Genomic DNA, 123,746 nt, shown 5'->3' with positions numbered 1-123,746 from the left:
CTGTGGTTTTTGCTGATCCTGCTGCTACTACTGCTGATGATGATACTACTGCTGATTATGATGATACTGCTGCTGATGATGATACTACTGCTGTTGCTGATGATACTATTACTACTGCTGATGATACTACTGCTGATGAAGATGATGATGATACTACTGCTGATGATACTACTGCTGCTGCTGATGATACTATTGCTGCTGATGATGCTACTTCTGCTGCTTCTGATACTACTGCTGATGATGATACTACTACTGCTGATACTACTGCTGCTGATGATGATACTACTACTGCTGATGATGATACCACTGCTGATGATGATACTACTGCAGATGATGAAACTACTGCTGATGATGAAACTACTACTACTGATGATGATACTATTGCTGCTGATGATGATACTACTACTGATGATGAGACTACTGCTGATGATGATACTACTACTACTGATGATGATGATACTACTACTGATGATGATGATACTACTACTGATGATGATACTACTACTGATGATGATACTACTGCTGATGATGATGATGATACTACTGCTACTGTTGATGATGCTACTAATGATGATGATACTACTACTACTGCTGATGATGATACTACTACTACTGATGATGATACTACTACTCATGATGATGATACTACTACTACTGATGATGATGATACTACTACTGATGATGATGATACTACTACTGCTGATGATGATACTACTACTGATGATGATGATACTACTACTGATGATACTACTACTACTGATGATGATGATGATACGACTGTTGCTGCTACTACTGCTGATGATGATACTACTACTGTTGATGATGATTATGATGATACTACAACTGATGATGATGATACTACAGCTGATGATGATTATACTACTGCTGATGATGCTGATACTACTACTTATGATGATGATGATACTACTACTGTTGTTGATGATGATGATGATACTACAACTGATGATGATGATACTACAACTGATGATGATGATACTACTACAACAGATGATGATGATACTACTGTTGATGATGATACTACTACTGTTGATGATGATGATACTACAACTGATGATGATGATACTACTACTGTTGATGATGATGATGATACTACAACTGTTGATGATGATGATACTACAACTGATGATGATGATACTACTACTGATGATGATACTGCTACTGATGATGATGATACTACTACAACTGATGATGATGATACTACTACTGTTGATGATGATACTACTGCTGATGATGATGATGATGATACTACTGCTGATGATGATGATGATACTACTGCTGATGATGATGATACTACTGCTGCTGATGATGATACTACTGTTGATGATACTACTACTGTTGATGATGATACTACTGTTGATGATGATGATACTACTACTGTTGATGATGATACTACTGTTGATGATGATGATGATACTACAACTGATGATGATGATACTACTGCTGCTACTGCTGCTGCTGTGTAACTTGAGGTGCTCTTTGCCGAGTTGGCTGTGAACTCGCCACCACCGCCACCACCGCCCTATCAATAGCCCCCTGCATCAATATCCCCCAAGGCGTGCTGTGAGCTGGCATGGGGGGGAGGGGTGAAAGTTTATTCCGGGACGATGCTCAGGAAGCGGTGGGTGTAGATGTGTGTGTGTGTAGGCCTGGGCTCTGGGTCGTTCTTCGTGCTTTCGGAGTCCCTGACCCTCTGCTCACGATCATTAAGGACCTTCGTGATGGCGAGCGGGCCCGGGTAAAACTACGTGGCCGGGAGTCGGAGCCATTCCCTGTACACCTTGGGGTGCGACAGGGATGTCCCTCTGGCTCCCACATTATTTAACATCTATTTTGACCACGTAGTTCGTGAAGCCTTCGATAGCTGTACCCGGGGGAATCTCCATATTGTACAGATATAATGGGAGGCTGATCGATGCCCGGGTGCGGTCAAGGGATGGCTCCCTATTGCTCAACCACGTTATTATGTATGCCGATGATTTGGTAATAGCTGCTCATTCAGAGGAGGAGATGGAGACACTGCTGCTGAGACTGGAGCGTGCCACTAAGAGGTGGGGCCTTACCATCAGCCCCACCAAAACTAAGCACCTGCCTGGGTATTTTGTACCATCGGACACTCCACCCCCACAACTCCCAATCGGTGATGGGGCAGTTGTGTAGAGAGTGGAGAGTTTCCCATACCTGGGCAGTGTGCTCATGACCGGCTTCGGTTTTACTAGCTGAGATCTCACTCCGAATCAGACGAGCGGCAATATCTTTTTATCGGTTGCGTAACGCTGTGTGGAAGCTACCTGGTCTGTCGCTCCGCACTAAGCTTCAGGTCTTCTCGGCCACGGTCATTCCCTCCCTTCTCTACGCTTGCGAAACGTGGACCTCCTTAATGGAGCATCTACGCCGGTTAGAAACATTTACGTTGGCCTGCCTACGATCCATCCTGGGTTTAACCAGGCTGGATTGTGTGAGGAGCTCACAAATCCTTGAAAGATCTGGACAAAGTCCCATCGGTGAGCTCCTCCGGCAGGCAAGGCTGCGTTGGCAGGGTCATGTAGCCCGCATGCCCAGCCACCGCATGCCGTAACAGCTTTTGTTTGGCCGGATCGAGGGGGCTAAACGGGCGCGGCACGGGCTAGAGAAGAGATGGAGTGACGTGGTACAGGAGGACGTGGAGCTGAGTGGACTTGCCGATGACCGGTACCAGCGGTGTCAAGATCGGCCTCTGTGGAGGAGGCTCGTGAAGGACGCTACTGGGCAGTTGGAGGTAGTCGCCCTCCAACAACAACTACCTCGCCTGGTCTACAGGAGGTCGTGGGTTCGATCCTGACAATGGAGAGATGTTGACTACCTCGCCTGGTATACAGGAGGTCGTGGGTTCCATCCTGACAATGGAGAGATGTTGACTACCTCGCCTGGTATACAGGAGGTCGTGGGATCGATCCTGACAATGGAGAGATGTTGACTACCTCGCCTGGTCTACCGGAGGTCGTGGGTTCGATCCTGACAATGGGGAGATGTTGACTACCTCGCCTGGTCTACAGGAGGTCGTGGGATCGATCCTGACAATGGGGAGATGTTGATTACCTCGCCTGGTCTACAGGAGGTCGTGGGTTCGATCCTGACAATGGGGAGATGTTGACTACCTCGCCTGGTCTACAGGAGGTCGTGGGTTCGATCCTGACAATGGGGAGATGTTGACTACCTCGCGTGGTATATAGGTGGTCGTGGGTTCGATCCCTTGACCCTGACGACGCCTGCTGCTGCTGTATATTTGGAGTCTGTGTCTTTCTCGTTCGCTCCCCTCCACTTTTAGAATCATCCACGCCTTGAGAGGATTTGGTTGCTGCTATACATTTCCACACGGTGATGAATGAATGATGATGATATAATCCACTTGGTGTGAGCTGCTCTGGCTGCGTGTGACGGGACAGGTAGCGCTGTGTCTGAACAGAGATTTACACAGCCAGTAGCATCAGCCTTCAGGGGTCACTTACACCTGGTCACATCAACATAGTTGTAGTGTTAGTGTGGGTCTCTGTGGGTCTCTGTGGGTCTCTATGAGTCTCTGGGTCTATCTGGGTGTCTGTGGGTCTCTATGAGTCTCTGGATCTCTATGGGTCTGTGTGGGTCTGTGTGGGTCTCTGTGTGTCTGTGTGGGTCTCTATGGGTCTCTATGGGTCTATATGAGTATCTGGATCTCTGTGAGTCTGTGTGGGTCTCTGTGGGTCTCTATGGGTCTATATGATTCTCTGGATCTGTGTGGATCTCTATGGGTCTCTGGATCTGTGTGGGTCTGTGTGGGTCTCTGTGGGTCTCTATGGGTGTCTATGAGTCTCTATGATATAATCCACTTGGTGTGAGCTGCTCTGGCTGCGTGTGATGGGCCAGGTAGCGCTGTGTCTGAACAGAGATTTACACAGCCAGTAGCATCAGCCTTCAGGGGTCACTTACACCTGGTCACATCAACATAGTTGAGTGTTAGTGTGGGTCTCTGTGGGTCTCTGTGGATCTCTGTGGGTCTCTGTGTGTCTCTGTGGGTCTCTGTGGGTCTGTGTGGGTCTCTGTGGGTCTCTGTGTGTCTGTGTGGGTCTCTATGGGTCTCTATGGGTCTATATGAGTCTCTGAATCTGTGTGGGTGTCTATGGGTCTCTGGATCTCTGTGAGTCTGTGTGGGTCTCTGTGGGTCTCTATGGGTCTATATGAGTCTCTGGATCTGTGTGGGTCTCTATGGGTCTCTGGATCTGTGTGGGTATCTGTGGGTCTCTATGGGTGTCTATGAGTCTCTATGATATAATCCACTTGGTGTGAGCTGCTCTGGCTGCGTGTGATGGGCCAGGTAGCGCTGTGTCTGAACAGAGATTTACACAGCCAGTAGCATCAGCCTTCAGGGGTCACTTACACCTGGTCACATCAACATAGTTGTAGTGTTAGTGTGGGTCTCTGTGTGGGTCTCTGTGGGTCTCTGTGGGTCTCTATGCGTCTCTGTGAGTCTCTATGGGTCTATATTAGTATCTGGGTCTGTGTGGGTCTCTATGAGTCTATGTGGGTCTCTGTGGGTCTCTGTGGGTCTTTGTGGGTCTCTATGGGTCTCTATGAGTCTATGGGTCTCTATGGGTGTCTATGGGTCTCTATGGGTGTCTATGGGTCTCTATGATATAATCCACTTGGTGTGAGCTGCTCTGGCTGCGTGTGATGGGCCAGGTAGCGCTGTGTCTGAACAAACATCTACACAGCATCAGCAGCCCTGTGGGGTCTTCTTACACCTGGTGGCATAAGACAAATACGACGCAGTAGTATTTTGTATATTTGTGCGTGTCAAACATCGCCACTGGGGGAGAGACAAAGGCGGCCGGGCGTGGTAGTGGTGGTGCTGCTGGCCACCCACCCCCTCTGAGTCTTAGCCACAGTGCCGGTAGCCTTCATAGACGCTGCTGCTGCTACTCGCTACTAACACAGCACTTGCCCCTACAACCCTGCTAGAGGCTACCTGGGGGAGCTTTGTCTGTGTCTCAGCACTTGCCCCTGCAGCCCTGCTAGAGGCTACCTGGGGGAGCTTTGTCTGTGTCTCAGCACTTGCCCCTGCAGCCTTGCTAGAGGCTAACTGGGGGAGCTTTGTCTGTGTCTCAGCACTTGCCCCTACAGCCCTGCTAGAGGCTACCTGGGGGAGCTTTGTCTGTGTCTCAGCACTTGCCCCTACAGCCCTGCTAGAGGCTAACTGGGGGAGCTTTGTCTGTGTCTCAGCACTTGCCCCTACAGCCCTGCTAGAGGCTACCTGGGGGAGCTTTGTCTGTGTCTCAGCACTTGCCCCTACAGCCCTGCTAGAGGCTAACTGGGGGAGCTTTGTCTGTGTCTCAGCACTTGCCCCTACAGCCCTGCTAGAGGCTACCTGGGGGAGCTTTGTCTGTGTGCGAGTGTGGATTACATTATTTATTTAAATATGAGTGTGCAACCTACAATTACATCAAGGGCAGGTCAATGGGTTGAGTGGGTGGGGCGGGTGAGTGTATGAGTGAGTGTATGAGTGAGTGTATGAGTGAGTGAGTGAGTGTATGAGTGAGTGTGTGAGTGAGTGTATGAGTGAGTGTATGAGTGAGTGAGTGTATGAGTGTGAGTGTATGAGTGAGTGTATTAGTGAGTGAGTGTATGAGTGAGTGAGTGTATGAGTGAGTGCGTGTATGAGTGAGTGAGTGAGTGTATGAGTGAGTGAGTGTATGAGTGAGTGTATGAGTGAGTGTATGAGTGAATGAGTGTATGAGTGAGTGTATGAGTGAGTGAGTGTATGAGTGAGTGTATGAGTGAGTGCGTGTATGAGTGAGTGAGTGTATAAGTGAGTGAGTGAGTGTATGAGTGAGTGAGTGAGTGTATGAGTGAGTGAGTGAGTGTATGAGTGAGTGAGTGTATGAGTGTGTGATTGAGTGTATGAGTGAGTGAGTGAGTGTATGAGTGAGTGCGTGTATGAGTGAGTGAGTGTATAAGTGAGTGAGTGTATGAGTGAGTGTTTGTGTGATTGAGTGTCCGGCACAAACCAACCCCCTACCTCGTGGTGCCGGACAACAGCGCTGTGGTGAGCACTTCCTTGATGTGAGTGCCACCTTAGATTGGCCATTCCCCTCGTGGCGTCTGTGACCACCACAGCGACCAAACGGGGGCTCTGGACGGGTGCGAGGGGCTGGTAACCCCTCCACCTTTCAATTAATTACCACTAAACCACGAGTTAAACTGAAATATGTAACTAATAAGCTTGTGCCGGAGTCCCCGGGGGGAGCCAGGCGTCTATGATGTCTCCTGGCCAAAACCCCAATTGGCGGAGCCAGGAGATTGAATTTCTACCCTCGGGGCTCCTCCAGAAACAACGAAAAGCCACTACGGGTGGCCACGTGGAATGAATTTCGAACGCTCACTGCGGAGGAGAGGCTGCCGCTCCTCCGTCGGGAGCTGGACCGGTACCGCCTGGATCTCTGCGGCATTCAGGAGGTTCCAGTGGACCGGCTCTGGCTCCTGCCACCATGAGGAGTGGACAGTCCTCTACTCGGGGCAGCAGACTGCCAAACAACAGGGAGTGGCTCTTCTTCTGAACACAGACACCGCATGCCCAAACAGCTTTTGTTCGGCCGGATCGAGAGGGGGCTAAACGGGCGAGGCACGGGCTAGAGAAGAGATGGAGTGATGTGGTACAGGAGGACGTGGAGCTGAGTGGACTTGCCGATGACTGGTACCAGCGGTGTCAAGATCGGCCTCTGTGGAGGAGGCTCGTGAAGGACGCTGCTACTGGGCAGTTGGAGGCAGTCGCCCTCCAACAACAACGGAGGGCGGAGGAGCGACGCTCACAACAACGAGCGGAGCGCCGGGTGGCTAAAGCACAGCGGGTTGGCACAGTAGGGGGCACAGGTGGTGCATCAGCCAGTCATCTCAGTCAGTCGACCCGTGGCACCTGCTGGGTCTGCCCCGTGACCTCCTGCCAGCGGGCGTTCGACACTTCACGTGGCCTCAATGTGCACATAGCCTGGCACAAGCGTCGTGCTGACGTCACCGCCCCTTAGTGGCGAATGGCGGTTGTTGTTGTTGTTAGTGATAGTGGTGGCGTTAGTGATGGTGGTAGTGTTGGTGGTGGTAGTGATGGTGGTGGTGGTGATGGTGGTAGTGGTGATGGTGGTGGTAGTGATGGTGGTAGTGGTGGTGATGGTAGTGTTGGTGGTGGTAGTGGTGGTGGTGGTAGTGATGGTGGTGGTAGTGTTGGTGGTGGTAGTGTTGGTGGTGGTAGTGGTGGTGGTGGTAGTGGTGGTGGTGGTAGTGTTGGTGGTGGTAGTGTTGGTGGAGGTAGTGTTGGTGGTGGTAGTGGTGGTGGTAGTGGTGGTGGTAGTGTTGGTGGTGGTAGTGTTGGTGGTGGTAGTGGTGGTGGTAGTGGTGGTGGTAGTGGTAGTGGTGGCGGTGGTGGTGGCGGTGGTGGTGATGGTGGTGGTAGTGATGGTAGTGGTGGTGGTGGTGGTAGTGATGGTGGTGGTAGTGGTGGTGGTGGTAGTGTTGGTGGTGGTAGTGAAGGTGGTGGTAGTGTTGGTGGTGGTAGTGATGGTGGTGGTAGTGTTGGTGGTGGTAGTGGTGGTAGTGTTGGTGGTGGTAGTGGTGGTGGTGGTAGTGATGGTGGTGGTAGTGGTGGTGGTGGTAGTGATGGTGGTGGTAGTGTTGGTGGTGGTAGTGATGGTGGTGGTAGTGGTGGTGGTGGTAGTGATGGTGGTGGTAGTGAAGGTGGTGGTAGTGTTGGTGGTGGTAGTGATGGTGGTGGTAGTGTTGGTGGTGGTAGTGGTGGTGGTGGTAGTGATGGTGGTGGTAGTGTTGGTGGTGGTAGTGGTGGTGGTGGTAGTGTTGGTGGTGGTAGTGATGGTGGTGGTGGTGATGGTGGTGGTAGTGATGGTGGTGGTGGTGGTAGTGATGGTGGTGGTAGTGTTGGTGGTGGTAGTGGTGGTGGTGGTAGTGATGGTGGTGGTGGTAGTGTTGGTGGTGGTAGTGGTGGTGGTGGTAGTGATGGTAGTGATGGTGGTGGTAGTGTTGGTGGTAGTAGTGATGGTGGTGGTAGTGATGGTGGTGGTGATGGTAGTGGTAGTAGTGATGGTGGTGGTAGTGATGGTGGTGGTGGTAGTGTTGGTGGTGGTAGTGAAGGTGGTGGTGATGGTGGTGGTGGTAGTGATGGTGGTGGTAGTGATGGTGGTGGTGGTAGTGTTGGTGGTGGTAGTGAAGGTGGTGGTAGTGATGGTGGTGGTGGTAGTGATGGTGGTGGTAGTGATGGTGGTGGTGGTAGTGTTGGTGGTGGTAGTGAAGGTGGTGGTGATGGTGGTGGTGGTAGTGATGGTGGTGGTAGTGATGGTGGTGGTGGTAGTGTTGGTGGTGGTAGTGAAGGTGGTGGTAGTGATGGTGGTGGTGATGGTGGTGGTGGTGATGGTGGTGGTAGTGGTGGTGATGGTGGTGGTGGTAGTGATGGTGGTGGTAGTGATGGTGGTGGTGGTAGTGTTGGTGGTGGTAGTGAAGGTGGTGGTAGTGATGGTGGTGGTGATGGTGGTGGTGGTGATGGTGGTGGTAGTGTTGGTGGTGGAAGTGATGGTGGTGGTAGTGATGGTGGTGGTAGTGATGGTGGTGGTGGTAGTGTTGGTGGTGGTAGTGAAGGTGGTGGTAGTGATGGTGGTGGTGATGGTGGTGGTGGTGATGGTGGTGGTAGTGTTGGTGGTGGAAGTGATGGTGGTGGTAGTGATGGTGGTGGTAGTGATGGTGGTGGTGGTAGTGTTGGTGGTGGTAGTGAAGGTGGTGGTAGTGATGGTGGTGGTGATGGTGGTGGTGGTGATGGTGGTGGTAGTGTTGGTGGTGGAAGTGATGGTGGTGGTAGTGATGGTGGTGGTGATGGTGGTGGTGGTGATGGTGGTGGTAGTGTTGGTGGTGGTAGTGGTGGTGATGGTGGTGGTAGTGATGGTGGTGGTAGTGGTGGTGGTGGTAGTGATGGTGGTGGTGATGGTGGTGGTGGTAGTGTTGGTGGTGGTAGTGATGGTGGTGGTAGTGGTGGTGGTGGTAGTGATGGTGGTGTTGATGGTGGTGGTGGTAGTGTTGGTGGTGGTAGTGATGGTGGTGGTAGTGGTGGTGGTGGTAGTGATGGTGGTGGTGATGGTGGTGGTGGTAGTGATGGTGGTGGTAGTGTTGGTGGTGGTAGTGATGGTGGTGGTAGTGATGGTGGTGGTGGTAGTGTTGGTGGTGGTAGTGTTGGTGGTGGTGGTAGTGGTGGTGGTGGTGATGGTGGTGGTGGTAGTGATGGTGGTGGTAGTGTTGGTGGTGGTGGTAGTGTTGGTGGTGGTAGTGGTGGTGGTGGTGATGGTGGTGGTGGTGGTAGTGATGGTGGTGGTGATAGTGTTGGTGGTGGTAGTGAAGGTGGTGGTAGTGATGGTGGTGGCGTTAGTGAAGGTGGTGGTAGTGATGGTGGTGGTGATGGTGGTGGTGGTAGTGTTGGTGGTGGTAGTGATGGTGGTGGTAGTGGTGGTGGTGGTAGTGATGGTGGTGGTGATGGTGGTGGTGGTAGTGTTGGTGGTGGTAGTGATGGTGGTGGTAGTGGTGGTGGTGGTAGTGATGGTGGTGGTGATGGTGGTGGTGGTAGTGTTGGTGGTGGTAGTGTTGGTGGTGGTAGTGTTGGTGGTGGTGGTAGTGGTGGTGGTGGTGATGGTGGTGGTGGTAGTGATGGTGGTGGTAGTGTTGGTGGTGGTGGTAGTGTTGGTGGTGGTAGTGGTGGTGGTGGTGATGGTGGTGGTGGTAGTGATGGTGGTGGTAGTGATGGTGGTGGTGGTAGTGTTGGTGGTGGTAGTGAAGGTGGTGGTAGTGATGGTGGTGGTGATGGTGGTGGTGGTGATGGTGGTGGTAGTGGTGATGGTGGTGGTGGTAGTGATGGTGGTGGTAGTGATGGTGGTGGTGGTAGTGTTGGTGGTGGTAGTGAAGGTGGTGGTAGTGATGGTGGTGGTGATGGTGGTGGTGGTGATGGTGGTGGTAGTGTTGGTGGTGGAAGTGATGGTGGTGGTAGTGATGGTGGTGGTAGTGGTGGTGGTGGTGATGGTGGTGGTGGTAGTGATGGTGGTGGTAGTGATGGTGGTGGTGGTAGTGTTGGTGGTGGTAGTGAAGGTGGTGGTGATGGTGGTGGTGGTAGTGATGGTGGTGGTAGTGATGGTGGTGGTGGTAGTGTTGGTGGTGGTGGTAGTGTTGGTGGTGGTAGTGAAGGTGGTGGTAGTGATGGTGGTGGTGATGGTGGTGGTGGTGATGGTGGTGGTAGTGGTGGTGGTGGTGATGGTGGTGGTGGTAGTGATGGTGGTGGTAGTGATGGTGGTGGTGGTAGTGTTGGTGGTGGTAGTGAAGGTGGTGGTAGTGATGGTGGTGGTGATGGTGGTGGTGGTGATGGTGGTGGTAGTGGTGGTGGTGGTGATGGTGGTGGTGGTAGTGATGGTGGTGGTAGTGATGGTGGTGGTGGTAGTGTTGGTGGTGGTAGTGAAGGTGGTGGTAGTGATGGTGGTGGTGATGGTGGTGGTGGTGATGGTGGTGGTAGTGTTGGTGGTGGAAGTGATGGTGGTGGTAGTGATGGTGGTGGTAGTGATGGTGGTGGCGTTAGTGAAGGTGGTGGTAGTGATGGTGGTGGTGATGGTGGTGGTGGTGATGGTGGTGGTAGTGTTGGTGGTGGTAGTGTTGGTGGTGGTAGTGGTGGTGATAGGTTGTGCTGCTGTACCAGGTAGGTGCACGGGATGAGTAAGTCATGGGACAGACTCTGCAGATGCCATGTGTTGTACACTCACTCATACACTCACTCATACACTCACTCACTCATACACTCACTCACTCATACACTCACTCACTCATACACTCACTAATACACTCACTCACTCATACACTCACACACTCATAGACTCACTCACACACTCACACACTCATACACTCACTCATACACTCACTCACTCATACACTCACTCATACACTCACTCACTCATACACTCACTCATACACTCACTCACTCACACACTCATATACTCATACACTCACTCACTCACACATACACTCATACACTCACTCACTCATACACTCACTCACACACACACTCATACACTCACTCACTCACACACTCATACACTCACTCACTCACTCATACACTCACTCACTCACTCATACACTCACTCACTCATACACTCACTCATACACTCACTAATACACTCACTCACTCATACACTCACACACTCATAGACTCACTCACACACTCATACACTCACTCATACACTCACTCACTCATACACTCACTCACACACTCACTCATACACTCACTCACTCATACACTCACTCACTCACACACTCATATACTCATACACTCACTCACTCATACACTCATACACTCACTCACTCATACACTCACTCACACACACACTCATACACTCACTCATACACTCACTCACTCACTCATACACTCACTCACTCACTCATACACTCACTCACTCATACACTCACTCATACACTCACTCACTCATACACTCACTCATACACTCACTCACTCATACATTCATACACTCACTCACTCATACACTTACTCATACACTCACTCATACATTCACTCTCATACACTCACTCGTACACTCACTCGTACACTCACCCATACTCAGTCACCCATCCACACTCACCCACACTCGCTCACCCACTCTCACACGGATTGGTGCACGGATTTTTTTATTGGTGACGTCACAATAGACCCACACGTGGCGTCTCGAACACGAAATATAATTGGCCCGTGGGGCCCCTCCCCAAAAAACAAAATACAGTCACCAAGTTAAAGCGATCCACACCGCTACCGTCAACAACAACAACAACCTCCACCACACAGTAACAGCTGATCAACAACACCAAGATGGCGTCCGAGGGTAGGGGGTTACCCCTTGGCCAAGATGGCGCCCGCCCCGGGAGGAATTACCCCTTGACCAAGATGGCGCGTCCCCCCCCCCCGAGAGGGGGTTACCCCTTGACCAAGATGGCGCCCCCCCTCCCCGAGAGGGGGTTACCCCTTGACGAAGATGGCATCTGGGAGGGATTACCCCTTGACCAAGATGGCGCCCCCCCCCCTCGGGAGGGGTTATCCCTTGACCAAGATGGCTCCCACCCAGGGGGGCGATTACCCCTTAGCCAAGATGGCGGCCCAACCCACATGCAACCCCCACCCAAGAAGGCGGTCCAGCCAAACATGCAACTCCCCCCCCCTCCCCACTACCACCTTCCCAAGATGGCGCACGACCACACCCACCTCCCCTACCCAAGATGGCCACTAATTAATATTGTCGCAAAAAAATAATTATCAAGAGGCTTATGAAAAGAAATGCGATTTAACAATTGCATAGTTAATTATTGCTTTCGCTGTGGCAAGATCTAGGAGAGTGTTTGGGGGGAGGGGTAAGGGGGGGGAGTGTGACGTCACGGGCGGTGGCCATATTGGCGTACTACCGCACCCATTCCCCAAGTGACTCACGTCACCCCCCACCTACAGAGGCAGCAGGAAATCAGAAAATCTTGAGTCTGTGTGTGTGTGTCTGTGTGTGTCTGTGTGTGTGTGTCTGTGTGTGTGTCACTGTCTGTGTGTGTCTGTGTGTGTCTGTGTGTGTGTGTGTCACTGTGTGTGTGTGTGTGTCTGTGTGTGTGTCTGTGTCACTGTGTGTGTGTCACTGTGTGTGTGTCTATGTGTGTGTGTGTCTGTGTCACTGTGTGTGTGTCACTGTGTGTGTGTGTGTCTATGTGTGTCTGTGTGTGTCTGTGTGTGTCTGTGTCACTGTGTGTGTCTATGTGTGTCTGTGTGTGTGTCTGTGTCACTGTGTGTGTGTCACTGTGTGTGTGTCTATGTGTGTTTGTGTCACTGTGGGTGTGTGTCACTGTGTGTGTCACTGTGTGTGTCTGTGTGTGTCACTGTGTGTCTGTGTGTGTGCCACTGTGTGTGTCTGTGTCACTGTGTCTGTGTCACTGTGTGTAGTGTAATAGTGTAGTGTAGTAGTGGTTAGCGCTACGCTCGCTACGAACCCGGTGACCCGAGTTCGATTCCCACTCACGGCCGTCAACCCCAGGAGTAACAGCGATTATCTGAACCGGTACCCGAGCCTCCCCTAGGTAGACTCGGCCTCAAATGAGTACCTGGTGTAGTGGTGGTGGTGCTGGCCACCCACCCCCTCTGTGTGTGTAGCCACAGTGCCGGTAGCCTTCATAGACGCTGCTGCTACTCGAGACTAACACAGCACTTGCCCCTGCAGCCTTGCTAGAGGCTACCTGGGGGAGCTTTGTCTGTGTCTCAGCACTTGCCCCTACAGCCCTGCTACAGGCTACCTGGGGGAGCTTTGTCTGTGTCTCAGCACTTGCCCCTACAGCCCTGCTAGAGGCTACCTGGGGGAGCTTTGTCTGTGTCTCAGCACTTGCCCCTACAGCCCTGCTAGAGGCTACCTGGGGGATCTTCGTCTTTGTATCGTCAAAATTTTGTCCGACTTCCCGACATACGTAACCGCCTTCCGTAACCCGGGGACCAATAAACCGCGCCCACACCCCCCAGAAGCCACGCCCATTAACGCGCCCCCCACACCATCCAGGCCACGCCCGTTAACGCCCCCCCCCCCACACGCACGATGGCCACGCCCAGACCATGCCTCGGCCACGCCACGCGCCCCATCCGCCCCACATCATGGCCACGCCCATGTCCATATATGGCGTCGCCTGTCGGGTGGCTCCGCCCATCCTTCTCTGTAAACATGCGCCACGCCCACCACACCCCATCACCCCACCACACCCCATCACCCCACCCCCAATGGCGACCCGGTGTGTATGACGTCACCGCCACTTAGTGAGAATGGTGGTTGTTGTGTAAGTGTCTGTGTGTAGGTGTGTGTGTGTTAGTGTGTGTGTGTTAGTGTGTGTGTGTTAGTGTGTGTGTGTTAGTGTGTGTGTGTGTGTTAGTGTGTGTGTGTTAGTGTGTGTGTGTTAGTGTGTGTGTGTTAGTGTGTGTGTGTTAGTGTGTGTATTAGTCTGTGTTTGTGTGTTAGTGTGTGTGTTAGTGTGTGTGTTAGTGTGTGTGTTAGTGTGTGTGTGTTAGTGTGTGTGTGTTAGTGTGTGTGTGTTAGTGTGTGTGTGTTAGTGTGTGTGTGTTAGTGTGTGTGTGTTAGTGTGTGTTAGTGTGTGTGTGTTAGTGTGTGTGTGTTAGTGTGTGTGTGTTAGTGTGTGTGTGTTAGTGTGTCTGTGTGTTAGTGTGTGTGTGTTAGTGTGTGTGTGTTAGTGTGTGTGTTAGTGTGTGTGTTAGTGTGTGTGTGTGTTAGTGTGTGTTAGTGTGTGTTAGTGTGTGTTAGTGTGTGTGTTAGTGTGTGTGTGTGTTAGTGTGTGTGTGTGTTAGTGTGTGTGTTAGTGTGTCTGTGTGTTAGTGTGTGTGTGTTAGTGTGTGTGTGTTAGTGTGTGTGTGTTAGTGTGTGTGTGTTAGTGTGTGTTAGTGTGTTTTAGTGTGTGTGTTAGTGTGTGTGTGTTAGTGTGTGTTAGTGTGTTTTAGTGTGTGTGTTAGTGTGTGTGTGTTAGTGTGTGTGTTAGTCTGTGTGTGTGTTAGTGTGTGTGTTAGTGTGTGTGTGTTAGTCTGTGTGTGTGTTAGTCTGTGTGTGTGTTACTGTGTGTGTGTGTTAGTGTGTGTGTGTTAGTGTGTAGTGTGTGTTAGTGTGTAGTGTGTGTTAGTGTGTAGTGTGTGTTAGTGTGTGTGTGTCTGTGTGTGTGTTAGTGTGTGTGTGTCTGTGTGTGTGTTAGTGTGTGTGAGTTAGTGTGTGTGTGTTAGTGTGTCTGTGTGTTAGTGTGTGTGTTAGTGTGTGTGTTAGTGTGTGTGTTAGTGTGTTAGTGTGTGTGTGTTAGTGTGTGTGTGTTAGTGTGTGTCTGTGTGTGTCTGTGTGTGTGTGCGCACAGCCGGTCGCAAGGCAACACCCCGCCACGTGATTACCCATCGCCATCTCCGCTCTCATTTCGCCTTTTTCCCTTCCCACTCCTTGGCTGCCCCTCCTCCTGCTGCTGCCCCTCCTCCTGCTGCTGCCCCTCCTGCTGCGGCTGCCCCTGCTGCTGCTGCCCCTGCTGCTGCTGCCCCTGCTGCTCCTGCTGCTGCTGCCCCTGCTGCGGCTGCCCCTGCGGCTGCCCCTCCTGCTGCTGCTGCCCCCGGTGCCGCCCCTTTCACAGCCCCCGGCGCTGCCCCCGGTGCCGCCACTGCTGCCCCTTTCACAGCCGCCCCTGGTGCCGCCCCCGGTGCTGCCCCTGGTGCCACCCCTGCTGCGGCTGCCCCTGCGGCTGCCCCCGGTGCTCCTTTCACCGCTGCCCCTGGTGCCGCCCCTGCTGCGGCTGCCCCCGGTGCCCCTTTCACCGCTGCCCCTGGCGCTGCCCCCGGTGCCGCCCCTTTCACCGCTGCCCCCGGCGCTGCCCCTGGTGCCGCCCCTTTCACCGCTGCCCCTGGCGCTGCCCCTGGTGCCCCTTTCGCCGCTGCCCCTGGTGCTGCCCCCGGCGCCGCCCCTTTCACCGCTTCTGGCGCCGCCCCTTTCACCGCTTCTGGCGCCGCCCCTTTCACTGCCCCCTTCACCGCCCCCTTCACCGCCCCCGGCGCCGCCGCCGCCGCCGCCGCCCCAGCCCCAACCACGCCGCCGCCGCCGCTGCCGCCATCGTCCTCGTCGTCCACCAGTGGGATGTAGACCGTGGCCTTGATCTCCTCCTCCTTGACGAGGGGCTTGCCGCTGGCCGACCAGTCGACGTCCGGGGCGGGCCGGTCGAAGTCCAGGCCCAGGTCTTCGTAGGCGCCGGCCGAAGCCTTGGCACCGGGACAGGCCGCCGCCGCCGCCGGAGGAGGCCCCACCACCGGAGGAGGCCCCACCACCGGAGGAGGCCCCACCACCGGAGGGTCGTCGGGCACGATGCCGAAGAGGTCGTCGTCGGAAATTCCCGACGACGCCGATGGCGGCGGCGGGAGCGGCAGGGGCGGCTGAGCGGGCCGCCCCGCAGCCTGGGCCTCGCCTGGACCGGCGGCCGCGGCCGCCCCCGGGAGGGAGGCCCCTGCGGAGAGGCCGGCCTGGACGCCCTCGCACGCCACCTTCTGCGGCTGCTGCGGCTGCGGCTGCTGATCCTGGGCCGCCCGTGTCTGGCCGGGCGCCGTCGGTTTGGCCGCGAGGTCGCAGGCGGGCACCGTCTGCCCCTTGCCGGCGACGCCGACGCCGACGCCGACGCCGCCGAGGAAGAGGTCCGAATCGGAGATCCCCTGCGCCGGTCCGCCGGAGGCGAACGGTTTGGCCGGGGGCACGCAGAACATCGGCCGCTGCTGGGGCGCCGGCACCGGCACCGGCGCCGCCGCCGCCGACTTGACCTGGCACGCCGAGGCCTTGAGCTGAGGCTCGGCCACCGCGGAGGAGGATGAGGAGGAGGATGAGGTGGAGGAGGAGGAGGCCGAGGGCTTCTTGGCCTGAGGCTGCGAGGACGGTTTGCCCGAAGCAGAAGCAGCAGCAGCAGCAGCAGGAGGAGAAGGAGGAGGGACGGCGGATTTGGCCGGAGGCTCGGAAGCCTTGGAGCGGACGGCGGGCTCCAGCTTAGTGAGCGGCACGGACTTGGAGGCCGTGCTGGCGGGCGGCCCCCCTAGGTCCTTGGGCCCGCCGCCGGTGGCAGCGGCCCCGGCGGCGGCCCCGGCGGCACCGGCAGCGGCCCCGGCACCGGCACCGGCACCGGCGGCCCCTTCCCCCTCCTTGACGACGAGCGGCACGAAGGCCTCCTTCTTCACCTCCCTCTCCTTGGCGGCCGCCGCCGTCCCCCCGGCGCTCCAGTCCACGTCCGGCGGCGGCGCGTCGAAGTCCAGGCCGCCCAGGTCCACCGCGGCCTCCCCCCGGGGCTTGGGAGGAGCCACCGCCGCCGGAGCCGCCGTCGGCCCACCCAGGAGATCGGCGTCGGATATCCCCCGGCCGTCGCCGGCCTGCCCGGCCGCCGGAACCGGCGCGGCCTGGGCCACCTGGGCCCCCTGGGCCACCTGGGCCCCCTGGGCCCCCTGGGCCACCTGGGCCACCTGGGCCCCCTGGGCCACCTGGGCCACCTTGGCCACCTGGGCCACCGCGGCCGCCGGTTTCTCAGCGGCGCCGGACTTCTTCGGCCCTTTCCCGTCGGCGGCCCCGGCGGCGGCCCCGGCCCCGGCGGCGGCCCCGGCCCCGGCGGCCCCGGCGGCGGCCCCTTCCCCCTCCTTGACGACGAGCGGCACGAAGGCCTCCTTCTTCACCTCCCTCTCCTTGACGGCCGCCGCCGTCCCCCCGGCGCTCCAGTCCACGTCCGGCGGCGGGGCGTCGAAGTCCAGGCCGCCCAGGTCCAGCGAGGCCTGCGGCTGGGGCTTGCCGCCGGGCGGCACCGAAGCCGCGGGCCCCGGCTCCGGCCCTCCCAGGAGATCGGCGTCGGATATCCCGCCGGCAGCGGCGACGCCGGCCGTCAAGGCGGCGGCCGGCACCGGCACGGGCTCAGGCGGCTGCTTGTCGCCGGACTTCTGCTTCTTGGCCGTGTGGGAGGCCGCCCCGGCCGCCGCCTTGGTCTCCTTCTCCCCCGCGTGGCCCTTGGCCGGCTCGCCGTGGTGACCTTTGGCCGCATCGGTGCCGCCGTGACCTTTGGCCGGCTCGCCGTGGTGACCTTTGGCCGCATCGGTGCCGTGGCCTTTGCCGTGCTCGCCGTGGTGACCTTTGCCTTTCTCCTGCTGAGGCTTTTTCTCCGCGGGTCCTCCTCCACCTCCTCCTCCACCTCCTCCTCCACCTCCTCCACCTCCGCACTTGGGCTGCCCCTTGCCGTGGTCGTCCCCGTGACCGGCCTGCCCCTTGGCCTGCCCCTTGGCCTGCTCAGCCTGGCCAGCCTGCCCCTTGGCCTGTCCCTTGGCCTGCTCGGCCTGCTCGGCCTGTCCCTTGGCCTGTCCCTTGGCCTGCTCGGCCTGCCCCTTGGCCTGCCCCTTGGCCTGCTCGGCCTGGCCGGCCTGCCCCTTGGCCTGGCCGGCCTGCCCCTTGGCCTGCTCAGCCTGCTCGGCCTGTCCCTTGGCCTGTCCCTTGGCCTGCTCGGCCTGGCCGGCCTGTCCCTTGGCCTGGCCGGCCGCCCCCACCTCTGCTGCGGCTGCCCCTCCCTCCTCGGCCTTCTTCCCTGGTTTCTTCTTACCCATGGTGGCTGACTCGCTGACCAGCTGACTCGTTAACCAGCTGACTCGTTAACCAGCTGACTCGTTAACCAGCTGACTCGCTAACCAGCTGACTTGTTAACCAGCTGACTTGTTAACCAGCTGACTCGCTAACTAGATGACTAGCTGAGTGGCTGACTCGCTGACCAGCTGACTCGCTAACTAGATGACTAGCTGAGTGGCTGACTCGCTGACCAGCTGACTCGCTAACTAGATGACTAGCTGACCAGCTGACTTGTTAACCAGCTGACGAGCTGACCAGCTGACTTGTTAACCAGCTGACGAGCTGATGAGCTGGTGAAACGCCGGCCCCTTGCCCAGGAGATGGAGGCCGCGTCTGCAATGGCAACAGAGGGCACAGGTTAGGGTCTTAGGGGATAGAGCGTGGGTTATGGGATCGAGTTATGGGATAGAGTGTGGGTTATGGGATAGGGTTATGGGATAAGAGCGTGGGTTACGGGATACTGTTATGGGATAAGAGCGTGGGTTATGGGATCGAGTTATGGGATAGAGTGTGGGTTATGGGATAGGGTTATGGGATAGAGCGTGGGTTATGGGATCGGGTTATGGGATAAGAGCGTGGGTTATGGGATAGGGTTATGGGATAAGAGCGTGGGTTATGGGATCGGGTTATGGGATAAGAGCGTGGGTTATGGGATAAGAGCGTGGGTTATGGGATCGGGTTATGGGATAAGAGCGTGGGTTATGGGATAGGGTTATGGGATAAGAGCGTGGGTTATGGGATAGGGTTATGGGATAAGAGCGTGGGTTATGGGATAGGGTTATGGGATAAGAGCGTGGGTTATGGGATAGGGTTATGGGATAGAGCGTGGGTTATGGGATCGGGTTATGGGATAGAGCGTGGGTTATGGGATCGGGTTATGGGATAGAGCATGGGTTATGGGATAGGGTTATGGGATAAGAGCGTGGGTTATGGGATCGGGTTATGGGATAGAGCGTGGGTTATGGGATCGGGTTATGGGATAGAGCATGGGTTATGGGATAGGGTTATGGGATAAGAGCATGGGTTATGGGATAGGGTTATGGGATAAGAGCGTGGGTTATGGGATCGGGTTATGGGATAAGAGCGTGGGTTATGGGATAAGAGCGTGGGTTATGGGATAGGGTTATGGGATAAGAGCGTGGGTTATGGGATAGGGTTATGGGATAGAGCGTGGGTTATGGGATAGGGTTATGGGATAGAGCGTGGGTTATGGGATAGGGTTATGGAATAGAGCGTGGGTTATGGGATAGGGTTATGGGATAGAGCGTGGGTTATGGGATAGGGTTATGAGATAAGAGCGTGGTTTATGGGATAGGGTTATGGGATAAGAGCGTGGGTTATGGGATAGGGTTATGGGATAGAGCGTGGGTTATGGGATAGGGTTATGGGATAAGAGCGTGGGTTATGGGATCGGGTTATGGGATAGAGCGTCGGTTATGGGATCGGGTTATGGGATAGAGCGTGGGTTATGGGATAGGGTTATGGAATAAGAGCGTGGGTTATGGGATACTGTTATGGGATAAGAGCGTGGGTTATGCGATAGGGTTATGGGATAAGAGCATGGGTTATGGGATAGGGTTATGGGATAGAGCGTGGGTTATGGGATAGGGTTATGGGATAGAGCGTGGGTTATGGGATCGGGTTATGGGATAGAGCGTGGGTTATGGGATAGGGTTATGGGATAAGAGCGTGGGTTATAGGATAGGGTTATGGGATAAGAGCGTGGGTTATGGGATCGGGTTATGGGATAGAGCATGGGTTATGGGATAAGAGCGTGGGTTATGGGATAGGGTTATGGGATAAGAGCGTGGGTTATGGGATAGGGTTATGGGATAGAGTGTGGGTTATGGGATAGGGTTATGGGATAGAGCGTGGGTTATGGGATAGGGTTATGGGATAGAGCGTGGGTTATGGGATAGGGTTATGGGATAAGAGCATGGGTTATGGGATAGGGTTATGGGATAGAGCGTGGGTTATGGGATCGGGTTATGGGATAGAGCGTGGGTTATGGGATAGGGTTATGGGATAAGAGCGTGGGTTATGGGATCGGGTTATGGGATAAGAGCGTGGGTTATGGGATAGGGTTATGGAATAAGAGCATGGGTTATGGGATAGGGTTATGGGATAAGAGCGTGGGTTATGGGATAGGGTTATGGGATAGAGCGTGGGTTATGGGATAGGGTTATGGGATAAGAGCGTGGGTTATGGAATCGGGTTATGGGATAGAGCGTGGGTTATGGGATCGGGTTATAGGATAGAGCGTGGGTTATGGGATCGGGTTATGGGATAAGAGCGTGGGTTATGGGATAGGGTTATGGGATAAGAGCGTGGGTTATGGGATAGGGTTATGGGATAGAGCGTGGGTTATGGGATAGGGTTATGGGATAGAGCGTGGGTTATGGGATCCGGTTATGGGATAGAGCGTGGGTTATGGGATAAGGTTATGGGATAAGAGCGTGGGTTATGGGATAGGGTTATGGGATAAGAGCGTGGGTTATGGGATCGGGTTGTGGGATAGAGCATGGGTTATGGGATAAGAGCGTGGGTTATGGGATAGGGTTATGGGATAAGAGCGTGGGTTATGGGATAGGGTTATGGGATAGAGCGTGGGTTATGGGATAGGGTTATGGGATAGAGCGTGGGTTATGGGATAGGGTTATGGGATAGAGCGTGGGTTATGGGATAGGGTTATGGGATAAGAGCATGGGTTATGGGATAGGGTTATGGGATAGAGCGTGGGTTATGGGATCGGGTTATGGGATAGAGTGTGGGTTATGGGATAGGGTTATGGGATAAGAGCGTGGGTTATGGGATCGGGTTATGGGATAAGAGCGTGGGTTATGGGATAGGGTTATGGAATAAGAGCATGGGTTATGGGATACTGTTATAGGATAAGAGCGTGGGTTATGGGATAGGGTTATGGGATAAGAGCGTGGGTTATGGGATAGGGTTATGGGATAGAGCGTGGGTTATGGGATAGGGTTATGGGATAGAGCGTGGGTTATGGGATAGGGTTATGGGATAGAGTATAGTACAATAATATCCACACGGAAACAAAGACAAAGCTCCCCCAGGTAGCCTCTAGCAGGGCTGTAGGGGCAAGTGCTGAGACACAGACAAAGCTCCCCAGGTAGCCTCTAGCAGGGCTGTAGGGGCAAGTGCTGAGACATAGACAAAGCTCCCCCAGGTAGCCTCTAGTAGGCTGTAGGGGCAAGTGCTGAGACACAGACAAAACTCCCCCAGGTAGCCTCTAGCAGGGCTGTAGGGGCAAGTGCTGAGACATAGACAAAGCTCCCCCAGGTAGCCTCTAGTAGGCTGTAGGGGCAGGTGCTGCTAGTAGCAGCAGCGCCTATGAAGGCTACTGGCACTGTGGCTACAAACACAGAGGTGGGGGTGGGTGGCCAGCACCACCACTCCCGGCCGCCTTTGTCTCCCCCAGTATCGATGTTTACTACATCACCAGCACTACCACTAGTGGTAATGGTAGTGGGCATACACACACTCACATATACACGCACACACACTCACACATAAACTCACATACATACATACACACACACATACACACGCACTCATATACATACACACACACATTCACACATATATACTCACATACATACACACACATACACACGCACTCACATTCACACACACACTCACAGACATATACTCACACACACACTAACTCACACTCACGCACATGTCCACATACCAACTGCATTCTTGTGACCACAACACATTCCAGCTATAGCACTTCACACAGACACACACAACTACACACACACACACACAACTTCACACAGACACACACACACACAACTACACACCTATACACACACACACACCTATACACACACACCTGCACACACAGACACCTACACACACAACTACACACCTATACACACAGACACACCTACACACAACTACACACACACACCTATACACACACACCTATACACACACACCTACACACAACTACACACACATATACACACACCTATACACAACTACACACACACCTACACACACACACACACACCTATACACAACTACACACACACCTATACACACACACCTACACCCACACACAACTACACACACACCTACACACACACACCTATACACACACACAACTACACACACACACAACTACACACACACCTATACACACACACACCTACACACAACTACATACACACCTATACACACAGACACCCACACACAACTACACACACACACACCTATACACAACAACCGCCATTCGCCACTAAGTGGAGGTGACGTCACCACAACGCTTGTGCCAGGCTATGTGCACCCTGAGGCCACGTGAAGTGTCGAACACCCGCTGGCAGGAGGTCACGGGGCAGACCCAGGTGCCACGGGTCGACTGACTGAGATGACTGGCTGATGCACCACCTGTGCCCCCTACTGTGCCAACCCGCTGTGCTTTAGCCACCCGGCGCTCCGCTCGTTGTTGTGAGCATCGCTCCTCCGCCCTCCGTTGTTGTTGGAGGGCGACTGCCTCCAACTGCCCAGTAGCGTCCTTCACAAGCCTCCTCCACAGAGGCCGATCTTGACACCGCTGGTACCGGTCATCGGCAAGCCCACTCAGCTCCACGTCCTCCTGTACCACATCACTCCATCTCTTCTCTAGCCCGTGCCGCACCCGTTTAGCCCCCTCGATCCGGCCGAACAAAAGCTGTTTGGGCATGCGGTGGCTGGGCATGCGGGCTACATGACCCAGCCATCGCAGCCTTGCCTGCCGGAGGAGCTCACCGATGGGACCTTGCCCAGATCTTTCAAGGATGTGTGAGCGCCTCACAATCCAGCCTGGTTAAACCCAGGATGGATCGTAGGCAGGCTAGCCTAAATGTTTCTAACCGGCGAAGATGTTCCATTAGGGGGGTCCACAATTCGCAAGCGTAGAGAAGGGAGGGAATGACTGTGGCCGAGAAGACCTGAAGCTTAGTGCGGAGCGACAGACCAGGTAGCTTCCACACAGCGTTACGCAACCATTGAAAAGATATTGCCGCTCGACTGATTCGGAGTGAGACCTCTGCTGTTAAACTGGAGCCAGTCATAAGCACACTGCCCAGGTATGGGAAACTCTCCACTCTCTCCACAACTGCCCCATCACCGATTGGAAGTTGTGGGGGTGGAGTGTCCGATGGTACAAAATACCCAGGCAGGTGCTTAGTTTTCGTTGGGCTGATGGTAAGGCCCCACCTCTTAGTGGCACGCTCCAGTCTCAGCAGCAGCGCCTCCAACTCCTCCTCTGAATGAGCAGCTATTACCAAATCATCGGCATACATAACGTGGTTGAGCAATAGGGAGCCATCCCTTGACCGCACCCGGGCATTAATCAGCCTCCCATTGTATCTGTACCAGATGGAAATTCCTCCGGTACAGCTATTGAAGGCTTCACGAACTACGTGGTCAAAATAGATGTTAAATAATGTTGGGGCCAGAGGACATCCCTGTCGCACCCCAAGGTGTACGGGGAATGGCTTCAACTGCCAGCCACGGGTCGACTAAGATGACTGAGATGACTGGCTGATGCACCACCTGTGCCCCCTACTGTGCCAACTTTCTGCGCTTTAGCCACCCGGCGCTCTGCTCGTTGTTGTGAGCGTCGCTCCTCTGCCATCCGTTGTTGTTGGAGGGCGACTGCCTCCAACTGCCCAGTAGCCTCAAGGTGCACCTAGCCTGGCACTGCCCAGGAGCAGCGTCCTTCACAAGCCTCCTCCACAGAGGCCGATCTTGACACCGCTGGTACCAGTCATCGGCAAGTCCACTCAGCTCCACGTCCTCCTGTACCACATCACTCCATCTCTTCTCTAGCCCGTGCCACTCACTCACCCACTTACCTATCACCCACTCACCCATCCCTCACCCATCACTCACCCATCACTCACCCACTCACTCACACACTCACCCACCGACCCACCCACTCACTCATCACTCCATCTCTTCTCTAGCCCGTGCCGCGCCCATTTAGCCCCCTCTATCCGGTCAAACAGAAGCTGGTTGGACATGCAGTGACACACACATTGACACACACACACACTGACACACACACTGACACAACAACAACCGCCATTCGCCACTAAGTGGCGGTGACGTCACCACGACGCTTGTGCCAGGCCATGTGCACCTTGAGGCCACGTGAAGTGTCGAACGCCCGCTGGCAGGAGGTCACGGGGCAGACCCAGGTGCCACGGGTCGACTGCCTAAGATGACTGAGATGACTGGCTGATGCACCACCTGTGCCCCCTACTGTGCCAACCTGCTTTACTTTAGCCACCCGGCGCTCCACTCGTTGTTGTGAGCGTCGCTCCTCCGCCCTCCATTGTTGTTGGAGGGCGACTGCCTCCAACTGCCCAGTAGCGTCCTTCACGAGCCTCCTCCACAGAGGCCGATCTTGACACCGCTGGTACCAGTCATTGGCAAGTCCACTCAGCTCCACGTCCTCCTGTACCACATCACTCCATCTCTTCTCTAGCCCGTGCCGCGCCTGTTTAGCCCCCTCGATCCAGCCGAACAAAAGCTGTTTCGGCATGCGGTGGCTGGGCATGCGGGCTACGTAACCCAGCCAACGCAGTCTTGCCTGCCGGAGGAGCTCACCGATGGGACCTTGCCCAGATCTTTCAAGGATCTTTGAGCTCCTCACACAATCTAGTCTGGTTAAAGCCAGGATGGATCGTAGGCAGGCCAGCCTAAACGTTTCCAACCGGTGAAGATGCTCGATTAAGGGGGTCCACGTTTCGCAAGCGTAGCGAAGGGAGGGAATGACCGTGGCTGAGAAGACCTGAAGCTTAGTGCGGAGCGACAGACCAGGTAGCTTCCAGACAGCGTTACGCAACCGATGAAAAGATATTGCCGCTCGACTGATTCGGAGTGAGACCTCTGCTGCTAAATTGGAGCCGGTCATAAGCACACTGCCCAGGTATGGGAAACTCTCCACTCTCTCCACAACTGCCCCATCACCGATTGGGAGTTGTGGGGGTGGAGTGTCCGATGGTACAAAATACCCAGGCAGGTGCTTAGTTTTGGTGGGGCTGATGGTAAGGCCCCATCCCTTAGTGGCACGCTCCAGTCTCAGCAGCAGCGTCTCCAACTCCTCCTCTGAATGAGCAGCTATTACCAAATCATTGGCATACATAACGTGGTTGAGCAATAGGGAGCCATCCCTTGACCGCACCCGGGCATCGATCAGCCTCCCATTTTATCTGTTCCAAATGGAGATTCCCCCGGTACAGCTATTGAAGGCTTCACGAACTACGTGGTCAAAAAAAATGTTAAATAATGTGGGAGCCAGAGGACATCCCTGTCGCACCCCAAGGTGTACAGGGAATGGCTCTGACTCCCGGCCACGTAGTTTTACCCGGGCCCGCTCACCATCATGAAGGTCCTTAATGATCGTGAGCAGAGGGTCAGGTACTCCAAAAGCACGAAGAACGACCCAGAGCCCAGGCCTACTGATGGTATCATAGGTCTTGACCAGGTCAATAAAGCAGAGATGTAGGTCTTGTTGGAATTCCCTACACCTCTGCTGTAGCAGACGGACAGAAAATATGGCATCTGTGCAGGACCGCCCTTTCCTGAAACCGCATTGGGGCTCCGCAAGCCTCTCCTCAGCGTGCCTTGCAAGGCGATGCTGAATAATCCTTGCCACACACACACAGTCACAAACACATTCACACACACATTCACACACACACAGTCACACACAGTCATACACACACAGTCACACACACAGTCACACACACACAGTCACGCACACACAGTCACACACACACACAGTCACACACACACAGTCACACACACAGTCACACAAAGATATATACACACACACACAGTCACACACACGCATTCACACACACACAGTCACACACACACACAGTCACACACAGTCACACACACACACAGTCACACACAGTCACACACACATACATTCACACATTCACACACACACACAGTTACACACAGTCACACACACACACAGTCACACACACATACATACACACACATTCACACACACACAGTCACACACAGTCACACACATACAGTCACACGTACATACACACACAGTCACACACTCACATTCACACACACACAGTCACACACAGTCACACACACACAGGTACACACATACACACAGTACACAGAGACACACACAGAGACCCACAGACTCATCACCACACGGAGACCCATAGACTCATTACCACACAGAGACCCATAGACTCACCACCACACAGAGACCCATAGACTCATCACCACACGGAGACCAATAGACTCACCACCACACAGAGACCCATAGACTCACCACCACACAGAGACCCACAGACTCATCACCACACGGAGACCAATAGACTCATCACCACACAGAGACCCATAGACTCACCACCACCACACAAAGACCCATAGACTCACCACCACACAGAGACCCATAGAATCATCATCATCACACAGAGACCCATAGACTCATCACCACACAGAGACCCATAAACTCATCACCACACAGAGACCCATAGACTCACCACCACACAGAGACCCATAGACTCATCACCACACAGAGACCCATAGACTCACCACCACACAGAGACCCATAGACTCACTACACAGAGACCCATAGACTCACCATCACACAGAGACCCATAGACTCACCACCACACAGAGACCCTTTGACTCATCACCACACAGAGACCCATAAACTCATCACCACACAGAGACCCATAGACTCACCACCACACAGAGACCCATAGACTCACCACCACACAGAGACCCATAGACTCATCACCACACAGAGACCCATAGACTCATCACCACACTGAGACCCATAGACTCACCACCACACAGAGACCCATAGACTCATCACACACACAGAGACGCATAGACTCACCACCACACAGAGACCCATAGACTCATCACCACACAGAGACCCATAGACTCATCACAGACACACATACACAGACCCATATACTCATCACCACACAAATACCCATAGACTCACCACCACACAGAGACCCACAGACTCATCATCACACAGAGACCCATAGATTCACTACATAGAGACCCATAGACTCATCATCAACACACAGAGACCCATAGACTCACCATCACGCAAAGACCCATAGACTCAACATTACAGAGATACCCATAGACTCACCACCACACAGAGACCCATAGACTCACCACTACACAGAGACCCATAGACTCACCACAACACAGAGACCCATAGACTCATCACCACACAGAGACCCATAGACTCACCACCACACAGAGACCCATAGACTCATCACCACACAGAGACCCATAGACTCACCACCACCACAGAGACCCATAGACTCACCACCACACAGAGACCCATAGACTCACCACCACACAGAGACCCATAGACTCATCATCATCACCACACAGAGACCCATAGACTCATCACCACCACAGAGACCCATAGACTCACCACCACACAGAGACCCATAGACTCATCATCATCATCACACAGAGACCCATAGACTCATCACCACACAGACGCCCATAGACTCACCACCACACAGAGACCCATAGACTCATCACCACACAGAGACACATAGACTCACTCCACAGAGACCCATAGACTCACTACACAGAGACCCATAGACTCACCACACACACAGAGACCCATAGACTCACTACACAGAGACCCATAGACTCACCATCACACAGAGACCCATAGACTCACCACCACACAGAGACCCATCGACTCATCACCACACAGACACCCATAAACTCATCACCACACAGAGACCCATAGACTCACCACCACACAGAGACCCATAGACTCACCACCACACAGAGACCCATAGACTCACTACATAGAGAGCCATAGACTCATCATCACCACACAGAGACCCATAGACTCATCATCACCACACAGAGACCCATAGACTCATCACCACACAGAGACCCATAGACTCATCACACCCACACACAGAGACCCATAGACTCATCACCACACAAATACCCATAGACTCACCACCACACAGAGACCCACAGACTCATCATCACACAGAGACCCATAGATTCACTACATAGAGACCCATAGACTCATCATCACCACACAAATACCCATAGACTCACCACCACACAGAGACCCACAGACTCATCATCACACAGAGACCCATAGATTCACTACATAGAGACCCATAGACTCACCACCACACAGAGACCCATAGACTCACCACCACACAGAGACCCATAGACTCACTACACAGAGACCCATAGACTCACCACCACACAGAGACCCATAGACTCATCATCATCACACAGAGACCCATAGACTCATCACCACACAGAGACCCATAGACTCACCACCACACAGAGACCCATAGACTCACCACTACACAGAGACCCATAGACTCACTACACAGAGACCCATAGACTCACCACCACACAGAGACCCATAGACTCACCACCACACAGAGACCCATAGACTCATCACCACCACAGAGACCCCTAGACTCACCACCACACAGAGACCCATAGACTCATCACCACACAGAGACCCACAGACTCACCAGCACACAGAGACCCATAGACTCATCACCACACAGAGGCCCATAGACTCACCACCACACAGAGACCCATAGACTCACCACGACACAGAGACCCGTAGACTCATCACCACCACACAGAGACCCATAGACTCACCACCACACAGAGACCCATAGACTCACCATCACACAGAGACCCATAGACTCACCACCACAGAGATACCCACAGACTCACCACCACACAGAGACCCATAGACTCATCACCACACAGAGACCCATAGACTCATCATCACACTGAGACCCATAGACTCACCATCACACAGAGACCCATAGACTCACCACCACACAGATACCCACAGACTCACCACCACACAGAGAACCATAGATTCACTACACAGAGACCCATAGACTCACCAGCACACAGAGACCCATAGACTCACCACCACACAGAGACCCATAGACTCACCACCACACAGATACCCATAGATTCATCATCACACAGAGACCTAAAGACTCACCACCACACAGAGACCCATAGACTCACCACCACACAGAGACCCATAGACTCATCACCACAGAGAGACCCATAGACTCACCACCACACAGAGACCCATAGACTCATCACCACACACACAGAGACCCACAGACTCACCACAACACAGAGACTCATAGACTCGCCACCACACAGAGACCCATAGACTCACCATCACACAGAGACCCATAGACTCACCATCACACAGAGACCCATAGACTCATCATCACGCAGAGACCCATAGATTCGCCACCACACAGAGACCAATAGACTCACCACCACACAGAGACCCATAGCTTCATCATCACACAGAGACCCAAAGACTCACCACCACACAGAGACCCATAGACTCACCACCACACAGAGACCCATAGACTCACCACCACACAGAGACCCACAGACTCACCATCACACAGAGACCCATAGACTCCCCATCACACAGAGACCCATAGACTCACCACCACACAGAGACCCAGAGACTCATCACCACACAGAGACCCATAGACTAACCACCACACAGAAACCCATAGACTCACCATCACACAGAGACCCATAGACTCACCACCACACAGAGACCCATAGACTCACCATTACACACAAACCCATAGACTCATCACCACAGAGAGACCCATAGACTCATCACAACACACACAGAGACCCACAGACTCACCATAACACAGAGACTCATAGACTCGCCACCACACAGAGACCCATAGACTCACCATCACACAGAGACCCATAGACTCACCATCACACAGAGACCCATAGACTCATCATCACGCAGACACCCATAGATTCGCCACCACACAGAGACCAATAGACTCACCACCACACAGAGACCCATAGCTTCATCATCACACAGAGACCCAAAGACTCACCACCACACAGAGACCCATAGACTCACCACCACACAGAGACCCATAGACTCACCATCACACAGAGACCCATAGACTCACCACCACACAGAGACCCATAGACTCACCACCACACAGAGACCCACAGACTCATCACCACACAGAGACCCATAGACTCACCATCACACAGAGACCCGTAGACTCACCACCACCACACAGAGACCCGTAGACTCACCATCACACAGAGACCCGTAGACTCACCATCACACAGAGACCCATAGACTCATCACACACACACAGAGACCCATAGACTCATCACCACACAGAGACCCATAGACTTACCATCACACAGAGACCCATAGACTCATCACCACACAGAGACCAATAGACTCACCACCACACAGAGACCCATAGACTCACCACCACACAGAGACCCATAGACTCATCACACACAGAGACCCATAGATTCACCAACACACAGATACCCATAGACTCATCACCACACAGAGGCCCATAGACTCACCACCACACAGAAACCCATAGACTCACCACCACACAGAGACCCAAAGACTCATCACACACACACACAGACACATAGACTCACCACCACACAGAGACCCATAGACTCACCATCACACAGAGACCCATAGACTCACCACCACAGAGATACCCACAGACTCACCACCACACAGAGACCCATAGACTCATCACCACACAGAGACCCATAGACTCATCATCACACTGAGACCCATAGACTCACCATCACACAGAGACCCATAGACTCACCACCACACAGATACCCACAGACTCACCACCACACAGAGAACCATAGATTCACTACACAGAGACCCATAGACTCACCAGCACACAGAGACCCATAGACTCACCACCACACAGAGACCCATAGACTCACCACCACACAGATACCCATAGATTCATCATCACACAGAGACCTAAAGACTCACCACCACACAGAGACCCATAGACTCACCACCACACAGAGACCCACAGACTCACCATCACACAGAGACCCATAGACTCCCCATCACACAGAGACCCATAGACTCACCACCACACAGAGACCCAGAGACTCATCACCACACAGAGACCCATAGACTAACCACCACACAGAGACCCATAGACTCACCATCACACAGAGACCCATAGACTCACCACCACACAGAGACCCATAGACTCAGCATTACACAGAAACCCATAGACTCATCACCACACAGAGACCCATAGACTCATCACCACACAGAGACCCATAAACTCATCACCACAGAGAGACCCATAGACTCACCACCACACAGAGACCCATAGACTCATCACCACACACACAGAGACCCACAGACTCACCACAACACAGAGACTCATAGACTCGCCACCACACAGAGACCCATAGACTCACCATCACACAGAGACCCATAGACTCACCATCACACAGAGACCCATAGACTCATCATCACGCAGAGACCCATAGATTCGCCACCACACAGAGACCAATAGACTCACCACCACACAGAGACCCATAGCTTCATCATCACACAGAGACCCAAAGACTCACCACCACACAGAGACCCATAGACTCACCACCACACAGAGACCCATAGACTCACCACCACACAGAGACCCACAGACTCACCATCACACAGAGACCCATAGACTCCCCATCACACAGAGACCCATAGACTCACCACCACACAGAGACCCAGAGACTCATCACCACACAGAGACCCATAGACTAACCACCACACAGAAACCCATAGACTCACCATCACACAGAGACCCATAGACTCACCACCACACAGAGACCCATAGACTCACCATTACACAGAAACCCATAGACTCATCACCACACAGAGACCCATAGACTCATCACCACACAGAGACCCATAAACTCATCACCACACAGAGACCCATAGACTCACCACCACACAGAGACCCATAGACTCATCACCACACACACAGAGACCCACAGACTCACCACAACACAGAGACTCATAGACTCGCCACCACACAGAGACCCATAGACTCACCATCACACAGAGGCCCATAGACTCACCATCACACAGAGACCCATAGACTCATCATCACGCAGACACCCATAGATTCGCCACCACACAGAGACCAATAGACTCACCACCACACAGAGACCCATAGCTTCATCATCACACAGAGACCCAAAGACTCACCACCACACAGAGACCCATAGACTCACCACCACACAGAGACCCATAGACTCACCATCACACAGAGACCCATAGACTCACCACCACACAGAGACCCATAGACTCACCACCACACAGAGACCCACAGACTCATCACCACACAGAGACCCATAGACTCACCATCACACAGAGACCCATAGACTCATCACACACACACAGAGACCCATAGACTCATCACCACACAGAGACCCATAGACTTACCATCACACAGACACCCATGGACTCACCACCACACAGAGACCCATAGACTCACCATCACACAGAGACCCATAGACTCACCACCACACAGAGACCCATAGACTCACCACCACACAGAGACCCATAGACTCACTACCACACAGAGACCCATAGACTCATCACCACACAGAGACCCATAAACTCATCACCACACAGAGACCCATAGACTCACCACCACACAGAGACCCATAGACTCACCACCACACAGAGACCCATAGACTCATCACCACACAGAGACCCATAAACTCATCACCACAGAGAGACCCATAGACTCACCACCACACAGAGACCCATAGACTCATCACCACACACACAGAGACCCACAGACTCACCACAACACAGAGACTCATAGACTCGCCACCACACAGAGACCCATAGACTCACCATCACACAGAGACCCATAGACTCACCATCACACAGAGACCCATAGACTCATCATCACGCAGAGACCCATAGATTCGCCACCACACAGAGACCAATAGACTCACCACCACACAGAGACCCATAGCTTCATCATCACACAGAGACCCAAAGACTCACCACCACACAGAGACCCATAGACTCACCACCACACAGAGACCCATAGACTCACCACCACACAGAGACCCATAGACTAACCACCACACAGAAACCCATAGACTCACCATCACACAGAGACCCATAGACTCACCACCACACAGAGACCCATAGACTCACCATTACACAGAAACCCATAGACTCATCACCACACAGAGACCCATAAACTCATCACCACAGAGAGACCCATAGACTCACCACCACACAGAGACCCATAGACTCATCACCACACACACAGAGACCCACAGACTCACCACAACACAGAGACTCATAGACTCGCCACCACACAGAGACCAATAGACTCACCACCACACAGAGACCCATAGCTTCATCATCACACAGAGACCCAACGACTCACCACCACACAGAGACCCATAGACTCACCACCACACAGAGACCCATAGACTCACCATCACACAGAGACCCATAGACTCACCACCACACAGAGACCCATAGACTCACCACCACACAGAGACCCACAGACTCATCACCACACAGAGACCCACAGACTCATCACCACACAGAGACCCATAGACTCACCACCACACAGAGACCCATAGACTCACCACAACACAGAGACCCATAGACTCACCACCACACAGAGACCCATAAACTCATCTCTACACAGAGACCCATAGACTCATCACCACACAGAGACCCATAGACTTACCATCACACAGAGACCCATGGACTCACCACCACACAGAGACCCATAAACTCATCACCACACAGAGACCCATAGACTCACCACCACACAGAGACCCATAGACTCATCACCACACTGAGACCCATAGACTCACCACCACACAGAGACCCATAGACTCACCACCACACAGAGACCCACAGACTCATCATCACACAGAGACCCATAGATTCACTACATAGAGACCCATAGACTCATCATCACCATACAGAGACCCATAGACTCACCACCACACAGAGACCCATAGACTCATCACCACACAGAGACCCATAGACTCATCACCACACAGAGACCCATAGACTCATCACACACACAGAGACCCACAGACTCATCATCATCATCATCACACAGAGACCCATAGACTCACCACCACACAGAGACCCATAGACTCATCACCACACAGAGACACATAGACTCACTCCACAGAGACCCATAGACTCACTACACAGAGACCCATAGACTCACCACACACACAGAGACCCATAGACTCACTACACAGAGACCCATAGACTCACCACCACACAGAGACCCATCGACTCATCACCACACAGAGACCCATAGACTCACCACCACACAGAGACCCATAGATTCATCATCACACAGAGACCTATAGACTCACCATCACACAGAGACCCATAGACTCACCACCACACAGAGACCCATAGACTCATCATCACCACACAGAGACCCATAGACTCATCACCACACAGAGACCCATAGACTCACCACCACACAGAGACCCAGAGACTCATAACCACACAGAGACCCATAGACTCATCACCACACAGAGACCCATAGACTCACTACCACACAGAGACCCATAGACTCATCACCACACAGAGACCCATAAACTCATCACCACACAGAGACCCATAGACTCACCACCACACAGAGACCCATAGACTCACCACCACACAGAGACCCATAGACTCATCACCACACAGAGACCCATAAACTCATCACCACAGAGAGACCCATAGACTCACCACCACACAGAGACCCATAGACTCATCACCACACACACAGAGACCCACAGACTCACCACAACACAGAGACTCATAGACTCGCCACCACACAGAGACCCATAGACTCACCATCACACAGAGACCCATAGACTCACCATCACACAGAGACCCATAGACTCATCATCACGCAGAGACCCATAGATTCGCCACCACACAGAGACCAATAGACTCACCACCACACAGAGACCCACAGACTCACCATCACACAGAGACCCATAGACTCCCCATCACACAGAGACCCATAGACTCACCACCACACAGAGACCCAGAGACTCATCACCACACAGAGACCCATAGACTAACCACCACACAGAAACCCATAGACTCACCATCACACAGAGACCCATAGACTCACCACCACACAGAGACCCATAGACTCACCATTACACAGAAACCCATAGACTCATCACCACACAGAGACCCATAGACTCATCACCACACAGAGACCCATAAACTCATCACCACAGAGAGACCCATAGACTCACCACCACACAGAGACCCATAGACTCATCACCACACACACAGAGACCCACAGACTCACCACAACACAGAGACTCATAGACTCGCCACCACACAGAGACCCATAGACTCACCATCACACAGAGACCCATAGACTCACCATCACACAGAGACCCATAGACTCATCATCACGCAGACACCCATAGATTCGCCACCACACAGAGACCAATAGACTCACCACCACACAGAGACCCATAGCTTCATCATCACACAGAGACCCAAAGACTCACCACCACACAGAGACCCATAGACTCACCACCACACAGAGACCCATAGACTCACCATCACACAGAGACCCATAGACTCACCACCACACAGAGACCCATAGACTCACCACCACACAGAGACCCACAGACTCATCACCACACAGAGACCCATAGACTCACCATCACACAGAGACCCATAGACTCACCATCACACAGAGACCCATAGACTTACCATCACACAGAGACCCATGGACTCACCACCACACAGAGACCCATAAACTCATCACCACACAGAGACCCATAGACTCACCACCACACAGAGACCCATAGACTCATCACCACACAGAGACCCGTAGACTCATCACACACACACACAGAGACCCATAGACTCATCACCACACTAATACCCATAGACTCACCACCACACAGAGACCCACAGACTCATCATCACACAGAGACCCATAGATTCACTACATAGAGACCCATAGACTCATCATCACCATACAGAGACCCATAGACTCACCACCACACAGAGACCCATAGACTCATCACCACACAGAGACCCATAGACTCATCATCATCATCATCACACAGAGACCCATAGACTCATCACCACACAGAGACCCACAGACTCATCATCATCATCATCACACAGAGACCCATAGACTCATCACCACACAGAGACCCATAGACTCACCACCACACAGAGACCCACAGACTCATCATCACACAGAGACCCATAGATTCACTACATAGAGACCCATAGACTCATCATCACCATACAGAGACCCATAGACTCACCACCACACAGAGACCCATAGACTCATCACCACACAGAGACCCATAGACTCATCATCATCATCATCATCACACAGAGACCCATAGACTCATCACCACACAGAGACCCACAGACTCATCATCATCATCATCACACAGAGACCCATAGACTCATCACCACACAGAGACCCATAGACTCATCACACACACAGAGACCCACAGACTCATCATCATCATCACACAGAGACCCATAGACTCATCACCACACAGAGACCCATAGACTCATCACCACACAGAGGCCCATAGACTCACCACCACACAGAGACCCATAGACTCATCACCACACAGAGACCCATAGATTCACCACCACACAGAGACCCATAGAATCATCATCATCACACAGAGACCCATAGACTCATCACCACACAGAGACACATAGACTCACTCCACAGAGACCCATAGACTCACTACACAGAGACCCATAGACTCACCACACACACAGAGACCCATAGACTCACTACACAGAGACCCATAGACTCACCACCACACAGAGACCCATCGACTCATCACCACACAGAGACCCATAGACTCATCATCACCACACAGAGACTGACAGACTCACCACCACACAGAGACCCATAGACTCATCACCACACAGAGACCCATAGACTCATCATCATCACACAGAGACCCATAGACTCATCACCACACAGAGACCCATAGACTCACCACCACACAGAGACCCATAGACTCATCACCACACAGAGACCCATAGACTCACTACCACACAGAGGCCTATAGACTCATCACCACACAGAGACCCATAGACTCACCACACACACAGAGACCCATAGACTCATCACCACACAGAGACCCATAGACTCACCACCACACAGAGAAGCATAGACTCACTACACAGAGACCCATAGACTCACCACACACACAGAGACCCATAGACTCACTACACAGAGACCCATAGACTCACCATCACACAGAGACCCATAGACTCACCACCACACAGAGACCCATCGACTCATCACCACACAGAGACCCATAAACTCATCACCACACAGAGACCCATAGACTCACCACCACACAGAGACCCATAGACTCACCACCACACAGAGACCCATAGACTCATCACCACACAGAGACCCATAGACTCATCACCACACTGAGACCCATAGACTCACCACCACACAGAGACCCATAGACTCACCACCACACAGAGACCCATAGACTCATCACCACACAGAGACCCATAGACTCATCACACACACAGAGACCCATAGACTCACCACCACACAGAGACCCATAGACTCATCACCACACAGAGACCCATAGACTCACTACCACACAGAGGCCCATAGACTCACCACACACACAGAGACCCATAGACTCATCACCACACAGAGACCCATAGACTCACCACACACACAGAGACCTATAGACTCATCATCACACGGAGATCCAGACTCACCACCTCACAGAGACCCATAGACTCACCACCACACAGAGACCCGTAGACTCATCACCACCACACAGAGACCCATAGACTCACCACCACACAGAGACCCATAGACTCATCACCACACAGAGACACATAGACTCACTCCACAGAGACCCATAGACTCACTACACAGAGACCCATAGACTCACCACACACACAGAGACCCATAGACTCACTACACAGAGACCCATAGACTCACCATCACACAGAGACCCATAGACTCACCACCACACAGAGACCCATCGACTCATCACCACACAGAGACCCATAAACTCATCACCAAACAGAGACCCATAGACTCACCACCACACTGAGACCCATAGACTCACCACCACACAGAGACCCATAGACTCATCATCATCATCACACAGAGACCCATAGACTCACCACCACACAGAGACCCATAGACTCACCACTACACAGCGACCCATAGACTCACTACACAGAGACCCATAGACTCACCACCACACAGAGACCCATAGACTCACCACCACACATAGACCCATAGACTCACCACCACACAGAGACCCATAGACTCACCACCACACAGAGACCCATAGACTCACCACCACACATAGACCCATAGACTCATCACCACACAGAGACCCATAGACTCATCATCACCACACAGAGACCCATAGACTCATCACCACCACAGAGACCCATAGACTCACCACCACACAGAGACCCATAGACTCATCACCACCACAGAGACCCATAGACTCATCACCACACAGAGACCCATAGACTCACCACCACACAGAGACCCATAGACTCACCACCACACAGAGGCCCATAGACTCATCATCACACGGAGATCCAGACTCACCACCTCACAGAGACCCATAGACTCATCACCACACAGAGACCCATAGACTCACCACCACACAGAGACCCGTAGACTCATCACCACCACACAGAGACCCATAGACTCATCATCATCACACAGAGACCCATAGACTCACCACCACACAGAGACACATAGACTCACTCCACAGAGACCCATAGACTCACTACACAGAGACCCATAGACTCACCACACACAGAGACCCATAGACTCACTACACAGAGACCCATAGACTCACCATCACAGAGACCCATAGACTCACCACCACACAGAGACCCATCGACGCATCACCACGCAGAGACCCATAGACTCACCACCACACAGAGACCCATAGACTCACCACCACACAGAGACCCATAGACTCATCACCACACAGAGACCCATAGACTCATCACCACACAAAGACCCATAGATTCACCACCACATAGAGACCCACAGACTCATCATCACACAGAGACCCATAGACTCACCATCACACAAAGACCCATAGACTCATCACACAGAGACCCATAGACTCACAACCACACAGAGACCCATAGACTCACCACCACACATAGACCCATAGACTCATCATCACCACACAGAGACCCATAGACTCAGCACCACAAAGAGACCCATAGACTCATCATCATCACACAGAGACCCATAGACTCACCACCACACAGGGACCCATAGACTCACCACTACACAGCGACCCATAGACTCACTACACAGAGACCCATAGACTCACCACCACACAGAGACCCATAGACTCACCACCACACATAGACCCATAGACTCATCACCACACAGAGACCCATAGACTCATCATCACCACACAGAGACCCATAGACTCATCACCACCACAGAGATCCATAGACTCACCACCACACAGAGACCCATAGACTCACCACCACACAGAGACCCATAGACTCACCACCACACAGAGACCCATAGACTCATCACCACACAGAGACCAATAGACTCATCATCATCATCACACAGAGACCCATAGACTCACCACCACACAGAGACCCATAGACTCATCACCACACAGAGACCCACAGACTCATCATCATCATCATCACACAGAGACCCATAGACTCATCACCACACAGAGACCCATAGACTCATCACACACACAGAGACCCACAGACTCATCATCATCATCACACAGAGACCCATAGACTCATCACCACACAGAGACCCATAGACTCATCACCACACAGAGGCCCATAGACTCACCACCACACAGAGACCCATAGACTCATCACCACACAGAGACCCATAGATTCACCACCACACAGAGACCCATAGAATCATCATCATCACACAGAGACCCATAGACTCATCACCACACAGAGACACATAGACTCACTCCACAGAGACCCATAGACTCACTACACAGAGACCCATAGACTCACCACACACACAGAGACCCATAGACTCACTACACAGAGACCCATAGACTCACCACCACACAGAGACCCATCGACTCATCACCACACAGAGACCCATAGACTCATCATCACCACACAGAGACTGACAGACTCACCACCACACAGAGACCCATAGACTCATCACCACACAGAGACCCATAGACTCATCATCATCACACAGAGACCCATAGACTCATCACCACACAGAGACCCATAGACTCACCACCACACAGAGACCCATAGACTCATCACCACACAGAGACCCATAGACTCACTACCACACAGAGGCCTATAGACTCATCACCACACAGAGACCCATAGACTCACCACACACACAGAGACCCATAGACTCATCACCACACAGAGACCCATAGACTCACCACCACACAGAGAACCATAGACTCACTACACAGAGACCCATAGACTCACCACACACACAGAGACCCATAGACTCACTACACAGAGACCCATAGACTCACCATCACACAGAGACCCATAGACTCACCACCACACAGAGACCCATCGACTCATCACCACACAGAGACCCATAAACTCATCACCACACAGAGACCCATAGACTCACCACCACACAGAGACCCATAGACTCACCACCACACAGAGACCCATAGACTCATCACCACACAGAGACCCATAGACTCATCACCACACTGAGACCCATAGACTCACCACCACACAGAGACCCATAGACTCACCACCACACAGAGACCCATAGACTCATCACCACACAGAGACCCATAGACTCATCACACACACAGAGACCCATAGACTCACCACCACACAGAGACCCATAGACTCATCACCACACAGAGACCCATAGACTCACTACCACACAGAGGCCCATAGACTCACCACACACACAGAGACCCATAGACTCATCACCACACAGAGACCCATAGACTCACCACACACACAGAGACCTATAGACTCATCATCACACGGAGATCCAGACTCACCACCTCACAGAGACCCATAGACTCACCACCACACAGAGACCCGTAGACTCATCACCACCACACAGAGACCCATAGACTCACCACCACACAGAGACCCATAGACTCATCACCACACAGAGACACATAGACTCACTCCACAGAGACCCATAGACTCACTACACAGAGACCCATAGACTCACCACACACACAGAGACCCATAGACTCACTACACAGAGACCCATAGACTCACCATCACACAGAGACCCATAGACTCACCACCACACAGAGACCCATCGACTCATCACCACACAGAGACCCATAAACTCATCACCAAACAGAGACCCATAGACTCACCACCACACTGAGACCCATAGACTCACCACCACACAGAGACCCATAGACTCATCATCATCATCACACAGAGACCCATAGACTCACCACCACACAGAGACCCATAGACTCACCACTACACAGCGACCCATAGACTCACTACACAGAGACCCATAGACTCACCACCACACAGAGACCCATAGACTCACCACCACACATAGACCCATAGACTCACCACCACACAGAGACCCATAGACTCACCACCACACAGAGACCCATAGACTCACCACCACACATAGACCCATAGACTCATCACCACACAGAGACCCATAGACTCATCATCACCACACAGAGACCCATAGACTCATCACCACCACAGAGACCCATAGACTCACCACCACACAGAGACCCATAGACTCATCACCACCACAGAGACCCATAGACTCATCACCACACAGAGACCCATAGACTCACCACCACACAGAGACCCATAGACTCACCACCACACAGAGGCCCATAGACTCATCATCACACGGAGATCCAGACTCACCACCTCACAGAGACCCATAGACTCATCACCACACAGAGACCCATAGACTCACCACCACACAGAGACCCGTAGACTCATCACCACCACACAGAGACCCATAGACTCATCATCATCACACAGAGACCCATAGACTCACCACCACACAGAGACACATAGACTCACTCCACAGAGACCCATAGACTCACTACACAGAGACCCATAGACTCACCACACACAGAGACCCATAGACTCACTACACAGAGACCCATAGACTCACCATCACAGAGACCCATAGACTCACCACCACACAGAGACCCATCGACGCATCACCACGCAGAGACCCATAGACTCACCACCACACAGAGACCCATAGACTCACCACCACACAGAGACCCATAGACTCATCACCACACAGAGACCCATAGACTCATCACCACACAAAGACCCATAGATTCACCACCACATAGAGACCCACAGACTCATCATCACACAGAGACCCATAGACTCACCATCACACAAAGACCCATAGACTCATCACACAGAGACCCATAGACTCACAACCACACAGAGACCCATAGACTCACCACCACACATAGACCCATAGACTCATCATCACCACACAGAGACCCATAGACTCAGCACCACAAAGAGACCCATAGACTCATCATCATCACACAGAGACCCATAGACTCACCACCACACAGGGACCCATAGACTCACCACTACACAGCGACCCATAGACTCACTACACAGAGACCCATAGACTCACCACCACACAGAGACCCATAGACTCACCACCACACATAGACCCATAGACTCATCACCACACAGAGACCCATAGACTCATCATCACCACACAGAGACCCATAGACTCATCACCACCACAGAGATCCATAGACTCACCACCACACAGAGACCCATAGACTCACCACCACACAGAGACCCATAGACTCACCACCACACAGAGACCCATAGACTCATCACCACACAGAGACCAATAGACTCATCATCATCATCACACAGAGACCCATAGACTCACCACCACACAGAGACCCATAGACTCATCACCACACAGAGGCCCATAGACTCACCACCACACAGAGACCCATAGACTCACCACCACACAGAGACCCGTAGACTCATCACCACACAGAGGCCCATAGACTCACCACCACACAGAGACCCATAGACTCATCACCACCACACAGAGACCCATAGACTCATCATCACCACACAGAGACCCATAGACTCACCATCACACAGAGACTCATAGACTCATCATCACACAGAGACCCATAGACTCATCATCACACAGAGACCCATAGACTCATCACCACACAGAGACCCATAGACTCATCATCACACAGAGACCCATAGACTCACCACCACACAGAGACACATAGACTCACTCCACAGAGACCCATAGACTCACTACACAGAGACCCATAAACTCACCACACACACAGAGACCCATAGACTCACTACACAGAGACCCATCGACTCACCATCACACAGAGACTCATAGACTCATCATCACACAGAGACCCATAGACTCATCATCACACAGAGACCCATAGACTCATCCCCACACAGAGACCCATAGACTCACCACCACACAGAGACCCACAGACTCACCACCACACAGAGACACATAGACTCACTACCACACAGATACCCATAGACTCATCACCACACAAAGACCCATAGACTCACCACCACACAGAGACCCATAGACTCACCACCACACAGAGACCCACAGACGCACCACCATACAGAAAACCATAGACATACTACACAGAGACCCATAGACTCACCACCACACAGAGACCCATAGACTCACCACCACACAGAGACCCATAGACTCATCACACAGAGACCCATAGACTCACCACACCACACAGAGACCCATAGACTCACCACCACACAGAGACCCGTAGACTCATCACCACCACACAGAGACCCATAGACTCACCACCACACAGAGACCCATAGACTCACCACCACACAGAGACCCATAGACTCACCACCACACAGAGACCCATAGACTCATCACCACACAGAGACCCATAGACTCACCACCACACAGAGACCCATAGACTCACTACCACACAGAGACCCATAGACTCATCACCACCACACAGAGACCCATAGACTCACCACCACACAGAGACCCATAGACTCACCACCACACAGAGACCCGTAGACTCACCACCACACAGAGACCCATAGACTCATCACCACCACACAGAGACCCATAGACTCACCACCACACAGAGACCCATAGACTCATCACCACCACACAGAGACCCATAGACTCACCACCACACAGAGACCCATAGACTCACCACCACACAGAGACTCATAGACTCATCATCACACAGAGATCCAGACTCACCACCTCACAGAGACCCATAGACTCATCACCACACAGAGACCCATAGACTCACCACCACACAGAGACCCGTAGACTCATCACCACCACACAGAGACCCATAGACTCACCATCACACAGAGACTCATAGACTCATCATCACACAGAGACCCATAGACTCATCATCACACAGAGACCCATAGACTCATCACCACACAGAGACCCATAGACTCATCATCACACAGAGACCCATAGACTCACCACCACACAGAGACACATAGACTCACTCCACAGAGACCCATAGACTCACTACACAGAGACCCATAGACTCACCACACACACAGAGACCCATAGACTCACTACACAGAGACCCATCGACTCACCATCACACAGAGACTCATAGACTCATCATCACACAGAGACCCATAGACTCATCATCACACAGAGACCCATAGACTCATCACCACACAGAGACCCATAGACTCATCCCCACACAGAGACCCATAGACTCACCACCACACAGAGACCCATAGACTCATCACCACACAGAGACCCACAGACTCACCACCACACAGAGACCCACAGACTCACCACCACACAGAGACCCATAGACTCACCACCACACAGAGACCCACAGACGCACCACCATACAGAAAACCATAGACATACTACACAGAGACCCATAGACTCACCACCACACAGAGACCCATAGACTCACCACCACACAGAGACCCATAGACTCATCACACAGAGACCCATAGACTCACCACACCACACAGAGACCCATAGACTCACCACCACACAGAGACCCGTAGACTCATCACCACCACACAGAGACCCATAGACTCACCACCACACAGAGACCCATAGACTCACCACCACACAGAGACCCATAGACTCACCACCACCACACAGAGACCCATAGACTCATCACCACCACACAGAGACCCATAGACTCATCACCACCACACAGAGACCCATAGACTCACCACCACACAGAGACACATAGACTCACCACCACACAGAGACCCATAGACTCATCACCCGATGTGTCACTGTGTAAAATGGGTACACGCTGGGAATGTGTACACTTTGTGTGAATGTGTACACTTTGTGTAAATGTGTACACTTTGTGTGAATGTGTGCACTTTGTGTAAATGTGTGCACTTTGTGTGAATGTGTGCACTATGTGTGAATTTGTACACTTTGTGAATGGGTACACTTTGTGTAAATGGGTATACTTTGTGAATGTGTGCACTTTGTGTGAATGTGTGCACTTTGTGTAAATGGGTACACTTTGTGTAAATGGGTACACTTTGTGTGAATGTGTGCACTTTGTGTGAATGTGTGCACTTTGTGAATGGGTACACTTTGTGTAAATGGGTAAATTTTGTGTGAATGTGTACACTTTGTGAATGGGTACACTTTGCGTAAATGGGTGCACTTTGTGTGAATGGGTACACTTTGTGTAAATGGGTACACTTTGTGTAAATGGGTACACTTTGTGTAAATGGGTACACTTTGTGAATGGGTACACTTTGTGTAAATGGGTACACTTTGTGTAAATGGGTACACTTTGTGAATGGGTACACTTTGTGTAAATGGGTACACTTTGTGTAAATGGGTACACTTTGTGTGAATGTGTACACTTTGTGTAAATGGGTACACTTTGTGTGAATGTGTACACTTTGTGTAAATGGGTGCACTTTGTGAATGTGTGCACTTTGTGTAAATGGGTACACTTTGTGTAAATGGGTACACTTTGTGTAAATGGGTACACTTTGTGTGAATGTGTACACTTTGTGTAAATGTGTTACACTTTGTGTAAATGTGTACACTTTGTGTGAATGTGTGCACTTTGTGCAAATGGGTACACTTTGTGAATGTGTACACTTTGTGTAAATGGGTACACTTTGTGTGAATGTGTACACTTTGTGAATGGGTACACTTTGTGTAAATGGGTACACTTTGTGAATGGGTACACTTTGTGAATGGGTACACTTTGTGTAAATGGGTACACTTTGTGTAAATGGGTACACTTTGTGTGAATGTGTGCACTTTGTGTAAATGTGTGCACTTTGTGTAAATGTGTGCACTTTGTGTAAATGGGTGCACTTTGTGTAAATGGGTACACTTTGTGTGAATGTGTGCACTTTGTGTAAATGTGTGCACTTTGTGTAAATGTGTGCACTTTGTGTAAATGGGTACACTTTGTGTAAATGTGTACACTTTGTGTAAATGGGTACACTTTGTGAATGTACATTACCGGCTACTCCGGTGTGATCAGTGACGTCATCCCCCGGGGCGCACGAGAGTCACGTGACCCCACCACGCCCCACCCAGAGCCGGGGTCTGACGCCGCTGCTGGTGGCTTCGCTTATCCCGTCTACAAATTCAAAGTACTCGCAACGTATCCGCTCTACCAATTCCAAGTACCCGTGGCTCATCCTGTCTACCAATTCCAAATACTCGCAACTTATCCGATCTACCAATTCAAAGTGGTCCATTTGGACCACGGCTTATCCTGTCTACCAATTCAAAGTGGTCCACCTGGACCACGGCTTATCCTGTCTACCAATTCAAAGTGGTCCACCTGCACAACGGCTAATCCTGTCTACCAATTCAAAGTGGTCCACCTGCACCACGGCTTATCCTGTCTACCAATTCAAAGTGGTCCACCTGCACCACGGCTTATCGTGTCTACCAATTCAAAATGGTACACCTGCACCACGGCTTATCCTGTCTACCAATTCAAAGTGGTCCACCTGCACCACGGCTTATCCTGTCTACCAATTCAAAATGGTACACCTGGACAACGGCTTATCCTGTCTGCAAATTCAAAGTGGTCCACCTGCACCACGGCTTATCCTGTCTACCAATTCAAAATGGTACACCTGCACCACGGCTTATCCTGTCTACCAATTCAAAGTGGTCCACCTGCACCACGGCTTATCCTGTCTACCAATTCAAAATGGTACACCTGCACCACGGCTTATCCTGTATACCAATTCAAAGTGGTCCACCTGCACCACGGCTTGTCCTGTCTACCAATTCAAAGTGGTCCACCTGCACCACGGCTTATCCTGTCTACCAATTCAAAGTGGTCCACCTGCACCACGGCTTATCCTGTCTGCAAATTCAAAGTGGTCCACCTGCACCACGGCTTATCCTGTCTACCAATTCAAAGTGGTCCACCTGCCCCACGGCTTATCCTGTCTACCAATTCAAAGTGGTCCACCTGCACCACGGCTTATCCTGTCTGCAAATTCAAAGTGGTCCACCTGCACCACGGCTTATCCTGTCTACCAATTCAAAATGGTACACCTGAACCACGGCTTATCCTGTCTGCAAATTCAAAGTGTCCACCAATTCGCAGATAACTCAGCAGTTCATTAAACAGGCGTGCCACGGACGTGGTGAGGGCGTGGTGAGGGTGTGGTGAGGGTGTGGTGAGGGCGTGGTGAGGGTGTGGTGAGGGTGTGGTGAGGGTTCATTGCTGGGTGTAGTCGCGTGTTGCCCAGAGGCAGTTTGGTCTGAACAGCAAATGGACAACGCATTCATTTGGGTGGTTACTGACCCACTCACTCACCCACTCAAATACTCACCCACACACTCACCCACTCAAATACTCACCCACTCAAATACTCACCCACTCACTCACCCACTCAAATACTCACCCACTCACTCACCCACTCAAATACTCACCCACTCACTCACCCACTCAAATACTCACCCACTCACTCACCCACTCAAATACTCACCCACTCACTCACCCACTCAAATACTCACCCACTCACTCACCCACTCAAATACTCACCCACTCACTCACCCACTCAAATACTCACACACTCACTCACCCACTCAAATACTCACCCACTCACTCACCCACTCAAATACTCACCCACTCACTCACCCACTCAAATACTCACCCACTCAAATACTCACCCACTCACTCACTCATAAACTCACTCACTCATACACTCACCCACTCACACACTCACCCACTCACTCACTCATACACTCACTCACTCACTCAAATACTAACCCACTCACTCACTCATACACTCACTCACTCATACACTCACCCACTCACTCACTCATACACTCACTCATACACTCACTCACCCACTCACTCACTCATACACTCACTCACTCACCTACTCACTCACTCACCCACTCAAATACTCACCCACTCACTCACTCATACACTCACTCACTCACTCATACACTCACTCACTCACACACTCACCCACTCACTCACCCACTCACTCACATACTCACTCACCCACTCAAATACTCACCCACTCACTCATACACTCACTCACGTACTCACTCACTCACACACTCACCTACTCACTCACTCACCCACTCACCTACTCACTCACCCACTCACCCACTCATACACTCACCCACTCACCCACTCACTCACTCACCCACTCACTCACCCACACACTCACTCACACACACACTCTTACACTCGCTCACCCACCCACTTACTCATACACGCACTCTCTCACTCATATACTCACTCACCTACTCACTCACTCACACACTCACCTACTCACTCACACACTCACTCACCCACCCACTTACCCACTCACTCACCTACTCACTCACACACTCACCCACCCACTCACCCACTCACTCACCCACTCACTCACCCACCCACCCTCTCACCCACGCACTCACACACCCACTCACTCACCCACTCACTCACTCACCCACTCACTCACTCACCAACCCACCCACTCACCCACTCACTCACACACTCACTCACCGACCCACCCTCTCACCCACGCACTCACACACCCACTCACTCACCCACTCACTCACTCACCCACTCACTCACCCACTCACTCACTCACCCACTCACTCACCCACTCACTCACTCACCCACTCACTCACTCACCCACTCACTCACCCACTCACTCACTCACCCACTCACTCACTCACCCACTCACTCACACACTCACTCACTCACCCACTCACCCACTCACTCACTCACACACTCACCTACTCACTCACCCACCCACTCATCCACTCACTAACTCACTCACCCACCCACTCACTCACACACTCACTCACTCACCCACTCACTCACTCACCCACTCACCCACTCACTCACTCACCCACACACTCACCCACTCACTCACCCACTTACTCACTCACTCATCCACTCACTCACTCACCCACCCACTCACTCATCCACTCACTCACCCACACACTCACTCACACACTCACTCACTCACCCACTCACTCACTCACTCACCCACTCACTCACACACTCACTCACTCACCCACTCACCCACTCACTCACTCACCCACTCACTCACCCACTCACTCACTCACACACTCACCCACTCACTCACCCACTCACTCACTCACACACTCACTCACTCACCCACTCACTCACTCACACACTCACCCACTCACTCACCCACCCACTCACTCACTCACACACTCACCTACTCACTCACCCACCCACTCACTCACCCACTCACTCACTCACCCACACACTCACTCACACACTCACTCACTCACCCACTCACTCACCCACTCACTCACTCACCCACCCACTCACTCATCCACTCACTCACTCACCCACACACTCACTCACTCACACACTCACCCACACACTCACCCACTCACTCACTCACCCACCCACTCACTCACTCACCCACCCACTCACTCATCCACACACTCACTCACTCACCCACACACTCACTCACCCACTCACCCACTCACTCACTCACCCACCCTCTCACCCACACACTGACCAACCCCACGGTATAATTATGATATCACTCAGACGTCAAAGTAACACGGGCGTGTGAGACAGTGTGAGAGGGTGTGTCTTGGGCCTCCCCTAGGTCAACTCAGCCTCAAATCAGTGACCTGGTGTCAGTGGTAGTGGTGTAGTGGTGGTGGTGTAGTGGTGGTGTTGGTGGTGTAGTGGTGGTGGTAGTGGGGTAGTGGTAGTGGTGGTAGTGGTGGTGTAGTGGTGGTGGTGGTAGTGGTGGTAGTTGTGGTAGTGGGGTAGTGTTGTAGTGGTGGTGTAGTGGTGGTGGTGGTGGTGTAGTGGTGGTGGTGTAGTGGTGTAGTAGTGGTGGTGTAGTGGTGGTGGTGTAGTGGTGGTGGTGGTAGTAGTGGTGGTAGTGGTGGTGGTGGTGTAGTGGTGGTGTAGTGGTGGTAGTGGTGGTAGTGGTGGTGGTGCTGGCCACCCACCCCCTCTGTGTGTAGCCACAGTGCCGGTAGCCTTCATAGACGCTGCTGCTGCTGCTACTCGCTACTAACACAGCACTTGCCCCTACAGCCCTGCTAGAGGCTACCTGGGGGAGCTTTGTCTGTGTCTCAGCACTGCCCTACAGCCCTGCTAGAGGCTACCTGGGGGAGCTTTGTCAGTGTCTCAGCACTTGCCCCTACAGCCCTGCTATAGGCTACCTAGGGAGCTTTGTCTGTGTCTCAGCACTTGCCCCTACAGCCCTGCTAGAGGCTACCTGGGGAAGCTTTGTCTGTGTCTCAGCACTTGCCCCTACAGCCCTGCTAGAGGCTACCTGGGAGAGCTTTGTCTGTGTCTCAGCACTTGCCCCTACAGCCCTGCTAGAGGCTACCTGGGAGAGCTTTGTCTGTGTCTCAGCACTTGCCTCTTACAGCCCTGCTAGAGGCTACCTGGGGGAGCTTTGTCTGTCTCAGCACTTGCCTCTACAGCCCTGCTAGAGGCTACCTGGGGGAGCTGTGTCTGTGTCTCAGCACTTGCCCCTACAACCCTGCTAGAAGCTACCTGGGGGAGCTTTGTCTGTCTCAGCACTTGCCCCTACAGCCCTGCTAGAGGCTACCTGGGGAGATTTGTCTGTGTCTCAGCACTTGCCCCTGAAGCCCTGCTAGAGGCTACCTGGGGGAGCTTTGTCTGTATCTCAGCACTTGCCCCTACAGCCCTGCTAGAGGCTACCTGGGGGAGCTTTGTCTGTGTCTCAGCACTTGCCCCTACAGCCCTGCTAGAGGCTACCTGGGGGAGCTTTGTCTGTGTCTCAGCACTTGCCCATACAGCCCTGCCAGAGCCTACCTGGGGGAGCTTTGTCTGTGTCTCAACACTTGCCCCTGCAGCCCTGCTAGAGGCTACCTGGGGGAGCTTTGTCTGTGTCTCAGCACTTGCCCCTACAGCCCTGCTAGAGGCTACCTGGGGGAGCTTTGTCTCTCTCAGCACTTGCCCCTACAGCCCTGCTAGAGGCTACCTGGGGGAGCTTTGTCTGTGTCTCAGCACTTGCCCCTGCAGCCCTGCTAGAGGCTACCTGGGGGAGCTTTGTCTGTGAGTGAGTGTATGAGTGAGTGTATGAGTGAGTGAGTGAATGTATGAGTGATTGTATTAGTGAGTGTGTGAGTGTATTAGTGAGTGTATTAGTGAGTGTGTGAGTGTATTAGTGAGTGTGTGAGTGTATTAGTGAGTGTATGAGTGAGTGAGTGTATGAGTGAGTGTATGAGTGAGTGAGTATATGAGTGAGTGAGTGTATGAGTGAGTGAGTGTATGAGTGAGTGTATGAGTGAGTGAGTGTATGAGTGAGTGAGTGTATGAGTGAGTATATGAGTGAGTGTATTAGTGAGTGTATTAGTGAGTGTATTAGTGAGTGAGTATATTAGTGAGTGAGTGTATTAGTGAGTGTATTAGTGAGTGTATTAGTGAGTGTATTAGTGAGTGACTGTATGAGTGAGTGAGTGTATTAGTGAGTGAGTGTATGAGTGAGTGTATGAGTGAGTGTATTAGTGAGTGTATTAGTGTGTGAGTGTATTAGTGAGTGTATTAGTGAGTGTGTGAGTGAGTGTATGAGTGAGTGTATGAGTGAGTGTATGAGTGAGTGAGTGTATGAGTGAGTGTATGAGTGAATGAGTGTATGAGTGAGTGTATGAGTGAGTGTATGAGCGAGTGAGTGTATGAGTGAGTGTATTAGTGAGTGTATTAGTGAGTGAGTGTATTAGTGAGTGTGTGAGTGTATTAGTGAGTGTATTAGTGAGTGTGTGAGTGTATTAGTGAGTGTGTGAGTGTATTAGTGAGTGTATGAGTGAGTGAGTGTATGAGTGAGTGTATGAGTGAGTGAGTATATGAGTGAGTGAGTGTATGAGTGAGTGAGTGTATGAGTGAGTGTATGAGTGAGTGAGTGTATGAGTGAGTGAGTGTATGAGTGAGTATATGAGTGAGTGTGTGTGTGAGTGTATTAGTGAGTGTATTAGTGAGTGTATTAGTGAGTGTATTATTGAGTGAGTGTATTAGTGAGTGAGTGTATGAGTGAGTGTATTAGTGAGTGTATTAGTGAGTGTATGAGTGAGTGTATTAGTGAGTGTATGAGTGAGTGTATTAGTGAGTGAGTGAGTGTATGAGTGAGTGTGTGAGTGTATTAGTGAGTGTATTAGTGAGTGAGTGTATGAGTGAGTGTATTAGTGAGTGTATGAGTGAGTGTATGAGTGTATGAGTGAGTGTATGTGTGAGTGAGTGTATGAGTGAGTGTATTAGTGAGTGTGTGAGTGAGTGAGTGTATTAGTGAGTGTATGAGTGAGTGTATTAGTGAGTGTATTAGTGAGTGTATGAGTGAGTGTATTAGTGAGTGTATGAGTGAGTGTATTAGTGAGTGTATGAGTGAGTGAGTGTATTAGTGAGTGTATTAGTGAGTGTATGAGTGAGTGTATTAGTGAGTGTATGAGTGAGTGAGTGTATTAGTGAGTGTATTAGTGAGTGTGTGAGTGAGTGAGTGTATTAGTGAGTGTATGAGTGAGTGTATTAGTGAGTGTATTAGTGAGTGTATGAGTGAGTGTATTAGTGAGTGTATGAGTGAGTGTATGAGTGAGTGAGTGTATGAGTGAGTGAGTGTATGAGTGAGTGAGTGTATGAGTGAGTGTATGAGTGAGTGTATGAGTGAGTGTATGAGTGAGTGAGTGTATGAGTGAGTGAGTGTATTAGTGAGTGAGTGTATTAGTGAGTGTATTAGTGAGTGTATGAGTGAGTGTATGAGTGAGTGTATGAGTGAGTGTATGAGTGAGTGTATGAGTGAGTGTATTAGTGAGTGTATGAGTGAGTGTATGAGTGAGTGTATTAGTGAGTGTATGAGTGAGTGAGTGTATGAGTGAGTGTATTAGTGAGTGTATGAGTGAGTGTATGAGTGAGTGTATTAGTGAGTGTATGAGTGAGTGTATTAGTGAGTGTATAAGTGAGTGTATGAGTGAGTGAGTGTATGAGTGAGTGTATGAGTGAGTGTATGAGTGAGTGTATGAGTGAGTGTATTAGTGAGTGTATTAGTGAGTGTATTAGTGAGTGTATGAGTGGGTGAGTGAGTGAGTGTATGAGTGAGTGTATGAGTGAGTGAGTGTATTAGTGAGTGTATTAGTGAGTGTATGTGTGAGTGTATTAGTGAGTGTATGAGTGAGTGTATTAGTGAGTGTATTAGTGAGTGTATGAGTGAGTGTATTAGTGAGTGTATGAGTGAGTGAGTGTATGAGTGAGTGTATGAGTGAGTGTATTAGTGAGTGTATGAGTGAGTGAGTGTATGAGTGAGTGAGTGTATTAGTGAGTGTATTAGTGAGTGTATTAGTGAGTGTATGAGTGAGTGTATGAGTGAGTGTATGAGTGAGTGAGTGTATTAGTGAGTGTATGAGTGAGTGTATTAGTGAGTGTATGAATGAGTGAGTGTATTAGTGAGTGTATTAGTGAGTGTATTAGTGAGTGTATTAGTGAGTGTATGAGTTAGTGTATGAGTGAGTGAGTGTATGAGTGAGTGAGTGTATGAGTGAGTGTATTAGTGAGTGTATGAGTGAGTGTATTAGTGAGTGAGTGTATTAGTGAGTGTATTAGTGAGTGTATGAGTGAGTGTATGAGTGAGTGTATGAGTGAGTGTATGAGTGTATGAGTGAGTGTATGAGTGAGTGTATGAGTGAGTGTATTAGTGAGTGTATGAGTGAGTGAGTGTATGAGTGAGTGAGTGTATGAGTGAGTGAATGAGTGAGTGTATGAGTGAGTGTATTAGTGAGTGTATGAGTGAGTGTATTAGTGAGTGTATTAGTGAGTGTATTAGTGAGTGTATGAGTGAGTGAGTGAGTGTATGAGTGAGTGTATTAGTGAGTGAGTGTATGAGTGAGTGTATTAGTGAGTGTATGAGTGAGTGTATGAGTGAGTGAGTGTATGAGTGAGTGTATGAGTGAGTGTATTAGTGAGTGTATTAGTGAGTGTATGAGTGAGTGTATGAGTGAGTGAGTGTATTAGTGAGTGTATTAGTGAGTGTATGATTGAGTGTATGAGTGAGTGTATTAGTGAGTGTATGAGTGAGTGTATGAGTGAGTGTATGAGTGAGTGAGTGTATGAGTGAGTGTATTAGTGAGTGTATGAGTGAGTGCATTAGTGAGTGTATTAGTGAGTGTATGAGTGAGTGTATGAGTGAGTGTATTAGTGAGTGTATGAGTGAGTGAGTGTATGAGTGAGTGTATGAGTTAGTGTATGAGTGAGTGAGTGTATGAGTGAGTGTATTAGTGAGTGTATTAGTGAGTGTATTAGTGAGTGTATGAGTGAGTGTATTAGTGAGTGTATTAGTGAGTGTATTAGTGAGTGTATTAGTGAGTGAGTGTATTAGTGAGTGTATTAGTGAGTGTATGAGTGAGTGAGTTTATTCACCAGCTCGTTGTCTTCCTCTGCGTCTCCTACTACCGCTCTCCAAGTCGCACTGCAGTGGGGAGTGGTGGGCACGAAGCAATATTCACACTGAGACCCCACCCACTCACACACACACAGACACACACACCTACACACACATTCAGACACACACACACCTACACACACATTCAGACACACACCTACACACACACAGACACACACACACACTCACCACTCACACACACAGACACACACACACCTACACACACATTCAGACACACACCTACACACACATAGACACACACTCACCACTCACACACACACAGACACACACACCTACACACACATTCAGACACACACCTACACACACAGACACACAGACACACACATTCAGACACACACCTACACACACATTCAGACACACACACACCTACACACACAGACACACACACACATAGACACCTACACACACATTCAGACACACACCTACACACACAGACACACACACACCTACACACACATTCAGACACGCACCTACACACACACAGACACACACACACTCACCCACTCACACACACACAGACACACACACCTACACACACACATTCAGACACACACATAGACACACACAGACACACACACACATATACACACACACACACAGACACACACTCACCCACCCACTCACACACACACAGACACACACATAGACACACACATTCAGACACACACCTACACACACACAGACACACACACACTCACCCACTCACACACACACACAGACACACACACCTACACACACATTCAGACACACACCTACACACACACAGACACACACACACTCACCCACTCACACACACACAGACACACACACACCTACACACACATTCAGACACACACCTACACACACAGACACACACACATAGACACACTCACCCACCCACTCACACACACAGACACACACACCTACACACACATTCAGACACACACCTACACACACAGACACACACACACCTACACACACATTCAGACACACACCTACACACACATAGACACACACTCACCCACTCACACACACACAGACACACACACCTACACACACATTCAGACACACACACATAGACACACACACAGACACACACACCTACACACACACACTCACCCACTCACACACACACAGACACACACATAGACACACACACCCACACACACACATTCAGACACACACACAGACACACACACACATCCACACACACTCACACACACACAGACACACATTCACAGAGGCACACACAGACACACACACAGACACACACACCCACACACACACATTCAGACACACACACGGACACACACACATCCACACACACTCACACACAGACACATACACACAGACGCACACTTAGACACACACAGACACACAGACACCTACACACACAGACACACACATAGACACACACACCTACACACACACAGACACACACACACTCACACACTCACCTACACAGACACACACATAGACACACACACACCCACACACACACATTCAGGCACACACACAGACACATATAGACATCCACACACACTCACACACACACACATTCAGACACACACACAGACACACACACACTCACCCACACAGACACACACATAGACACACACACACCTACACACACACAGACACACACACACTCACCCACACAGACACACCTACACACACTCACATACACACATCCACACACACAGACACAGACACCTACACACACACACCCACACACACACCCACACACTCACACACGCACACACACCCCATCCACACACTCACACACACTCACACACACATAGACACACACACACTACACACACACAGTATACACCTACACACACCCACACACTCACACACCTACACACACACACTCACACATCTACACACACCACACACACACTACACATTACACTACACACACTACACTAGACACACACTACACACACACCCACACACACCCACACACACCCAAATACACACACCACACACACACACTATATACACACACTCACCCTACACACCCCCACACACACACACCCATACACACTACACCCCACCCATACACACACCCACACCCCACCCATACACCCCCACACACACCACAGACACTGCACTATACACACTACACACACACTACACACACACTACACACACACTACACACACACTACACACACACTACACACACAGACACACAGTACACTGCACACACTACACACACACTACACACACTACACACACACTACACGCACTACACTACACCATATACACACACACTAAACAACACACAGACACACACTACACTACACACACTACACACACACCACAGACTCTCACGCACCCACCGTGTTCTGTCCGTGTGTGCGAAGCCCGTTGGACACACACACTACACACACACGGAGACCCTCACACACGGACACTCACACACTACACACACACACCACACACACACACGGAGACACTCACACACTACACACGCACACTACACACACGGAGACACTCACACACTACACACACACACTACACACGCACACTACACACACACACTACACACACTACACACACGGAGACAATCACACACTACACACGCACACTACACACACACACTACACACACGGAGACACTCACACACACACCACACACACTACACACACACTACACACACACTACCACACACACTGAACTATACACACTACACACACACTACACACACACTGCACTATACACACTACACACACACACTACACACACACTACACACACTACACACACACACGGAGACACTCACACACGGAGACTCACACACACACACTACACACACACTACACACACCACACACACACTACACACACTACACACACACTACATACACACACACTACACACTACACACACACTACACACACACACTACACACACTACACACACACACTACACACACACACTACACACACTACACACACACGGAGACACTCACACACGGAGACTCACACCCGCTGTTGTGTCTGGACAGGCACGACATCGCCATCGCGCGGTAGGAATCCGCCTGTAGCTGAGACTCGCCCAAACCACACCCAGTCGTGTTTTGGGGTGTGTGTGGTGTGTGTGTAGGTGTGTGTGTGTAGGTGTGTGTGTGTGTAGGTGTGTGTAGGTGTGTGTGTAGGTGTGTGTAGGTGTGTGTGTAGGTGTGTGTAGGTGTGTGTAGGTGTGTGTGTTGGTGTGTGTAGGTGTGTGTGTAGGTGTGTGTTGGTGTGTGTTGGTGTGTGTGTAGGTGTGTGTGTAGGTGTGTGTGTGTAGGTGTGTGTGTGTAGGTGTGTGTGTGGTGTGTGTGTGTAGGTGTGTATATGTGTGTGTGTAGGTGTGTGTTGGTGTGTGTAGGTGTGTGTTGGTGTGTGTTGGTGTGTGTAGGTGTGTGTGTGTAGGTGTGTATATGTGTGTAGGTGTGTGTTGGTGTGTGTGTAGGTGTGTGTGTAGGTGTGTGTAGGTGTGTGTTGGTGTGTGTGTTGGTGTGTGTGTAGGTGTGTGTGTAGGTGTGTGTATGTGTGTGTGTAGGTGTGTGTGTGTAGGTGTGTGTGTGTAGGTGTGTATATGTGTGTGTAGGTGTGTGTTGGTGTGTGTTGGTGTGTGTAGATGTGTGTGTAGGTGTGTAGGTGTGTGTGTAGGTGTGTGTTGGTGTGTGTTTGTGTGTGTGTAGGTGTGTGTGTGTAGGTGTGTGTGTAGGTGTGTGTGTGTAGGTGTGTGTGTAGGTGTGTAGGTGTTTGTATGTAGGTGTGTATATGTGTGTGTGTAGGTGTGTGTGTAGGTGTGTATATGTGTGTGTATGTGTGTGTTGGTGTGTGTAGGTGTGTGTATATGTGTGTAGGTGTGTGTTGGTGTGTGTTGGTGTGTGTAGGTGTGTGTGTGTAGGTTTGTGTGTGTAGGTGTGTGTGTAGGTGTGTATATGTGTGTAGGTGTGTGTGTGTAGGTGTGTGTTGGTGTGTTGGTGTGTGTGTAGGTGTGTGTAGGTGTGTGTTGGTGTGTGTAGGTGTGTGTAGGTGTGTGTTGGTGTGTGTAGGTGTGTGTTGGTGTGTGTTGGTGTGTGTGTGTAGGTGTGTATATGTGTGTAGGTGTGTGTTGGTGTGTGTAGGTATGTGTGTAGGTGTGTGTGTTGGTGTGTGTTGGTGTGTGTAGGTGTGTGTAGGTGTGTGTTGGTGTGTGTGTTGGTGTGTGTGTAGGTGTGTGTATAGGTGTGTGTGTGTAGGTGTGTGTGTGTAGTGTGTGTGTAGTGTGTGTAGGTGTGTGTGTGTAGGTGTGTGTGTGTATGTGTGTGGGTGTGTATGTAGGTGTGTGTATGTATGTGTGTAGGTGTATGTGTGTGTATGTGTGTGGGTGTGTATGTAGGTGTGTGTAGGTGTGTGTAGGTGTATGTGTGTGTGTATGTGTGGGTGTGTATGTAGGTGTGTGTATGTAGGTGTGTGTGTGTAGGTGTGTGTGTATGTGTGTGTATATGTGTGTGTGTAAGTAGGTGTATGTAGGTGTATGTATGTATGTAGGTGTATGTGTGTGTGTATGTAGGTGTGTGTAGGTGTATGTGTGTATGACAGAGGAGGTGTTCAGGATGGTTGAGAAAAAGCGACAGGCCCACTGTCATCGGCTACAGAATTCCACATCAGAGAATGAGAAGGCTTACCGCAGCCTTCGCTTGGAGGTTCGGAGAACCGTGAGGCGCTGCAAGGATGGGTGGTGGTCGCGGGTTGCTGAGGAGATGGAGTCTGCCTCAGTGGCCCGTAATCACAAATCTCTATTTAACTCCATCAAAGAAGTAACCTGCAGCGCCACACCTATTACCATCATTAGGGGAAAAAACGGTGATCCAATCTCCGACCCCCAGGAACAGGTTTGCAGATTTGCTGAGCATTTCTGTGAGGTCCTGGGGGAGGGGAAATCCCTCAGCCTGGAAAACATCGTGGCACAAAGTGAAGATGACCCTGCTGAGGCTGCGGTGCCTCAAATATTGGAAGAAGTCACCGCCTGTGAGTGGCTGGCTGAGGTGCCATCTGTTGAGGAAGTGCTGAAGGTGATCCGGAGTCTGAGACCAGGAAAGGCAGCGGGCAGAGATGATCTTCCAAGCGAAATGCTGAGGGAGGGTGGCGTTTGTGCACAGACTGCCCTTTATGACATCATAACAACAGTCTGGACCACTGGACGGGTTCCGCAGGATTGGAAGGATGCCCTGGTGGTCCCCCTCTTTAAGAAGGGTGACCGCACAGACTGTAACAACTACAGGGGCAGCTCACTCCTCAGTGTGCCGGGAAAGGTCCTGGCAAGGATTATTCAACATCGCCTTGCCAGGCACGCTGAGGAGAGGCTTGCGGAGCCCCAATGCGGTTTCAGGAAAGGGCGGTCCTGCACAGATGCCATATTTTGTGTCCGTCTGCTACAGCAGAGGTGTAGGGAATTCCAACAAGACCTACATCTCTGCTTTATTGACCTGGTCAAGGCCTATGATACCATCAGTAGGCCTGGGCTGTTCTTCGTGCTTTTGGAGTACCTGACCCTCTGCTCACGATCATTAAGGACCTTCATGATGGTGAGCGGGCCTGGGTCAAACTACGTGGCCGGGAGTCAGAGCCATTCTCTGTACACCTTGGGGTGTGACAGGGATGTCCTCTGGCTCCCACATTATTTAACATCTATTTTGACCACGTAGTTCGTGAAGCCTTCAATAACTGTACCGGAGGAATCTCCATTTGGTACAGATATAATGGGAGGCTGATCGATGCCCGGGTACGGTCAAGGGATGGCTCCCTATTGGTCAACCACGTTATGTATGCCGATGATTTGGTAATAGCTGCTCATTCAGAGGAGGAGTTGGAGACGCTGCTGCTGAGACTGGAGCTTGCCACTAAGAGGTGGGGCCTTACCATCAGCCCCACCAAAACTAAGCACCTGCCTGGGTATTTTGTACCATCGGACACTCCACCCCCACAATTCCCAATCGGTGATGGGGCAGTTGTGGAGAGAGTGGAGAGTTTCCCATACCTGGGCAGTGTGCTTATGACCGAATCTTTTCATCTACTACGTAACGCTGTGTGGAAGCTACCTGGTCTGTCACTCCGCACTAAGCTTCAGGTCTTCTCGGCCACGGTCATTCCCTCCCTTCTCTACGCTTGCGAAACGTGGACCCCCCCTAATGGAGCATCTTCGCCGGTTAGAAACATTTAGGCTGGCCTGCCTACGATCCATCCTGGGATTAACCAGGCTGGATTGTGTGAGGAGCTCACAAATCCTTGAAAGATCTGGGCAGGGTCCCATCGGTGAGCTCCTCCGGCAGGCAAGGCTGCGATGGCTGGGTCATGTAGCCCGCATGCCCAGCCACCGCATGCCTAAACAGCTTTTGTTTGGCCGGATTGAGGGGGCTAAACGGGCGCGGCACGGGCTAGAGAAGAGATGGAGTGATGTGGTACAGGAGGACGTGGAGCTGAGTGGACTTGCCGATGACTGGTACCAGCGGTGTCAAGATCGGCCTCTGTGGAGGAGGCTCGTGAAGGACGCTACTGGGCAGTTGGAGGCAGTCGCCCTCCAACAACAACGGAGGGCGGAGGAGCGACGCTCACAACAACGAGCGGAGCGCCGCGTGGCTAAAGCACAGCAGGTTGGCACAGTAGGGGGCACAGGTGGTGCATCAGCCAGTCATCTCAGTCAATCGACCCGTGGCACCTGCTGGGTCTGCCCCGTGACCTCCTGCCAGCGGGCGTTCGACACTTCACGTGGCCTCAGGGTGCACATAGCCTGGCACAAGCGTCGTGGTGACGTCACCTCCACTTAGTGGCGAATGGCGGTTGTTGTTGTTTAGGTGTGTGTGTGTTGGGGTGTAGGTGTGTGTGTGTTGGTGTCTAGGTGTGTGTGAGTGTATGTGTGGGTGTGTTGGTGTGTGTATGTAGGTGTGTTGGTGTGTGTGGGTGTTGGTGTGGGTGTGTGTGGGTGTTGGTGTGTGTATGTGTGTGGGTGTTGGTGTGTGTGGGTGTTGGTGTGTGTGGGTGTTGGGGTGGGTGTGTGTGTGTATGTGTGTGGGTGTTGGTGTGTATGTGCCCCTACAGCCCTGCTAGGGCTACCTGGGGGAGCTTTGTCTGTGTCTCAGCACTTGCCCCTGCAGCCCTGCTAGAGGCTACCTGGGGGAGCTTTGTCTGTGTCTCAGCACTTGCCCCTGCAGCCCTGCTAGAGGCTAGCTGGGGGAGCTTTGTCTGTGTCTCAGCACTTGCCCCTGCAGCCCTGCTAGAGGCTACCTGGGGGAGCTTTGTCTGTGTCTCAGCACTTGCCCCTACAGCCCTGCTAGAGGCTACCTGGGGGAGCTTTGTCTGTGTCTCAGCACCTGCCCCTACAGCCCTGCTAGAGGCTACCTGGGGGAGCTTTGTCTGTGTCTCAACACTTGCCCCTACAGCCCTGCTAGAGGCTACCTGGGGGAGCTTTGTCTGTGTCTCTATTCCGCACACGGCGGGGTACAGTACGGTACAGTACGCGCAGTGCAAAGACATAGGTTCCCCGGGTAGCCTCTAGCAGGGCTCCAGGGGCAAGTGCTGTTACTCACACGCTCACTCACTCACCCACTCACTCACCCACACACTCACTCACACAGTCACCCACACACTCACCCACTCACTCACTCACCCACTCACTCACCCACTCACTCACACAGTCACCCACTCACTCACCCACTCACCACTCACTCACCCACTCACCACTCACTCACTCACCCACTCACCACTCACTCACTCACTCACCCACTCACTCACCCACTCACCCACACACTCACTCACACACTCACCCACTCACTCACCCACTCACCCACACACTCACTCACCTACTCACTCACTCACTCACCCACTCACTTACCCACTCACCCAGGGCTCACCCACTCACTCACCCACACACTCACTCACCCACACACTCACACACTCACCCACACACTCACTCACCCACACACTCACTCACCCACTCACTCACCCACTCACCCACACACTCACTCACCCACTCACTCACTCACCCACTCACCCATACACTCACTCACCCACTCACCCAGGGCTCACTGCGTATTGCGTGGACAGTGTTTCGGGCTGTTGCTTAATTTCTGGCCCTTATCCCACTACGACATCTTGGGAATCGGACACCACAGTCACCACCACCACCACGCTCACCACACCACCACCACGCTCACCACACCACCACCACGCTCACCACCACTACCACGCTCACCACCACCACCACGCTCACCACCACCACGCTCACCACCACCACCACTGTCACCACCACTACCACCACCAACCCACCCAACTCACCACCGATCCTCCAGGCCGGGTCCCTTTAAGAGAGGCGCGGTCTCTCGACAGGGATACAGCGGGGCTGCCGTAATGACAACAGCAGCAGCTGGGTCCCTTTAAGAGGGATGCCCCGTGTCCCTTTAAGAAATGGGTGTTCTCCCCCCTCCCCCGCCCGGGTCCCTTTAAGAGAGGGGGACCCTTTAAGAGAGGGGTCCCTTTAAAAGAGGGGTCCCTTTAAGAGAGAGGTCGGTCCCCAAGAGTCCCTTTAAGAGAGGGGTTCCTTTAAGAGAGGGGTCCCTTTAAGAGAGGGGCCCCTTTAAGAGAGGGGCCCCTTTAAGAGAGGGGTCCCTATAAGAGAGGGCTCCCTTTAAGAGAGGGTTTCCCAAGAGGCAGCGGCGTGGTGAGGGAGGCGGGGGGTGTAGGAGGGGGGTCACCAAAACAGGGAGCAGCTAGATTGGGTACCTTGGGGACTTCTGTGTGATCTAGGAGGGATCTGGTATCTGTGTTTGTACAGAGTAGAGGCTTACATTCCAACCCCCTGGGCAGCTAGATTGGGTACCTTGGGGACTTCTGTGAGATCCAGGAGGTTCTGGTTCGCTGGTTCTGGTATCTGTGTTTGTACCAGAGTAGAGGCGTCCATTCTAACCCCGTCGGCAGCTAGATTGGGTACCTTGAGGATTCTGTGGGTTCCAGGAGGTTCTGGTTCGCTGGATCTGGTATCTGTGTGTGTACCAGAGTAGAGGCTTACATTCCAACCCCTGGGCAGCTAGATTGGGTACCTTGGGGACTTCTGTGAGATCCAGAAGGTTCTGGAACCTGTGTTTGTATCAGAGTAGAGGCTTACATTCCAACCCCCGTCGGCAGCTAGATTGGGTACCTTGGGGACTTCTGTGTGATCTAGGAGGTTCTGGTATCTGTGTTTGTGTCAGAGTAGAAGCTTCCATTCCAACCCTCGTCGGCAGCTAGATTGGGTACCTTGGGGACTTCTGCGGGATCCAGAAGGTTCTGGATCGCTGGATCTGGTATCTGTGTTTGTACCAGAGTAGAGGCTTACATTCCAACCCCCTGGGCAGCTAGATTGGGTACCTTGAGGATTCTGTGGGTTCCAGGAGGTTCTGGTTCGCTGGTTCTGGTACCTGTGTTTGTACAGAGTAGAGGCTTACATTCCAACCCCCGTCGGCAGCTAGATTGGGTACCCTGGGGACCTCTCTGGGATCCAGGAGGTTCTGGTATCTGTGTTTGTGCCAGAGTAGAGGCTTACATTCCAACCCCGTCGGCAGCTAGATTGGGTACCTTGGGGACTTCTGTGTGATCTAGGAGGTTCTGGTATCTGTGTTTGTGTCAGATGAGAGGCTTCTATTCCAACCCCCTGGGCAGCTAGATTGGGTACCTTGGAGACTTCTGCGGGATCCAGAAGGTTCTGGATCGCTGGTTCTGGTATCTGTGTTTGTGCCAGAGTAGAGGCTTACATTCCAACCCTCGTCGGCAGCTAGATTGGGTACCTTGGGGACTTCTGCGGGATCCAGAAGGTTCTGGATCGCTGGATCTGGTACCTGTGTTTGTGCCAGAGTAGAGGCTTCAATTCCAACCCCCGTCGGCAGCTAGATTGGGTACCTTGGGGACTTCTGTGTGATCCAGAAGGTTCTGGGTCGCCGGTTCTGGTATCTGTGTTTGTGCCAGAGTAGAGGCTTACATTCCAACCCCGTCGGCAGCTAGATTGGGTACCTTGGGGACTTCTGTGGAAACCAGAAGGTTCTGGATCGCTGGATCTGGTACCTGTGTTTGTGCCAGAGTAGAGGCTTACATTCCAACCCCCGTCGGCAGCTAGATTGGGTACCTTGGGGACTTCTGTGGAAACCAGAAGGTTCTGGATCGCTGGATCTGGTACCTGTGTTTGTACCAGAGTAGAGGCTTCCATTCCAACCCCGTGGGCAGCTAGATTGGGTACCTTGGGGACTTCTGTGAGATTCAGAAGGTTCTGGTATCTGTGTTTGTACAGAGTAGAGGCTTCCATCCCATCCCCTGGGCAGCTAGATTGAGCACCTTGGAGACTTCTGCGGGATCCAGAAGGTTCTGGATCGCTGGATCTGGTACCTGTGTTTGTGCCAGAGTAGAGGCTTACATTCCAACCCCCGTCGTCAGCTAGATTGGGTACCTTGGGGACTTCTGTGTGATCCAGAAGGTTCTGGGTCGCCGGTTCTGGTATCTGTGTTTGTGCCAGAGTAGAGGCTTACATTCCAACCCCCGTCAGCAGCTAGATTGGGTACCTTGGGGACTTCTGTGTGATCTAGGAGGTTCTGGTATCTGTGTTTGTGTCAGAGTAGAAGCTTCCATTCCAACCCCCTGGGCAGCTAGATTGGGTACCTTGGAGACTTCTGCGGGATCCAGAAGGTTCTGGATCGCTGGATCTGGTACCTGTGTTTGTGCCAGAGTAGAGGCTTACATTCCAACCCCCGTCGGCAGCTAGATTGGGTACCTTGGGGACTTCTGTGAGATCCAGAAGGTTCTGGTATCTGTGTTTGTACCAGAGTAGAGGCTTCTATTCCAACCCCCGTGGGCAGCTAGATTGGGTACCTTGGGGACTTCTGCGGGATCCAGAAGGTTCTGGATCGCTGGATCTGGTACCTGTGTTTGTGCCAGAGTAGAGGCTTACATTCCAACCCCCGTCGGCAGCTAGATTGGGTACCTTGGGGACTTCTGTGTGATCCAGAAGGTTCTGATTCGCTGGATCTGGTACCTGTGTTTGTGCCAGAGTAGAGGCTTACATTCCAACCCCCGTCGGCAGCTAGATTGGGTACCTTGGGGACTTCTGTGAGATCCAGAAGGTTCTGGATCGCTGGTTCTGGTACAGAGTAGACGCTTCCATTATCCCCCACGTCGGCAGCTAGATTGGGTACTTTGGGGACTTCTGTGAGATCCAGAAGGTTCTGGATCGCTGGTTCTGGTACAGAGTAGACGCTTCCATTATCCCCCACGTCGTCAGCTAGATTGGGTACCTTGGGGACTTCTGCGGGATCCAGAAGGTTCTGGATCGCTGGATCTGGTACCTGTGTTTGTGCCAGAGTAGAGGCTTACATTCCAACCCCCGTCGGCAGCTAGATTGGGTACCTTGGGACTTCTGTATGATCCAGAAGGTTCTGGATCGCTGGTTCTGGTACCTGTGTTTGTGCCAGAGTTCAGCTTCAGTTCCACGTATTTTGGTATAGCCCCCCGTGAGCCGTTCGGCTCTTGATGCGGGTGCAACTTGCAACAATCAAAAAAACTAAAACACGATCAAGAAAAAAATCATCTTAAAGCGACTCTGTGTGTGTGTGTTGACTGTGCAAAACAGAAAATCCATTTTTTTTTTAAACAGCATAAATATTATAATTCTTAGCTCTTTCGGTAAAGTCACCACGTTGAAGGGAAACAATAAAATAATAAAATATATATAAAACAATACAAAAAATTCTCACGACGTTTCGACCATAACACAAACGGTCGTCATCAGGTGTGTCGGTTTGATGGTGATGGTGGTGGTGATGATGGTGGTGGTGATGGTGGTGGTGATGGTGGTGCATTAATGCAAACCGACACACCTGATGACGACCGTTTGTGTTATGGTCGAAACGTCGTGATAATTTTTTATTGTTTTATATATTATTATTTTATCGTTTCCCTTCAACGTGACTTTACCGAAAGAGCTAAGAATATGAATTACTGCAGTCACGAAAGCTTGAAATCAAAAGCAAAAATATTCCTGCAAAAAAAGCAGCGTACACGAACGCTGCGTTTAAAAATCCCAGTGGGATGCAAAGTCAAACAACAACATCAACAACAACAACAACCACAAGACAACTTAGATTAAGGCCGTCAGTCTAACTCCGTGCTACAACAAACACAAACATGTCGTGATGGGGCGTGATAGGGCGTGGGAGTTGAGAGTTTATTATTAGCTCAGCCTGCCGTGAAATGTCAGACGGGGGGTGATGGTGAAGGTGGTGATGGTGGTGGGTGATGGTGGTGGTGGTGGTGGGTGATGGTGGTGGTGATCATGGTGGTGGTGGTGATGGTGGTGGTGATGATGGTGGTGATGGTGGTGGTGATGGTGGTGGTGGTGGTGATGATGGTGGTGGTGGTGATGGTGGTAATCATGGTGGTGGTGGTGATGGTGGTGATGGTGGTGGTGGTGATGGTGGTGGTGGGGATGGTGGTGGTGGTGATGGTGGTGGTGGTGGTGATGGTAGTGGTGATGGTGGTGATGGTGGTGATGGTGGTGGTGGTGATGGTGGTGGTGATGGTGGTGGTGATGCTGGTGGTGGTGGTGATGGTGGTGGTGATGATGGTGATGATGGTGGTGGTGGTGGTGATGATGGTGGTGGTGATGATGGTGATGATGGTGGTGGTGATGGTGGTGGTGATGGTGGTGATGGTGGTGGTGATGGTGGTGGTGATGGTGGTGGTGATGATGGTGATGATGGTGGTGGTGGTGATGGTGGTGGTGATTGTGGTGGTGATGGTGGTGGTGATGATGGTGGTGACGGTGGTGGTGATAGTGGGTGGTGGTGGAGGGTGGTGGTGGTGGGTGGTGATAGTGGTGATGATGGTGATGATGGTGGTGGTGGTGGTGATGATGGTGGTGGTGATGATGGTGATGATGGTGGTGGTGATGGTGGTGGTGATGGTGGTGATGGTGGTGGTGATGGTGGTGGTGATGGTGGTGGTGATGATGGTGATGATGGTGGTGGTGGTGATGGTGGTGGTGATTGTGGTGGTGATGGTGGTGGTGATGATGGTGGTGACGGTGGTGGTGATAGTGGGTGGTGGTGGAGGGTGGTGGTGGTGGGTGGTGATAGTGGTGATGATGATGGTGGTGGTGGTGGGTGGTGGTGATGGTGGTGATGATGATGGTGGTGGTGGTGGTGATGGTGGTGGGTGATAGCGGTGGTGGGTGGTGGTGGGTGGTGATGGTGGGTGGTGGATGATGGTGGTGGTGATGATGATGGTGGTGGTGATAGTGGTGGTGATGGTGGGTGGTGGTGATGGTGGTTGTGGTGGGTGGTGGGTGATAGTGGCGGTGATGGTGGTGGTGATGGTGGTGGTGGTGATAGTAGTGGTGATGGTGGTGGTGGGTGGTGATGATGGTGGTGGTGATGGTGGGTGGTGATGATGGTGGTGGGTGGTGGTGGTGGTAGTGGTGGTGGTGGTGATAGTGGTGGGTGATGGCGGGTGGTGGGTGGTGGTGGGTGGTGGTGGTGATGATAGTAGTGGTGATGGTGGTGGTGGTGATAGTGGTGGGTGGTGGTGGGTGGTGGTGGTGGTGATGATAGTAGTGGTGATGGTGGTGGTGATAGTGGTGGGTGATGGTGGTGGTGGGTGGGTGGTGATAGTGGTGATAGTAGTGGTGATGGTGGGTGGTGGTGGTGATAGTGGTGGGTGATGGTGGGTGGTGGGTGTTGGTGATGGTGGGTGGTGGTGGTGATAGTGGTGGGTGATGGTGGGTGGTGGTGGGTGGTGATAGTGGTGGTGATGATAGTAGTGGTGATGGTAGTGGTGATAGTGGTGGTGATGGTGGGTGGTGGTGGTGGGTGGTGATAGTGGTGGTGATGGTGGGTGGGTGGTGGCGATGGTGGTGGTGGTGATAGTGGTGGTGATGGTGGGTGGGTGATGGTGATGGTGGTGATAGTGGTGATGGTGGGTGGTGGTGGTGGGTGATGGTGATGGTGGTGATGGTGGTGATGGTGGGTGGTGGTGGTGGGTGATGGTGATGGTGGTGATAGTGGTGATGGTGGTGATGGTGGGTGGTGGTGGTGGGTGGTGGTTTTGGCTGCTTCCCCACGGGTTGGTTAACATCTCTAGGACGTCCCGAGGAGATTTTCACGAGAGAGACAATCCTAGATCTCTCGTACCGGTAGGAACCTCCTCCTGGTGACGACACCACCAGCACCACCACCACCACCAGCACCACCACCACCACCCTCATCACCATCACCACCAGCACCAGCACCACCATCACCACCATCACCACCACTATCACCACCACCATCACCACCACCACCCTCATCACCACCACCACCATCACCACCACCAGCAGCCCATAGAGGATTATTGTTGCGTCTGTCCGTACGTCGTGCATACAGACACGGCAGGGGAGGGGCTGGGAGGGGAGGGGAGGGGCTGGGAGGAGAGGGGAGGGGCTTGGTGGGAGGGGAGGGGCTGGGTGGGGAGGGGAGGGGCTGGGTGAGGGGGGAGGGGCTGGGTGGGGAGGGGTGGGGAGGTTGGGGAGGGGCTGGGTGGGAGGGGCTGGCTGGGTGGGGCTGGGTGGGGAGGTTGGGGAGGGGCTGGGTGGGAGGGGCTGGGTGGGGAGGTTGGGGTGGGGCTGGGTGGGGATGCTCACCCCGTGGTGCCCCCCCCTTTATAAACGTTTCACCAACTCACGTGCGGCTTGTGGCCCGCCCTCACAGTCGGGCATATCGTGCGTCATGCACCACGTGGTGCGTCATGCACCACGTGGTGCGTCATGCACCACGTGGTGCGTCATGCACCACGTGGTGCGTCATGCACCACGTGGTGCGTCATGCACCACGTGGTGCGTCATGCACCACGTGGTGCGTCATGCACCACGTGGTGCGTCATGCACCACGTGGTGCGTCATGCACCACGTGGTGCGTCATGCACCACGTGGTGCGTCATGCACCACGTGGTGCGTCATGCACCACGTGGTGCGTCATGCACCACGTGGTGCGTCATGCACCACGTGGTTCATGCGGCACCACGTGGTGACGTCTACACCACGTGGTGCCGCATGCACCACGTGGTGCCGCATGCACCACGTGGTGACGCATGCACCACGTGGTGACGCATGCACCACGTGGTGACGCATAAACCACGTGGTGACGTATACACCACGTGGTGACGCATACACCACGTGGTGACGTTATCACCACGTGGTGACGTATACACCACGTGGTGCTGTATACACCACGTGGTGCTGCATACACCACGTGGTGACGCATCCACCACGTTGTGACGCATGCACCACGTGGTACACCACGTGGTGCCGCCCTTGTTGACGCTGTCCATTGACCGAGCAACGCAACATTCCTACTACCAGCCCCCTCCGCAGGAGAATGTGTTGTGTTATATTTTATAGATATTTTGTTATTAAGGATAATGCCATGAAACACTATCGTCACATTACTAGCCGGACGTGGGTTCGATCCTGACAATGGGGAGATGTTGACTACCTCGCCTGGTCTACAGGGGGTCGTGGGTTCCATCCTGACAATGGGGAGATGTTGACTACCTCGCCTGGTATACAGGAGGTCGTGGGTTCGATCCTGACAATGAGGAGATGTTGACTACCTCGCCTGGTCTACAGGAGGTCGTGGGTTCCATCCTGACAATGGGGAGATTTTGACTACCTCGCCTGGTCTACAGGAGGTCGTTGGTTCCATCCTGACAATGGGGAGATGTTGACTACCTCGCCTGGTATACAGGAGGTCGTGGGTTCCATCCTGACAATGGGGAGATTTTGACTACCTCGCCTGGTCTACAGGAGGTCGTTGGTTCCATCCTGACAATGGGGAGATGTTGACTACCTCGCCTGGTATACAGGAGGTCGTGGGTTCGATCCTGACAATGGGGAGATGTTGACTACCTCGCCTGGTCTACAGGAGGTCGTGGGTTCCATCCTGACAATGGAGAGATGTTGACTACCTCGCCTGGTATACAGGAGGTCGTGGGCTCCATCCTGACAATGGGGAGATGTTGACTACCTTGCCTGGTCTACAGGAGGTCGTGGGTTCGATCCTGACAATGGGGAGATTTTGACTACCTCGCCTGCTCTACAGGAGGTCGTGGGTTCGAGCCTGACAATGGGGAGATGTTGACTACCTCGCCTGGTATACAGGAGGTCGTGGGATCGATCCTGACAATGGTGAGATGTTCACTACCTCGCCTGGTATACAGGAGGTCGTGGGATCGATCCTGACAATGGTGAGATGTTGACTACCTCGCCTGGTCTACAGGAGGTCGTGGGATCGATCCTGACAATTGGGAGATGTTGACTACCTCGCCTGGTATACAGGAAGTCGTGGGTTCCATCCTGAGAATGGGGAGATGTTGACTACCTCGCCTGGTCTACAGGAGGTCGTGGGATCGATCCTGACAATGGGGAGATGTTGACTACCTCGCCCGGTATACAGGAGGTCGTGGGCTCGAGTGGTTAAGGCGTTGGACTTGAAATCCAATGGGGACTCCCCGCGCAGGTTCGAACCCTGCTCGCTGCGTTCTTCCTTTTATTGATGGTCACTGTGGGTCTCTGTGGATGCCTTTGTGTCTCTGTGGATCTCTATGAGTTTGTATGGGTCTCTATGGGTGTCTATGAGCCTCTGAATCTCTGTGGGTATCTATGGGTCTGTAAGGGCCTCTATGTGTCTTTATGTGTCTCTACATATGTCTGTGGGTCTGTTTGAGTGTCTATGGGTCTCTATGAGTCTCTGGATCTCTATGGGTCTATGGGTGTCTATTTGTCTGTATGAGTCTCTGTGGGTCTCTGTGGGTCTCGGTGGGTGGTGGTGGGAGTGAGTGAGTTGGTGAGTGAGTGAATGAGTGAGTTGCTGAGTGAGTTAATGAGTGAGTGAGTTGCTGAGTGAGTTAATGAGTGACTGAGTGAGTGAGTTGTTGAGTTAGTAAGTGGGTGAGTGAATGGATGAGGTCACTTATGAAACTGAACAGGTTTTCAGTTTCATAAGTGACCCCTGGGGCTCAAGAGTTCACCTGTGCAGCGATGGCCGAGTGGTTAAGGCGTTGGACTTGAAATCCAATGGGGTCTCCCCGCGCAGGTTCGAACCCTGCTCGCTGCGTCCTTTCTTTTATTGATGATCTCTGTGGGTCTCTGTGGATGCATTTATGTCTCTGTGGATCTCTATGAGTTTGAATGGGCCTCTATTTGTGTCTATGAGCCTCTATGGGTGTCTGTGAGTCTCCGTATCTCTGTGGGTCTCTGTGGGTATCTATGGGTCTGTATGGGCCTCTATGTGTCTTTATGTGTCTCTAGAAATATCTGTGGGTCTCTATGGGTCTCTGTGGGTCTCTGTGGATCTCAATGGGGCTCTATGGGTGTCTCTGTGGGTCTGTATGGTCTCTATGAGCCTCTATGGGTGTCTATGAGCCTCTGGATATATGTGGATTTCTATGGGTGTCTATGGGTCTCTATGGGTGTCTATGGGTCTCTGTGGACTCTATGGGTTTCTGTGGGTCTCTGTGGGTGGTGGGGATGTGGTGGTGGTGGTGGGAGTGAATGAGTTGGTGAGTGAGTAAATGAGAGAGTTGAAGAGTGAGTTGGTGAGTGAGTTGGTGAATGAGTGAGTTGCTGAGTGAGTGAGTTGCTGAGCGAGTTGCTGAGTGAGTGAGTGAGTTGCTGAGTGAGTTGGTGAGTGAGTTGCTGAGTGAGTGAGTTGCTGAGTGAGTTGGTGAGTGAGTTGGTGAGTGAGTGAGTCGGTAAGTGAGTCGGTGAGTGAGTATGGGTCTCTGTGGAGTACATTTCTGAGTTAATGAGTGACTGGGTGAGTGAGTTGGTGAGTGAGTGAATGAGTGAGTGAATGAGTGAGTTGCTGAGTGAATGAGTTGGTGAGTGAGTGAATGAGTGAGTTGCTGAGTGAGTGAATGAGTTGGTGAGTAAGTTGCTGAGTGAGTGAGTTGCTGAGTGAGTGAGTGACTGAGTGAGTGAGTTGCTGAGTGACTGGGTGAGTGAGTTGGTGAATGAGTGGGTGAGGTCACTCATGAAACTGAACAGGTTTTCAGTTTCATAAGTGACCCCTGGGGCTCACGAGTTCACCTGTGCAGCGATGGCCGAGTGGTTAAGGCGTTGGACTTGAAATCCAATGGGGACTCCCCGCGCAGGTTCGAACCCTGCTCGCTGCGCTGTAACTTTTATTGATGGTCTCTGTGGGGCTCTATGGGTGCCTTTGGGTCTCTGTGGATCTCAATGGGGCTCTATGGGTGTCTCTGTGGGTCTGTATGGGTCTCTATGAGCCTCTATGGGTGTCTATGGGTCTCTATGAGTGTCTATGGGTCTCTATGAGTCGCTGGATCTCTGTGGGTTGCTGAGTGAATGGGTGTCTATGGGTGTCTGTGGGTCTCTATGAGTCTCTGGATCTATGTGGGTCTCTATGAGTGCCACTAAGAGGTGAGGCCTTACCATCAGCCCCACCAAAACTAAGCACCTGCCTGGGTATTTTGTACCATCGGACACTCCATCCCCACAACTCCCAATCGGTAATGGGGCAGTTGTGGAGAGAGTGGAGAGTTTCCCATACCTGGGCAGTGTGCTTATGACTGGCTCCAGTTTAACAGCAGAGGTCTCACTCCGAATCAGTCGAGCGGCAATATCTTTTCATCGGTTGCGTAACGCTGTGTGGAAGCTACCTGGTCTGTCGCTCCGCACTAAGCTTCAGGTCTTCTCGGCCACGGTCATTCCCTCCCTTCTCTACGCTTGCGAAACGTGGACCCCCCTAATGGAACATCTTCGCCGGTTAGAAACATTTGGGCTGGCCTGCCTACGATCCATCCTGGGTTTAACCAGACTGGATTGTGTGAGGAGCTCACAAATCCTTGAAAGATCTGGGCAAGGTCCCATCGGTGAGCTCCTCCGGCGGGGAAGGCTGCGATGGCTGGGTCATGTAGCCCGCATGCCCAGCCACCGCATGCCGAAACAGCTTTTGTTCGGCTGGATCGAGGGGGCTAAACGGGCGCGGCACGGGCTAGAGAAGAGATGGAGTGATGTGGTACAGGAGGACGTGGAGCTGAGTGGACTTGCCGATGACTGGTACCAGCGGTGTCAAGATCGGCCTCTGTGGAGGAGGCTCGTGAAGGACGCTACTGGGCAGTTGGAGGCAGTCGCCCTCCAACAACAACGGAGGGCGGAGGAGCGACGCTCACAACAACGAGCGGAGCGCCGGGTGGCTAAAGCACAGCAGGTTGGCACAGTAGGGGGCAAAGGTGGTGCATCAGCCAGTCATCTCAGTCAGTCGACCCGTGGCACCTGCTGGGTCTGCCCCGTGACCTCCTGCCAGCGGGCGTTCGACACTTCACGTGGCCTCAGGGTGCACATAGCCTGGCACAAGCGTCGTGGTGACGTCACCGCCACTTAGTGGCGAATGGCGGCTGTTGTTGTTGTCTCTGTGTATCTGTGTCTCTGTGTGTCTCTGTGGGTCTCTATGGATGCCTTTGGGTCTCTGTGGATCTAAAATGGGTCTCTATGGGTCTCTATGAGTGTCTATGGGTCTGTATGAGCCTCTATGAGTCTATGGGTCTCTGTGGACTCTTTTGGGTCTCTGTGGGTCTCTGTGGGTGGTGGGGATGTGGTGGTGGTGGGAGTGAATGAGTTGGTGAGTGAGTAAGTGAGTGAGTGAGTTGCTGAGTGAATTAATGAGTGAGTGAGTTGCTGAGTGAGTGAGTTGCTGAGTGAGTTGCTGAGTGAGTTAATGAGTGAGTGAGTTGCTGAGTGAATTAATGAGTGAGTGAGTTAATGAGCGAGTTGCTGAGTGAGTGAGTTGCTGAGTGAGTGAGTTGCTGAGTGAGTTGGTGAGTAAGTTGCTGAGTGAGTGAGTTACTGAGTAAGTTGGTGAGTGAGTGAGTCGGTGAGTGAGTCGGTGAGTGAGTTGGTGAGCGAGTTAATGAGTAAGTTTCTGAGTGAGTGAATGAGTGACTGGGTGAGTGAGTTGGCGAATGAGTGGGTGAGGTCACTTATGAAACTGAAAACATGTTCACGAGTTCACCTGTGCAGCGATGGCCGAGTGGTTAAGGCGTTGGACTTGAAATCCAATGGGGACTCCCCGCGCAGGTTCGAACCCTGCTCGCTGCGCTTAAACTTTTATTGATGGTCTCAATGGGTCTTTGTGGGTCTCTATGGATGCCTGTGTGTCTCTGTGGATCTCTATGAGTTTGAATGGGCCTATATGGGTGTCTATGAACCTCTATGGGTGTCTATGAGTCTGGATCTCTGTGGGTCTCTGTGGGTATCTATGGGTCTGTATGGGCCTCTATGTGCCTCTACATATATCTGTGGGTCTCTTTGAGTGTCTATGAGTCTCTGGATGTCTATGGATCTATGGGTGTCTATTTGTCTGTATGTATTGGAGTCTATGGGGACACTTTAACATTGGAGTCTATGGGAGACTTTAACATTGGAGTCTATGGGAGACTTTAACATTAGAGTCTATAGGAGACTTTAACATTGGAGTATATGGGAGACTTTAACATTGGAGTCTATAGGGATAATTTAACATTGGAGTCTATGGGAGACTTTAACATTGGAGTCTATGGGGACACTTTAACATTGGAGTCTATGGGGACCCTTTAACATTGGAGTCTATGGGGACACTTTAACATTGGAGTCTATGGGGACCCTTTAACATTGGAGTCTATGGGAGACTTTAACATTGGAGTCTATGGGAGACTTTAACATTGGAGTCTATGGGAGACTTTAACATTGGAGTCTATGGGAGACTTTAACATTGGAGTCTATGGGGATAATATAACATTGGAGTCTATGGGAGACTTTAACATTGGAGTCTATGGGAGACTTTAACATTGGAGTCTATGGGGACACTTTAACATTGGAGTCTATGGGGAGACACTTTAACATTGGAGTCTATGGGTAGACACTTTAACATTGGAGTCTATGGGGAGACTTTAACATTGGAGTCTATGGGTAGACACTTTAACATAGGAGTCTATGGGGACACTTTAACATTGGAGTCTATGGGAGACTTTAACATTGGAGTCTATGGGGATAATATAACATTGGAGTCTATGGGAGACTTTAACATTGGAGTCTATGGGAGACTTTAACATTGGAGTCTATTGTGACACTTTAACATTGGAGTCTATGGGGAGACACTTTAACATTGGAGTCTATGGGGAGACTTTAACATTGGAGTCTATGGGTAGACACTTTAACATAGGAGTCTATGGGGACACTTTAACATTGGAGTCTATGGGAGACTTTAACATTGGAGTCTATGGGGATAATATAACATTGGAGTCTATGGGAGACTTTAACATTGGAGTCTATGGGAGACTTTAACATTGGAGTCTATGGGTAGACACTTTAACATTGGAGTCTATGGGGAGACACTTTAACATTGGAGTCTATGGGTAGACACTTTAACATTGGAGTCTATGGGGAGACTTTAACATTGGAGTCTATGGGTAGACACTTTAACATAGGAGTCTATGGGGACACTTTAACATTGGAGTCTATGGGTAGACACTTTAACATTGGAGTCTATGGGTAGACACTTTAACATTGGAGTCTATGGGGAGACACTTTAACATTGGAGTCTGTGGGTAGACACTTTAACATTGGAGTCTATGGGACACTTTAACATTGGAGTCTATGGGTAGACACTTTAACATTGGAGTCTATGGGACACTTTAACATTGGAGTCTATGGGTAGACACTTTAACATTGGAGTCTATGGGGAGACACTTTAACATTGGAGTCTATGGGTAGACACTTTAACATTGGAGTCTATGGGTAGACACTTTAACATAGGAGTCTATGGGGACACTTTAACATTGGAGTCTATGGGTAGACACTTTAACATTGGAGTCTATGGGTAGACACTTTAACATTGGAGTCTATGGGGAGACACTTTAACATTGGAGTCTGTGGGTAGACACTTTAACATTGGAGTCTATGGGGAGACACTTTAACATTGGAGTCTATGAGTAGACACTTTAACATTGGAGTCTATGGGTAGACACTTTAACATTGGAGTCTATGGGGACACTTTAACATTGGAGTCTATGGGTAAACACTTTAACATAGGAGTCTATGGGTGGGGACTTTAACATTGGAGTCTATGGGGACACTTTAACATTTGAGTCTATGGGTAGACACTTTAACATTGGAGTCTATGGGTAGACACTTTAACATAGGAGTCTATGGGTAGACACTTTAACATTGGAGTCTATGGGTAGACACCTTAACATAGGAGTCTATGGGTAGACACTTTAACATTTGAGTCTATGGGTAGAGACTTTAACATTGGAGTCTATGGGTAGACACTTTAACATTGGAGTCTATGGGTAGACACTTTAACATTGGAGTCTATGGGTAGACACTTTAACATTGGAGTCTATGGGTAGACACTTTAACATTGGAGTCTATGGGTAGACACTTTAACATTGAAGTCTATGGGTAGACACTTTAACATTGAAGTCTATGGGTAGACACTTTAACATTGAAGTCTATGGGTAGACACTTTAACATTGGAGTCTATGGGTAGACACTTTAACATTGGAGTCTATGGGTAGACACTTTAACATTGGAGTCTATGGGTAGACACTTTAACATTGGAGTCTATGGGTAGACACTTTAACATTGGAGTCTATGGGGAGACACTTTAACATTGGAGTCTATGGGTAGACACTTTAACATTGGAGTCTATGGGTAGACACTTTAACATTGGAGTCTATGGGTAGACACTTTAACATTGGAGTCTATGGGGAGACTTTAACATTGGAGTCTATGGGTAGACACTTTAACATTGGAGTCTATGGGGACAGTTTAACATTGGAGTCTATGGGTAGACACTTTAACGTAGGAGTCTATGGGTAGACACTTTAACATTGGAGTCTATGGGTAGACACTTTAACATTGGAGTCTATGGGTAGACACTTTAACATTGGAGTCTATGGGTAGACACTTTAACATAGGAGTCTATGGGTAGAGACTTTAACATTGGAGTCTATGGGTAGACACTTTAACATTGGAGTCTATGGGGAGACTTCAACGTGACGTCACGCGCCGTGACGTCACGGCGCGCTGACGTCACGGCGCGTTGACAGTTTCCCGCCTTTTCCCCCACCCCGCTTCCTCCCCTCAGCGCTCCGAATCCTCTTCCTCCCATCACTCGCTGGTGAGGAGTTGGTGAGGAGTTGGTGGTGAGGAGTTGGTGGTGAGGAAGGCGCTGGTGAGGAAGGCGTTGGTGGTGAGGAGTTGGTGGTGAGTCGGGGTGAGTTGTGAGTTGTGGTGAGTCGTGGTGAGTTGGGGTGAGTTGTGGTGAGTTGGGGTGAGTTGTGGTGAGTTGGGGTGAGTTGTGAGTCGTGGTGAGTCGTGGTGAGTTGTGAGTTGTAGTGAGTTGTGGTGAGTTGTGGTGAGTCGGGGTGAGGCGTGGTGAGTTGTGGTGAGGCGTGGTGAGTCGTGGTGAGTCGTGGTGAGTTGTGGTGAGTTGTGGTGAGTTGTGGTGAGTCGGGGTGAGTCGTGGTGAGTTGTGGTGAGTTGGGGTGAGGCGTGGTGAGTTGTGGTGAGGCGTGGTGAGTTGTGGTGAGTTGTGAGTCGTGGTGAGTCGTGGTGAGTTGTAGTGAGTTGGGGTGAGTTGTGGTGAGTTGGGGTGAGTTGTGGTGAGTTGTGGTGAGTTGTGGTGAGTTGTGAGTCGTGGTGAGTCGTGGTGAGTTGTAGTGAGTTGGGGTGAGTTGTGGTGAGTTGGGGTGAGTTGTGGTGAGTTGTGGTGAGTTGTGGTGAGTTGGGGTGAGTTGTGGTGAGTTGGGGTGAGTTGTGGTGAGTTGTGGTGAGTTGGGGTGAGTTGTGGTGAGTTGGGGTGAGTTGTGGTGAGTTGGGGTGAGTTGTGGTGAGTTGTAGTGAGTTGTGGTGAGTCGTGGTGAGTCGTGGTGAGTTGTGGTGAGTTGGGGTGAGTCGTGGTGAGTCGTGGTGAGTCGTGGTGAGTTGTGGTGAGTTGGGGTGAGTTGTGGTGAGTTGGGGTGAGTTGTGGTGAGTTGGGGTGAGTCGGGGTGAGTCGTGGTGAGTCGTGGTGAATTGGGGTGAGTTGGGGTGAGTCGTGGTGAGTTGTGGTGAGTCGTGGTGAGTAGTGGTGAGTTGTGGTGAGTCGTGGTGAGTCGGGGTAAGTTGTGAGTTGTGGTGAGTTGTGGTGAGTCGTGGTGAGTCGTGGTGAGTTGTGGTGAGTCGTGGTGAGTCGTGGTGAGTTGTGGTGAGTCGTGGTGAGTTGTGGTGAGTTGTGGTGAGTTGTGGCGAGTCGGGGTGAGTTGTGGTGAGTCGTGGTGAGTTGTGGTGAGTTGGGGTTGGGGTGAGTTGTGGTGAGTCGTGAGTTGTGGTGAGTCGTGAGTTGTGGTGAGTTGTGGTGAGTCGTGGTGAGTTGGGGTTGTGGTGAGTTGTGGCGAGTCGGGGTGAGTTGTGGTGAGTCGGGGTGAGTTGTGATGAGTCGTGGTGAGTTGTGGTGAGTCGGGGTGAGTTGTGGTGAGTCGGGGTGAGTTGTGGTGAGTTGTGGTGAGTTGTGGTGAGTTGGGGCGAGTTGTGGTGAGTTGTGGTGAGTCGGGGTGATTTGGGGTGATTTGTGAGTTGTGGTGAGGTGAGTGAGCGAGTGACGGAAGAATGGGTGAGTCGGGGTGAGTTGCGGTGAGGGGAGTTGGTGAGGAGAGCTGGTCGTGAGTGGAGGACGAAGAGGTGAGTGAGTTGGTGAGTTGGGGTGAGTGAGTTGGGGTGAGTGAGTTGGTGAGTTGGGGTGAGTGAGTTGGTGAGTTGGGGTGAGTGAGTTGGTGAGTTGGGGTGAGTGAGTTGGTGAGTTGGGGTGAGTGAGTTGGTGAGTTGGGGTGAGTGAGTTGGGGTGAGTGAGTTGGTGAGTTGGGGTGAGTGAGTTGGGGTGAGTGAGTTGGTGAGTTGGGGTGAGTGAGTTGGTGAGTTGGGGTGAGTGAGTTGGTGAGTTGGGGTGAGTGAGTTGGTGAGTTGGGGTGAGTGAGTTGGTGAGTTGGGGTGAGTGAGTTGGGGTGAGTGAGTTGGTGAGTTGGGGTGAGTGAGTTGGGGTGAGTGAGTTGGTGAGTTGGGGTGAGTGAGTTGGTGAGTTGGGGTGAGTGAGTTGGTGAGTTGGGGTGAGTGAGTTGGTGAGTTGGGGTGAGTGAGTTGGTGAGTTGGGGTGAGTGAGTTGGGGTGAGTGAGTTGGTGAGTTGGGGTGAGTGGAGTGAGTCGTGTTGAGTTGGGGTGAGTTGGGGTGAGTGAGTTGGTGAGTTGGTGAGTTGGGGTGAGTGAGTTGGTGAGTTGGGGTGATTGAGTTGGTGAGTTGGGGTGAGTGAGTTGGTGAGTTGGGGTGAGTCGGGGTGAGTCGTGTTGAGTTGGGGTGAGTGAGTTGGTGAGTTGGGGTGAGTGAGGTGAGTGAGTTGGTGAGTGAGTTGGTGAGTTGGGGTGAGTGAGGTGAGTGAGTTGGGGTGAGTGAATGAAGAAGGGGTGAGGGAGTTGGGGTGAGTTGAGTGAGACGGTGGTGAGGAGACTTGAGTGGAGAGTAAATCGTTACGTGACGTCATCGTGTCACCCCATAGAGAACCGTGGCGTGACGTCATCGTATTAACCCATTGGGGACCGTAACGTGACGTCATTGTATTGTCCCATTGTGAACCGTTACGTGACGTCATCGTATTACCCCATTGTGAACCGTTACGTGACGTCATCGTATTACCCCATTGTGAACCGTTACGTGACGTCATCGTATTACCCCATTTGGGACCGTTACGTGACGTCATCGTATTACCTCATTTGGGACCGTTACGTGACGTCATCGTATTGCACTATCCAAAGGCGTCCTGACGTCATTGTGATGCCCTATACAGGGGTTGTGAGGTCATAGCCTATACAGGGGACCGTTACGTGACGTCATCGTGTTGCCCTATATAGGCCTCTATGATGATAATAATAATCGGGTGGTGGTTTTTCCCCCTTTTTTGTCTGGCAACTAAACTGAAACCTTTTTAACAAAGCATTCATGTTCACTGCATTAACCACAATACCTGCAGTCAAAATGCAAACAAAAAACAACACACACTATGATAATATAATAATATATAATAATATGATGATGCATTGTTCTTGAAACTGATTGGTCCACACTAAGGGACAGCTTTCTTTAGAGCCTGGACCCAATTGGTGCTCGACCACCAGATGACGCCCCTGTGTGTGTGTACACCTGTGTGTGTGTACACCTGTGTGTGTGTGTACACCTGTGTGTGTGTACACCTGTGTGTGTGTGTACACCTGTGTGTGTGTGTGTACACCTGTGTGTGTGTGTACACCTGTGTGTGTGTGTGTACACCTGTGTGTGTGTGTGTACACCTGTGTGTGTGTGTACACCTGTGTGTGTGTGTACACACACAGGTGCCGGACGGGCAACTCTGTCGTGGACAGCGCTGTGGGGGTAGTTCCAATTTTGATTGGCTCCTCCCCTCATGGCATATGTGTCCACCACAGGGGCTAAACGGGGGCTCTGGACGGGTGCGAGGGGCTGGTAACCCCTCCACCTTCAATTAATTACCACAAAACCACGAATTAAACTGAAATATGTAACAACTAAGCTTGTGCCGGAGGCCCCGGGGGGCCAGGCGTCTATGACGTCTCCTGGCCAAACCCCAATTGGCGGAGCCAGGAGATTGAATCTCTACCCTCGGGGCTACTCCAGAAACAACGAAAAGCCACTACGGGTGGCCACGTGGAATGTTCGAACGCTCACTGCAGAGGAGAGGCTGCCACTCCTCTGTCGGGAGCTGGACCGGTACCGCCTGGATCTATGCGGCATTCAGGAGGTCCGGTGGACCGGCTCTGGCTCCTGCCACCATGAGGGGTGGACAGTCCTCTACTCGGGGCAGCAGACTGCCAAACAACAGGGTGTGGGTCTTCTTTTGAACAAAAGAATGAAGGGGGCGTGGGAGCGTGGCGGTGAGGTGTGGGAAGCTGTAAACCCCAGGCTACTTTGGGCTCGCCTTCCCATCAACCGGAGGCGAGGAATGGTGGTCGTGGTTACTTATGCCCCCACTGAAGATGAACATCCGTGGAGGGATGCAGGCAAAGCCGATGAGTCAGATGCCTTCTATGACCTCCTGTCACAGGTGCTGGCTAAAGTGGCCCCTCGGGATAGAGTCATCATGTTGGGTGACTTCAATGCCCGAGTTGGTCATGATACTGGCACCTGGTCTGGAGTGATTGGAGGGCATGGGCCAGATCAGCTCAATAACAACGGTAGGAGGCTGCTAGATTTTTGTGCAGCCCATGGGCTTGTAATTACCAACACGCTGTTCCGGCATCGGCACATCCACACAACATCATGGATGCATGCCGGGTCCAAGCAAGAACATCTGCTGGACTACATAGTGACGGACCAGCGAATGCGAGCCCATGTCCTTGACACCAGGACCTACCGTGGAGCTGATCTGCCCTCTGACCATCGACTAGTCATCTGTAAGATGCGCCTGCCATTCTTCCACTCCGGTGGTGGGTGTACACCCAGGACCCCATTCCAACCTAAAGTGGCCTGGTCTCAGTTATCTGATGAAAGTTGCAAGCGAGAATTTCATCATCGCTTGCGGCTGGGATTGGTATCGTCCCCGACTCCTCCTGATGTCGAGGGTAAATGGGCGAGGTTTAGGACTGTGACTCATGCAGCTGCAATGGCTGCTTTGGGTACGCGGTCCAGACCTCCCCAGACACCCTGGATGACAGAGGAGTTGTTCACGATGGTTGAGAAAAAGCGACAGGCCCACTGTCATCGGCTACAGAATCCCACGTCAGAGAATGAGGAGGCTTACCGCAGCCTTCGCTCGGAGGTTCGGAGAGCCGTGAGGCGCTGCAAGGATGGGTGGTGGTCGCGGGTTGCTGAGGAGATGGAGTCTGCCTCAGTGGCCCGTGATCACAAATCTCTATTTAACTCCATCAAAAAAGTAACCTGCAGCGCCACACCTATTACCATCATTAGGGGAAAAAACGGTGATCCAATTTCCGACCCCCAGGAACAGGTTCTCAGATTTGCTGAGCATTTCTGTGAGGTCCTGGGGGAGGGAAAATCCCTCAGCCAGGAAAACATCGTGGCACAAAGTGAGGATGACCCTGCTGAGGCTGCGGTGCCTCAAATATTGGATGAAGTCACCCCCTGTGAGTGGCTGGCTGAGGTGCCATCTGCTGAGGAAGTATTGAAGGCGATCTGGAGTCTGAGACCAGGAAAGGCAGCGGGCAGAGATGATCTCCCAAGCGAAATGCTGAGGGAGGGTGGCGTTTGTGCACAGACTGCCCTATATGACATCATAACAACAGTCTGGACCACTGGACGGGTTCCGCAGGATTGGAAGGATGCCCTGGTGGTCCCCCTTTTTAAGAAGGGGGACCGCACAGACTGTAACAACTACAGGGGCATCTCACTCCTCAGTGTGCCGGGAAAGGTCCTGGCAAGGATTATTCAGCATCGCCTTGCCAGGCACGCTGAGGAGAGGCTTGCGGAGCCCATATGCGGTTTCAGGAAAGGGCGGTCCTGCACAGATGCCATATTTTCTGTCCGTCTGCTACAGCAGAGGTGTAGGGAATTCCAACAAGACCTACATCTCTGCTTTATTGACTTGGTCAAGGCCTATGATACCATCAGTAGGCCTGGGCTCTGGGTCGTTCTTCGTGCTTTTGGAGTACCTGACCCTCTGCTCACGATCATTAAGGACCTTCATGATGGTGAGCGGGCCCGGGTAAAACTACGTGGCCGGGAGTCAGAGCCGTTCCCTGTACACCTTGGGGTGCGACAGGGATGTCCTCTGGCTCCCACATTATTTAACATCTATTTTGACCACGTAGTTCGTGAAGCCTTCAATAGCTGTACCGGGGGAATCTCCATATGGTACAGATATAATGGGAGGCTAATCGATGCCCGGGTGCGGTCAAGGGATGGCTCCCTATTGCTCAACCACGTTATGTATGCTGATGATTTGGTAATAGCTGCTCAGTCAGAGGAGGAGTTGGAGACGCTGCTGCTGAGACTGGAGCGTGCCACTAAGAGGTGGGGCCTTACCATCAGCCCCACCAAAACTAAGCACCTGCCTGGGTATTTTGTACCATCGGACACTCCACCCCCACAACTCCCAATCGGTGATGGGGCAGTTGTGGAGAGAGTGGAGAGTTTCCCATACCTGGGCAGTGTGCTTATGACTGGCTCCAGTTTAACAGCAGAGGTCTCACTCCGAATCAGTCGAGCGGCAATATCTTTTCATCGGTTGCGTAACGCTGTGTGGAAGCTACCTGGTCTGTCGCTCCGCACTAAGCTTCAGGTCTTCTCGGCCACGGTCATTCCCTCCCTTCTCTACGCTTGCGAAACGTGGACCCCCCTAATGGAACATCTTCGCCGGTTAGAAACATTTAGGCTGGCCTGCCTACGATCCATCCTGGGTTTAACCAGACTGGATTGTGTGAGGAGCTCACAAATCCTTGAAAGATCTGGGCAGGGTCCCATCGGTGAGCTCCTCCGGCAGGCAAGGCTGCGATGGCTGGGTCATGTAGCCCGCATGCCCAGCCACCGCATGCCGAAACAGCTTTTGTTTGGCCGGATTGAGGGGGCTAAGCGGGCGCGGCACGGGCTAGAGAAGAGATGGAGTGATGTGGTACAGGAGGACGTGGAGCTGAGTGGACTTGCCGATGACTGGTACCAGCGGTGTCAAGATCGGCCTCTGTGGAGGAGGCTCGTGAAGGATGCTACTGGGCAGTTGGAGGCAGTCGCCCTCCAACAACAACGGAGGGCGGAGGAGCGACGCTCACAACAGCGAGCGGAGCGCCGGGTGGCTAAAGCACAGCAGGTTGGCACAGTAGGGGGCACAGGTGGTGCATCAGCCAGTCATCTCAGTCAGTCGACCCGTGGCACCTGGGTCTGCCCCGTGACCTCCTGCCAGCGGGCGTTCGACACTTCACGTGGCCTCAGGGTGCACATAGCCTGGCACAAGCGTCGTGGTGACGTCACCGCCACTTAGTGGCGAATGGCGGTTGTTGTTGTTGTGTGTGTACACCTGTGTGTGTGTACACCTGTGTGTGTGTACACCTGTGTGTGTGTGTGTGTACACCTGTGTGTGTGTACACCTGTGTGTGTGTGTACACCTGTGTGTGTGTACACCTGTGTGTGTGTACACCTGTGTGTGTGTGTACACCTGTGTGTGTGTGTACACCTGTGTGTGTGTGTACACCGTGTGTGTGTGTGTGTGTACACCTGTGTGTGTGTGTACACCTGTGCGGTCCCCCTTTTTAAGAAGGGGGACCGCACAGACTGTAACAACTACAGGGGCATCTCACTCCTCAGTGTGCCGGGAAAGGTCCTGGCAAGGATTATTCAGCATCGCCTTGCCAGGCACGCTGAGGAGAGGCTTGCGGAGCCCCAATGCGGTTTCAGGAAAGGGCGGTCCTGCACAGATGCCATATTTTCTGTCCGTCTGCTACAGCAGAGGTGTAGGGAATTCCAACAAGACCTACATCTCTGCTTTATTGACCTGGTCAAGGCCTATGATACCATCAGTAGGCCTGGGCTCTGGGTCGTTCTTCGTGCTTTTGGAGTACCTGACCCTCTGCTCACGATCATTAAGGACCTTCATGATGGTGAGCGGGCCCGGGTAAAACTACGTGGCCGGGAGTCAGAGCCGTTCCCTGTACACCTTGGGGTGCGACAGGGATGTCCTCTGGCTCCCACATTATTTAACATCTATTTTGACCACGTAGTTCGTGAAGCCTTCAATAGCTGTACCGGGGGAATCTCCATATGGTACAGATATAATGGGAGGCTAATCGATGTCCGGGTGCGGTCAAGGGATGGCTCCCTATTGCTCAACCACGTTATGTATGCTGATGATTTGGTAATAGCTGCTCAGTCAGAGGAGGAGTTGGAGACGCTGCTGCTGAGACTGGAGCGTGCCACTAAGAGGTGGGGCCTTACCATCAGCCCCACCAAAACTAAGCACCTGCCTGGGTATTTTGTACCATCGGACACTCCACCCCCACAACTCCCAATCGGTGATGGGGCAGTTGTGGAGAGAGTGGAGAGTTTCCCATACCTGGGCAGTGTGCTTATGACTGGCTCCAGTTTAACAGCAGAGGTCTCACTCCGAATCAGTCGAGCGGCAATATCTTTTCATCGGTTGCGTAACGCTGTGTGGAAGCTACCTGGTCTGTCGCTCCGCACTAAGCTTCAGGTCTTCTCGGCCACGGTCATTCCCTCCCTTCTCTACGCTTGCGAAACGTGGACCCCCCTAATGGAACATCTTCGCCGGTTAGAAACATTTAGGCTGGCCTGCCTACGATCCATCCTGGGTTTAACCAGACTCGATTGTGTGAGGAGCTCACAAATCCTTGAAAGATCTGGGCAGGGTCCCATCGGTGAGCTCCTCCGGCAGGCAAGGCTGCGATGGCTGGGTCATGTAGCCCGCATGCCCAGCCACCGCATGCCGAAACAGCTTTTGTTTGGCCGGATTGAGGGGGCTAAGCGGGCGCGGCACGGGCTAGAGAAGAGATGGAGTGATGTGGTACGGGAGGACGTGGAGCTGAGTGGACTTGCCGATGACTGGTACCAGCGGTGTCAAGATCGGCCTCTGTGGAGGAGGCTCGTGAAGGATGCTACTGGGCAGTTGGAGGCAGTCGCCCTCCAACAACAACGGAGGGCGGAGGAGCGACGCTCACAACAGCGAGCGGAGCGCCGGGTGGCTAAAGCACAGCAGGTTGGCACAGTAGGGGGCACAGGTGGTGCATCAGCCAGTCATCTCAGTCAGTCGACCCGTGGCACCTGGGTCTGCCCCGTGACCTCCTGCCAGCGGGCGTTCGACACTTCACGTGGCCTCAGGGTGCACATAGCCTGGCACAAGCGTCGTGGTGACGTCACCGCCACTTAGTGGCGAATGGCGGTTGTTGTTGTTGTTGTGTGTACACCTGTGTGTGTGTACACCTGTGTGTGTGTACACCTGTGTGTGTGTGTGTACACCTGTGTGTGTGTGTACACCTGTGTGTGTGCACCTGTGTGTGTGCACCTGTGTATGTGTACGCCTGTGTGTGTGTACACCTGTGTGTGTGTACACCTGTATACACCTGTGTGTGTACACAGGTGTATACACCTGTGTGTGTACACCTGTATACACAGGTGTACACACACAGGTGTACACCTGTGTGTGTGTACACCTGTGTGTGTGTACACCTGTGTGTGTGTACACACACAGGTGTATACACACAGGTGTACCGACAGGTGTACACACACACAGGTGTATACACCTGTGTGTGTGTACACCTGTATACACCTGTGTGTGTACACCTGTATACACCTGTGTGTGTGTACACCTGTATACACACACACAGGTGTATACACCTGTGTGTGTGTATACACCTGTGTGATGAAGGCCGCTTGTATTGTGGCCGAAACGTCGTGATTTTTTGACGTTTTATTTTTTAGCTACGTGAACTTTTACCGAATAGAACCAACAGAGTGTGGATCCTTGCAGTCACGAAAGATTTAAATCTAGAATCTTAGTGTGTGTGTGTTTGTTCGCATTTTGACTGCAGGTATTGTGGTTAATGCAGTGAACATGAATCACCACCCGATTATTATTTTTATTATTTTATTTATTTAAAACTTTCGTGACTGCAGCGATTCATATTCTTAGCTCTTTCGGTAAAGTCACCACCACGTTGAAGGGAAACAATAAAATAATAAAAATATAAAACAATACAATTATTGTAAAACAATAAAATTATTATTCCTGGTTCTTTCGGTAAAGTCACCACCACGTAGAAGGGAAACAATAAAATAATAAAAATATAAAACAATAAAATTATTCTTGGTTCTTTCGGTAAAGTCACCACCACGTAGAAGGGAAACAATAAAATAATAAAAATATAAAACAATACAATTATTGTAAAACAGTAAAATTATTATTCTTGGTTCTTTGGGTAAAGTCACCACCGCGTAGAAGGGAAACAATAAAATAGTAAAAATATAAAACAATAAAATTATTATTCTTGGTTCTTTCAGTAAAGTCACCACCACGTAGAAGGGAAACAATAAAATAATAAAGATATAAAACAATAAAATTATTGTAAAACAATAAAATTATTATTCTTGGTTCTTTCGGTAAAGTCACCACCACGTAGAAGGGAAACAATAAAATAATAAAAATATAAAGCAATAAAATTATTCTAAAACAATATAATTGTTATTCTTGGTTCTTTCGGTAAAGTCACCACCACGTAGAAGGGAAACAATAAAATAATAAAAATATAAAACAATAAAATTATTCTAAAACAGTAAAATTATTATTCTTGGCTCTTTCGGTGAAGTCACCACCACGTAGAAGGGAAACAATAAAAAAATAAAACAATAAAATTATTATTCTTGGTTCTTTGGGTAAAGTCACCACGTAGAAGGGAAACAATAAAATAATAAAAATATAAAACAATAAAATTATTCTAAAACAATATAATTGTTATTCTTGGTTCTTTCGGTAAAGTCACGACCACGTAGAAGGGAAACAATAAAATAATAAACGTGATAATTTTTTGTTATTGTTTTATATATATTTATTATTTTATTGTTTCCCTTCAACGTGGTGAATTTACCGAAGGGGAGGTCTAATGATAGAGGCCGCTATGACGTCATCGTGTTGCCCTTTTTAAGGAGGCCGTGACGTCATTCGTGCTGTCCTATATATAGGCGACCGTGACGTTTTGATTATACAGTGGACCATTACATGACGTCATCGCATTGCCTTATGCAGGCGACCATGACGCCATCGTGTTGTCTATATAGGCGGCCGTGACGTCATCGTCTGACCATATACAGGCGACCGAACGTCATCGTGTTGTCTATAGGGGGTCATGACGTCACACTGGTCACCCAGCAGCGGATTGACCATGGTGATGATGTCATTCACAGGTACACAGATAGAGAAGGAGACACGGGGAGACACGGGGAGATACGGTGAGACACGGGGAGACACGGGGAGACACGGGGAGACAGGGAGACACTGGGAGACACGGTGAGACACAGGGAGACACGGTGGGACACGGTGAGACACGGGGAGACACAGGGAGACACAGGGAGACACGGGGAGACACGGGGAGACAGGGAGACACGGGGAGACACGGTGAGACACAGGGAGACACAGGGAGACACGGTGGGACACGGTGAGACACGGGGAGACACGGGGAGACACGGGGAGATACGGTGAGACACAGGGAGAGAGAGGGAGACACAGGGAGACACAGGGAGACACAGTGAGACACAGGGAGACACAGTGAGACACAGGGAGACAGAGACACAGGGAGACAGTGAGACACAGGGAGACACAGTGAGACACAGTGAGACAGAGACACAGAGAGACACAGGGAGACACACTGAGACACAGTGAGACACAGTGAGACACAGGCAGACACAGTGAGACACAGGGAGACACAGGCAGACACAGTGAGACACAGTGAGACACAGTGAGACAGAGACAACGGGGAGTGAGTGATGTGGACTGTGGGACACAGTGAGACATCGTGAGACACAGTGAGACAGAGACACAGGGAGACACAGGGAGATGGAGACACAGGGAGACACAGTGAGACACAGGGAGACACAGTGAGACACAGGGAGACAGAAACACAGTGAAACACAGTGAGACACAGGGAGACACAGTGAGACACAGGGAGACACAGGGAGACGAAGGGAGACACAGGGAGACACAGTGAGACAGAGAGAACGTGGAGTGAGTGATGTGGACTGTGGGACACAGTGAGACACAGTGAGACAGAGACACAGAGAGACACAGGGAGACACAGAGAGACACAGAGAGACACAGGGAGACACAGTGAGACACGGAGACACAGTGAGACACAGGGAGACACAGGGAGACACAGGGAGACACAGGGAGACGAAGGGAGACACAGGGAGACACAGTGAGACAGAGAGAACGTGGAGTGAGTGATGTGGACTGTGGGACACAGTGAGACACAGTGAGACAGAGACACAGAGAGACACAGGGAGACACAGAGAGACACAGAGAGACACAGGGAGACACAGTGAGACACGGAGACACAGTGAGACACAGGGAGACACAGGGAGACACAGTGAGACACAGTGGGACAGAGACACAGTGAGACACAGTGAGACAGAGACAAGGGGAGTGAGCGATGTGGACTGTGGGACACAGTGAGACACAGTGAGACACAGGGAGACACAGTGAGACACAGGGAGACACAGTGAGACACAGTGAGACACAGGGAGACACAGTGAGACACAGGGAGACAGAGACACAGTGAGACACAGGGAGACAGAGACACAGTGAGACAGTGAGTTGTGGTGAGTTGTGGTGAGTCGTGGTGAGTTGGGGTGAGTTGTGGTGAGTCGGGGTGAGTTGTGGTGAGTTGTGGTGAGTTGGGGTGAGTTGTGGTGAGTCGTGGTGAGTTGTGGTGAGTTGTGGTGAGTCGTGGTGAGTTGTGGTGAGTTGTGGTGAGTCGTGGTGAGTTGTGGTGAGTCGGGGCGAGTTGTGGTGAGTCGTGGTGAGTTGTGGTGAGTTGGGGTGAGTCGTGGTGAGTTGTGGTGAGTTGTGGTGAGTTGTGGTGAGTTGTGGCGAGTCGGGGTGAGTTGTGGTGAGTTGTGGTGAGTCGTGGTGAGTTGTGGTGAGTTGGGGTGAGTTGTGGCGAGTCGGGGTGAGTTGTGGTGAGTTGTGGTGAGTCGTGGTGAGTCGTGGTGAGTTGAGGTGAGTTGTGGTGAGTCGTGGTGAGTTGTGGTGAGTTGTGGTGAGTCGTGGTGAGTTGGGAGTTGTGGTGAGTCGGGGTGAGTCGTGGTGAGTCGTGGTGAGTTGTGGTGAGTTGGGGTGAGTTGTGTTGAGTTGTGTTGAGTTGTGTTGAGTTGTGGTGAGTCGTGGTGAGTTGGGAGTTGTGGTGAGTCGGGGTGAGTCGTGGTGAGTTGTAGTGAGTTGTGGTGAGTTGTGGTGAGTTGGGGTGAGTTGTGGTGAGTTGTGGTGAGTCGGGGTGATTTGGGGTGATTTGTGAGTTGGGGTGAGTTGTGGTGAGGTGAGTGAGCGAGTGACGGAAGAATGGGTGAGTCGGGGTGAGTTGCGGTGAGGGGAGTTGGTGAGGAGAGCTGGTCGTGAGTGGAGGACGAAGAGGTGAGTGAGTTGGTGAGTTGGGGTGAGTGAGTTGGGGTGAGTGAGTTGGTGAGTTGGGGTGAGTGAGTTGGGGTGAGTGAGTTGGTGAGTTGGGGTGAGTGAGTTGGGGTGAGTGAGTTGGTGAGTTGGGGTGAGTGAGTTGGTGAGTTGGGGTGAGTGAGTTGGTGAGTTGGGGTGAGTGGAGTGAGTCGTGTTGAGTTGGGGTGAGTTGGGGTGAGTGAGTTGGGGTGAGTGAGTTGGTGAGTTGGGGTGAGTGAGTTGGTGAGTTGGGGTGATTGAGTTGGTGAGTTGTGGTGAGTGAGTTGGTGAGTAAGGTGAGTGAGTGAGGGAGTTGGTGAGTTGGGGTGAGTAAGTTGGTGAGTTGGGGTGAGTGAGTTGGTGAGTTGGGGTGAGTCGGGGTGAGTCGTGTTGAGTTGGGGTGAGTGAGTTGGTGAGTTGGGGTGAGTGAGGTGAGTGAGTTGGTGAGTTGGGGTGAGTGAGGTGAGTGAGTTGGTGAGTGAGGTGAGTGAGTTGGGGTGAGTGAGGTGAGTGAGTTGGTGAGTGAGGTGAGTGAGTTGGGGTGAGTGAGGTGAGTGAGTTGGGGTGAGTGAGGTGAGTGAGTTGGGGTGAGTGAATGAAGAAGGGGTGAGGGAGTTGGGGTGAGTTGAGTGAGACGGTGGTGAGGAGACTTGAGTGGAGAGTAAATCGTTACGTGACGTCATCGTGCCATCCCATAGAGAACCGTTGCGTGACGTCATCGTATTAACCCATTGGGGACCGTAACGTGACGTCATTGTATTATCCCATTGTGAACCGTTACGTGACGTCATCGTATTACCCCATTGTGAACCGTTACGTGACGTCATCGTATCACCCCATTGTGAACTGTTACGTGACGTCATCGTATTACCCCATTGTGAACCGTTACGTGACGTCATCGTATTACCCCATTGTGAGCCGTTACGTGACGTCATCGTATTACCCCATTGTGAACCGTGACGTCATCGTATTACCCCATTCTGGACCGTTACGTGACGTCATCGTGTTACCCCATTGTGAACCGTTACGTGACGTCATCGTATTACCCCATTGTGAACGTCACGTGACGTCATCGTATTACCCCTGGGGACTGTTACGTGACGTCAACGTATTACCCCATTGTGAACCGTTACGTGACGTCATCGTGTTACCCCGTTGTGAACCGTTACGTGACGTTATCGTATTACCACTGGGGACCGTTACGTCATCGTATTACCCCATTGGGGACCGTTACGTGACGTCATCGTATTACCTCATTTGGGACCGTTACGTGACGTCATCGTATTGCACTATCCAAAGGCGTCCTGACGTCATTGTGATGCCCTATACCGGGGTTGTGACGTCATATCCTATACAGGGGACCGTTACGTGACGTCATCGTGTTGCCCTATATAGGCCTCTATGATGATAATAATAATCGGGTGGTGGTTTTTCCCCCTTTTTTTTCTGGCAACTAAACTGAAACCTTTTTAACAAAGCATTCATGTTCACTGCATTAACCACAATACCTGCAGTCAAAATGCAAACAAAAAAACCACACACTATGATAATATAATAATATATAATAATATGATGATGCATTGTTCTTGAAACTGATTGGTCCACACTAAGGGACGGCTTTCTTTAGAGCCTGGACCCAATTGGTGCTCGACCACCAGATGACGCCCCTGGGCGTGTGTGTACACCTGTGTGTGTGTACAGCTCTGTGTGTGTGTGTACACCTGTGTGTGTGTACAGCTCTGTGTGTGTGTGTACACCTGTGTGTGTGTACAGCTCTGTGTGTGTGTGTACACCTGTGTGTGTGTGTACACCTGTGTGTGTGTGTGTACACCTGTGTGTGTGTGTACACCTGTGTGTGTGTGTATGCCTGTGTGTGTGTGTACACCTGTGTGTGTGTGTACACCTGTGTGTGTGTGTACACCTGTGTGTGTGTGTACACCTGTGTGTGTGTACACCTGTGTGTGTGTACACCTGTGTGTGTGTACACCTGTGTGTGTGTGTGTACACCTGTGTGTGTGTACACCTGTGTGTGTGTGTACACCTGTGTGTGTGTGTACACCTGTGTGTGTGTGTACACCTGTGTGTGTGTACACCTGTGTGTGTGTGTACACCTGTGTGTGTGTACACCTGTGTGTGTGTGTACACCTGTGTGTGTGTGTACACCTGTGTGTGTGTGTACACCTGTGTGTGTGTGTACACCTGTGTGTGTGTGTACACCTGTGTGTGTGTGTACACCTGTGCGGTCCCCCTTTTTAAGAAGGGGGACCGCACAGACTGTAACAACTACAGGGGCATCTCACTCCTCAGTGTGCCGGGAAAGGTCCTGGCAAGGATTATTCAGCATCGCCTTGCCAGGCACGCTGAGGAGAGGCTTGCGGAGCCCCAATGCGGTTTCAGGAAAGGGCGGTCCTGCACAGATGCCATATTTTCTGTCCGTCTGCTACAGCAGAGGTGTAGGGAATTCCAACAAGACCTACATCTCTGCTTTATTGACCTGGTCAAGGCCTATGATACCATCAGTAGGCCTGGGCTCTGGGTCGTTCTTCGTGCTTTTGGAGTACCTGACCCTCTGCTCACGATCATTAAGGACCTTCATGATGGTGAGCGGGCCCGGGTAAAACTACGTGGCCGGGAGTCAGAGCCATTCCCTGTACACCTTGGGGTGCGACAGGGATGTCCTCTGGCTCCCACATTATTTAACATCTATTTTGACCACGTAGTTCGTGAAGCCTTCAATAGCTGTACCGGGGGAATCTCCATATGGTACAGATATAATGGGAGGCTAATCGATGCCCGGGTGCGGTCAAGGGATGGCTCGCTATTGCTCAACCATGTTATGTATGCTGATGATTTGGTAATAGCTGCTCAGTCAGAGGAGGAGTTGGAGACGCTGCTGCTGAGACTGGAGCGTGCCACTAAGAGGTGGGGCCTTACCATCAGCCCCACCAAAACTAAGCACCTGCCTGGGTATTTTGTACCATCGGACACTCCACCCCCACAACTCCCAATCGGTGATGGGGCAGTTGTGGAGAGAGTGGAGAGTTTCCCATACCTGGGCAGTGTGCTTATGACTGGCTCCAGTTTAACAGCAGAGGTCTCACTCCGAATCAGTCGAGCGGCAATATCTTTTCATCGGTTGCGTAACGCTGTGTGGAAGCTACCTGGTCTGTCGCTCCGCACTAAGCTTCAGGTCTTCTCGGCCACGGTCATTCCCTCCCTTCTCTACGCTTGCGAAACGTGGACCCCCCTAATGGAACATCTTCGCCGGTTAGAAACATTTAGGCTGGCCTGCCTACGATCCATCCTGGGTTTAACCAGACTGGATTGTGTGAGGAGCTCACAAATCCTTGAAAGATCTGGGCAGGGTCCCATCGGTGAGCTCCTCCAGCAGGCAAGGCTGCGATGGCTGGGTCATGTAGCCCGCATGCCCAGCCACCGCATGCCGAAACAGCTTTTGTTTGGCCGGATTGAGGGGGCTAAGCGGGCGCGGCACGGGCTAGAGAAGAGATGGAGTGATGTGGTACGGGAGGACGTGGAGCTGAGTGGACTTGCCGATGACTGGTACCAGCGGTGTCAAGATCGGCCTCTGTGGAGGAGGCTCGTGAAGGATGCTACTGGGCAGTTGGAGGCAGTCGCCCTCCAACAACAACGGAGGGCGGAGGAGCGACGCTCACAACAACGAGCGGAGCGCCGGGTGGCTAAAGCACAGCAGGTTGGCACAGTAGGGGGCACAGGTGGTGCATCAGCCAGTCATCTCAGTCAGTCGACCCGTGGCACCTGGGTCTGCCCCGTGACCTCCTGCCAGCGGGCGTTCGACACTTCACGTGGCCTCAGGGTGCACATAGCCTGGCACAAGCGTCGTGGTGACGTCACCGCCACTTAGTGGCAAATGGCGGTTGTTGTTGTTGTTGTGTGTACACCTGTGTGTGTGTACACCTGTGTGTGTGTACACCTGTGTGTGTGTACACCTGTGTGTGTGTACACCTGTGTGTGTGTACACCTGTGTGTGTGTGTACACCTGTGTGTGTGTGTACACCTGTGTGTGTGTGTACACCTGTGTGTGTGTGTACACCGTGTGTGTGTGTGTGTGTACACCTGTGTGTGTGTGTGTGTACACCTGTGCGGTCCCCCTTTTTAAGAAGGGGGACCGCACAGACTGTAACAACTACAGGGGCATCTCACTCCTCAGTGTGCCGGGAAAGGTCCTGGCAAGGATTATTCAGCATCGCCTTGCCAGGCACGCTGAGGAGAGGCTTGCGGAGCCCCAATGCGGTTTCAGGAAAGGGCGGTCCTGCACAGATGCCATATTTTCTGTCCGTCTGCTACAGCAGAGGTGTAGGGAATTCCAACAAGACCTACATCTCTGCTTTATTGACCTGGTCAAGGCCTATGATACCATCAGTAGGCCTGGGCTCTGGGTCGTTCTTCGTGCTTTTGGAGTACCTGACCCTCTGCTCACGATCATTAAGGACCTTCATGATGGTGAGCGGGCCCGGGTAAAACTACGTGGCCGGGAGTCAGAGCCGTTCCCTGTAGACCTTGGGGTGCGACAGGGATGTCCTCTGGCTCCCACATTATTTAAATCTATTTTGACCACGTAGTTCGTGAAGCCTTCAATAGCTGTACCGGGGGAATCTCCATATGGTACAGATATAATGGGAGGCTAATCGATGCCCGGGTGCGGTCAAGGGATGGCTCCCTATTGCTCAACCACGTTATGTATGCTGATGATTTGGTAATAGCTGCTCAGTCAGAGGAGGAGTTGGAGACGCTGCTGCTGAGACTGGAGCGTGCCACTAAGAGGTGGGGCCTTACCATCAGCTCCACCAAAACTAAGCACCTGCCTGGGTATTTTGTACCATCGGACACTCCACCCCCACAACTCCCAATCGGTGATGGGGCAGTTGTGGAGAGAGTGGAGAGTTTCCCATACCTGGGCAGTGTGCTTATGACTGGCTCCAGTTTAACAGCAGAGGTCTCACTCCGAATCAGTCGAGCGGCAATATCTTTTCATCGGTTGCGTAACGCTGTGTGGAAGCTACCTGGTCTGTCGCTCCGCACTAAGCTTCAGGTCTTCTCGGCCACGGTCATTCCCTCCCTTCTCTACGCTTGCGAAACGTGGACCCCCCTAATGGAACATCTTCGCCGGTTAGAAACATTTAGGCTGGCCTGCCTACGATCCATCCTGGGTTTAACCAGACTGGATTGTGTGAGGAGCTCACAAATCCTTGAAAGATCTGGGCAGGGTCCCATCGGTGAGCTCCTCCGGCAGGCAAGGCTGCGATGGCTGGGTCATGTAGCCCGCATGCCCAGCCACCGCATGCCGAAACAGCTTTTGTTTGGCCGGATTGAGGGGGCTAAGCGGGCGCGGCACGGGCTAGAGAAGAGATGGAGTGATGTGGTACGGGAGGACGTGGAGCTGAGTGGACTTGCCGATGACTGGTACCAGCGGTGTCAAGATCGGCCTCTGTGGAGGAGGCTCGTGAAGGATGCTACTGGGCAGTTGGAGGCAGTCGCCCTCCAACAACAACGGAGGGCGGAGGAGCGACGCTCACAACAGCGAGCGGAGCGCCGGGTGGCTAAAGCACAGCAGGTTGGCACAGTAGGGGGCACAGGTGGTGCATCAGCCAGTCATCTCAGTCAGTCGACCCGTGGCACCTGGGTCTGCCCCGTGACCTCCTGCCAGCGGGCGTTCGACACTTCACGTGGCCTCAGGGTGCACATAGCCTGGCACAAGCGTCGTGGTGACGTCACCGCCACTTAGTGGCGAATGGCGGTTGTTGTTGTTGTGTGTGTACACCTGTGTGTGTGTACACCTGTGTGTGTGTACACCTGTGTGTGTGTGTACACCTGTGTGTGTGTACACCTGTGTGTGTGTGTACACCTGTGTGTGTGTACACCTGTGTGTGTGTACACCTGTGTGTGTGTGTACACCTGTGTGTGTGTGTACACCTGTGTGTGTGTGTACACCTGTGTGTGTGTGTACACCGTGTGTGTGTGTGTGTGTACACCTGTGTGTGTGTGTGTGTACACCTGTGCGGTCCCCCTTTTTAAGAAGGGGGACCGCACAGACTGTAACAACTACAGGGGCATCTCACTCCTCAGTGTGCCGGGAAAGGTCCTGGCAAGGATTATTCAGCATCGCCTTGCCAGGCACGCTGAGGAGAGGCTTGCGGAGCCCCAATGCGGTTTCAGGAAAGGGCGGTCCTGCACAGATGCCATATTTTCTGTCCGTCTGCTACAGCAGAGGTGTAGGGAATTCCAACAAGACCTACATCTCTGCTTTATTGACCTGGTCAAGGCCTATGATACCATCAGTAGGCCTGGGCTCTGGGTCGTTCTTCGTGCTTTTGGAGTACCTGACCCTCTGCTCACGATCATTAAGGACCTTCATGATGGTGAGCGGGCCCGGGTAAAACTACGTGGCCGGGAGTCAGAGCCGTTCCCTGTAGACCTTGGGGTGCGACAGGGATGTCCTCTGGCTCCCACATTATTTAAATCTATTTTGACCACGTAGTTCGTGAAGCCTTCAATAGCTGTACCGGGGGAATCTCCATATGGTACAGATATAATGGGAGGCTAATCGATGCCCGGGTGCGGTCAAGGGATGGCTCCCTATTGCTCAACCACGTTATGTATGCTGATGATTTGGTAATAGCTGCTCAGTCAGAGGAGGAGTTGGAGACGCTGCTGCTGAGACTGGAGCGTGCCACTAAGAGGTGGGGCCTTACCATCAGCCCCACCAAAACTAAGCACCTGCCTGGGTATTTTGTACCATCGGACACTCCACCCCCACAACTCCCAATCGGTGATGGGGCAGTTGTGGAGAGAGTGGAGAGTTTCCCATACCTGGGCAGTGTGCTTATGACTGGCTCCAGTTTAACAGCAGAGGTCTCACTCCGAATCAGTCGAGCGGCAATATCTTTTCATCGGTTGCGTAACGCTGTGTGGAAGCTACCTGGTCTGTCGCTCCGCACTAAGCTTCAGGTCTTCTCGGCCACGGTCATTCCCTCCCTTCTCTACGCTTGCGAAACGTGGACCCCCCTAATGGAACATCTTCGCCGGTTAGAAACATTTAGGCTGGCCTGCCTACGATCCATCCTGGGTTTAACCAGACTGGATTGTGTGAGGAGCTCACAAATCCTTGAAAGATCTGGGCAGGGTCCCATCGGTGAGCTCCTCCGGCAGGCAAGGCTGCGATGGCTGGGTCATGTAGCCCGCATGCCCAGCCACCGCATGCCGAAACAGCTTTTGTTTGGCCGGATTGAGGGGGCTAAGCGGGCGCGGCACGGGCTAGAGAAGAGATGGAGTGATGTGGTACGGGAGGACGTGGAGCTGAGTGGACTTGCCGATGACTGGTACCAGCGGTGTCAAGATCGGCCTCTGTGGAGGAGGCTCGTGAAGGATGCTACTGGGCAGTTGGAGGCAGTCGCCCTCCAACAACAACGGAGGGCGGAGGAGCGACGCTCACAACAGCGAGCGGAGCGCCGGGTGGCTAAAGCACAGCAGGTTGGCACAGTAGGGGGCACAGGTGGTGCATCAGCCAGTCATCTCAGTCAGTCGACCCGTGGCACCTGGGTCTGCCCCGTGACCTCCTGCCAGCGGGCGTTCGACACTTCACGTGGCCTCAGGGTGCACATAGCCTGGCACAAGCGTCGTGGTGACGTCACCGCCACTTAGTGGCGAATGGCGGTTGTTGTTGTTGTGTGTACACCTGTGTGTGTGTACACCTGTGTGTGTGTACACCTGTGTGTGTGTGTGTACACCTGTGTGTGTGTGTACACCTGTGTGTGTGCACCTGTGTGTGTGCACCTGTGTATGTGTACGCCTGTGTGTGTGTACACCTGTGTGTGTGTACACCTGTATACACCTGTGTGTGTGTACACCTGTATACACCTGTGTGTGTACACAGGTGTATACACCTGTGTGTGTACACCTGTATACACAGGTGTACACACACAGGTGTACACCTGTGTGTGTACACCTGTGTGTGTACACCTGTGTGTGTGTACACCTGTGTGTGTGTACACACACAGGTGTATACACACACAGGTGTACACACAGGTGTACACACACACAGGTGTATACACCTGTGTGTGTGTACACCTGTATACACCTGTGTGTGTACACCTGTATACACCTGTGTGTGTGTACACCTGTGTGTGTATACACCTGTGTGTGTGTATACACCTGTGTGATGAAGGCCGCTTGTGTTGTGGCCGAAACGTCGTGATTTTTTGACGTTTTATTTTTTAGCTACGTGAACTTTTACCGAATAGAACCAACAGAGTGTGGATCCTTGCAGTCACGAAAGATTTAAATCTAGAATCTTAGTGTGTGTGTGTTTGTTCGCATTTTGACTGCAGGTATTGTGGTTAATGCAGTGAACATGAATCACCACCCGATTATTATTTTTATTATTTTATTTATTTAAAACTTTCGTGACTGCAGCGATTCATATTCTTAGCTCTTTCGGTAAAGTCACCACCACGTTGAAGGGAAACAATAAAATAATAAAAATATAAAACAATACAATTATTGTAAAACAATAAAATTATTATTCTTGGTTCTTTCGGTAAAGTCACCACCACGTAGAAGGGAAACAATAAAATAATAAAAATATAAAACAATAAAATTATTCTTGGTTCTTTCGGTAAAGTCACCACCACGTAGAAGGGAAACAATAAAATAATAAAAATATAAAACAATACAATTATTGTAAAACAGTAAAATTATTATTCTTGGTTCTTTGGGTAAAGTCACCACCGCGTAGAAGGGAAACAATAAAATAGTAAAAATATAAAACAATAAAATTATTGTAAAACAATAAAATTATTATTCTTGGTTCTTTCGGTAAAGTCACCACCACGTAGAAGGGAAACAATAAAATAATAAAAATATAAAGCAATAAAATTATTCTAAAACAATATAATTGTTATTCTTGGTTCTTTCGGTAAAGTCACCACCACGTAGAAGGGAAACAATAAAATAATAAACGTGAGAATTTTTTGTTATTGTTTTATATATATTTATTATTTTATTGTTTCCCTTCAACGTGGTGAATTTACCGAAGGGGAGGTCTAATGATAGAGACCGCTATGACGTCATCGTGTTGCCCTTTTTAAGGAGGCCGTGACGTCATTCGTGCTGTCCTATATATAGGCGACCGTGACGTTTTGATTATACAGTGGACCATTACATGACGTCATCGCATTGCCTTATGCAGGCGACCATGACGCCATCGTGTTGTCTATATAGGCGGCCGTGACGTCATCGTCTGACCATATACAGGCGACCGAACGTCATCGTGTTGTCTATAGGGGGTCATGACGTCACACTGGTCACCCAGCAGCGGATTGACCATGGTGATGATGTCATTCACAGGTACACAGATAGAGAAGGAGACACGGGGAGACACGGGGAGATACGGTGAGACACAGGGAGACACAGGGAGACACGGGGAGACAGGGAGACACGGGGAGACACGGTGAGACACAGGGAGACACGGTGGGACACGGTGAGACACGGGGAGACACAGGGAGACACAGGGAGACACGGGGAGACAGGGAGACACGGGGAGACACGGTGAGACACAGGGAGACACGGTGGGACACGGTGAGACACGGGGAGACACGGGGAGACACGGGGAGACACAGGGAGAGAGAGGGAGACACGGGGAGACACAGGGAGACACGGGGAGACGGGGAGACAGGGAGACACAAGGAGACACGGGGAGACAGAGGGAGACACGGGGAGACACGGGGAGACACGGTGAGACAGAGGGAGACACGGTGAGACACTGAGACACGGGGAGACACGGTGAGACAGAGGGAGACACGGTGAGACACGGGGAGATACGGTGAGACACAGGGAGACACAGGGAGACACGATGAGACACAGGGAGACACAGGGAGACACAGTGAGACACAGGGAGACACAGTGAGACACAGGGAGACACAGTGAGACACAGTGAGACACAGGCAGACACAGTGAGACACAGTGAGACACAGGGAGACAGAGACACAGGGAGACACAGGGAGACGGAGACACAGGGAGACACAGTGAGACACAGGGAGACACAGGGAGACAGAAACACAGTGAAACACAGTGAGACACAGGGAGACACAGGGAGACACAGGGAGACGAAGGGAGACGAAGGGAGACACAGGGAGACACAGTGAGACAGAGAGAACGTGGAGTGAGTGATGTGGACTGTGGGACACAGTGAGACACAGTGAGACAGAGACACAGAGAGACACAGGGAGACACAGGGAGACACAGGGAAACACAGAGAGACACAGGGAGACACAGAGAGACACAGGGAGACACAGGGAGACACAGAGAGACACAGGGAGACACAGGGAGACACAGGGAGACACAGGGAGACACAGTGAGACACGGAGACACAGGGAGACACAGGGAGACACAGGGAGACACAGTGGGACAGAGACACAGTGAGACACAGTGAGACACAGGGAGACACAGTGAGACACAGGGAGACACAGTGAGACACAGTGAGACAGAGACACGGGGAATGAGCGATGTGGACTGTGAGACACAGGGAGACACAGTGAGACACAGGGAGACACAGTGAGACAGAGACACAGGGAGACACAGTGAGACAGAGACACAGGGAGACACAGGGAGACACAGGGAGACACAGGGGGACAGAGACAACGGGGAGTGAGCGATGTGGACTGTGGGACACAGTGAGACACAGTGAGACACAGTGAGACACAGGGAGACAGAGACACAGGGAGACAGAAACACAGTGAAACACAGTGAGACACAGGGAGACACAGTGAGACACAGTGAGACACAGGGAGACAAAGGGAGACACAGGGAGACAGTGAGACAGTGAGACAGAGTGAGACACAGGGAGACACAGAGACAGTGAGACACAGTGAGACACAGGGAGACAGAGACACAGGGAGACAGAAACACAGTGAAACACAGTGAGACACAGGGAGACACAGTGAGACACAGTGAGACACAGGGAGACAAAGGGAGACACAGGGAGACACAGTGAGACAGAGACAACGTGGAGTGAGCGATGTGGACTGTGGGACACAGTGGGACACAGTGAGACACAGTGAGACACAGGGAGACAGAGACACAGGGAGACAGAGACACAGGGAGACAGAAACACAGTGAAACACAGTGAGACACAGGGAGACACAGTGAGACACAGTGAGACACAGGGAGACAAAGGGAGACACAGGGAGACACAGTGAGACAGAGACAACGTGGAGTGAGCGATGTGGACTGTGGGACACAGTGGGACACAGTGAGACACAGTGAGACACAGGGAGACACAGGGAGACAGAGTGAGACACAGTGAGACACAGTGAGACAGAGACACAGTGAGACACAGGGAGACACAGTGAGACACAGTGAGACAGAGACACAGTGAGACACAGGGAGTGAGCGATGTGGACTGTGGGACACAGTGAGACACAGTGAGACAGAGACACAGTGAGACACAGTGAGACAGAGACACGGGGAGTGAGCGATGTGGACTGTGGGACACAGTGAGACACAGTGAGACACAGTGAGACACAGGGAAACACAGGGAGACACAGTGAGACACAAGGAGACACAAGGAGACACAGTGAGACACAGTGAGACACAGTGAGACAGAGTGAGACAGAGACACAGTGAGACACGGGGAGTGAGCGATGTGGACTGTGGGACACAGTGAGACACAGTGAGACACGGAGACAGTGAAACACAGTGAGACAGAGACACAGTGAGACACAGTGAGACAGAGACACAGTGAGACAGAGACAGGGAGACACAGGGAGACACAGTGAGACACAGTGAGACAGAGTGAGACAGAGACACAGTGAGACACGGGGAGTGAGCGATGTGGACTGTGGGACACAGTGAGACACAGTGAGACACGGAGACAGTGAGACACAGTGAGACAGAGACACAGTGAGACACAGTGAGACAGAGACACAGTGAGACAGAGACAGGGAGACACAGGGAGACACAGTGAGACAGAGACACAGGGAGACACAGTGAGACACAGTGAGACAGAGACAACGTGGAGTGAGCGATGTGGACTGTGGGACCGTATCTGCTGGCGGTGGTGGCCCTGTTGAGTCAACCTCTCGTCCGCCAGCGAGAGAGACACACGGACAGCACACCCGGTGAGACACCATCACCATCATCACCACTACCATCATCACCACTACCATCACCACTACCATCACCACTTCCATCATCAACACTACCATCATCACCACTACCATCATCACCACTACCATCATCACTTCCATCATCATCACTACCATCATCATCACCATCATCACTACTACCATCATCACCACTACCATCATCACCACTACCATCACCACTACCATCATCACCACCACCATCACTACCATCACCACCATCACCACCACCACCACCATCACCACTACCATCATCACCACTACCATCACCACTACCATCATCACCACTACCATCATCACTACCATCACCACTACCATCATAACTACCATCATCACTACCATCATCACTACCATCGCCATCACCACTACCATCACCACTACCATCATCACTACCATCATCACCACTACCATCACCACTACCATCATCACCACTACCATCATCACTACCATCATCACCACTACCATCATCACCACTACCATCATCACTACCATCATCACTACCATCACCACTACCATCATCACTACCATCACCATCACCACTACCATCATCACCACCATCACCACTACCATCATCACCACTACCATCACCACTACCATCATCACCACTACCATCATCACCACTACCATCATCACTACCATCATCACTACCATCACCACTACCATCATCACTACCATCATCACCACCACCACCATCACCACTACCATCATCACCACTACCATCACCACTACCATCATCACCACTACCATCACCACTACCATCACCACTACCATCACCACTACCATCATCACCACTACCATCATCACTACCATCATCACCACTACCATCATCACCACTACCATCATCACCACTACCATCATCACTACCATCATCATCATCACCACTACCATCATCACTACCATCATCATCATCACCACTACCATCATCATCACTACCATCATCACTACCATCACCACTTCCATCATCAACACTACCATCATCACCACTACCATCATCACCACTACCATCATCACTTCCATCATCATCACTACCATCATCACCACTACCATCACCACTACCATCACCACTACCATCATCACCACTACCATCACCACTACCATCACCACTACCATCACCACTACCATCATCACCACTACCATCATCACTACCATCATCACCACTACCATCATCACCACTACCATCATCACCACTACCATCATCACTACCATCACCACTACCATCATCACTACCATCACCACTACCATCATCACTACCATCATCACCACCATCACCACTACCATCATCACCACTACCATCACCACTACCATCATCACCACTACCATCATCACCACTACCATCATCACTACCATCATCACCACTACCATCATCACTACCATCACCACTACCATCATCACCACTACCATCATCACCACTATCATCACCACTACCATCACCACTACCATCATCACTACCATCATCACCACTACCACCATCACCACTACCATCATCACTACCATCGCCATCACCACTACCATCACCACCACCATCATCACTACCATCACCACCATCACCACCGCCATCATCACCACTACCATCATCACCACTACCATCATCACCACTACCATCATCACCATCACCACCATCACCACCGCCATCATCACCACAACCATCATCACTACCATCACCACTACCATCACCACTACCATCATCACCACTACCATCATCACTACCATCATCACCACTACCATCATCACCACTACCATCATCACCACTACCATCATCACTACCATCACCACTACCATCATCACTACCATCACCACTACCATCATCACTACCATCATCACCACCATCACCACTACCATCATCACCACTACCATCATCACCACTACCATCATCACCACTACCATCATCACTACCATCATCACCACTACCATCATCACTACCATCATCACTACCATCATCACTACCATCATCACCACTACCATCATCACCACTATCATCACCACTACCATCACCACTACCATCATCACTACCATCATCACCACTACCACCATCACCACTACCATCATCACTACCATCGCCATCACCACTACCATCACCACCACCATCATCACTACCATCACCACCATCACCACCGCCATCATCACCACTACCATCATCACCACTACCATCATCACCACTACCATCATCACTACCATCACCACTACCATCATCACTACCATCACCACTACCATCACCACTACCATCATCACCACCATCACCACTACCATCATCACCACTACCATCACCACTACCATCATCACCACTACCATCATCACCACTACCATCATCACTACCATCATCACCACTACCATCATCACTACCATCATCACTACCATCATCACTACCATCATCACCACTACCATCATCACCACTACCATCATCACCACTATCATCACCACTACCATCACCACTACCATCATCACTACCATCATCACCACTACCACCATCACCACTACCATCATCACTACCATCGCCATCACCACTACCATCACCACCACCATCATCACTACCATCACCACCATCACCACCGCCATCATCACCACTACCATCATCACCACTACCATCATCACCATCACCACCATCACCACCGCCATCATCACCACAACCATCATCACTACCATCATGACTACCATCACCACTACCATCACCACCACCATCATCATCACCACCATCACCACCATCACCACCACCATCACCATCATCACCACCACCACCCTCACCACCACCACCCTCACCACCACCACCACCACCCCCACTACCCTCACCACCACCACCACCCTCACCACCACCACCACCCTCACCACCCTCACCACCACCACCCTCACCACCACCCCCACTACCCTCACCACCACCACCACCACCACCCTCACCACCACCACCACCCTCACCACCCTCACCACCCTCACCACCCTCACCACCACCACCACCACCCTCACCACCACCACCACCCTCACCACCACCCTCACCACCCCCCTCTACCCTCACCACCACCCTCACCACCACCCCCACCCCCACCAGACGCTCTCCAGGATGACGTCGCCGCCCCGCCGGACCCCCGGATGGCCGAGCGGGAGTCCCTGCTGGGGCAAGCCATGGAGCGGATCCACCGGGAACTGGAGTCGGAGCGCTCCTCCCCCTCCTCCCCCTCCTCCTCCTCGTCCACCTCGTCCACCTCGTCGCTCGACCACCGAGGGGATCGTCCCTCGGACCCCCTGGAGGGTCCCCACGGTTCGTTTTGGGGGTCCCTGATGTCTCCCTGGGGTCACGTGGTCAGCCTGGCGCTGTGGTTGGCGGTGGTGGCCTTGAGGAGGAGGAGGAGGAGGGGTGGAGCACGTGGGGTGGAGGAGGTGGTGGTGGAGGCGGTGGACGAGGAGGAGGAGGAGGAGATGGAGGAGGTGGAGCGATGGGTGAGAGACATGCTGAGGATGTGCCGGGAGAAGGAGCGGATCGCGAGGACGGATCCGGAGCGGATTGTGGCTCTAGATCCGGAGCGGATTATGGCTCTGGATCCGGAGCGGGTCGTGAAGATGGATCCGGAGCGGGTCGCGAGGACGGATCCGGAGCGGATTATGGCTCTGGATCCGGAGCGGGTCGTGAAGATGGATCCGGAGCGGATTATGGCTCTGGATCCGGAGCGGATAATGAGGACGGATCCGGAGAGGATAATGAGGACTGATATGGAGCAGATCGCGAGGACGGATCCGGAGCAGATAATGAGGACTGATATGGAGCGGATTGTGAGGACGGATCCGGAGCGGATAGTGAGGACGGATCCGGAGGCGGAACTGATTGGACCCAGAGGAGAGAGCAACGACCCAGGGCGGATCCGGAGGGCGGATCCGGAGCGGCGCGACCTCCAACACCAAGCCAAAGAAAACCCGGAGCGGACCCACGGTGGCGGTGGCCGGTGGTCAATTTCCCCGGTGCCCTCAGGGCTCCCAGTACCCACAGTGCCTTCAAGACCCTCAGTGCCCTCAGGGCTCCCTGTACCCACAGTGCCCTCAGGGCTCCCAGTACCCACAGTGCCTTCAAGACCCTCAGTGCCCTCAGGGCTCCCTGTACCCCCCAGTGCCCTCAGGGCTCCCAGTACTCCCAGTGCCCCCAGGGCTCCCTGTACCCCCAGTGCCCTCAGGGCTCCCTGTACCCACAGTGCCCCCAGGGCTCCCCGTACCCCCGGTGCCCCCAGGGCTCCCCGTACCCCCGGTGGTGCCCCCAGGGCTCCCCGTACCCTCAGTGCCCCCAGGGCTCCCTGTACCCCCAGTGCCCCCAGGGCTCCCCGTACCCCCAGTGCCCCCAGGGCTCCCTGTACCCCCGGTGGTGCCCCCAGGGCTCCCCGTACCCCCAGTGCCCCCAGGGCTCCCTGTACCCCCGGTGGTGCCCCCAGGGCTCCCCGTACCCCCAGTGCCCCCAGGGCTCCCCGTACCCCCGGTGCCCCCAGGGCCTGCCCTGAGGGCCTCTCTGTGCCGCGTCTGCCGCGCCCTCCAGCGCTCCCTGCCCCCCCCGCCCCCCCGGGACGCCTCCCGCGTCGACTTCGTCCTTGGCCTCGTGGACGAGGTGCTGGGGGCCGGCCTCACCGTGGGGGGGGGAGGGGGGGGAGGAGTTAAGGGAGGAGGAGGAGTTAAGGGAGGAGGAGGGGGAGGAGTTGAGGGAGGAGGAGGGGGAGGAGTTGAGGGAGGAGGAGGAGTTAAGGGAGGAGGAGGAGTTAAGGGAGGAGGAGGAGTTAAGGGAGGAGGAGGGGGAGGAGTTAAGGGAGAGGGAGGGGTTAAGGGAGGAGGAGGGGTTAAGGGAGGAGGAGGGGTTAACGGAGGAGGAGGAGTTAAGGGCGGAGGAGTTAAGGGAGGAGGAGGGGGAGGAGTTAAGGGAGGAGGAGGGGTTAAGGGAGGAGGAGGAGTTAACGGAGGAGGAGGAGTTAAGGGCGGAGGAGTTAAGGGAGGAGGAGGGGGAGGAGTTAAGGGAGGAGGAGGGGGAGGAGTTAAGGGAGGAGGAGGGGGAGGAGTTAAGGGAGGAGGAGGGGGAGGAGTTAAGGGAGGAGGAGGGGGAGGAGTTAAGGGAGGAGGAGGGGGAGGAGTTACGGGAGGGGGAGGAGTTAAGGGAGGAGTTAGGGGAGGAGTCAAGGGAACCCCTCGGCGTGAGGGGTGGCCCAGGGCGCTCCCCACGCTCCTCACGTCCCCACGCTGCCTCCCTGCCGGCATTGGCGACCGCCTCGGTTGGTCGCCGTGGACCGCCGGCACCGCCGGTGCCACCACCGGCACCACCGGCACCGCCACCACCGCCACCACCACCACCGCCACCACCACCACCACCACCGCCACCACCACGGTGTTCGAGCTCCTGGTTCCGCTGGAGCCGCCCGAAGGCTGGGAGCTGGACGTGCGGCTGTGGGATGATGACGATGACGGTGATGACGGTGATGACGGTGATGACGGTGATGACGGTGATGACGGTGATGACGGTAACGGTGACGGTGGAGGATGGGGAAGATGGGGAGGACTTGGAAGAGGACTTGGAGGAGGAGGACTTGGAGGAGGACTTGGAGGAGGACTTGGAGGAGGACTTGGAGGAGGACTTGGAGGAGGACTTGGAGGAGGATGGGGAGGGTGGGGATGGGGCGGTGGTGGCGGTGGCGACGGAGACGCTGCTGCTGGTGGACGACGAGGAGGAGGTGGACGAGGTGGAGGAGGTGGACGAGGTGGAGGAGGTGGACGACGAGGTGGACGAGGTGGAGGAGGTGGACGACGACGACGAGGTGGAGCTGCTGCCATCGGCCAGGGCTGCGCGGTCGTCCGCCTCCGACGCCGCCGGCCGCCCCCCCCCTCCCCCCGAAGCCGCCCCCGCCCCCTCCCCCTCCCCTCGCCCTGCGGCTGCCTCGGCGCCGAGTGGAGCGACGCCCTCTGCCTCTTGTGCCACGGCCGCCAGTCTCTCTCTGCTGCCCCGTCACCGTCACCGTCACCGTCACCGTCACCGTCACCGTCACCGTCGCCGTCACCGTCACCGTCACCGTCGCCGTCGCCGCTCGGCGTGCCGGCTGACGCGGCCCTCCGGGGCTTCCGGGAGTCGCTGCGGCGCTGCTGGGGACGCGTCCGGCACAAGTTCCACGTCACAGCGACGTGGGACAGCAGCGGCGGCGGCAGCAGCAGCAGCGACGATGGTGAAGACGGTGGTGAAGACGGTGGTGAAGACGGTGAAGATGGTGAAGACGGTGAAGATGGTGAAGACGGTGAAGATGGTGAAGACGGTGAAGATGGTGAAGACGGTGAAGATGGTGGAGACGATGGTGAAGATGGTGAAGATGGTGAGGATGGTGAAGATGGTGAAGACGGTGAAGACGGTGGCGATGGTGGAGACGGTGGTGACGGTGAAGATGGTGAAGATGGTGAAGACGGTGAAGATGGTGAAGACGGTGAAGACGGTGAAGATGGTGAAGACGGTGAAGATGGTGAAGACGGTGAAGACGGTGAAGATGGTGAAGATGGTGAAGATGGTGAAGATGGTGAAGACGGTGAGGACGGTGGCGATGGTGGAGACGGTGGAGGTCGTGGAGGTCGTGAAGAAGGTGAAGATCGCGGAGGTTGTGACGACGGTGGAGATCGTGGAGATCGTGAAGACGGTGAAGACGGTGGAGGTCGTGGAGATCGTGACGACGGCGAAGATCGTGACGACGGTGAAGATCGTGAAGATCATGGAGATCGTGAAGGTCGTGAAGACGGCGAAGATCGTGACGACGGCGAAGATCGTGGCCACCCCAACCACACGGACGACTACGACGATGAAGTTGGCCACGCCGACGACTCCGGCGACGCCGATGACGACTCCGGCGACGACGTTGCCGGCGACGACTCCGGCGACGACGACGTTGCCGGCGATCACCGCGGCCACCGCTGCTCCGCCGACATGTTGCTGACCTTCAGGTCGGGGCGCCGGCTGATGCTGCGCATCTCCCCGGCGGTGTGGCGAGCGCGGAAGCGGAGGGGCGGCCGCGGCGATGAGGAGGTGGATGAGGAGGTGGATGAGGATGGGGAGGAGGAGGAGGAGGAGGGGGTGTTTGTCGTGCCGTGCGTGAGGAGGAGGAGGAGGGGGAGCGGTGACGCAGCCGACGGCTCGTTCTGGAGGGTGTCCACAGCGGTGGCCGAGCGACGGCTGCTGCGGAGTTTGGAGCGTCGGCAGCAGCAGCATCATCAGCATCATCATCAGCAGCATCATCATCAGCATCATCATCAGCAGCATCAGCAGTTCCAAGCGCAGCTGCAGCTACTGCTGCAGCCGCCGCGCCTCCTCTGCCTGCTGTGGCAGCAGCAGCAGCAGCAGCAGCAGGAAGGGAAGAAGAAGCAGGAACAGCGGCAGCAGGATGAGGAGGAGGATGAGTTGGGGTGGAGTCCAAGCCCAGCAGGGCCTCTCCCAGGGCCGTGGCCACTCCGCACGGACATTCTGGCCGCCCTGTGGCTCCCCATGGCCGTGCAGGCCGCTGATGCCGCTGATGCCGCTGCTGCTGCTGATGCCGCTGCTGCTGCTGATGCCGCTGCTGCTGCTGATGCCGCTGCTGCTGATGCCGCTGCTGATGCCGCTGATGCCGGTAGCGTCGCCGGTCCTGATGCCGGTAGCGGCGGCGGTGACGTAAGCGATGACGACGACGGCCGTGTGGCCCAGCTCCTCCTGGAGTTGCTGGACGAGCGCCTGCTGCTCGCCCTGAGGAGGGGCCGGCTGCCGTGTTGGGGTGCCGTCGGGGCCGCCCCCTGGGACCTCCTGGCCCCGCCGCTCACGGCCCCCGGGGAGCTGAGGGGCCTGAGGGAGGCGGCGCTGGGGGCCGCCTCCAGGCTCAGGGAGATGGTGGAGGAGATGGCGAGGGAGGAGGAGGAGGAGGAGGAGGAGGAGGAGGAGGCGGTGAGGGAGGCGGGTGGAAGCCACGACCTCCTGTAGACCGGGCGAGGTTGTTAACATCTCTCCATTGTCGGGATGGAAGCCACGACCTCCTGTATACCAGGCGAGGTAGTCAACATCTCCCCATTGTCAGGATCGAACCCACGACCTCCTGTAGACCGGGCGAGGTTGTTAACATCTCTCCATTGTCGGGATGGAAGCCACGACCTCCTGTAGACCGGGCGAGGTAGTCAACATCTCCCCATTGTCGGGATCGAACCCACGACCTCCTGTAGACCGGGCGAGGTTGTTAACATCTCTCCATTGTCGGGATGGAAGCCACGACCTCCTGTAGACCAGGCGAGGTAGTCAACATCTCCCCATTGTCAGGATCGAACCCACGACCTCCTGTAGACCGGGCGAGGTTGTTAACATCTCTCCATTGTCGGGATCGAAGCCACGACCTCCTGTAGACCACGAGAGGTAGTCAACATCTCCCCATTGTCAGGATCGAACCCACGACCTCCTGTGTACCAGGCGAGGTAGTCAACATCTCCCCAATGTCGGGATCGAATCCACGACCTCCTGTAGACCGGGCGAGGTAGTCAACATCTCACCATTGTCAGGATCGAACCCACGACCTCCTGTAGACCAGGCGAGGTAGTCAACATCTCCCCATTGTCAGGATCGAATCCACGACCTCCTGTATACCAGGCGAGGTAGTCAACATCTCCCCATTGTCGGGATCGAATCCACGACCTCCTGTATACCGGGCGAGGTAGCCAACATCTCACCATTGTCAGGATCGAACCCACGACCTCCTGTAGACCAGGCGAGGTTGTTAACATCTCTCCATTGTCAGGATCGAACCCACGACCTCCTGTATACCAGGCGAGGTAGTTGACACCTCAATAGGCACCGCATCAGAACTTTGGGCCAGTTATCTGAAAAGTGTCGTTTTACAGTGGCTTTATTTAACATTACTCGTGTTTAAATTTTGATTTAAAGCTTTCGTGACTGCAGGGATTCATATTCTTGGTTCTTTCGGTAAAGTCACCACCACGTAGAAGGGAAACAATAAAATAATAAAAATATAAAACAATGAAATTCTCACGATGTTTTCGACTGCAACACAAGAAGCAATCATCATCACGCGTGAAAACCACAGCAAGAAAATTATTTTATTGATTCCCTTCTACGTGACTTTACCGAAAGAACCAAGAATATTAAACGAAGTTCTTCATAAAACCGTTGTTTAAAAAAAAAGTGTTTTAATGAGTTTATGTAAAGTAATTATTACTACGATTCGATCGTTTTTAATATATTTGTGCTCTTATTATTATTATTCTTTTTGCTACTACGATGTTTGTATTTGTGAAAAGTGGATATGGGTAAGGTGTGGATTTGGGATGAATGTGGAACCCCCATCTCTACTACTTTCAAGTTCAGGGAACTCCTCCCTCTACCTGCGAACATTCAGACCTACGAACTTTCAGAGGTATGGCCCAAACCCTGCCCGTTTGGAATCGAGAATCATAGGTTCGACCGTCCCTGTGCAATAGATGGCCGTGGTGGCATCTACATCTGCAGAACGTGAAGAACCAGTGGCATCTACATCTTCAGAACGTGAAGAACCAGTGGCATCTACATCTTCAGAACGTGAAGAACCAGTGGCATCTACATCTGCAGAACGTGAAGAACCAGTGGCATCTACATCTGCAGAATGTGAAGAACCAGCGGCATCTACATCTGTAGAACGTGAAGAACCAGTGACATCTACATCTGTAGAAGATGAAGAACCAGTGGCATCTACATCTGCAGAACGTGAAGAACCAGCAGCATCTGCAGAACGTGAAGAACCAGCGGCATCTACATCTGTAGAACGTGAAGAACCAGTGGCATCTATAGAACGTGAAGAACCAGTGGCATCTACATCAACAGAACGTGAAGAACCAGTGGCATCTACACCTGCAGAACGTGAAGAACCAGTGGCATCTACATCTGCAGAACGTGAAGAACCAGTGTCATCTACATCTGTAGAATGTGAAGAACCAGTGGCATCTACATCTGTAGAACGTGAAGAACCAGCGGCATCTACATCTGCAGAACGTGAAAAACTAGTGGCATCTGCAGAACGCGAAGAACCAGTGGCATCTACATCTGCAGAACGTGAAGAACCAGTGGCATCTACATCTATAGAACGTGAAGAACCAGTGGCATCTACAGAACGTGAAGAACCAGTGGCATCTACATCTGCAGAACGTGAAGAACCAGTGGCATCTACATCTGTAGAACGTGAAGAACCAGTGGCATCTGCAGAACGTGAAGAACCAGTGGCATCTATATCTGCAGAACGTGAAGAACCAGTGGCATCTGCATCTGTAGAACGTGAAGAACCAGTGGCATCTACATCTACAGAACGTGAAGAACCAGTGGCATCTACATCTGCAGAACGTGAAGAACCAGTGGCATCTACAGAACGTGAAGAACCAGTGGCATCTACAAAACGTGAAGAACCAGTGGCATCTACATCTGCAGAACGTGAAGAATCAGCGGCATCTACATCTGTAGAATGTAAAGAACCAGTGACATCTACATCTGTAGAACGCGAAGAACCAGTGGCATCTACATCTGCAGAACGCGAAGATCCAGCGGCATCTACATCTGCAGAACGCGGAAGAACCATTTGGATGTTTATAACGTCATTCGCGGGCCGTACAAAAGGATCAACTTAAAAAAAATTTGCCCGTTTATGTCTGGCCAAACATTTCATTAACTCGCCCCCTAACGCGATGGGGGTTGGGGGTTGGGGGATGGTGTGGAACTTCTTCGCTTTGTCGAGACGCGTGGTGACGATTTTCGCGGGGCCTCGTCCGTGCCACTGCACACCGCTGGAAGCGAATGTGGAGGGCGCGCGATTGCAACTCAAAAGGCGTGCCAACCGATGGAATATTTGCGAGCGTTTCGAGTCCGAAACGTTGGCAAACTTGCAGGGGTGGGTGGGGGGTGGTCACATTGTTGGTACTTTCGGTGAAGTCGCGCAGATAGAAAAGGCGAGTTTGAATGTGAAATAACAAAAATGAGAAATTCAAATCTTATTGTTGAGACGAAAAGCTTTTATTATTATTTTCAAATCGTTTTTTTTTTTTACGTGAAATAATGAAAGCTTCTTCTTTGGTTCTCTCGGTAAAGTCACCACCACGTAGAATGAGAATAAAATAATAAATTGATAAAATAAAATAACACAATAATATTCTCACGACGTTTCGGCCACAACACAAGCGGCCTTCATCAGGTGAAGGGGGCGAGACTGTCTGGTAGGACAGCGCTGGAGTGAAAGAGCCACGTTCAGATCACGACCTTTAAGCTCTGTGAGAGGAAACAAAGCGCCTTGACAAAGGAATTAGCATATAATTTAGCATTGAAATGGCTGAGTGATTAGCTTGTGACTGGTCACAGAAATAGCTATGTTAAAAGTTAAAGCATACACATCCGCAGAGGCACCCATTGTTAAAGGAATTAGCATAGAATTTAGCATTGAAATAATCAATTCAATAATCAATTGCGAATAATAGCTTTTTTAATTTTTCGTCAATAATCAATTGCGAATAATAGAAGGGTTTTTTTTCTCCCAGATTTATTATTGAAAATTTGCATTTTTCCACTGACCTCGCTTTACCGAGAGAACCAAGAATATCCGAACTTGTTCGCGGCTCTTGGGAGGTTGAGAATTTTCGTTCACGTGTTTATTTAAAAAAAAAATCTTTTATTTTTTTTAATATATATACCGCAGCAAAAGACGATGGGTGGCTAAGGGGAGGTTGTGGGAGTCCATTCCGAGTCTTCGTTGATGTCCACGATTTGGTGTCACGCGTTTGCTGGCTTGCGCGACAATCAGCTTCCGTAATGAGAGAGAGGTTTTCGTGGGGTTACATCGCCGGGTAGAAATCTCAATGTTGTTGTTGTTGTTGCTGTGTCTTCGTGCTTGAAACCACGCCGCCATCCCACACGGACGGCAAAGTGAGGGCCGTCGCGGCAACAGAACGTGGCCAGTTCGTCACTAGCACAGCACTTCGTGTGTAGTAGTGGTGTAGTGTAGTGTGTAGTGGAGTGTATAGTGTAGTGTGGAGTGTGTAGTGGAGTGTATAGTGGAGTGTATAGTGTAGTGTATAGTGGAGTGTATAGTGTAGTGCGTAGTGGAGTGTATAGTAGTGTAGTGTATAGTGGAGTGTATAGTAGTGTAGTGTATAGTAGTGTAGTGTGTAGTGTATAGTAGTGTAGTGTATAGGAGTGTAGTGTAATGTATTGTAGTGTAGAGTGTAGTGTATTGTAGTGTACAGTGTAGTGTATAGTGGTATAGTGTGTAGTAGTATAGTGTAGTAGTGTATAGTAGTATAGTGTTTAGTATAGTGTGGTGTATAGTAGTGTAGTGTATAGTACTGTAGTGTATAGTAGTGTACAGTGTAGTGTGGAGTGTAGTAGTGTAGTGTATAGTGTAGTGTATAGTGGAGTGTATTGTAGTGTAGAGTGTAGTGTATTGTAGTGTATAGTGTACAGTGTAGTGTATAGTGGTATAGTGTGTAGTAGTATAGTGTATAGTGTAGTAGTGTATAGTATAGTGTGGTGTATAGTAGTGTAGTGTATAGTAGTGTAGTGTACAGTGTAGTAGTGTATAGTAGTAGTGTGGTGTATAGTAGTAGTGTGTAGTGTAGTGTATAGTAGTGTGTAGAGTGTATAGTGTGTAGTGTAGAGTATAGTGTGTAGTGTATAGTGTATCGTAGTGTAGTGTATAGTTTTGATTTAAAGCTTTCGTGACTGCAGTAATTCATATTCTTAGCTCTTTCGGTAAAGTCACGTTGAAGAGATATATTTTATTATTTTATTGTTTCCCTGCAACGTGACTTTACCGAAAGAGCTAAGAATATAGTGTATAGTAGTGTAGTGTGTAGTAGTGTAGTAGTGCAGTGTGTAGTATAGTGTAGTGTGTAGTAGTGTAGTGTGGTATAGTAGTGTGGTGTGGTATAGTAGTGTGGTGTGGTATAGTAGTGTGTAGTGTATAGTATAGTGTAGTGTATAGTGTATAGTAGTGTGTAGTGTATAGTATAGTGTAGTGTGTAGTATAATGTAGTGTATAGTAGTGTAGTGTATAGTAGTGTAGTGTGTAGTAGTGTATAGTGTAGTGTATAGTTGTGTAGTAGTGTATAGTAGTGTAGTGTATAGTAGTGTAGTGTGGTGTATAGTAGTGTAGTGTATAGTAGTGTAGTATAGTGTGTAGTGTGTAGTATAGTGGTGTAGTGTAGTATAGTAGTGTAGTGGTGTAGTGTAGTGTAGCGGTGTAGTGAATAGTAGTGTAGTGTATAGTAGTGTTATAGTGTGTAGTAGTGTATAGTGTGTAGTAGTGTAGTGTATAGTAGTGTGTAGTAGTGTAGTGTATAGTAGTGTAGTGTATAGTAGTGTAGTGTATAGTAGTAGTGTAGTGTATAGTAGTGTAGTGGTGTAGTGTAGTGTGTAGTTGTGTATAGTGTAGTGCATAGTGTATAATAGTGTAGTGTGTAGTATAGTAGTGTGTAGTGGTGTATAGTAGTGTAGTAGTGTGTAGTGGATAGTAGTGTAGTGTATAGCGGTGAACTGTATAGTGGTGTGTAGTATAATGTATAGTGTAGTATACTAGTACAGCACGCCGGTTGTGTGTTGGCGAGCCAAGCCACAACATTTAGATTGTTTGGTGGCGATCTAACCCGCGAAAACTCTGATGGATGTCCATAATTCCTCCGTCAATGTTTTGTTCCAAGTATTTGCGCTTTAAATGTCAATAAACGTGGTGGCCCAGCCAGGAATTATCCATCCCGGAATTATCCATCCCCACTCCCCTCCTGTTCCACCCATCTCCTCTGTGGTGGTGATGGTGGTGATGGAGGTGGCGATGGTTGTTGTTGTTGGTAGTGGTAGCTGTTGTAAAGGTGGCGTTGTTAGTTGTGGTTTAGGTGGTGATGGTAGTTGTAGCGGTTGTGAAGGTAGTTGTGGTGGTTGTGAAGGTGGTGATGGTTGTGAAAGTGGTGATGGCAGTTGTGGTTGTTGTGAAGGTGGTGATGGTAGTTGTGGTGGTTGTGAATGTGGTGATGGTAGTTGTGGTGGTTGTGAAGGTGGTGATGGTAGTTGTGGTTGTTGTGAAGGTGGTGATGGTAGCTGTGGTTGATGTGAAGGTGGTGATTGTAGTTGTGAAGGTGGTGATGGTAGTTGTGGTTGTTGTGAAGGTGGTGATGGTAGTTGTGGTGGTTGTGAAGGTGGTGATGGTAGTTGTGGTGGTTGTGAAGGTGGTGATGGTAGTTGTGGTTGTTGTGAAGGTGGTGATGGTAGTTGTGGTTGTTGTGAAGGTGGTGATGGTAGCTGTGGTTGTTGTGAAGGTGGTGATTGTAGTTGTGAAGGTGGTGATGGCAGTTGTGGTTGTTGTGAAGGTGGTGATGGTAGTTGTGGTGGTTGTGAAGGTGGTGATGGTAGTTGTGGTGGTTGTGAAGGTGGTGATGGTAGTTGTGAAGGTGGTGATGGTAGTTGTGGTGGTTGTGAAGGTGGTGATGGTAGTTGTGGTGGTTGTGAAGGTGGTGATTGTAGTTGTGAAGGTGGTGATGGTAGTTGTGGTGGTTGTGAAGGTGGTGATGGTAGTTGTGGTGATGGTAGTTGTAGTTGTGAAGGTGATGGTAGTTGTGGTTGTTGTGAAGGTGGTGATGGTAGTTGTGGTGGTTGTGAAGGTGGTAATGGTAGTTGTGGTGGTTGTGAAGGTGGTGATGGTAGTTGTGGTTGTTGTGAAGGTGGTGATGGTAGTTGTGGTTGTGAAGGTGGTGATGGTAGTTGTGGTTGTGAAGGTGGTGATGGCAGTTGTGGTTGTTGTGAAGGTGGTGATGGTAGTTGTGGTTGTGAAGGTGGTGATGGTAGTTGTGGTTGTGAAGGTGGTGATGGTAGTTGTGGTTGTTGTGAAGGTGGTGATGGTAGTTGTGGTTGTTGTGAAGGTGGTGATGGTAGTTGTGGTGGTTGTCAAGGTGGTGATGGTAGTTGTAGCGGTTATGAAGGCAGTTGTGGTTGTTGTGAAGGTGGTGATGGTAATTGTGGTGATTGTGAAGGTGGTGATGGTAGTTGTGGTTGTGAAGGTGGTGATGGTAGTTGTGGTGGTTGTGAAGGTGGTGATGGTAGTTGTGGTGGTTGTGAAGGTGGTGATGGTAGTTGTGGTGGTAGTTGTGGTGGTTGTCAAGGTGGTGATGGTAGTTGTGGTTGTTGTGAAGGTGGTGATGGTAGTTGTGAAGGTGGTGATGGTAGTTGTGGTGGTTGTGAAGGTGGTGATGGTAGTTGTGGTTGTTGTGAAGGTGGTGATGGTAGTTGTGGTGGTTGTGAAGGTGGTGATGGTAGCTGTGGTTGTTGTGAAGGTGGTGATTGTAGTTGTGGTGGTTGTGAAGGTGGTGATGGTAGTTGTGGTTGTTGTGAAGGTGGTGATGGTAGTTGTGGTTGTTGTGAAGGTGGTGATGGTAGTTGTGATTGTAGTTGTGGTGGTTATCAAGGTGGTGATGGTAGTTGTGGTTGTTGTGAAGGTGGTGATGGTAGTTGTGGTGGTTGTGAAGGTGGTGATGGTAGTTGTGGTGGTTGTGAAGGTGCTGATGGTAGTTGTGGTTATCAAGGTGGTGATGGTAGTTGTGGTGGTGATGGTAGTTGTGGTGGTTGTCAAGGTGGTGATGGTAGTTGTAGCGGTTGTGAAGGTGGTGATTGTAGTTGTGGTGGTTGTGAAGGTGGTGATGGTAGTTGTGGTGGTTGTGAAGGTGGTGATGGTAGTTGTGGTGGTTGTGAAGGTGGTGATGGTAGTTGTGGTGGCTGTGAAGGTGGTGATGGTAGTTGTGGTGTTTGTGAAGGTGGTGATGGTTGTGAAGGTGGTGATGGTAGTTGTGGTGGTTGTGAAGATGGTGATGGTAGTTGTGGTGGTTGTGAAGGTGGTGATGGTAGTTGTGGTGGTAGTGATGATGGTGGTGGTAGTGATGATGGTGATGATGATGGTGCTGATGGTGGTGATAGTGGTGGTGATGATGTTGATGGTGGTGGTGATGGTGTTGATGTTGGTGATGTTGATGACGATGATGGTGATGATAGTGGTGGTGATGGTGATGACGGTGTTGCTGGTGGTGGTGATGATGATGGTGGTAATGATGGTGTTGATGATGGTGGTGGTGATGATGGTGATGATGGTGATGGTGGTGATGATGATGGTGATGATGGCGGTGATGTTGATGACGATGGTGGTGATGATGGTGATGATAGTGGTGGTGATGACGGTGTTGATGGTAATGGTGGTGATGATGGTGATGATGGTGATGATGTTGATGGTGGTGATGGCGATGGTGGTGATGATGGTGATGATGTTGATGATGGTGGTGATGGCGGTGATGGCGATGATGATGGTGATGATGTTGGTGGTGATGATGTTGGTAATGATGATGGTGGTGGTGATGATGTTGGTGATGATGGTGGTGGTGATGGTGATGATGGTGGTGATGATGGTGATGATGGTGATGATGGTGGTGATGATAGATCCACACTAACTCAGCTTTGTAGTCGCGAAATGCAAAAGGACGATGTTTTATTTTTATTGTTCACCGCCACCACCATCATCACCACCATCATCACCACCATCATCATCACTACCATCATCACCATCACCACCATCATCATCACTACCATCATCACCATCACCACCATAGCCCACCATCACCACCACCATAGCCCACCATCACCACCACCATCACCTTCACCACCACCTTCACCACCATCATCATCACCACAACCCCCATCATTACCACCCCCATCATCATCACCATCACCACCATAGCCCACCATCACCACCATCACCACCACCCCCATCATCATCACCACCCCCACCATAACCCACCATCATCACCACCACCATCATCATCACCACCCCCATCATCATAGCCATGACTGCTCCCATCGACACGAGAGGTTACACGAGGGGTGAGTGAGTGAGTGGGTGAGTGAGTGAGTGGGTGGGTGAGTGGGTGAGTGAGTGAGTGGGTGAGTGGGTTGGTGGGTGAGCGAGTGAGTGGGTGAGCAAGTGGGTGGGTGAGGGGATTAGTGAGTGGGTGAGGGGATTAGTGGGTGGGTGAGGGGATTAGTGGGTGGGTGAGGGGATTCGTGGGTGGGTGAGGGGATTAGTGGGTGGGTGAGGGGATTAGTGGGTGGGTGAGGGGATTCGTGGGTGGGTGAGGGGATTAGTGGGTGGGTGAGGGGATTAGTGGGTGGGTGAGGGGATTAGTGGGTGGGTGAGGGGATTAGTGGGTGGGTGAGGGGATTAGTGGGTGAGGGGATTAGTGGGTGAGGGGATTAGTGGGTGAGTGAGGGGATTAGTGGGTGAGGGGATTAGTAGGTGAGTGAGGGGATTAGTGGGTGGGTGAGGGGATTAGTGGGTGGGTGAGGGGATTAGTGGGTGGGTGAGGGGATTAGTGGGTGAGTGAGGGGATTAGTAGGTGAGTGAGGGGATTAGTGGGTGGGTGAGGGGATTAGTGGGTGGGTGAGGGGATTAGTGGGTGGGTGAGGGGATTAGTGGGTGGGTGAGGGGATTAGTGGGTGGGTGAGGGGATTAGTGGGTGGGTGAGGGGATTAGTGGGTGGGTGAGGGGATTAGTGGGTGGGTGAGGGGATTAGTGGGTGGGTGAGGGGATTAGTGGGTGAGTGAGGGGATTAGTGGGTGAGTGAGGGGATTAGTGGGTGGGTGAGGGGATTAGTGGGTGGGTGAGGGGATTAGTGGGTGGGTGAGGGGATTAGTGGGTGGGTGAGGGGATTAGTGGGTGGGTGAGGGGATTAGTGGGTGGGTGAGGGGATTAGTGGGTGGGTGAGGGGATTAGTGGGTGGGTGAGGGGATTAGTGGGTGGGTGAGGGGATTAGTGGGTGAGGGGATTAGTAGGTGAGTGAGGGGATTAGTGGGTGGGTGAGGGGATTAGTGGGTGGGTGAGGGGATTAGTGGGTGGGTGAGGGGATTAGTGGGTGAGGGGATTAGTAGGTGAGTGAGGGGATTAGTGGGTGGGTGAGGGGATTAGTGGGTGGGTGAGGGGATTAGTGGGTGGGTGAGGGGATTAGTGGGTGGGTGAGGGGATTAGTGGGTGAGGGGATTAGTAGGTGAGTGAGGGGATTAGTGGGTGGGTGAGGGGATTAGTGGGTGGGTGAGGGGATTAGTGGGTGGGTGAGGGGATTAGTGGGTGGGTCTATGAGTGGGCTAATGAAGGGGGTGGGGGTTAAGGGGGCAGGGCTTCAGCAGGGGCTTTAAATAGGGGGCGGTGTTAAAGATGGGGGGGGGCGTGGCTAATTAGGGGGCGGTGTTAAAGATGGGGGGCGTGGTTAATTAGGGGGCGTGGTTAATCACGGGCCAGGAGTGTTGCCAAGGAGACGCTGTAGCTAGGGAGATGCTGGCATTGTTGCCCTGGATACGGGAGCTCCGTTGCCGTGCACTTTAATACTCACGTGGGTGGGTGAGTGGGTGGGTGGGTGAGTGGGTGGGTGAGTGGGTGGGTGGGTGGGTGAGTGGGTGGGTGGGTGGGTGAGTGGGTGGGTGGGTGAGTGGGTGGGTGAGTGGGTGGGTGGGTGAGTGGGTGGGTGAGTGGGTGGCTGGGTGGGTGGCTGGGTGGGTGGCTGGGTGGGCGGGTGAGTGGGTGGGTGAGTGGGTGGGCGGGCGAGTGGGTGGGTGGCTGGGTGGGCGAGTGGGTGGGTGGCTGGGTGGGCGAGTGGGTGGGTGGGCGAGTGGGTGGCTGGGTGGGCGAGTGGGTGGCTGGGTGGGCGAGTGGGTGAGGAGCTGGGTGAGTGGGTGAGCGAGTGGGTCGTAGTGTCATTAAAACCCTGAGCTCTCCCATATGAACCGTCCAGGTGCCAGGCTAGGTGCACCTTGCCAAGCCTAGATGTCTGTGTAGTGTAGTAGTGGCGGTTAGCGCTACGCTGCGCTATGAACCCGGCGACCTGAGTTCGATTCCCGCTCACGGCCAACACCACCAGTGACGATTATCTAAACCGGTCATGGACGCTCCCCTAGGTAGACTCAGCCTTAAAATGAGTACCTGGTGCGGTGTGTAGTAAACATCGCTAGCACTGGGCAGATCAGTGAGTGGTTAGCTGAGTGAGTGAGTGAATGGCTGAGTGAGTTGCTGAGTGAGTGAATGGCTGAGTGAATCAATGGCTGAGTGAGTGGCTGTGTGAGTGAGTAAGTGGGTGGCTGAGTGAGTGAGTGGGTGGCTGAGCGAGTGAGTGGCTGAGTGAGTGGGTGGCTGAGTGAGTGGGTGAGTGAGTGAGTGACTGAGTGAGTGAGTAGCTGAGTGAGTAGCTGCGTGAGTGAGTGGCTGTGTGAGTGGGTGGCTGAGTGAGTGGGTGGCTGAGTGAGTGGGTGGCTGAGTGAGTGGCTGAGTGAGTGAGTGGCTGAGTGAGTGAGTGGCTGAGTGAGTGGGTGGCTGAGTGAGTGGGTGGCTGAGTGAGTGGGTGGCTGAGTGAGTGGGTGGCTGAGTGAGTGGGTGGCTGAGTGAGTGGGTGGCTGAGTGAGTGGGTGGCTGAGTGAGTGAGTTGCTGAGTGAGTTGCTGAGTGAGTGAGTGGGTGAGTGAATGGCTGAGTGAGTGAGTGGGTGGCTGAGCGAGTGAATGGCTGAGTGAGTGAGTTGCTGAGTGAGTGAGTGGCTGAGTGAGTGAATGGCTGAGTGAGTGAGTGGCTGAGTGAGTGGGTGGCTGAGCAAGTGAATGGCTGAGTGAGTGAGTGGCTGAGTGAGTGAGTAGCTGAGTTGTGCTGTGGCATGAACAGTACGTAAACGCAGCAGTGCCGAACATTGTCGCCGTGCCAGGCTAGGTTCACAAGGTCTTGCGGTGGATCACCCTGGTGCCATCATCTTCATACTCTTTCTTGGAGACCCACATCCTCTTGAAGGTGTCCAGAGACGCCAGGATAGACCCCCTGGGAGACACGGGGGAGACACGGGGAGAGAGACACGGGGAGAGAGACACGGGGAGAGAGACACGGGGAGAGAGACACGGGGAGAGAGACACGGGGAGAGAGACACGGGGGGGAGACACGGGGGGGAGACACGGGGGGGAGACACGGGGGGGAGACACGGGGGGGAGACACGGGGGAGAGACACGGGGGAGAGAGACACGGGGGAGAGAGACACGGGGGAGAGAGACACGGGGGAGAGAGACACGGGGGAGAGAGACACGGGGGAGAGAGACACGGGGGAGAGAGACACGGGGAGACACGGGGGGGAGACACGGGGAGAGAGACACGGGGGGGAGACACGGGGGGGAGACACGGGGGAGACACGGGGAGAGAGACACGGGGGAGAGAGAGAGAGACACGGGGAGAGAGACACGGGGGGGGGGAGACACGGGGGAGAGAGACACGGGGAGAGAG

The 123,746-nt window shown here is 52.2% G+C and overlaps 3 protein-coding genes and 3 non-coding genes across 11 annotated transcripts in view; 4 read left to right on the top strand and 2 right to left on the bottom strand.

Annotated features, from left to right (window-relative positions):
• Positions 1–11,716: 11,716 nt before the first annotated feature.
• LOC116958777 (uncharacterized) lies at positions 11,717–63,465 on the bottom strand. 6 transcript variants are annotated; one of them, XM_076057544.1, is made up of 3 exons: positions 63,357–63,465; positions 55,020–55,068; positions 11,717–18,554 (listed from the first exon to the last, which is right to left on the bottom strand). In XM_076057544.1, the coding sequence occupies exon 3, from the start codon at positions 18,200–18,202 to the stop codon at positions 15,017–15,019; it is 3,186 nt and encodes a 1,061-aa protein (XP_075913659.1). In that variant the 5' UTR covers positions 18,203–18,554; positions 55,020–55,068; positions 63,357–63,465; the 3' UTR covers positions 11,717–15,016. The 6 variants fall into 6 exon arrangements, with proteins under 6 accessions (XP_075913659.1, XP_075913660.1, XP_032837384.2 ...); XM_076057545.1 differs by lacking the exon at positions 63,357–63,465 and adding an exon at positions 59,711–60,081; XM_032981493.2 differs by lacking the exon at positions 63,357–63,465 and adding an exon at positions 58,033–59,694.
• An 8,637-nt stretch (positions 63,466–72,102) lies between these two features.
• Positions 72,103–72,184, top strand: TRNAS-UGA (transfer RNA serine (anticodon UGA)). The gene has a single exon. It is a non-coding gene; the product is annotated as a tRNA-Ser (tRNA).
• Positions 72,185–73,162: 978 nt separating this feature from the next.
• On the top strand, positions 73,163–73,244 carry TRNAS-UGA (transfer RNA serine (anticodon UGA)). The gene has a single exon. It is a non-coding gene; the product is annotated as a tRNA-Ser (tRNA).
• A 1,860-nt stretch (positions 73,245–75,104) lies between these two features.
• Positions 75,105–75,186, top strand: TRNAS-UGA (transfer RNA serine (anticodon UGA)). Its single transcript has one exon. It is a non-coding gene; the product is annotated as a tRNA-Ser (tRNA).
• A 27,480-nt stretch (positions 75,187–102,666) lies between these two features.
• Positions 102,667–108,078, top strand: LOC142907770 (uncharacterized). The gene is made up of 2 exons (XM_076057539.1): positions 102,667–103,423; positions 106,485–108,078. Exons 1-2 carry the CDS (start codon positions 103,330–103,332, stop codon positions 108,068–108,070), a joined length of 1,680 nt encoding a protein of 559 aa, XP_075913654.1. The 5' UTR covers positions 102,667–103,329; the 3' UTR covers positions 108,071–108,078.
• An 11,824-nt stretch (positions 108,079–119,902) lies between these two features.
• LOC116958773 (beta-centractin) overlaps positions 119,903–123,746 on the bottom strand; it is a 41,011-nt gene continuing 37,167 nt past the window's right edge. Inside the window, exon 11 of the mRNA XM_076057538.1 lies at positions 119,903–123,293. Coding sequence (XP_075913653.1) covers positions 123,191–123,293 — 103 coding nt within the window. The 3' untranslated portion in view covers positions 119,903–123,190. The remainder of the gene's footprint in view (positions 123,294–123,746) is intronic.

The sequence above is a fragment of the Petromyzon marinus genome, chromosome 83 (genome assembly GCF_048934315.1).
Source record: "Petromyzon marinus isolate PM22_M1 ecotype Great Lakes invasive population chromosome 83, UKy_Petmar_22M1.pri1.0, whole genome shotgun sequence".
NCBI lineage: Eukaryota > Metazoa > Chordata > Hyperoartia > Petromyzontiformes > Petromyzontidae > Petromyzon > Petromyzon marinus.
This window is presented reverse-complemented; position numbering and strand designations above follow the sequence as displayed.

Excerpts from the sequence above, each read along its gene's own strand:
- LOC142907770 (XM_076057539.1), top strand. The coding sequence starts at position 103,330 with ATGTGGACTGTGGGACCGTATCTGCTGGCGGTGGTGGCCCTGTTGAGT. Across the intron at positions 103,424-106,484 it reads ACACACGGACAGCACACCCG|ACGCTCTCCAGGATGACGTC; the intron begins GTGAGACACCAT and ends CACCCCCACCAG.
- LOC116958777 (XM_076057544.1), bottom strand. The coding sequence starts at position 18,202 with ATGGGTAAGAAGAAACCAGGGAAGAAGGCCGAGGAGGGAGGGGCAGCC.